The sequence below is a fragment of the Tachypleus tridentatus genome, chromosome 12 (genome assembly GCF_004210375.1).
Source record: "Tachypleus tridentatus isolate NWPU-2018 chromosome 12, ASM421037v1, whole genome shotgun sequence".
Lineage (NCBI taxonomy): Eukaryota > Metazoa > Arthropoda > Merostomata > Xiphosura > Limulidae > Tachypleus > Tachypleus tridentatus.
This window is the reverse complement of record NC_134836.1, coordinates 98857398-98972525: the sequence shown is the minus strand read 5'-3', so window position 1 is coordinate 98972525 and position 115128 is coordinate 98857398. Positions and strand designations below refer to the sequence as shown.

Here is a 115128-nt window from a genome sequence, read left to right as displayed (position 1 = left end):
GCAACTAAAACGAAAATTAAACCAATATAAAGGAACACCTTTATACCGATACTAATTAATAACCTAACATCCATCTGCAACGCCCCCTATAATCCCGTATTTTTTTATACTCTCGTTCCTAAGACATGAGTCTGACAAAGGTCACTTTCAAACTTTCTCTTTTCTAAATCTGAAGATGGCCTAGATGGTCGAAACGTTGTTCTCTCCTAATAAATAAAGTGTTAATACCCATAACAGCTGTTCTGAGGTATATTTTTATACTTCTGTTCAACAGATTTTACTTGTGTGTAAAACATAGATCATTTCGTTAGATTTCTTAACTTGATATAAAATGGAGAAATAACACGTAGAAATGTGTATGTTTCACTCTTAGAAAAAACAAATATTTTGTAATTTCTGATTGTGAGTTTTGAACATTTCGCATCACTAATGTGAAGAAAATGAAAATGGAGAAATAACACGTAGAAATGTGTATGGTTCACTCTTAGAAAAAACAAATATTTTGTAATTTCTGATTGTGAGTTTTGAACATTTCGCATCACTAATGTGAAACGTGTTCTTATTCTACAATACTAATTAATCATATGTAGTGTAATGTAAGTTGTGATCTTATTCAAACATGTTATACTAAATAACGCTTTTGACAGTGTTTATATGAAGAAGTCAACCCTTTCAAAACTCGTTTAAGATAAAGTAACTCGTATTAAATATTTTGGCACAAATTAGTGAGTTTTAATTACCGCATAATAAATGTTTTATTAAAAAGTTTTTGTTTATTTATTTATTGTATCATACCGAATTAGCCTATATGCATGTATCATGTGCTGGTAAAAATATGTGTTGTGATCATCTTGCTTCATTCATTGAAAATACTTGATTGATCAAGTTTTAATTAATGTACGATCCTTTCTAGGACAAACTAATTATAAATGTATTTTTTGTTCGAGCTAAGGGTCCTTTTTCAGTACTTAATTACAAATTATTAATGTATTAGTACTGAAAATCTTTAAACAACAAGTTTTAACTATTGTATATTCCTTTTTAGGACAAATTAATCATAAATGCATTAGTCTCAAATGTCCTTTTTTTATTACAATTTGATTAGCTGATATTAAGCATTCTTTCCACTGAGGCAGCCAGTCAGCACGTGGCGGCATCCTTTTGACGATAGAGTAGGGAACATATTACTTATTACAATTTATATATACGAGTATAATGCATGTTTCACGAGTTAATGTTCATCTTTAAATATTGGGTTCTGTGCTAACCCTCTATGTATGTAGCTCTTTTTTCTCTTATATCTTCTTTCAACAAACGATTAATAAATTTATTAGTAAATCATTTTGATACAACCAATGATTTTCTCTTTAATCGATCATCTTACCATTATGATAACTGTATAAAATAACATTTATCATTTTATGATTTTCTGTAGAACATTTACTTGAAGTACAAAACATATTATACAATTACAATGCATAAAACTTTGTAGTGTTAAAGTATAGTTTATAAACGAACATTTTTTATACATAAGTCAAAAGGTCTACAACGGTTATCTCGCACAGATTTCCAACTGATACTAATACAGTGTCAGATCTTCAGCTCAAGTGGTGTTGATAATCTTTAATTGTTAGGAAATACATTGACAGTAGAAGTTACATCCCCAATCAATTAGTCCCCTCTTAAAACTGGTGAAATAAAAGACCAATGGCATTGAAAATTTAGGTCTGGAATTAGAAAACTTTGTAACAGAGAGACATTATTTTATTTTTAAAATATGATATTTCTAATTTCTAATAATATCTACGAAACTAAAGTCACGTCACTTTATAATGATTCAAACGTATATATTAAAATTTGTCAACTAATCAGAAATTATATTAAAGTATAACATGAAGTCGTTTCAGTCCACCGAAGCTTCAAGTATATTTTTCACAAATGAACATAGTTTATAACTGAAAAAAAAGTTGACAACCCCAATCTTTAAAATATCTCTAATTATAAATAAAAACACTATTCTTTCACGGTTTATAAATACAACACATCTACTGGTTATCATGAGAACAACAACATAAAATCATAGACTTGAAGAGCACACCGAATTTTTTATTAACAAAACTTGAAGATGTGCCATAATACTGTAAACACCTTAGCTAATAAAATACAGGATTAGCTTTCATACAACTTTGCATATTATGTTCATATTTCTGTTTTAATTAGATTCTCTATTTTTAATTTTGTAACAATATATGAAAGCAAACACTGAGTTTATCATGAGACATTTTAATACATTATACTGAAGAATACTGCGACATAAATAAACGAATAAATGATTCAATGTAAATTACGTGTGTGAGATTTCATTTTGTAGGCTTAGTAAACCTATTTAACCTCTATTTCAATGCAGATATTTCTTCACTTAGATTTTTAAACAGTGTTAACATGTGATACACTACATTTTACTTATATTTTGTAGAAAGATCAATAAATGTATTAGTTTTCAATTATAAATCAGTGTTCTATGATTTTCTAATATAAAATTCAAGCTTCATCACAGTCGAATATGTTTTAAGCGGATATCAATGTAAATAAAATCTCAGACTTAACCAGTATCACGTATTCCGAAACGCTTGTAAACAAAACTTCAAGATGCACTAGTACACTATTTATTAAAATATATTTAGATTATAAAATACTGACATAATATAATAATAACTGCTGTATATACAAGTGTTCTAGTATGTGATTAATCGAATAAAATAAGTCACCTTAGATTAAACATCAAGGACATTTCTCAAAATGATTTGAGTTAATTTGATCATAGAAAGTTTTATTCCTTTAGAAGTTCTAGAAATACATCATGGATTTGAAATTCTTAAATAATTTGACTGATACCCACCCACCCCTATCACGCTGGACATTAGATCCTTTGACTCTGATATTTTCCCTCAGATGTAACTTGAAAATAATACTTGTCATCAATATGAATAAATAAAATCAGAGACTTGACAAACATTGCATATATTGAATAATGTATTAAAAATTTCAAGTTAGAAAAAAAAGACAATCCATGATTTTGGTTGTAGAATTTCGCGCTAGCCATCCATAATTTAGCAGTGTAAGACTAGAGGGAAGGTAGCTAGTCATCACCACCCACCGCCGACTTTTGAGCTACTCTTTTACCAACGAATAATGGGATTGACCGTCAAGTTATAACGTCCCCACGGCTGAAAGTGCGAGCATGTTTGTTGCGACGGGGAGTCGAACTCCTTAATCCACCTGGCCATGCCGGACCACTCCAATATTTTGAAGATTTTAAGAACGAAACATATAAAATAACTGTGATAACAATATAAAAAATTCTTGGCAAAATATTTAAATTTTGTGCTTCTTAAAAGAAAAATAGAAGAAAAGACAAATAAGATGTATGAAAGTCACTAAATTTGACAGTCAGTGAAAAAACCAAAAACACAAACGAATTTATTTATTATTCCACTTTACATAATGATACAGAAAGATAGATGTACATTCGTGACATTCTTAAAATTTGAGGGTACATTAGGAAGTTATTTCCTGTTTTAAGATACTACTTTCTGTTTCCAATTTGGAATTCATGTTTTTGTAGTTTAATAAAAATGATATTGTTTACAAATATAGCAAACCAAGATTTATGCATAGTCTAACTTCTACAAGGTGTCACTGCTTAGACATGTCAAGAAATACTAGTATCATCTATTTTACAGTTTAGGTTGTGTTTGCAAATGTATTCTAGGGCAGACTTTGCTGAATTTAAGAATAACGCAAATTGAAATATATTTGAATTATAAAACATTGGATTTTCAATATTAAACTAACTTTTATATAAGCCTAGTGCATTTCAGTTAAAGTACAATTATTGTATACTTTCTACTCAGCTAGATTCTTATATTAACTTTCGTTCATTAGTCACATGGTAGTTGTTGTTGTTTTGAATTAATCGCAAAGCTACACAATAGGCTATCTGTGTTCTGCCCACCACGGGTATCGAAACCCGGTTTTTAGCGTTGCGAGTCCACAGACATCACATGGCAGTCAATAAATTCAACTTAGGCCTGGCATGCCCAGGTGGGTTAAGGCGTGCGACTCGTAATCTGAGGGTCGCGGGTTCGCATCCCCGTCGCACCAAACATGCTCACCTTTTCAGCAGTGGGAGCGTTATAATGTGAGGATCAATCCCACTATTCGTTGGTAAAATAGTAGCCCAAGAGTTGGCGGTGGGTGGTGATGACTAGCTGCTTTCCCTCTAGTCTTACACTGCTAAATTAGGGACGACTAGCGCAGATAGCCCTCGAGTAGCTTTGCACGAAATTCAAAAACAAACAAACAAAGAAACTCAACTTAAGAAACAACCTGTTCCATTGCGATGCAGTATTTGAACGTAATCAAAACTGATATATTTGGTCTGATATTTGTAGAAACACTGAATGTGACTGTAAAAATTAGATTCTTCTCTCACTAATATTGAAAATTTTGAAATGTTATAGTATATTTCATAAACAAATATTCAGTATTCAATGTTATTAATACGATGCATTATAATTCACTTATATTTTATAAAGATCATTATCTTTAGCTGCTCTTTTTAACAGGAATTTGTTTGTTTGTTTATTCATATAAATTCACGTGAAAACCGTTTGTTTGTTTGTTTTGGAATTTCGCACAAAGCTACTCGAGGGCTATCTGTGCTAGCCGTCCCTAATTTAGCAGTGTAAGACTAGAGGGAAGGCAGCTAGTCATCACCACCCACCGCCAACTCTTGGGCTACTCTTTTACCAACGAATAGTGGGATTGACCGTACATTATACGCCCCAACGGCTGGGAGGGCCAGCATGTTTAGGGCGACGCGGGCGCGAACCCGCGACCCTTGGATTACGAGTCGCACGCCTTACGCGCTTGGCCATGCCAGGCCTAAACGTGAAAACCAAATGATACATTCACCAATGTGATTAGATTTACTTTTAGAGACTGCTGGTCAACGATTATGCTTATTGTAATTAAATTAGTACAAAAGAATGGAATATTAGTTTTTACATCTTAAATATCAGCTAGACAAATAATATTCATAAAATACAAAGGATGCTGCTAACTAAGTGCTGCATAACTCTTATGTGACATGCCAGTACGTAAAGGATACATAATTGATACATAATAAATAACAGAGAACGTGCTGTTTTAGGGAAAAGGTGACACCACCGTTTGATACCAGAATACCTGTAACTATAGGCGGATGTTGTTACATACTTTATCATTCTTGAGCTGAGGAAAATTGTTCAAAATGCTCAGTATTACTACCCACTATTCAGACTTGTAATGAACTCTCACCATATCACAATAGATATTGAACAATAACTATGGCAACATTTTTTTGTCTGGACTTGGATCCACCTCTAAAGAATACATGTCTCTAACTCTGCTCATACCATTGTTTGTAGTCCTGTTTAAACATTTTGTTTAGTTACTTGTTTAATAATATTATGAGAGCATTTAGATGTTTATTGAAATCATTGTGTTACTGTCCTTTAGGTAACATTCACACCTGTATTTACAGTAATGTCACTGACAGGGTCTGAACTCTGCTGTTGTTTGTCTCATAAAGATAATTCATCGAGACATTTAACACCAGCTTTGGAGAGTTTTGGTTTATATGTTTCGACCAATTTTAAAATTAAAAGTGCCAGTTTCATGTAACCCCTTCAGAGTCTTGCATACTGAAACATAATGTCTTGCCGTAATTTCTGCATTTATTAACCTTGAACAGCCAAAAGCTTAATTTCTACCATTTGGCATTTGATATCTTGGCCTGGGAGTCCTTATTTAAATATTGCTACTGCATGCTATATTATAGGCTTTATAATGATGTGAATCTTTCTGATTGACTGAATGACAACAAAACATAATGTAAGTTATCAAGATGCTACGGTACTCTGATGCAGTTTATTAGCTTGTTACATGATAAAGGGATGACATTTCTTTATATCCTTTTTTCCTCATTGTTTTCCAATACAGTATATGTGATATTTTTTTAAATACTATTTCAATCGTTCACAGTTGCTTAGAACAATAATATGCAGTGGAGTGTCAGTTACATTGGTTGACTGGAGAAATCTGTGTATATTTTGAAGTTTAATGTGAAAAGATCTTTCCCAGGATAATATTAAAATTATTATTGCAGTTTACATATGCCTTCTAGTGTCTCAGCGGTAAAGATACAGGCTTACAATCTAAAAATTCGGATTTTGATACCTGTAGCTGGTAGAGCACAGATGGTCCACTGTGTAATTTTTGCCTAATAACAACCAAATCGAACTAATTTAGATTATATAAAGGAAGCTTTGGAAGAGTTATAAAGAAATTGCTACAAAATGACTCAAGAAGTACAGAAATGCTATAATAATAAAACTTAAACAGCTCAGAACGACTTCAGTAAAGTACAGAAAAATGTAATAAGTAGAAAACGGCATGAATGATGTAAAGAAATAAACTAAACAAGGTAGAATTAACATTAGTTATAAAAATAAAAAATTTGGTAAACAAATTATTTATTGAAGATAAGATTAAATCAGCGACACCTCTTTCTCTATTAGCTCAAAAGTTCCAAAATAAAGCAAAATATTTGATATGAAAATATTTATTTAGCTACATATATTATGGATAATGCTGTAGCACCTATTGTTGCAGGACCTTCGTGAGTTACTCCAGCAATGTCATTACCAAACCTAGTGCCAGAATTTAACTTGTCAATTCAACATCTTCCACTCAAAAAATCATTGAACTGTGATGAAGAGGTACCATTGAGGACATATAAGTCTCATTTCAAAATCATTTTCGAAATGAGCAAGTGGAATAATGAGCGAAAAGTCATTCTTCTTCCTGGCAGTTGAAATGTGTGAGTTTAATTACAGTAAGTAACCTTCTAGCTGAGAGTTTTAACAATTATAAAGCAATATTAGCCACCTTTTTCAACAGAATTGGAGTAGCAAATTAAAGAAATTATCGAGAGAAAACTTACAGAACAAGATACAAAAAAAAGAGAAGATTTTACCAAACGAACAAGAGATTTTGAAAGTCTTGCCTATCATTGAGCTATCTGCTGTGTCCACCAAGGGAAACCGAACCCCTGACTTTAGCATTGTAAATCCGTAGACTTACCACTGTCTTAGCAGGAGACACGTTTTGCCTTTAAAAAAATCTCCTACTGACAATAGTCTAGAAGAGCTAGAAAGATTAGTTAAACTACTAGTTATGCAGAGTAGAAGAAATAAATCACAACACAACAGGTATTTCTATTGTAACTTCAAAAGACATATTGCTAAGAATTATAGACAAAAGATTGTAGGGAATAGGAACTCTTCTAAAGAGATGCTGGGAACAAGGAAATGTTGCTACAAAAGTGTAAAATCTGGTGATCACAGGCAAAACTGTGAGGAATTGACACATAGTGGCATATGGAGACACCTCAAGAACGAGTTTTTAAGTCCAGTCAGATCAAAATAGTAACGATTGTTCTTTGTGTTTTTTGAATTTCGCGCAAAGCTACTCAAGGGCTATCTGTGCTAGCCGTCTCTAATTTAGCAGTGTAAGACTAGAAGAAAGGCAGTTAGTCATCACCACCCACCGCCAACTCTTGGGCTACTCTTTTACCAACGAATAGTGGGATTGACCGTCACATTATAACGCCCCTACGAGTGAAAGGGCGAACATGTTTGGCGCGACGAGGAAAATAGTAACGAAGGACAACTCTTGACATTAAGAAACAGAAATTAGTTGGACCCATGGAGGGCATAGTTCATTTTTGATGATGAGAAACCCACTTGAAATAGAAATGTATCTCAGAACGGCTGGTATGGGTATTAGCACTTTTATTGATAAGAAGAGAACAACGTTTTAACCTTCCAAGGTCATATTCAGGTTAAGAAAGAGAGAGTTTAAATGTGACCGTTGACGGACACATGTTTTAACGAAGAGAGTATAAACGGGTACGGGATAGTTCACTTGAAAATACCTCACATGCCATAAATGAAATAAAAAATTCATTATTTTAATGAAATCAATCCACGAATCGCTGTTTTTATTAGTAAAAATATTTACAGTATATTGATTGACTCTGGTTTCACAACTACAAAAGCTCGAAACGATTTGATAATAAATGGTGGAAGTTTCCTTTCAAAGTTAAGGAAAAAGGTAGTGATATAGTTAGCAACTGAATACAAAATTCCTGCAAGTGGGGAGTTATAAGTAACCCTTACTGTAGGAAACATCTTTGTGCTTCATAATGTGTGGATAAGAGTGCATAATGAGAACTAATTTCATGTGTGGTTAGACTAGCTTTAAAAGACAAAATTCACGTGCATTACTTATAGTTACTACACCAAAAGTTAAATTTCTCGTTACTCAAAAAAGACCAGTCCTTGTGCCAATAAAAAGTGAGATACTCATACGAGAATTTATTTAAAATAAATTCATATCCAGAGAATGGGTCACAGTATAACCAAACGCTTCAGCGTTTCCTGATAGATTAACTGTTTGTAGAACTGTCGTGGCTCCGAATAACAAATACGCCAAATTATGGCCATGAACACACACAATCATAAAATTCGAGTCATGATGACGTTACACCATATGAGACTATACGGGTAGTACTTCCATATCAATGAACATCAAAAGTAGTAGCCTTTGAAGAAAGGTGTGATATTTTGTTATATCGCATCAGTTTGATCCATAAAAGTAATACTTCATTTTATAACTTTCACCGTAGATATAATATTCCCAAATTCTGTTATTTTTCTTTTGTCTTTAAATAACACGTAGATAATTAAGATGAAGTGTTATTTCACAGTTTCCTGGTGGAGAAGTAGTAAGTTTTAGTAATGGATTATCGGCGCTAGACAAAGCACGGTTTTAAGACTTAAAACCCCCAGTGGCTCAGCGGGATATCTGCGGACTTACAACGCTAAAAACTGGGTTTCGATACCCGTGGTGGGCAGAGCACAGATAGCCCACTGTGTAGCTTTGTGCGTAATTCAAAACAACAACAACATTAAGACTTAAAAGTTTTTGAAGAAGTGTTTAGACCCGAAACGTCAATAATATTACCATTGCCTTGCCTTCTGTTTAATTATTCCATATTTTACACATCTTAAACAATATTTATTAATCTAGATATCTACCCCAGGTTTTCAACAGAGATCAGGCAATGCATTCTGTAGTTCCGTGCTAAATGAACAGCAAATTATTCTCTGATTATATATATGTTTGAGTTAGAAATTTAATAATGGAGCGTGTTCGTATTGGTAGTTTTTCGTTGCTAGAGGACGCGCGTGTATGTTTGATTATATGAATATCGTAGTTTTATCTCAAATTTTTGTAAAAATACAAGAAATAAGGAAAGTTTACTAAGATATTATAAATAACAGAGCTGATATGTGATTTCATGGTAATAACGTGTAGTGTGTGCACCTTAAGTTTGGATTTTGAGCATTTTTATGTGTTTTAGAAGTTGGAAGTACCAAGTTACGATTATGATTTGTTAAGTTTTAAATAATTTTAGGTTTTATTCGAAATTATTAATTGTTTAGCTTAATGAACCTCGTTGAGAACTTTATTATTGAGTCCTGGAATAAACTGTGGAGTGCTTTGCGTATTATTAAATATTATCATGACAGAAACGTGGAATAATTGTAAAGGTTAAATAAACCACCCAGGATGAAACAAATATTTACTTGGAGTAGAGTTAAATTTAGCCGAAACTAGTATTGCTATTAGTAGTAGTTAAAGCCAAATGGCCTACGATCGTAAGAAATGTTAAGTTTGTTTTTTTTACTGTTTATAGTTCCTCAGTTGAACTGTAAGTGATAAGTTTAAGTCTGGAATGTAGGTCTGCAAAATAATAATTTTAATTTATTGTTTATTATTAAAATTTAAAAAAAGTTTGGCTTAAGAAGTTCTTTGAGTTCTTGGACTACAAAACTATTTTATAAACTTTAAGATAAATGAAATATAGGTCTGATATTTTCACGTGTTTATTTTTTGTAATTCTGTCATTATATCCATGCATGGTACCAAAATCAATATAGTGAAACATTGATGTGGTTATTCTAAAATGTAATTATGCACTGTTTGTGTTAAAATATTACAAATAATAATAGTAGTAAAAGTAAGAAACCAGGTTCTGTGTTTTGTATTTCAAAAATCACAACCATTGATCCTAATTAGAAATTGGAGGTGGTAAATATAATCATATAAAGATGCCAAGTATAAATGTAACTTTCTAAGAAATACTATGTTTTTTCCACTGTTAAAGCTCTTAACTCTAATTATAAGATATATTGAAGTTGAGAATAAGAAATTTGTTTCATCCATGTTTTCTTCTGTAAAATATATACAAGTATATACATGTCTCATTAAAGAAATAAAATTACTTGTATTGATATTGACAATATTAATGTATATTACTGTTTTTTTCTTTATAAGTGCATTGTTTACTATCAGTTAACAGTTAACTGAAATCACATATGGGTTCCCCACAATTATACTTAGCATTCAATGCACATATTTTTTTTTTTATAAGAACCAGATAAAACAAGAATTATTGTTTCTTCCACATTTTATAACCATTAATGCATAAGAATATAACCATGGACAATTCTGATTTTAAGAATAAGGAAGCTATTTCAGTCTGGTAAGGTTTCATTTACAATATAAATTACAGCTTTAGTTTCCTTACTATAGAAAAATGGCATGGTGGAAAGAATGCACAGAAGAGCTGTTACAATGACACTTGGTTGATTTACATTCTTAGAGGTTTGTGGAGCAGCTATAAGTTTAAGATTTTATTGATTGTGGATAATAGAAGAATTAGAAAGATCTTGATTTAAGTTTGAAATTTAGGTTCATCATTTTCTTTGATAGAATAATATTTGTGTAACCTACGTTTTGGTTTTTAAATTTCTTTAAAACATTTTATTGCTTAATCACATGAATGTAAATGAAAGCGTGTAATATCATTTTCATTCTTATGGGTGAGGTGTAACCTTTTTTTGTGCTGAATGATGTATCATCTAGCCTATAATTTATGATGTAATAACACTGTTTATGTTGAAAATTTGTACATTTTTTCTTATATTACCTTTTAATTTTCAGTACTTTCCAAAACATGGATTTGATTGATCTTGAAGGAGTTTTTCCACTTAAGAAAATTAGTCTGGGTAATCCAAGTACTTTGCATTTTTGAGGGAAAAATATTTGGATGCCATTTGAAAATAACTTGAAATGTTTAAGTTTGTGTAAAATGAATAAAAACTTACTATAGAGATTTTTAGTTTTTGAGATGGGTTACTTAATAAAGATAGATTTTTTAAAAAAGGGATAGTTCTTCATATAAGCAGTTATTTGCATCCTGGTGGTAATGAATATAGAAATGGTAGTCAAGAAATTGAATCTGTATGGGCTGCAGTGAAGGACTTTAAAGGTAGAAAGTTTCTAACTCACATTTGTCATAGGACATTATCTAATTATATAGATTATTTCAGTTTTAAATTATATAATAAGATCAAGCTTATTACTAATACAATAATTATGGGAATCTGTAATTTTTGACATATTGGATCAGATTGTATGGAATCAAGCAGTGCTAGAAAGAAGATATGTGAAATTATTCCAGATTTCCATACCAAATGGTCAGAGAGCCAACCAGAGGTGATACAATTTTTAGATTTACTGTTAACTACTAATGAGGATGTGAATGCAAGACTTTAAATGGGAAAATATTTGTGATGGAAAGTTTCATTGTGTAATTAGGTGTACTAGTTCTTTTTTTCACACCTATCCCTGAGAAATTGAACTCAACCTTTTTTTTTTCAAGAAATAACTTATTTCCCTTGTAAACTCCTGTGCAGTGCAGGCTTTCACTTTGCTAAGAGTAACTTGTTCAAGAAACCAATCACCTTGTTACAAATTGGAGCCTTTATTTTGTTCCATTTTTTTCTGTTACTTTCTGAATGTAGCACATAGAAATCAAATACATTTATCCTCTTAATCTCCCAAGTAATTATGTAAACTTGAATAACCATTACACCACTTAACCATTCTTTACTAAAGAGAAAACAAGTGAGAGATCTTAACCTACAAGATAACCTTACATTCAGGCATTATCCTAGCAGACCCCAATTTCAGTAAGACAGTGCCCCTTTATTTTACTTTTTTGGGCAAGTTGACAAAACTGAACATAAATCCCTATCATTTCCTATAATTATGTAAATTTTCCAATTTGTATCTCAACCTTCCTAACTTTAATTGTATTTATTCCTGATTTTCAGTTTATGTTTTCAGGTTTAGTTTCAAATTTAAAAGAGAGCAGACTTTAAGGAGGAGAAAAGAATTATGTACTGTGAGTTAGGCAACTTAATTAATTGTAAATATTAATAAAATGTGTAAATTTTTTAAAAATTCCTGAATATTCGAGATGGGCACATTCATTATAGACAAAAAAGGGTAGCTACAAGTAAAAAATGTTGGCTAACAGTTGATTTAAAATTTAAGAGACACATTATAAATATAAGATTAAATTCATTGTAAAAATATAAAAGATCAAGATAGTTGACCAATTGGTAAAGTAGGAAATCAAACTACATAAGAAAAGGTTGGCTGAAAATGTAAAATAAAAATTGTGAGGATTTCTTCAAATACATTAAAGGCAATCAAAATGTTAGAATAGGAGTAGAGCTAATACTAGAAAGCTAATATCTGAGGATTTGGGAATGGCTGTATTAATAAATTATACTTTCTCTTCAGTTTTTTACTAATTAATAAATAGAAACAAGGTTAAACAAATTTATTACATTAATTCTGAGCTCATTAAGATAAAGTTGGAAGGTTCCAATACTGTTTTACCATCTTTCATAATAAAGCTATCTTGATCTTCCTTCTGTTCCCTAAGCATTTTTAAAGAGTTTTAATGCTCAGCTCACCAATTTATATAACCCACAAATTGTGTGCCACTTCTGAATGTGTATAGTCTGTGACCTCACTCCAACAATAGTATTGTACCACTTATATAGCACAGATGTTTCTGCTCAGTCCTTACTTTCTTGATTGGATTAGCATAATTTAGATGCGTTTTTCATGTGTAACTACCATTTACAGTTGTACTTCATTGACACTTTAGTACCCTTTTCCATAGTTTCCTGTATTTGCATTCAGTTGTTTAAATTTCTTTTCTTTGCATTTACCTGTTGTTACATAATTATATGGTAACTTAGAATGACATCATGATTCAATGTACTGACAACAGAACACAGATGTTCCTGTTACAGAGACAACACTTGTACAAGTACCCAGGTGTGAGGTTCAACTTTAACTGCTGAGGTCTTAATTCTCAGTGAGCTAGATTCTTACTTTCATCCAGCAATTTCTTCTAATTTTTAACCTGACAATGTTTCTGAGGGTGAATATAATAATGGAGAAGACAGCATTTTATTATTTTGGTCTGTCAGTCTCTGCACTTGTTTTTTTTTTAACAGCTGGTCAATCAGGTATGTGGTATATTACATTTCCTATTTATCCTAACATGTAGATGTAGTTGCTTGGACATTTATTACTTTTGTCATTGAAGGTAAAGGAAGTTTTTCACTCCTGTGTGTATGTGTTTGTTAGCAAAATTTCTTGAGAACAGCTGAATGGATTTAGACAAAAAGTTGGTATACATTTGGACTATGATACAACTTAAAAGTAATTAGTTTTTGGAGGGTCAAAGTAATAAAAATTTAATAAATCTCCATCTTTTAAGATAAGGGCTCATAGTTCACACTATGTTTTGCTCTATAACTCAGTCAGAAATGTAATTTGGTGGATATATGTGGAATAGTATTCCTCATTACACTGCCAAAATTTGTCTGTGTCTGTTGATAATGATTGATATACGGACACATGTTTTGTATTTTCTTTAGGGCTGTATATGGTCAGTGCTGTGTATGATAGGTATGTGTTCTGCTGAATGCTGCTTTAGTGTTATTAATAATATCAGAACCCTCTACCATTCCTCGTATGTTGTCTTGCATCTAGACTCATCTTTACCCCCCAAGAACTTTGTTACCTGGGAAGGCCATTTGGCTGTCACACCCATATCTTTCCCTTCCATCTCCCACCTGTACTTCTGTTCCAATCCTGAACAGCTTTTTTGTCAGGTTCACTCCTTAAGAAATTATGTGGCGCATACTGACTCCTTTTTGGAAACACATTCCTGACCTTTTATTCCATGGAAGCTTTCTGTTTCCCAGGATCTGTCCCATGTCACATTAACTGGTTGGGTTTGTCATCTACTTAGATTAACATATTAAGATTCATCCATGGAAGGTTACTATCTTCTTGATGTTTCTTCTCATCAGATTTGTCATATCACTATGTTTTTGGTTGCTCATCTTTGCCATCTTTTGGCAGAAATTGTTTAGGCCAGAATGTTGACTACTCCCTATTACTTTATCACTTGCTATCTATGCTACCTGGCTGTACTCTACTCGGGTTATATTGCTTCCCTCCAGTGGTATTTCTACACATTTCTATTCTCCTTTGACTTGGATATCTTTTTTCATAACATTTCATGTGTTTTTTTTCAGGGACCCTCTTTTATTGCTACTAATAGAATCCTACTCTGTGATAAATGCTATCTCTTCAGGTGTGCTTTCACTCAAACCTCCATTATATACCAGTGAAGCTATAATGTTCATTATAAAGAAAGAGTGACCTGCAAGACCGCTAGTGGTATGCCTAGTGTATATACTTGTGTGTTTTTAATTGTCTGTAATTTTAACTCAATAGAGGATCATAATCATGGACTATTATGACTGAAGCAAAAGGAGATTTCTGTCTATTTTTTTACAGACATTCAGCTTTTCAAAATAAGGAATCATGGACACCCATTGGACCTTCTCCAGTATGATGTTTGTCCACACTTCCCATCTCGTGTACTTTTTTTCTCCATGAGGAGCACAGGAGTCCTTAGTCAGTAGGGTGGTGAATGAAGGAGGCTTTTTCCTAAGTGTGTAGTAGAAATCTATCTTATGATACAACCACACATTTATCCATTCAGTTAAAAGAAGACAAAGCTTGATTCTCTCATTCTCTTTACCCTGGTACTTATTTAAAATGGCAGTTGGACAGGACTACCCTATGCAGAATCCTTCTTGTTATATCGCATTGAGAATGAAACCATCTGCTCCCAGTTTTTTTTAAAACTGTAAGAATTGGATATGTGAGTCAGTTCCTATTATTTTTTACATCCTTGAATAGTAAGGAGGTGTCAAAAGAAAGGAAATTGGTTAATGTTGGCCAAGTAATTATAGACCAATTAGTCTTACATCAGTGGTGGGAAAGTATTTGAAAGTCTGATAAAAGAAATTTTGCAAGATCATTTAATTTAGCTTAAAATTGTATTGGAAAGTCAACATGGTTTCACTAGAAGGATCTTTCAAGTTATTAATCTGTGACATTCTTTGAAGAGGTTACTGCATATGTAGATGAAGGTACAGGTGTGTATGTGGTGTATTTGAATTTTAAGAAATCTTGTGATGAGGTGCTGCAAGAAAAGTTGGTTAAAGAGTTACCTCTGAAGGTGTGGAGGATAGATTTGCTACTTGAGGTTACACCTCATACCACTTTGAATTCATCAAGGAGTTATTATTGAGAAGGATTTGAAGAACATCTCCGAGTCAGAGATTCTTGCTAGTTTCTTCACCCAAGGAGTCTCTGCAGAGAGGCATATCTCCACTCACAAAGATGGAATTACGATGCCGACCAATGCCCTCATTCTGACATTTACATCACTGTGTCCACTTTCCACCATCAAGACAGGTTATCTTAATTGCATGGTACAACCATACATTCCAAACCCTCTCAGATGTTTCTAGTGCCAGTGGTTCAGTCACTTGAAGACGTCATGTTGTGGTTCCTTGACATGTGCTCATTGCAGTGGCAAGGACCATGATGCTTCTGAGTGTGAAATGGACCCTCATTGCATCAATTGCTATGGCTCTCACCCATCCTACTTTGATGTTGCCCAACACACTGGCAGAAAAAAAGGTGAAGCATTTGAAAACTATTAAAAACATTACTTACCCTGAGACTTAAAGTTGCTGTACACCATTCTATACGCCTCCCTCCTAGTACAGTGGTAAGTCATCGGACTTACTACACTAAAATCTAGGGTTCAATATCCCTTGGTGGGCTTAGCAGGTAGCCCGATGTGGCTTTGCTATAATAAAAACACACCACTACTTCATCTTGGACGTATGCTGCTGCACGTCATTCTACTCCCACAGTGGGAGTGCAGATGGATCTCTCTGTGCCTCTAAAAGAATTGTTCTCAAACCAAATGAAAAGTGTTTTGACCAACATGGTTAAAAAGTTGATGAATCAACTTCAACACCCATCTCTGTCCCTAACGCACATTCCAGAAAGTCCCAAGATCCACTTCCTTTGGTTTTGGGTACAAGCATTTCCTTGGGTACATCTTCTTCTCCCACCTCAAGATGCAAAACGATCATTCATTCACATCCTCAGTCACCAAAGTCCTTTTTTAATAGCAAAGACCTGCCCAATCGACCCAGGGCAGGATCCATGGAGGTCAAGAAAGCACCCTCAAAAAAAGACAGTAAAGAAAAAGACATGTTCGTAAACAGAAGGGTTCTCCACCCAATTCACCTACACATAAATAAAAATGTCCACCTTGATAAAATGGAACTGTTGAGGTTTATGTTCTAATCTGGATGACATCAAAACACTGATTGCTTCTTACAATCCTGTATGTTTTTCCTTACAGGAAACATTTCTGAAACCTGCCAATACAGTCACCCCTCAGAGGTTTTCTTTGTACAGGAATGACAGGCTGTATAATGGACGAGTGCATGGAGGGGTAGCAGTGTTGGTTGATCACCATGTGCCCACCCTGTCTTTGCCACTTGACACACCCTTGGAGGTTGTAGCCATCCATGTTTCCTTGGGTCGTACCATCACTGTTCTCTCTACCTGTTACCTGGGGAGACCTTGATGCTGTCATTGAACAGTTGCTGTCTCCCTTTTTAATCTTGGGGAACTTTAATGGACATCTTCCCCTTTGGGGAAGTGCTGATATTGATAGGAGGGGTTGCTCTGTAGAGCTTATGTTCTCTCATCACAACCTTTCTCTATTCAATAGCAGTTCTTTTGCTTATTTTCATGTACCTAGTCAGTTCTTTACTGCTATCAATCTCTCAATTTGCTCCCCTTCACTATTCTCATTTTTTCATGAAGGGTTGACATTAATCCATGAGGCAGTGATCATTTTCCTGTAATTTTGAGAAAGACTGGCAGTGGTTGATGCCACACGACCCGTGTGACTCGGTGGAAGCTGGATCAAGCAAACTGGCCCTCTTTCACTGCTCTCACAAGACTTGATCCTGCCATCAATAAACAACTGTGTGACAGCAGTAACTGACTGTATTATACAAGCAGCTGCTCATTGTATTCCTGAAACCTCACTATGTTTTCCATGATATCCTCATCCGTGGTGGAATCCTACCTGCCACGTGGCACGGAAGGCTCAAAAATGGGTCTGGGATACTTTCCATAGGTATCCCACACTCTCGCACTGCATCACCTTCCAGCAGGCCCATGCACATTCTCAGTGGGTAAGACGTCAAAGCCAGAAGGAATCTTGGATTAAGTCCATAACCAGCATATCTTCTTCCAAGAATTCCAAAGTCATATGGAATGAGATTCGAACAATCAGTGGGCAGTAGCTTCATGTTACTTCACACCCTGTTCTCACTGATATTCAAAACTGACTGACCCATTTCTCTTTAACATCTACTTCTACCCAGTTTTTCTGGATACCAGGCCATTTTAATATTAGTGGAAATGAGCTCACTGACATCACAGCTAAATCTGACTGCTCTGGCACTATCACTGCTGTGCCTGTTCCATACATGGACTATGGTCCTGAATTCAAGGCTCGGCTCTGTGCCAGTTGGCAGTTGACTTGGAGTGAGCAATGTGAAAACAAGCTTTTCCAAATGAAACTGTTTATTGGACTTTGGCCATCTTGATTCCATAAGGATCGGAGAGAGGAAGTAGTTCTAACTGGAATACACATTGTTTTTTAACTCATAATTTTCTTTTATTTTGGACTGATGCACCAATGTGTTGTCTGTGTAACACTCAGGTCACAATAAGTCACATATTACTGTCTTACTGTCATTATGTCTTTCAATGACAGCACTATTTTAAATATGTTCTGTCCCAAGGTTTGTCCATAACATTAGACATAGTCCACCTTGGAAATGTTTTTAGTTTTTTAAAGGCCACCTTTACACCTTTTTTAATGTGATTCTCTTTTAAGAATCAAAGTCCTTCTAGTTTGATTTTAAATTGGAAAATGACTGTAATGTCAAATAACTTGAAACCAGGACTGGAAAGATGACTGATGGTTGTTTTTGAACTTAACTTTTAGTGTTCCTGGTGAGTTATGATAACTACAATTATACTACAGAAATTCCCTTACAACTTGTATTACTGTAGTTTTTTTCTTACTGCTGTAGACTAGATGTAAACATTGGTTTTAATATTATTGTTTTTTTTTAACTTTGTTTTGTTTTACCTTAATTTCCTTTTATGAATTTTATGTTAATTTTAACTTTTTATCAGATGTTTGGCACAGATAGCCCATCTGCTTTGTGCCATAAAACACCAAACCAACCAACCAATTTGTGCCAATGACACAGATTATTTAAATTTGCTGATGACATTAAAGTTTTCAGTTTTACTAACTGTGAGAAGGATGCAGCTATTTTACTAAAGGATTTGGATTATTTGGCAAGTTTAGGAAATAAATGATAGATGAATTTTGAATATAATCTTGATGGGAATGACCTTACAAGTGTTTGGAAGAAAAGATCTTGTTTTTGTGGATCAGTTTCCAAAGCCATCCACATAGTGTGCTATTACTAGTAGCAGGACAAATAGTATTTTAGTCTGTACTTACATAAATGTAGAACATAAGTCTAAAAATATTATAATTTCATTTATAGATCACTGGTTAGACATCATTTGAAGTACTGTGTTTGGTCTTGAGCTCCTAGCCTTAAGAAGGATATTAAATTATTGGACAAGCTTCAAATGAAGGCTGTAGGATGATACCTTTGATGTAAATTAACATTTCTATTTTACCAATAGTGTGATTGACATTTACAATTGGTTGTGTTTGGATATGATAAATGCAGTAGTAAGTTTAAGAGAAGGCTAAATAAATGTTTAAATGACGAGGGTTGGCCTTAAGTTGTTTTTTTTTAAATAATATGGATAGTGTAGCCTCACAAGACCTTCAGACCCCTTATTATCCCCAAACAAAAATTGTTAGATTTCCAAAAAGCCTTTGATAAAGTGCTGACTAAAGATTAGCTTAAAAAAAACATTGATGAGACTGGAGAAAGACTAGTAAATTGGATTACAGGGTGGTTGATAGAAAGTAATTTCTGTTCTCCGAGTTTTGCTTTATACATATTTTAAAAATGAACTTATATTTTTCTAAGTTTTTTCCAGCTCATTAAAAATATTCAGGTCATACTGTCTTAAAGAAACATTCTCATTTGCATCAGCCTAAGTTGTCTTATAATTATTAGCAAGCTTAAATTATTTAAAAGCAAGTAGAAAGGTAATGAAGGTTCTCAGATGGAAAAAATGTACATTACCAATGTTTCAAAGACTACAATAATTTCTTCTTAAGGGCCTAGCTTTTTGAAACTGTAATAAATACTTTTATCTTTACTAACAGTCTAATTATAATACTGATGTAACATTAAAAGTGATTATTATTAGCAGGTGGGGGAGAGTTGACCTTAACCATCGACAAGGTAGTTTTATTTTAAACCTTTAACAGTATGCTCATTTTTATAAAAACTACAGTGATGATATAATTTACTGTATTGTAGTGTAGAGAATGCTTAGCTAACGAAGCATGTTTTGCATTAGCTTTGAAAAGTTTTTTTCCAATTCTATCTGCCCTTTTGTATTTATTTATGTAGACTTGTCATCGTTTAGCATTAGATCGTAAAATATATACTTACAGTATTCACCATAGTTCTGATAAATAGTGTATGTTCTACATAAGCAGGTAGTTTGTTTTGTTGGAAGGACTACATAGTTTATGTGAAACATAATTACTTACAGAATTAGATTTAAATGTTTTTTCGACCAACATGTTGCTTGTTCTTAAATATTAACTGTTTGTTTCATATTTAAACAGCAGCTTCATAAGGTCATAATCAGTTTCTAAAAAGAAACCTTTTTGCAGTTAATTAGAGGTTATATTTCATTTAAACCAATTTACATACAAATGGAAAGTAGTAATATGTTAGTTTTTGTTGTAGATATATTAAAGTTTGTTATTATTGTCTATTAACTATTAAATTAGATTCATTAATTGTATGCAGATTAATAACAATATCTATACATGTATGTTATTCTCTTTTAATAAAGTATGATTATTATTTCTTCCTCAAGACTTGTTTCATATTTATTACCATATCTAATCCAAATTATTGTTGTTGTTTTTTTCCTAACTACATTTTGTCGTATCTAATTGTCTACCCAATTCATAGTATTTTATAATATCTTAATTTCTTAAATTTGTTCATTTAGTATGGCTGCAGATTCTGTACCAGTTGAGACTGTGTTGACTGAGGAAGATGGTGAATTTAATATTTCAGTTGGAAGTCCAGTAAATATGCAGGAAAAACATATTTCTGGAAATAATAACTCTACACTATGTGAGTCAGACTTCAGCCCAGTAGATGCAACTTTGAGAAGAAATATAGCTCACTGTAGCATCGCAAATGTTCCTCGTTCCATATCGAGGTAGCTATGAATAATGTGTGAGATGATTCACCCTAATGTTAAAAAAGTGCTTTAGTATATACAAAAGGTTTTATAAGTTTTTGTGGAAAATAAAGGAAAAACGTGTACTGTATAAATTTATTTGTAACAGAAATAGAGAGTGTAGAATCATTGTATTTGTAAACCATATAAGCAGTGATGTCTAAACTTTTGAGATTGAGGCCCACAATACCTTTGATCCCTCTTTAATGATTTAATAGAAATTATAAATAAAAGTCTTAGGTATCATACTTCCATTTCAATTTGTTCATTGAAAAAGGGATTAAATTATAAAGAAATAAAGTCTACTGCAATAAGTAAAATTGTGGTTTTATTTATTGTCATGAAAGTTTTAAAGACTATATTTCTGTAGGTACTAAGGCTTACCTGAAACCTTTTGCAGGTTTATTTTAGTCCATGAAGAAATCTAAAGAATAAATTGAAATATTAAAATAGTTCAAATGTGCTCTTAAGAAAATAAAATCTTCAAGGACTGAGTTGTTTATTTTTTTTTTATCCATTCTTGTTTTTCATTTCTCAACCTTCTCAACAACTGAAAGTGATCTTTCAGCTTCTTCCTACCAACTCTGGATTTGTTAATAATTAATAATGTATTTTTGAAGAGTATATATGGTTTTGAGGGCATGTGTATTTGAGAAGAAATATTGTTATTTTGGAAAAGATGGAGAGAAATGCAGCCATAATAATAATTTTGACCTGTAACTTTGACTCTTTAACGTGCACATGTAAATATGTTTTGCTTCTATATCCCAAGGCTCTGATGTTCCTCTTGAAGTATCTTATTCCCCTTTATGCATGATAACTGGTAATACATTATTTGTTTGTAATTCTGCAGCTACTGTACATCAGGTTGGTTCTTATTTTGCCTGTTTGTTCTTTAGTTCTGTTTTCTTTGTCTAGCCTTTGATTCTGGTTCTTCTTTTCCCCATGTGGAATAGGTACATCCTCCTTCCTTGTTTATTTTATTTGTTATTCAGATGTGTGATATTCTACTGTTTTCCTCGTCAATACCAATGCCTCTCAGGTTTCTTTACTTTCACATTTTCTCCTCTCTCCAGGTATTCAAGCTCATACTGATATCTTTTTTCTTGCTGATCAGCATTTTCGTTATCCTTCTTTGTGACTCTCCTCTTGTTGACTATGGTCACAAACTTTCTTGAAACTTAGTCTTTGAGCCCCTTCTGTCTACTTGGGGCTCTCCTTTGTCTCTTTCCTGTCAACAACGTACTTGTTTTTGTTTCACATTTGTTAAGTTTTTCATTATACCTCTACTCTTCACCTCTTTACTGAAGTTCTACATCAAAACTCACTTTTTTTTATGACACCCATTCCTATTTGTTTGCCACTTTGTTTTTCATCTCTTTCCATCCTGTGTTGTTTTTTATCTAGTTTCTTTGTTTTTGAGATCTCAGATGAGATGTTTTCTTTTTCACTGTTTGCTTTCCATTCTTTTGTGTCTGTGACCTTTGATTTGTCTCTTCTCTTTGTAAGTCTTTGAGGGTGTTCCAAATTCCTTGGAATCCTGAATGGAGACTGCTCACCAGCAATGTTCTATTGTTTCCTTAATTTTTCAACTCACTAGTTTATTAATTCTTCAATTTCCTGCCCATCTCAGTGATTCATGCCAGGCTAATTCCTTATGTATTCTTTGCTCTCTCTTTGACACATTCTCTACCCTCCTCCACCCTTCCCTCACCTGCAAAGCTAGTCATCACAGTTCTCAGCAGTAACTTCTTTGGAGATCCTTTTGGGTACTGGTTTTCTCAGTACTTTTCTCTTCCACTTTGCCCACTTCTGGTCTTCTTTCACCATTTAACCTTGGGTCATTTAATTTATTTCTCATAGTCTCTCTACACTACCTTCTCTTTCTCCTCTTCCTCCTTTGTATAATCTTCCCACCAATCCTCTGCATTTTCAACATCATCAGGATATGGTGACCTCTGTTGGCAGTGGGAACTATAGAACTTTTCACCCACTCCAATTAAGGTTTGCATTTGCAAGAATAGGGAAGATTGACATTCTGGTATTAACCTGTTATCTTGGAGTCAACTTCTTTTTGTTTCTTATTTTAGGGGAATAACTTTCTCAGGCTATCATAAGACCTCTTTTTCTGGGCTGCAGATGACCAATATTGAAGTTTCAAACACCCTCCTTCACATTCCCATTTGCTCAATGTGTCTCTCCCCCCTCTGATTTGTTCACAATGGACAAGTATTTCAGTTCTGCATCATCCCATTTGGCATAACCATAACCCCACATGTTTTCAACCAGATTGTACATTTCCTTGCTCAGTACATACCTCTTGTAGGCCTTTGTTTCTATCATATATGTACAACTGGCTATGTCTGAACATGACTTGACAGCTGCTATCTTCATTCTTTTTCAGGAGGCTCCTTTAGGTTGGCTGGTCAAACTTTCCAAGTCTGTTTTGACTCAGCATCTTGTTTATTTATGAGTTTTCCTTAACCCTTGTATGGGAAGCACATTCAGTCCTTTTCCTTGCATCTTAACACCATGAACATTTTGATGTCCGAGGTACTTCTCTTTCCTGATATTCCTGTATGAGAGGATCTCTTGCTTTTGGAAGTTCTTAATTCTTCTTGAAGCTCTGATCACTTTTGGTTGTGTACACATACATCTCCTTCAGTGAGCTTTAGGGGATTAAAGGAACATATCTTGACATCCCTTATCTGCTCTTGTGTTTCTGTTATCCTTTCTACATCCCTCTTTGTTGTGGCAGGTCTGTCACTTCAACACAATCCAGAGTATTCTATTATCTACCTTTCAGCCTGACTGGTATCTTTACACCAACACTTTTTTTTTTTCCAGTTGGAGGGCAGTTCTCAGTACCACTCCTTTTTTCCAGGGTCTTGTCTGCAAAGATGTATTCTCTGCATATCAACATTTTGAGATTACTATGGCTTATCACATACCAAGTGTTTCAGCCTTGGTCGTTGGGTCATTTTGTAATAATCTATTCAGACAACTCCAAAATAACTTCTATATCAACCACCAAGGATGCGCCTACTCTTTTGAACTGTCCTTTTCCACTGAACTTCATTTATTGGGCCTGTGACAGTCATATTTGTCTTATGGCTTGTTATGTATTGGAAGTTTTGAATATAGTGACAAACTGCTTATCTTGACTAAACAGGATAAGTCCCATGGAATGGTTTCTACATTCCTTGGTCTTCAGTAAAATGTTTTTCCATTTTGGGACTCCTCAGATTGTTATGCATTTCCCTTTAATTCCAAACTTCTCATTTTTAGGACAACCATCATTACTTGTCCTGAATTTTGAGGCTTTGAGCCAGGATTGGTTTAATCATTTTCTTTTACAAACTCTTTCCTTTGCCCTTGTTCCTGAGTCCTCTTTATGTGCCATTACACAGTTTTTCTGTTTCTACTGTTTTTCTGTGGCTGGCTAAGTCATGGTTTTCCTTTTTCTTCACTTATGATCAGGGGAACCTATTCCCCCTCTCTCTTTAAATGTCCCTTCTCTGCCAACCACAATATTCTCATCCATATTTAAAAACAAGATATCATGCCTTCTTTATCTTTATACATGAAATTTATCTGATTCCTTGCAATGTGAATATGATTTTCTCACAGAGTAACTTGTTTTCTCTCTCTCATTCTTCTTGACCTCCATTAGTGCAAGTGGGTTATCTGTTACTTCTGATCTCTTCACTGCTATTTTTTGCAGGACATTATACTCTTCCACTTCTTTCTTACTTTTTTTATATCTAGCTTTTTGACAAAGGCTTGTGTTTGTTTTATTGCACATTATTGAACAGAATCATTTGGTACTTGCTACATTCTGCTCTTTGCAAGGTTATAATCTCTTACCTCTTCTTATGTACCTCCTCAAGGTCTTTTTTTCACTATTTCATTCTTTCAGTCTCTCTTTCTAACTGGGATCTTCTTACTTATCCTCATTTTGAGCAGTAGTTCCCATGTATTTCTTGTATAATTTTTTTCTTAAGATATATTTTCTTCTTCTTGCTTATAGTTGTCATTATTCGGACATTTACTGTTTAGATTTCTCCTGCACTCTCTATCATAAGGACCAGTTGATGTTTTTTTATAGAGTGATGTTTGTTCCAAAGACTTGGGCTGTGTTGGAGAACATTTTTATGCTTTCTCCTCCCTCTCTTTTGGGCTATTCATTTTTATAATGCTTAGACTGACTTTGTTCATCTATTTTTACCATGAAAGACCTCCTTTGAGGACTTTGTTTTCTTCCATTTTAAGTGGTTGGGTTTGCCAAGACATCTGTCTCAAATATTCTTTTTTAGGTGAATTTGAACATACATTCTTTCATCTCTACTTCTACTAGATTTAGCATATCACAGCATCTCTTCATTGTAAGGTCAAAGTCTTTCACTGTTTTGAGATTTTTCAAACAACTGAGTTAAGCCTAACAGTACAAACCACATTTGCTTAATACATTTATCCCCCATTACTTTACTCATTGAAGGATGCCTCTAGGTTGTACAGATGCCCTAATGTGGTGAGTTTTCAATCATCTTCATGTCATTTATGCATTTTGTGGTACCCTTATGTATGTGCCATTATTTGTGTACACATTCTTACACTTTTAAAATAATTAAAAAGTACAAAAAGACAAAACAAATAGGAGGAGGCAAGTTGCACCTGGTTGGATGTAACTTGAAAAACTACATTCTTTATGCTCGGTGCCATTGGATACTGTAAGTAACTGGCATTGCTTCTCATTGATTCTAAAAATCTACATCAAGCAGAAGAAAATGTTAAACCCATCTCCTGCTTAGTATTCTCTGTTGAGAGGGAGTTTTTTGCAGGACTGCTTTGGCAGGATATCTCTACAGTTGTCATGGCCATTTCCACATTTTTTACAAAAAAAAAATAGAACACAAAACAGGTAACACCAGATCTAGTTCACCTCTTACACCTGGCACGTGCTTGCTGTCTTTGGTTATAGTAATCCATTGTACTATTATCTTTATGATAGTGTACACACACACATACACAAACTGATGTTTTACCCTACATATATAAACTCTCTGCTGTTTTTCTAGTGGAATGCAGGAGAGCCCTTATTTCACCAGCCTTAAGCTATTAGGGATTTTCACAGTGAGAGTTTCTTCTATAAAATGTTTCCTTCCCCCTTTTAACAGACCAGTTGGGCCCATTTTTCATGACAACTCCCAAACATTTCCTTGTGGATAAATCCAGTCAGATAACACTTGGACTTGCCTAGGGACACAGGTGAGGGCTCTTCCTTTCTCTGCCTGTCATTATTGTTTTTATCTAATGTAATTATTTGACCAAGACAAAATAGCTTAAAACCTTAGCCACACTATACATTATAATGTTTTTTCCAACCTTGGTGATGTCTTACCATTGAATGTAACCCTTAAAGGTGGCCATCACCAATTGATGCTGCTACCTACATTTCCATTGTTTAAGGGTTAACTGATAGCTTGTGCTCTTCTATCTCAGTACAACAAAACCATCGTTCACGGAGTATTCCCCATTGAGAAGGATGCAGTCCTCCACCAGGTGCAACTTCACTAAGCAATTCACTGTTTCATGAAAATTATGCTGCATGGGTTCTCCTTTATTTGACTATTTCAGAATGGAGCTAATCTTTTTAATTGAAAAGTATTGGCCCCTCCACCTTCTTTGATGTGGAATTATAGTTATAGGTGATTTAGAAAGGGAAGTAAAGTTTTTGAAAACATTTTTCTTTCCTGAAAATGTATTTTGGAGAGATACTTCCCTCTGTATTTCCAGGAAATTAGAGCTTGTGTGATGCCAGACATAAACATATTCTAGATTAAATTGTAAATTTGTTTTTGGCATCTAAATTTTGTCCAACTGTAAAACTTTTTTATTTAATGTGTAAATGAAAAATAATAGTACTGAATAATCAAGTTGTTTTTGGTCATTAAAAATCAAACATATTAGGAAGTACAGACAAGTACATTAATGGCTATTAAAAATTTGTAGTTTTTAATATTCTTCATCTGCTTTAAATTTCTTGACAGAATGCCTTTTGAAGAAAGTAGACATGTTAGTTCTACAAACTCTAGTTCAGAAAATGAAAAATGGAGTAGTGACGGGAAACATCCACATGTCATTTCTTCTGGTGACTATACTGAAGAGCTGAAGAGAAATAAAACCCAAAATTATTTGCTTCTTTCAGGGTAGGTCAACTATTGGTTTATTTCCTAAAGTTTATAGTCGGGAACAGTTATGCTATTTAACCTATAATACACACATAGAATATTGTCCCATATGCACACTGCTATATATTTATTTTGGCCATGTTCACAAGTCTACCAGACAAGCACATCCAAACAACTTTCTATCTGAAAACTTTAAGGTCACTATCCTGAGGTCCAGACTACACCATTCCAAGTGCTGGCAAAGGAGCTACTGGTGTGGGCCTCACATGGACATCTCATTGAGTATGGCACAGCATTGAAGCTAAAAGGTTTGGAAAGTTGTTACTAAAGTCATAAATACCATCTCCAGTAAGGATTGGTTGTGTTACAGGCATGGATGATTAATATACCTATGTTTTTTTTTAAGGAAGAAATGTTAAACTAATAACTAGAAAACTACCAGAAACTTCAAAAGTTGCATTGATCTCTCTGAATATCTTATAAAATTTATTCTTTTTTAAACAGGAAATTGTTTAATATAAAAATAATTATGCCAATTGATTTGTAACTGTGTTTTTTGTTGGTTTTTTTTTACACTTGAATTTTTAAATGTTTTTAACTCTATGTATATTTTTAGTACTTCTGTTTTAAGTTTCTTTGGTTTTTTAAATAGTTGGAAGTAAAATGTAAGTTTTAAATAATTTTAAATGCATCTTTATGTTTGATTATAATGTTCACTGTGTATCAACAGAAATATCCAAGAGTGAAGGAAGATACAGAAAGTTACAAAGGACATATATGACATGACTAAGTGTGTATTTATACATCATGAAATGTTTCTTTGAAAATCATACTCAAAACACAAACTAAACAGTTATAAAATTTAGTAACACTGGAAGGACCAAGAGGGGTTAAATCTATAAAGAAATTTTAGTCTCTAATCTCTAATGACTGTAAATTTAAATTCTCCTTTTCATTAACGCATCTAACTGATGATATTTAATACAGAAGTTTAAGTAATATGATGAAAAGGTAAGCAGTGCTTGAAGAGATTAGATTATTGTTTTTTATATATACAAGTGATAGATTTAGGCACAGTATTTTAAATATGTTTTACATTGTAAATATTGGAGTGGTTGTATGTTTAACTGAGTCTTGATGTGATATTTATACCAGTAATTCCTATCCTTTTTTCCAGTTGAAGATGAGCTGCTTCTTATTTCAGGTTTTTGTAGACAATTTTGAAAATATTTTCTTTTTAAATTATCTTCATATTGCATTGTAAAATAATGTACTTCAGTAGCTGCATTTCAAAATATTTTTACCATCTTATTGACTGGCTGAAACCTCCTAGTGGCTCTGCTGTTGGGAACTACTGCTTTACTATATTCTTGAAGGATAGTGGAACGTAAAAGTCTGATAGGTTAAAATTATGCATTTTTTTTAAAGATTTTTCAAACATCTTATTTGAGCCTTGCAATACAAACCACATTTGCTTATTTGTATCTATTTTAGTGTGGGGTAAAATGGTTTAATACACTTATGATTTTTTCAATAAATTATAAAAATATGGTAGTTTTATACAAAAATAAATTCATTACTGATCTGCTATTACTCGTAAAACGAAATTTTTCCACTTGCATCTTTAGTTGTTAGTGCTATAATCTTGTTACGTAGAAAAATGCAATCATTTATGTTATAAAACTTAAGTAACTAATAATTGACATATACTAAAATATGCACGTTTAGCATTGTATACTGTTAAAAACATAAAACAGCTGTGAAAATTAAATGTGTAAGATGTAGAACAGAAGTAAGAGTCTATCAGTAAATATGACTGTTATCACAATCTATGTATATATAAAAACAGAGATTTTCAAAATCATGATTTGTAGTTAATAAAACACTTTTCCAAAATGTACTTATGTCTTGTCACATCATAGCTATTATTCAACCATTATGGTTTCTTTTCCTTTGCACTTCTAAGCATTGGTCTGATTTTTTTCTTGTTCCAGTCTTATATTCTCTTGATTGCTCTTAGTAGTATATGTATCTCACAACCCTCTCCACTTATATCAATGTGCAATCTGTTTTGGTACTGTTTATAAGTTTCTCATTTAGATGTTATTGTGTCAATTTTTCTTGGCAAAGCATTCACTAATGAGTTGCTATGATATTGGAGATATTTTGAACTTTGTTTGTATTGTGTATTTTTGTGTGAAACAAAAACAGAAAAACGTTTTCTTTGGCAAGATGATATACAGTGTGAATTCCTGGATTACTGCATCCAACATGGATGAAGATCAGGTCTCTCCTATCTCAACTCTGATATCTAACATTGCTCAAGAATTGGTGGTGGTGAAGGAGTTGCTCTCGATTAAGACTGTGTATGACCTTTTCCATATAGAGATGAGGACATACATTTGGTCTGTTGGTATTTCTCCAGGGGTGCTCTGAGGACACACTTGTGAGCAATACTGGAATTTCTGGAGAGAATTTAGTTTTACTTTTTTCAGTGCCTTTTTTTACTCTTCTGGCTTCTCATGAGGACAGGATGATTTATCATTCTACCTATGTCCTCCTCTACCCAGACAAGATCTTCTTACTTTAGACACTGGCAGTGGGGAAGAAGTTAAATCCTTTTCACCAAATCATCTGATTGCTATTTCTTGCCTCTGTGAGTGATCAGCTCCTAATCTTTGCTTTATCCATTGAGGGTCTTGAAGTGTTAGGTTGCACACACTAAAGCTTTTATTGGTATTGGACAATGGCTTTTTTATTCATTGTGACCCTTCAGTTTCTCAGGATTTATCCATGGTTACCTTAACAGGGTGGGTAGATAAATTATCCATATTGTTTATTCTGAGCTGTCTTAGGAGGCAAGAAGACTTCTGTGAGTCACATCTCGTCAGATTTGTCACATTTCTATGTCTTAAATAATTCAGTTAAATAATGCAATGGAGGATATTGTGCTGTCTTGTATGTGGACATCCCCCAATACTTTTATCTCACATTATTTGCATAATTTGGCAGTATCTTTTAGCCTCTTCCCCCCCCACACAGGATTGTACTTTGTGGCAAATGTTGCCCAGTCATATGTTCTTTTGTCAAACTATATGTACACTAACAATGACTAAGACGCTATACTTTAACTAGGTTGCAACAGGCTCTTTAGAAATGAAACATTTTGTAAAAACTTTTTGAGGTAGACTGGGTGGTATTATTTTACTATGCTGGATAGCCACCCATGGAATAACTCTTACAATCAATGGATTGCATAAATCAAGGTTGGTTTGATTTTAAAAATTTAGGGGAAATTGGTTCATTTATTGTATTGTTGCTGAGGAATCTCCAGTGTGCATTAGCAGATTCTGCTAGTGGTGCTGGGAGATCCTTAACACTCTCTGTTTTCAGTAACTGGGACAATGGACAGTTTTTCTTCCTCCAAAGTATTCAAGTGACTTTCCTCAACTCTAGAAGAAGAGGGTAAAGTTTTGGCCCTCCTACCCAGGACCCAGGATTGTTTGTTCTCAAATATTGGTAGGAGCAGCTTCAGCCTCTCCAGGAATCTACTTGTAACACCAGATAAAATTTGATGCTCAACTCTGTAGTTGTGCTGAGCATGGCCATTCATTTTTATCAGTATTGGTTCAGCACATTGTTCATGAAAGAGGGTCCATTGTCTCCTTGTAATTCCAAATGCAGAATGGTCCCATCTTGAATCCTTGGTTAAGTACAGTTTTTTCCACATCCCATAATCTGGGAGGAAGTGGAATTTACCTTACCCACATGGTTAGGGAGCAAGTATGAGCATTCATAATTCCAGACCAGATGAATTCTGTTTTCACAGGTTGAACATGACACACAGCATTCTGCCATTCCAAGTTTAGGGTGTTGGCTTTCAGATTTCTTCAAATTAAGGAGAGGGTTTGTTCATGTCAGTGTCACTTCTCATCGTGATTCTGGTGGCTTGAAAGGCACCACTCTATAGCTTGAAAGGAATCACTCTATAGCAGTGGTTCCCAACCAGGGGTGCGAGATAGCATTCCAGGGGGTGTGAGATAACATTTCAGTTTTTTTTTTTTGTTTATTTATATTAAGGGTACTAAATATATATATTCAAAAATTACATTTGATTTTTATTTCTTATTTTTCTTGTTACAGACGTAGCTTTTTACCTTGTTACGATAAACTATCGTTTCTACCATCACTGGCGCAGACCGAAATCTTAATGTACAACTGTAAACAAACAACACACGAAACGTAAATGAGGTTACATTTGTGAACGCCGTCTTAAAGTGTTTGTTATTTATTTATGTTATGTATTCACGTGATCGTGACTCGAGAAACTTCCAGAAGTATCCAGAATTAATCGATGATGTCATATGCCATATATTTGAGAATGTTCTGGAAAGTTTTGCAGAGTATATAAACCCATGCATGATGCTATGGTAGTCAGTGCATTGTTGATTCTGTGTTCATGCAAAAAACTTCATTATGTCAAAGAAAGGGAAATGGTATGATGATTATGTGAAGTTTGGTTTCTTTTGTATCGGAACAACTGAGGATCTGCAAAAACCCCAGTGCATGCTTTGTGACGCTGTCCTTTTAAACACAAATTTGAAGCCATCTAAGCTGCAGGAACACTTCAACAACCGGCATGGTGAAGCAGCTGTTGCAGGCCATGATATTGAATCGTTGAAAGGTAGAAGGGCCCCACTTTGATTCTCGAGCAACCCTTCCAGAATTAGGTTTTATATCTGCTGACAAACCACTGCTGATTGCTTCATACCACGTGGCGTATAAAGTAGTCAAATCAAAGAAGCCCCATACAATTGCAGAAGAGGTGATAAAACTGTGTGAATTAGAAATGGCAACAATTGTTCTGGGAAAAGAAGCCTCAAACAAGCTTAAATTAGTGCTGTTATCAAATAATGTTATTCAAAACCGAATTGGTGATTTGAGTTCGGACATTTTGGACCAAGTTATTGCAGGTATCAGGGCTAGTCCCTTGAAAATTTCTCTCCAATAGGGTGAAACAACTGGTGTTGCACATTGCAGTCAACTCATTGCACTAGTGAGGTATATCCATGATGGTGCCATAATGGAAGATTTCCTGTTCTGTGAAGATCTGAAAACAACCACAAAAGGCAAAGATGTCTTCCAGTGTGTGAAGGATGTCTTTGCGAAATAGGATTTAGATATCCAAATTATTGGTTCCGTGTGTACCAACGGTGCCCTTGCTATGCTAGGAAATAAATCAGGATTTTTTGCACTGATGAAACAAGAGATTCCACACTTGCAAGATACTCACTGTTTTCTTTATCGACATGCTTTGACATCAAAAACATTGCCTCCAAAGTTGAAAAACGTCTTTGACACTTCTGTGAAGAATATCAATTGGATTAGGGGTCCCTCTCTGAACCACTGAACTAACAGCGACTCTTCAAGTCGCTTTGTGAAGATTTTGGAAGTGAGCATTTAATTTTGCTTTTCCACACAGAAGTCCACTGGCTGTCACGTGGGAAAGCTTTAACGAGCTTCTTTGAACTGTGAGAAGAAGTCAAAACTTTTTTGAAGGAACGTGACTATGATCTGCCCAGAGAAATAGAATCACAAGAATTCAACCAAATGCTAGCCTATTTGAGTGATATTTTTACTTGTATGAATGACCTGAGTGTATCTCTTCAAGGGAAAACATAAACATATTGAAATGCTGCAAAAAGTTAAATGCTTTCAAAGAAAAGTTGCATCTTTGGTGTTGACAAGTTAAAAAAGGGAATCTTTCAAATTTTCCATCACTCGAAAAAATGGTAGGTGAGGATGAGTCCCTAATTCCACGTGTGTGAAGAAATTGTGGATCATTTGGAAATACTATCAAAGTCATTTGATGGATATTTTGGAGGAGAACTGAAAACTTCTGAAGAATGGATTGTGAATCCATACTCCTTCAGTTTGGATGGTAATATGTCGGATGATGAAGAACTGAAGGAAGATCTTATTGAACTACACACAAATCGAGTTCTTGATATGCAGTTTGAAAGCAAAACTTTGGAACAATATTGGTGCTCAGCAATGGACATGTTTCCAATACTTTGTGAAAAAGCACTAAATGTGCTCATCCCATTCGCGACGACATAGTTATGCAAGTTTGGATATAGTGCCCTTTTGTCCATCAAGACAAAATCTAGAAATCGCTTGGTTTATGCAACTGTTAGTTTGTTGTAATATTTTTTATTTCCAAGTGTTTTGTTTTTGTTTATATATCATTAAAAACTAATTATAAAAATTTGTTTTGACAACCTTCACCTTAAATAAATAATTAATGTGAGGGGTGCGAGAACATTAAAATTTTGAGGGGTGCATGGCATAAAAAAGGTTGGGAACCACTGCTCTATAGCTACAGGATAGGATCCACTCCCAAACATACATAATATTTTCTGAATGCTCTGGCCACCAATGTGAGGTTTAGTGGCAATCTATTTTTGGAGATGTTGCTGATTCGTTGTAATCTCATGTGGATGCTGTGCTTAAACACTCCATTTTTTCTCTGGTTTCCCATCTTTCACAAACATCTTTTTCTCCTGTTACTCATCCTCTTCCTTCCTTTACTCTCCTTGGCACAGATAGCCTAGCTGCTTTGTGCCATAAAACACTAAATCAATCAATCCTCTACTCTCCCTCCCTTCCTGTGATTTTTGTTTCAATCCAACAATACTCTTATCATTGCTTTCAGCACCATCAATATCAACAGTGACTTTCCCTTAGGTTCAAGTATAGTAGGAACATGGGTGGCCTAGTTTGATTGCCTTTTGCACCAATTTGAAGCCACGTGTTGTGTCATATAGATATTATTGGAGTGATTGACTTTTTGATTTTCCTCTCTTCCTTCTTTGTCTTTCATTTCCTTATACCTTTCTCAGTATCCAGTTTGTTGCCAGCATTTGTCAGCCATTTTGGATCTTTTTAGGTAATACACTATCAAACAGGTTTTTCTTCATTCTCTAGGTTTTATTGCTATCTGTTCATTTTTCCAAAGAAAACAAGTGATTTTCATTCTGTCACTAGTCTTTTGAACCTCAATTATTCATCAGTCTTCCTTCTTTAACTATTTTAACTATGGAGTGATTCCTCACCCTCAGCTGACTTAATACTTATGGACACCAAAGTCAGTGTCTTAGATGCTTACCTTCACATTCCTATTTCCCTACTTCATGGCATTACCTTCAGTTTGCTCATTGAGGTAAGGTGTTTCAGTTCTGTGCTTTCCTCATCAGTCTTACTTTTGCAACCTTTGATTTCTGTGGGGAAGTTAAAGCTTTTACTCATCACATTCAAGGCCTGGGACTGTAGTTTTACTATTATATGGATGACTGGCTTCTTTGGCTTCATCCCAACAAGACTCCTTTGACCCTACACTTCTTTAAAAAGTTAGCACCTGGGTTGGTTGGTCAAATTGGAGAAGAAACATCTTGCACACTGGTCTTACTATCTTTATTTTCACAGTCTAGACCTTTTTTGAGACCATTCATTACAAGTTCATCTTATTGTTTGTCATATCTTGGGTGCCCTGAATCTGTTGCCATTCATTCTGTTTTAATTCTATCAGTAGAGTGATCCCTTGATTATTTGATATTCAAGTGGCTAGTCTCTTTGCTGGCCAGTCCTCTTCTGAATGCTTTTGCCACTCACCTCAACACCAAACCCACCCTGTTCCTCATGCTGGAGTTCTGGCTGTGAATGTATTCAGTCAGAACTGGTTCAGCCTATTTCTTTATGCCTATCTTCCTATTTTTCCCCTTTATATATTTTCTGTTATTCAGTTCACACTGTGTGGAGTCCTTATGATTTGTCCATTTTGTTCAGTCCAGAGCATCTTACAAGGGGCTGGAGAAAACAGGAAAATCTTCATGTGCAGCTTTCCTCTTTTTTTTCATTTTTTCACCCTCCTTGTGTATTTTCTGTAGTCGGTCTCTGTTTCATGCTTTCATCCCTTGTAAACACTCCACCATCCACCTTTCTGAGTTTTCCACTTGACTGTTCAACCAAAGCTATATTGATTATAGCCACTGCTGGCTAAAGGCTGGCACTGTATTAAATACTTTACAGTTTTCTCATTCTCACTGTGTATTCTCCTCACCTGTCCTTCTTTGTTCTGCTTCCCTTCCTGATTGAGAACTAAATGTTCTCCATGCCATTCTCCACATTCAGTCTTATCTCCCCTTTGTCCCTTTCTCACTTTCATTCCCATTCTGTTTTGATCATATCTGTCTTTATCCCTTGGAACTCTTCTTCTATCCAGAAGCTTTCTCTCATTATTCTCACAGGGCATCTATGACACCTCATCGATCTAGCATTTGCTTCTGTTTATGTAAGGTACTGTATTGGAAATAAGCATTTTACAGCAATGAAAATATATATCTGAAAGATATTTACCTCCTCTCACACTTACCATTTGTTTTCACCAGTTCCAGTGCATTTTTTTCTTGTCAGATTGCAAAGTGATAACTAAACAATTTGTATAGAGAGGTGTATTGTACTCCTATTGGTGGAAGGTTATCACATTATTCTCATTTGCATACTAGAGTGCAGCAATATCACTTGGAAGCATTAGTTTAAGCAAGAGCCTCAAGATTAGTGGGGAATAGAAAGGAGCAAAAAATTGAAGAAAGTTTATTAAATGAGAAGGGGGTAAATATATACTGGAAATGCATATTCAGTGTTGGGAAATTGTTTCCATTATATTATGTTGTTTAAAATGTTACAAGTTATGATCATAAAATATACTGCACTTAATCAGTATTACTTTTTCCCAACAGTTTATATAAAATATTGTTCTCTGCAAAACATTATTATTATTCCATTTTGCAAACAAAACACCATTGTGATTGGCCAGTTTTGGCCTATTGTCAAATAATTATTAAAATAGTTTCACTGAATTATATTATATAGGGATTTACTTGTATGTCTTAACATAAATGAAGCGACTAACTCTTGATCACGAGAAACCCACTTGAAATAAAAATGCATCTCAAAATGGCTGACATGAGTATTAACACTTGTTGATAAGAAGAGAACATTTTGACCTTCCTAGGTCATCTTCAGGTTAAGAAAGAAAGAGTTTGAAAGTGACCATTGACGGACACGTCTTAGGAACGAGAGTATAAATGGGTACAGGATTGTAGGAAGCATTGCAGGTGGATGTTAGGTTATTAATTAGTATAGGTATAAAGGTGTTCCTATATATTGGTTTAATTTTGGTTTTAGTTGCTGTATAAGTAGGGCTTTGATTTTGTATTTGTTTCCCTACTTAGTATCTGAGAATTTTCTATGGCTATGTTGTGTTTGTTTGACTTGCAGTGTTCAAAAACGTGTCTAGGTATTTTTATTGTGTTCTTTGAACCTAGTTTCCATTTTTCTGCTTGTCTCTCCAATATAGAAGTTGTGGCAGTTGTTGCATTGTATTTCATAAGTTATGTTGGTGTTGTGTTTGTTAGTGTAGTTTTTACATAGTGTGGACTTGATTTTTGAATAAATTTGGTGTTTACTGGAATTTTGTGTTTTCTAAGTTTTCTTTTCCAAATGTTGGTTATTTTTTGCTGATGTCGGGAACATATGGTATTCAGTAGTATATGGTTTTGTAGTTTGTTGTTTCTTAGGATTTATTGTTATATTTGTTTGCTGTTGGTTCAGGTGTGTGTGTATAGTTTTGATCACGGTTTTCTGAGGAAATTTGTTGATAAAATGTTTTATTTTGAAGATTTCATCGTTAATTTTTAGTTAGTTTTTGAATTACGTTAACTCGATACATACCATATCGATACATATGTTGGTGTGGTGTTTGTCAGTGTAGGTTTTACATAGTTTTTGAATAAATTTGGTGTTTATTGGAATGTTGTGTTTTGTTAAGTTTTTTCCAAATGTTGGTTATTTTTTTGCCGATGACAGGAACATATGGTGTGCAGCAGTATAAGGTTTTGTAGTTTGTTGTATCTTGGAATTTATTGTTGTTTGCTTGTTGTTGGTTCAGGTGTGTGTGTATAATTTTTTCCATGGTTTTTTGAGGAAATTTGTTGATGTTGATACAGTGTTGTTTTATTTTGTTGATTTCATCATTACATTTATTGATGATGACCTAGATAGTTTGAAGATTTCATCGTTAAATTTATCATTGATGACTTAGAAAGTTTGAAACATTGTTCTCTTCTTATCAACAAAAGTGTTAATACTCATTCCAGCCATTCTGAGATACAAATCTACTAACTACTTAAAATTTCTAGATCTAGTTACAGAAACGTTTTGTCCAAATATCTGTGTTTTCTCAGCCTACCTGTGAGTGATATCATAGGTTGCTTGCATTTTCTGTCCCACATTCAGAAAGTCAGTGCTTCTTTCCACAGTTGTAATGAAAATTTGAAGATATAATTTCATATTTCTGGTCATTTCATAAAGGTTGACGTTTTACTTGCTTGTGATCGACAAAGTGTTATATACTTAAAATCTTAATATCCTGATTCACAAAAGTAAATTAAACTGTAATTTATCTTACTTGCAAATGTATGTTTCAAAATTATGTAAATTTGAGTATTATGAGTAGGTAAATAATATTTTTATTTTTTAGACCTCAGGATAAACTTTACAGCAGGATACATTCACAACTATCATATAAGGAGCAGGAGAGAATACGACAAAGAAGCATGATGCAACTGAAACGTCAAGATCCATTTTTCCGAGCAGTGGAAAGAGAAAAGCAACGAACCAGGATGAAGACTCGGCGACAAGACCCCTTGTTTCGTAACATAGAGAGAGAGCGTCAGCGAATACGTATGAAAATGAAAAGACAAGATCCCATATTTAGACAGAAGGAACGAGAGCGACAGAAGTATCGTATGCAGTTGAAACGACAGGATCCGGTTTTTAAGGAACAAGAAAAAGCGAGGGGTCGCTCTAGGTCTCAAATGAAAAGAAAATGTTCCCAGGTTATGACCGAATACCAGAATAAATGTGGGAAAGTGTTTGAGCCTTATATTCAGTTCTGCGAGCCTGTCGAACGTGAAGAGAGTGTAAAACGTTTACAGGAACAAACATTAAAAGAAAAGTCTAATTATACAGTCTCCACAAAAGAAAAAATACAACGTACGTGTGGTAGCGAGACTCTAATGAGCATAAATAATGGCAGCTGTGATGTGCAGCCTGCAGTCACAGCTACTTCTGCGTTGCTTCCCACATCACAACCTCAGAACAAATATGACACTTCTGATATAATGGCCTTTGGCTATTACAGGCCTAGCGTATCCCATTCTACTTCAGCTTCATCTCTTTCTTGTTTGTTAAGAACAACAGGAGATGGAAAGACGCTACCAGACATATCAACCATTGCTCTGCATTCCCCTGTATCTATTAATTCAGAGGCAATACGAGGGGATCACCATAGCTATCAGGGTGCTATACCAAATGTAGTTTCTGTAATGAACCCTCTTTTGCAGTCTTACATGTCTGCGGCTAGTGGTTTTGTGAAAGGTAACCAGTTACCTCAACAGAAAACTTCACCATCAAGTAAGTCTCCACTCTTTCCATGTTCATCACTTTTATTTCATGTTTTTATTTTTAGTACCCTGACTAGTTTTACTGGTTGGACCTTTGACATTGAACAGCTTGGCAAACACTTTACATATGTTCATAAGTATGTTTGTCTGATCATGTTTAGTGCAGATGATGTATGTTGCCTTGCTCATTAAATCTTTAATAAACCACTCCTTGATTGATTTCAACTCTTGATACTCTTAGTAGTTTTATCAGTATCTCTCTACCTTTATTGTCCTTATCAGTTTAATTGGTGGATCACTAGTCTTGAAGTAGGTACACAAACTTTTTTAGATACACTTATAAAAAGCATAACTTTGTACTGTATGATAAGTAACTTACTTCTTTGTGTGTTTAGCAAATTATACCAGAAATTTTAGTTTGTAGTGGAACGCTTTTGTGTATGTTATGGAAAATACAATTAATTCAAGTTATTTACTTTTCTGGGAATGAAATAATGTGTTTATTGTTGTTTTATGATTGGTGAAGATTCCTTATTACTTTTAGTTTGATTAAATAGTTTTTTTGGTACATTCAGTTTTTCTTTCATATGATACAGATGTAAAGTGTGATGTAACTTTGAACATACTTTAGAAGGTACAACTTACTTGATGCAATGATCTTTGTACTTTAGAAGGTACAACTTACTTGATGCAATGATCTTTGTACTTTAGAAGGTACAACTTACTTGATGCAATGATCTTTGTACTTTAGAAGGTACAACTTACTTGATGCAATGATCTTTGTACTTTAGAAGGTACAACTTACTTGATGCAATGATCTTTGTACTTTAGAAGGTACAACTTACTTGATGCAATGATCTTTGTACTTTAGAAGGTACAACTTACTTGATGCAATGATCTTTGTACTTTAGAAGGTACAACTTACTTGATGCAATGATCTTTGTACTTTAGAAGGTACAACTTACTTGATGCAATGATCTTTGTACTTTAGAAGGTACAACTTACTTGATGCAATGATCTTTGTCCAGGTAGTATATTTCTATTCAACTTTTAAAAATGAAATATTGAACAAACCATAATGTTAGACTAAAAGTTATAACAGAGTCTCCTTTTGAATAATGTGCCAAATATGTTTAGTATTACATACATTCACAGAAGAAATATTGAAAATCATGAAAACTGTAAAAAGGTGTCTTAACTTCACAGCTGGCCCTAACATCTTTCTTCATTTTGTATACATCTGCTTTGTTTAAGGTGTAAAGGATAAGCCAGTAAGTTAACATAAAAATAGCAAAATATCTAACAAAATCATACTATGATTCAAAATAATTACCAATGGCCAAATGAACAATATCAAGACTTTATTATTATACATGTGTTTAAATGAAAAGAATATGTTTATTATTAGGTATTGACTGAATCAACTGCCATCAGTCATCAGGTGCTTTGAAAATAAATTGAACAGACAGACTTGTGTGTAAAATGGAAAAAAGGTTTTCCTTGCCAAGTTGTTTACACGCTGTCAATAAGGATGTAACTAAATACTAAATGTCCTTGACACAATGAATGGTATATCTCAACTTATCCATATGGTTTACTATGCTTGTGTCAGGAAGACAAGTGTGAGCTATACTCATCTCCCCCCTCTAATTCAAATTTTTGTATTGATGATAATGCTGTTAATTTTGTTCATTATGAAAATCAGAAAGTTAATGTTTACTGCAGATGTTTTTACCAATGTCAGAATTTCTACAAGTTATCTTGAGAACTTATTTATTTAGTCTGCTTTTAATGCGAGTTCCTGTGGTTTTATTGTTGAACCTAATAATCTGCACAGTCATTATTAATTCTGTATTGTCTACTGGTGTCCCTTATGAGGGAAGGTCTGTCAGTTGAGGCTGTGCATGACGTTATTCATAATGAGATGGAAACATAAATTTGGTCCATTAGTGTTTTTCTAGAAGGTTTTATGACTGCACTTGTGGGTGATCCTGAACATTCTGAAGAGAACTTAAGTTAGATTCTTCCAGTGCTTCCCTTTATTATTTCAGCTTCCCATGAGACCAGTTTGGATCAGCCACCTCTGGCTCTTTTTCTTAAGTTGGTAAATCAAGTTTATAATGTTTTTTATCTTTCCCCAGTTACTTTGAGTCTGCATCTTCCTTAATGGTGAATAGGTCTAAGGGCAAATACTCAGTTCTTGCTCCATCTCTTGATATTATGGTTCAGGCAGAGAGGTTTACTGCTCAGCTGTGCTCTTTCTGCCATGGTTGTTGGAACTGTGTGATTAAGCCTACCACCAATAGATGGATGCATATTCAGGCCTTCAAAAATTGCACCTATTTCTGGAAACATGGCTTTCCAGAATTGGGGTTGTCTTTGGCCACTATGAAGAGATTCCAACTTTCTAGGATTCATTTTATTTTGTGTGTGGTGCTAAGGTATTTACCATCCCTCCAGCTTTTGTTAGAAGACTCGGGCTCACTATGTCATTTGATGATGAATTGGGACTATTGTTAGCACTATGTTGGGTCACTTATTTGCATTGCATTCTTTATTGTCATTGATGTCTCAACTTTCCCTGACTCCTACAGGAAGTCATTGTTCCACCCCTCTTTGAGAGTCCCAACCTCTAACATCAGTCCATTGGTACCAAGAATAGATTCTGTCCATATTCTAGTGGTTCTTCTTTTTAGTTGGAATGCTACTGGCAGTTGTGGGGACTACTGTATGCTTTTGAGATCTGTGGAGATTGGCTTTGATAATTCTAGACATGTGAAAAACCTTGCATACAAATCCATGGGCACTACAGGGCCTTGAGTCAGGACAAGTCATTCAGTACATATCTTCACTGTCATCATCCCCTCAACCTGTAATGTTTGTGCCAACTTGGATTTCAAAACTTTGACCTAGGGCTATCAGAGTTTTGTTGGTCTAGGAGCAGTGAGAGAAGTATTGCCAGTTTTTTCAGAGTTCCCCTCAGTGTGGATTCCTGTACGTGATAAGGGGACCTCCCAGGGAAGGTTCTTTTCTTTCAGGTTACCTCCTCTGGGATCTAAACATCCACCCACGTGTTTGCCGTGTGTGGTGACCCATGAAGGGGAGGAGAGGATCCTGCTGGTTGAGGGGTCCAACCCTAACACACCACTTTTGCCTTGACTTTCTGAAGATGGGCAGCCTTTGGGTGGCCCCCATTGGGTCAATTGGCTGGTCCACTTGAGCTAGAGTCAACTAAGTACCAGTGTTGGAAGTACTCAAAGGGTGTTGTGGATATTGTGTATGATGCTGATGTTTGAGTATAGAGCTCACGAAACCCTGGCGTTTCTGCAGTGTCCTTGCTTGACATTGTAGTGCATCCCCTCATAGGGATCCATGGTGGGTGGGGTCAGTGGGCACTGAAATTTTCTTTTTTCCCTATGGATCCTTCTAATAAAAATTTAAATAAAGTAGTGAAAAAACAGTCAATATATAAATGACTATGTCTTGAAGACTGATCAGCAATCTTCAACATCTGTACCACCAGTTGTACCTCATTTTCTCATCCTACATTCTCTTTCAGAGAAATTGTTAGGGCAAATGTCCCTCTTTTTTTATTCAGAAGGGACTGGAGGAACTTGCTGGCTCTCCAAAGACAGTAAAGAAGCTTTGATCTGGAGACATATTGGTTGAAACATCCACATCTCAACACAGTGAACTCCTCTTGAATTCAAAGGCAATTAGGGATATACCTGTTGAGGTTATACCTCATGCTACTTTGAATTTATCACAAGGAGTTATTGTTGACAGGGATTTGAAGAGCATCCCCAAGCCAGAGATTTTTGCTGGTTTCTCCACTCAAAGAGTTTCTGCAGTGAGGCACATCTCCACTCGCAAAGATGGAGTTAAACTGCTGACAAATATTCTTGTCTTGACATTTACATCACCACATGCACCTGCCACCATCATGGCAGGTTATCTTAAATGAAGGGTACGGCTGTACGTTCCAAGCCCTCTACAATGTTTCCAGTGTCAGGGTTCTGTCACTTAAAGACATCATGTCGTGGTTCCCTGACATGTGCTCGTTGTGGTGCCAAGGACCACAATGCCTATGAGTGTGAAACAGAACCACATTGTGTCAATTGCAATGGTTCTCACCCTTCCTACTTTCGTTCTTGCCCTAAATGGTTGGAGGAAAAAGAGGTGCAGCATTTCAAAAAACTCGTAACATTACTTATCCTGAGGCTTGAAAACTGCTGTCCACCACTTCATCTTGGACATATGCTGCTGCACTTCCTTCCACAACTACAGTGGGAGTGCAGACAGATGTCTCTGTGCCTCCAAGAGAATTGTTCTCAAAACAAATGAAAAGCCTTTTGACCTCCATGGTTAAAAAAGTTGATGAATCAACTTCTACACCCATCTCTGTTCCTCCCATACATTCCAACAAACCCCAAGATTCACATCCTTTGGTTCCAGGTCCAGGCATTTCAGATACATCTTTTTCTCTCACCCCAAGATGCAAAACAGTCATTCGTTCACATCCTCAGTCACTGGAATCCCCTTCTAACAACAAAGACCTACCCAATCGACCCAGGGCAGGAGCTATGGAGGTTCATAGACCTCCCCTGAATAAGGATGGCCATAGCGATCCATGTTTCCTAGGGTCATACCATCACCCTTTGTTCTCTCTACCTGTCACCTGGAGAAACATTTGATCAATCAGACCTTGATTCTCTCATTAAACAATTGCCATCTCCCTTTCTAATCCTGGGGGACTTTAATGGAAATCATCCCCTCTGGGGAAGTGCTGTTATTGATGGGAAGGGTTGCTCTGTAGAGCGTATGCTCTCTGATCACAACGTTTTTCTTTTCAATACTGGTTCTTCCACTTATTTTCACGCACCTAGTCCTTTACTGCTATTGATCTCTCTGTTTGCTCCCCTTCATTATTCTCCCATTTTTCATGGATGGTTGACAATAATCCTATACTTTTGAGAGAGATTGGCCGTAGTCGATGCCACCCAACCCGCATGCCCCGGTGAAAGCTGGATCAGGCAGACTGGTCCAATTTTACTGCTCTTGCACAACTTGATCCTGCCTTCATCTGTCAGCCATTAATAGACGACTATGTGGCAGCAGTAACTGACAGTATTATACAAGCAGCTGCTCAATGTATTCCTTAAACCTTGACACTTTTTCCACTATATCCTCATCCTTGGTGGAATCCTGCCTGCCACATGGCACAGAAGGCTCAAAAACGGGCCTAGGATATTTTCCGTAGATATCCCACACTTTCAAACTTCATCGCTTTCCAGTAGGTCTGTGCACATGCTAGGAGGGTAAGATATCAAAGCCAGAAGGAATCTTGGATTAAGTTCACAACTGGCATATCTTCTACCACCAGTTCCAAAGTCATATGGGACAGCATTCAAAAGGTCAGTGGGCACTAAACTTCTGTCCCCCTCTTGATCTCACTTTCTGATGGCCAAGAAGTATGATATTTGGAGCATTGCTGATACTCTAGGTGAAAGCTTTTGCTGGTATCTAGCACTTCTGCTTGTTCCTCCACCTTCTTGGCCATCAAGACTCAGGCAGAGCAATCATCTCTTTCCTGTCAAACTGATTGTCTCTATGACTATAATTGTTCCTTTACACTGGTGAAACTAAAACTGGCCCTTCATTGTCTGGCAGTACATCTGTTGGACCAGATGATGTACACTATGACATGCTGCACCATCTATCTCCTGCTTCTCTTGATATTCTTCAAATTGTTTTCTACTGGATCTGGCAGGAGAATGTTTTTCCTGATGCCTGGTGTCAGGCTATTATCTTACCTTTCTCTAAGCCTGGGAAAGATCCCAAGATTCCTTCAAACAACCATCCAATTGCTTTGATGAGCTGTCTCTGTAAGATCTTTGAGAAGATGGTTAATGCTCATCTTGTTTAATTCCTCAAATCAAACAACCTCCTCTAGCCCACCCAATGTGGGTTCCAATGACAGCACTCCACCATGGACCACCTGATTCGACTTGAAACGTCAATCAAAGAAGCCTTTCTCAAATGACATCTTGTTTCAATATTCTTTTACATTGAGAAGGCTTTTGACACAACATGGAGGTATGGCATTTTGCGAGACCTCCATATATATGGGTTATGTGGCCATTTACCCATTTTTATTAAACATTTTTAATGGACAGGAGATTCCAAGTTTATGTGGGTTTGACACTTTCCCATTCTTTTCTACAGGAACTTGGAGTCCCTCAGGACTGTGTTTTGAGTGTCACACTTTTCAATATAAAGATTAATGCCATCACCAAACAACTCCCTCTCACTGTTGCAAATGGGCTCTATGTCGATGACATTCACATCTTATGTCAGTCATCGAACATGAGATATTTGAGCGGCAACTACAAACTGCCCTCAATCACGTACTGAAGTGGACCACGACAAATGGCTTTAATTTTTCTCTCTCTAAAACTGTTTGCATGCACTTTTGCCACCAACAGGGTTAAAGCAGCTATGGGTCAAATGTACAAGAGCACTGTACATCCTCCATGTCCTCTCTACCACCAGTTGGGGAGCAGATCGATGTTCTATGTTAAAGATATATCGTACTCTTATTCGATCAAAACTCGACTATGGATCACTGGTCTATGGCTCTGCCAGACCCTAGGCCTTAAAGATGCTGAACCCCATTTATCATCAAGGACTTAGGCTCTGCACTGGGGCTTTCCGCACCTCCCCAGTTCAGAGCTTATATGTAGAGTCTCATGAATCTTCTTTGCACCTTTGCCGTCTGCAACTGTCTTTACTATATTTTTCGAAACTTCGTTCCTTACTAAAGCATCCCACCTGGGGTTGTGTTTCCTTCTTCGGTGAACCATACTTTTTCAGAACAGACGATCTGCCATTGCTTCTTTTGGCCTTTGCATCCAGGTGCAATTGGATGAATTGGGTCTGTCCTTGGATAACATTGCAGTATCAACTAGTCAGCCCACCCCACCATGGCTTATTACAGTCCCTAAATGTGACCTTTGCCATGGTTTGTTGTGGTTCGGTGGTTGCACGAAGAATCCCCTTTACAGCTTCTGTGTTCACTGCTGAACTGTATGCCATTTTTCTTTTCCTGGATCATACTGAAACTAAGCAGTACTCCAACTGCACTATTTATACTGACTAGCTTAGTTCTCTATTGGATCTGGAATTGCTTCATGTTGGTTCAGACCCTGTTCTCGCTGATATTCAAAACCAACTGGCCCATTTGTCATTAACATCTACTTCTTTCCAGTTTTCTGGATACCAGGCCATGTTGGTATTCATGGGAACGAGCTTGCAGACACTGCTGCTAAATCTATCTGCTCTGATATTGTCACTGCAGTGCCTATTCCATACATGGACTATGGTCCTGTATTCAAGGCTTGGCTCTGTGCCAGCTGGCAGTCGATTTGGAGTGAGCAATGCGAAAACAAGCTTTTCCAAATAAAACCCTATATTGGACTTTGGCCGTCTTGCTTCCGTAAGGATCGGAAGGAGGAAGTTGTTCTAACTAGACTATGCATTGGTCACAGTTTTTTAACTCATCATTTTCTTTTATTTGAAACTGATGCACCAGTGTGTAGTCTATGTAACACTCAAATCACTATTAGCCACATTTTACTTTCTTGCCATCATTACGACTCTCAACGATGGCACCATTTTAAACATGTTCAGTCCCAGGGTTTGTCCATAACATTAGACAGTGTTATCAGTGATGGTGACACTGTCCACCTTGATAAAGTTTTTAGTTTTTTAAAGGCCATTAATCTTTTTAATGCCATTTAAGTGTTTTATATTTATTCATTAAACCTTTTATATTGTGGTTCCCTTTTAAGAATCACAATCTCTCTAGTTCGATTTGAAATTAGAAAATGGCTGTAACATTAAATAACTTGACACCAGGACTGGAAAGGCCAACTTCAGGTGACTAACGCTGCTGTTTGAACTATCCGTTTGAACTACTCGTTAGTCGTCCTGGCGAGTTGTTATTCCAATTTTGCTGCATGTCTTTTAAACTTTTATTACTTTACCCTTTGGTACTGACCATAATGACACATAACCCGGAACCAGGACTGGAAAGACCAAGTTCAGGTGACTGACAGTGGTTCTGGTACTTGCCTGTTAATCTTCCTGGCGGGTTATGATCGTTACCATTATGCTACAGAAAGTCCTTTACAACTTCTCTTGCTGTGGTTTTTCTCTTAACATTGTAGACTAAATGTCAGCATTGGTTTTATGCTATTTATGTTTTAAATGCTGTTTTGTTTTACCTTCATCTCCTTTTATACTAACTACCCGTTAGTAATCCTGGCGAGTTATTATTACAATTTTGCTGCATGTCTTTTAAAACTTTTATTACTTTACTTTTTGATAATGGCCGTAATGATGCATAACCCGGAACCAGGACTGGAAAGGCCAACTTCAGGTGACTGACGGTGGTTCTTGTACTTACCTGTTAGTCTTCTTGCAGGTTATGATAATTACCATTATGCTACAGAAAGTCCTTTACAACTTCTCTTGCTGTGGTTTCTCTCTTAACATTGTAGACTAGATGTCAGCATTGGTTTTATGCTATTTATGTTTTTTAATGCTGTTTTGTTTTACCTTCATCTCCTTTTATAAATTTTACTACATTTACATTAATTTTACCTTTTTACCAGATGTTTGGCACAGATAGCCTAGCTACTTTGTGCCATTAAATACTAAATCAACCAACCAATCTTTCAGAGTTTTATTCCCATATGTTTGTTATGCCCGATAAAATGGAAGATTGACATCTAGCCATTGAACTTTCTCACTTATATCAATTCCTAAATCTTCCATGGTTTACAATGGAGTAATTCTTCATTCTGCATTGGCATTTTTTGCAGGATTATGGATATCCAAGTTTGACATTGCCACCTCCTCTTTGCACATTTCCATAGTGATGGCAGCCCAACACTATCTACATTTTCTTCATAAGAATCAGATGCTATAATTCAGGGTTCTCCTCTTTGGACAAGCATCAGCACTATATTTTACCACAGTCAAATAGCACAAGTTTTTCTCATCACCTCCTTTCCTTGAGCATCTGTATGCACCATTCCATGGACAACTGGATACTGCTAGCACCATCTTGTCAAATGATAATGTCACACTTAGATTCTACTTTTGGAAGCAATGTGGACAGGTTTCATTATCAGAGCTGAGAAATATATTCTCATTCCAATGCAATATATCACCAGTCTGAGTATCTTTATCAATATGTGTCTTAGTGAGGCTTAGCCAACTCCCATCTGGCTCCAAGCTACAGAACAAATATATATACAATATACAAAGTGGTATTTTCTCTTTTGAGGATGTAAGCATCACTGAATCCCTCACTTATTTTGAGATTAACATGCAAGAGATCCTGTCAGTGGTTTTTATGCAACCAGTGGATCATGAATAACTATTCACTGGATTCTCCAGTTTCATTATCCAGAATCACCGTCTTTGATCTCAAGTGGTGGTCACATTGGAACAATACTATAAGTGTTTCTCTGCTGCCACCTCTTCCAGAGATGCATCTCTTTATGGATGCTTTACTTTAGGGATAGAATGTATATTTCAATGGTCAGGAACTCCAGAGTCTATGGACAGATGACAGTGATTTCCTACACAATGTTTTTTAACTTATTGCTGTTCGAAGCCTCACTCTCTAGACTTATTGAAGGATAAATCATCAGGCTTTGCTTCAACAATTCCACAGTGGTTTCTTACACTTCAAGTCAAGAGGGCATTTGGTCCAGGTCTCTCTGTTTTTGAATCTTTGATCTCCTACCTTGGGACTACTTACTTGCTGTGTTCAGGAAATTATGAATTTAGTGTCAGATCAATAGTTTCAAACCAAATGGGTTCTCCAAACTGTATGGATGCTGCATCATGAAATACTCTGTTGGATTTGCTCTTAGTTCAGAACACTGGTGATTGATATGTTAGCCAGTCATTGGAAAACTCAGCATTCAGTCAGGATGGGATGGGATTACACCTCTTGGCCTTCTCACCGACTGTATGTTACTAAAGTTACTAGCTATGATTCTAGTGACTATTTCCATTAGTTACCTAACTGGTATATTAAGGTGGTATTACATGCTCTTTCTCAAGATCCCTTTGAGACTTTAGCCTTGTGGTACATACAATGTATCACCTTTCTCATAAGATTTAAATTTTGGTGTTGCTGGCCTGCAGACATTGCTGGTTAGAAATGTTTGCACTGAATTTGCAAAAGATGCTATATCATCCTACCAACATCTTCCTACACTTTGACAGGGTAATAGATAAATCCTTTTCACTGATTCATCTGACCACTATTTCTCACTTCTGTCATCAGTTGGATCACAATCATTTTTTAAGTCCATTGAAGGTCTTGAAGTGTTATGATGCCCACATTAATGCCTTTAGAGGTGTCAAACAATGACTTTTTATTCATTGGGACACCTCAGTTTCCCAGGATTTCTTCCTGATTACTTTGTCAAGTTGAGTACAGTAATTGATCCATATCAGTTATTCTGGGCTCTCTCTGAAGGTGAGGAGTCTTCTACAAGTCATATCTCATTAGATTTATCACATTTTTACATCTTTATCAGTCCAGTTGAATTGCATGCTGGAAGACATTATGCAGGCTGATATGTGGATATCCTCCAATACTGTTATCTTACATTGTTTGCATAATTTGACAGTATCTTCTTTTGAAGGTTTAGACTATTCCCAGTAACTACCTTAACCACATCTGCTAGATTATAAGGAGGTGTGAGTATCTGTGTTATTAACATTTTCTCCTCTTTTTATTTTTCAGGGTATTTTCTTTTTCACAGGATCCCATTCTGTGGCAAGTGTTGTCAAGGCAGATGTGCTTTGATTAAATGCATTCTACATTAGTAACCACTAACACAGTTTACTTTATTTAGGTTGCAGCAGGCTCTCTATAAATGAAGCATATCATAAGATTACCTAGAGGCAGACTAGGGTAGTATTACTGTACTGTGCTGGACTGCCACTCATGGATTATTATGAGTTAAGAGGATCCTGCCCATTCCTGCTTATCATTGCATTGAATAAATCAGGGTTGATTTGCTTTTAAAACTCTAAAAACTTGGCTCACCTATTGTACTGGTTCCAGAGCATTGTTCTTTGGGACTTCCCAATGTGCATTCCCCCCTTCCCATGTTTCCTACCAGAGAAAAGTTGGGGATTCCTTACCACACCTAGTCACTGGGATGGTGGACAGAGACTATTCCTTCAGTGTTTTGAGTGACTTTCTTCCACTCTATGACAACAGAGTAAAGTTATAACCCTTCTACCCAAGTCCCTGGATGTTTGTTTTTTTCCCAGATGTCAGTAGGAGAGGCACCAAACTACGAGGGAGCTTACTTGTAATACCAATTCAGATTCAACTTTCCACCATCCTGTTGGAATGGGCATGGCCATTCTTTTGATCAGAACTGGTTCAGTACATTATTCATGGAAGAGAGTCCATTGTCTCCTCATGATTCTGAACATAAAGTGGGTCCATCTTGAGTCCTTAGTTGAGCACACTTTGTTCCATATCCTCACCATACTTCCAGGGTCAAGTGGAATTTACCTTGTCCATATGATTGAGAAATGAGAATGAGTGTTTATAATTCCATATTGGATGAGTTCTGTTTCCTCAAGTTGTTGTATAACATAAAGATCCTATCATTCTGAAATTGAAATGATGCTTTTCAGACTTCAGTGGGTTAAAGAAATGGTTTGTCTGCTGCAGTGTTGATTTCTTTCTCCTTGTGACTCTAGTGACTTGGAATATATCACTTTATAACTACAGGTTGTGATCCACTCACAAATATATATATATATATATATATATATATATAGTGCTGTCAAAATGTGCCAGCCACCAATGTGGGATATAGGGCCCATGGTTCTATAATTCAAACCCTGTGGGATCTAGGATGTCTGTTGAGTCTTGGCACATAGTGATGATGAAGTACATCAAATTCCATCTAAATGGCATGATTTAGGTTCCAAATGAAGAATGTACCTGTTCTGGATGTAGTGTGGTTTCTCCAGTATTGTGCTAAGTTTTTATTGTCACATCCACAATCTATGCATATGCATTTTGTATGGATAATGCCTTCACCAGACCCTCCGCATTATACTATGTAACACAATTTTTTTTCCTGGATAGTACAGGGTGTTCGGAAAGTCACTGTTCAGTTTTGGAATCATATAGTATATAAGTGCACAGTGACTTTCTGAACACCCTGTATATGCTATTTCTTAATTGCTTATGTTGTAAAAGTACAGAAAATGGCCATTATTCCCTTCAAACATTGCTTTCGTGACCTGGATAATGAAATTTAGAAATTAACCTATTTTCTCTGTAAAAACAGGCAAATTTGACATTTTTGTTTACAAAAGGTCTGAATAAAACAACATATGAATCAACATTTACATGTATTTGTACTAAAGTTATGCAAAAATTAATAAAAATGTTTAGAATGGAGTAGTTTTTTGAGATTTGCGACTGTAATGTAAATCACTTTCACATATCAGCCCCCAAATATAGTATCTCATCATGTTTTCTTTATACGCTCCTTGGTAGCGGCATTCAAAGTCCAGTATATCTTGGTGGAAGCACTTGCCTTGCTCCTCTGGGTATGTTCCCATGTTCTCCCTGAACTTATCAAGATGAGCATGAAGGATATGGACTTTCAGGGACATCCTGCAGTCCATTTTGCTGTAGTTCTTCACCAGAGGCTCAACCAGTTCCACATGATTTTTAGCTTTGTGATTGCCCAAGAAGCCCCAAACCACTGCAGAAAAGCTGCCCCAAGGTTTTTTTTCCTTTCTACTGAGCTTCTTGGGGAATTCTGTGCACTCCAGGTCCTTTTTATTTGTGGTCCAATGAAGACACCAGCTTTGACTTTTGCCTCAGACAGCTTAGGGAGGAAGTCTCAAAGGTACTTAAAGGCTGCAGACTCCTTATCAAGAGCTGTGACAAATTGGTTCATAAGACCCAATTTTATGTGCAATGGTGGGAACAACACCTGGAGGTTCACTAGTGGCTCACACTTGACATTGTGCCTCCCCATAAAGAACTCAGTCCATTGTGGCCAGTGCTTCCTGTTGTAGTGCACTGTGGTGTCCCTGCTGTTCCAAAGGCAAAGATAACAGGGAAACTTGGTAAAGCCTCCTTGGAGACCTATCAGGAATCCCACCATTTTGAAGTCTCCAATAACCTCCCAGCCATATTCATCATACTTCAAGGCTTCTAGCAAGGTCTTGATGCTGTTGTTATTCCTCTTTGAGGTACACTGAATGAGCCAGGGGAAGAGATGGATACTTATTCCTATTATGGAGCAGCACAGCTTTGAGGCTTCTAGATGAGCTATCAATGAAAAGGTGCCACTTGTTTGGGCTACAGGCAATTCCAGTTGCCTCACACAGACCAGATACATTGTGGCAGAAGCAGAGCCCATCTTGATGAGTGAAGAAGTTTGAAAAATATTGGTGATGCTTCCTCTAACTTGTGACTTGCACACTTTAATCTAATAAATCCCACTCCTTGAGCCTAGATGTCAAAAGCTTGGCATTCAACTTTGTTAGACCAAGATCTGTGGAATGTTCTGGAAAATGGGTAAATTTAAAAATTTCATAACCCAGGTCACAAAACAAAGTTTGAAGAGAAAAATATGTCTTTTTTTTCATAACACTTTCTGCCCAAGAACAAGAAAAAGTAAAAATTTTTTACATAGTGTTATCAGTTTAGGATTCTAGTTGGAGTGTGAGAAGATATGTGTTTTGGAAGTTAAGATTTTCTAAACTTGAAAATTTATTTCCACTGATACCTAACTCCTTTCACACCCTCCCACCCTTCATCTCCACTAAAGGTCGATGTTAGGGACTGCAGATGGGTTCAGTCACAAAAAAGTGATAATATTATACAAATAAGCTGCTTATATGCAGTAGTAGGATAGAGGATGCATTGACGTACGTGAATAATTTTACATGGCAGATATTAGCAAGGGCAATTAAATGGAGAATAAAAGAGTGGAGAAAACTTCAGACCAATGGGCAGAAGAAACTGGTGGAAATTGTAAGAAAATCAAGAATCTGGATGGTTAGAGATTACTTATGATAACCACTATAATTCAACAGGGATTACATTATAAATATATAAAGTAAATGTAACACACGTTTTATTGATTTTGGTGTTTTTAAGTACCCTTTTATTTTGGCTCTCTTCTCTGATATCAAAATTCTGAAGATTTTTTTTCAGATGTTACACACTAACACTATAGCTCGTGAACCAAAGCTGACTTAAAGTATTTTTATTATATTTGTTTTGTACCTATTGCTTAACCAGATTTGGTGACCCCTCAGTGTTTGTAACAAATTCTTTCACATTTCTAAATTTTTGGGGGACTTTCCATATATTAGATGATGGTATCTGAACAACACTGTTAGAGGATGTGCTCTGAACAATCATTCAAGCAGTGGATGACAATAATTCATGTACATTAATCTCTCAAAAGTTCTGTCATCCTAGCTCATTACACAGAAATACTTTTCCAGTCCATAATTTTCATCTCCAAAAATCAATCTTCAAGTGATTTCAGAAATATTTAGGAACTGCTTTCTATGGTTTTTAGCCTGGGAAGTAAAAGAAATGAAATGTTGTAACTAAACTGACTTGTGCAAACACAGTATAATACATGAGAACCTACTGTATTAATATGCTATATGTAGATCAATTTGTATTATTTGATTTACAAGTCAGTAGTAGGGCTTATTGTAACTTTTGCACCATATGTATATTAATCAACTTTTATGTCATTGGTTCCTTAAAAAAATTTAACGAAGAAAAACATCACTATCATTGTTTCTCAATATGTTTGCTAGATTGTGCTCCTTTCTAATGAATAACAATAGATTACTTAACAATTGAACTTAAATTATTGCTGCATTAATCACTTGATACCAAATTGAGAGACAAAAAATATCCAAAGTCACAATTATACCTTTATAAAAATGTCCCTATTCAGGTGCTAATGTAATGGTCTAAAATTAACACACTGCTACAACTAAGGCTTAAAAACAAAAACACAATTTATTCACAATAATAACACAGTTAATAAACAAGTGCTGGCCAGGACTTCACACTAATATTAATAAATAATTTATTAAACATTCTAATAAATAAATAATAATGGAACCAGAAAAATGTTCCAGAAATAAAAAAACATAATTTCAAAGAAAAGTTACAGCAATTACAATATTCAAACAATACCTTACAATACTGATATTATTGTTGAGCAACAAACAGCAATAACTATACCCTTAATATCTGCAGATTTTCACACTATTCCATTAAGAATAATTTTCAAAATGTCTGCTACACTCAGTAAGGATGTGTTCTTATAGTATTTTTATTGTTGTTATTCTTATGAATAAATGCAGTAACAATTGAATTAAATTAAAAAAAAAAAAGTAAAGTTGTCATTTCATAGTACTCTCAGCCTTGAGGTGTGCTTTGTACAAAGCAAAAAACATACTTTAGAAACTAGTCTATCTTTATCCTTTTTGGTTTCACAGTAGTTTTTTGTTTACTGTGTGCACAAATATCACTCTTTCATTTCCATCTACAATGGTTGTAAGCATCAGTGATATAACTGATAACTACTTTTGTTTTTATCAGCCGTCACGATATGCATGTTATCTATATGGGAAATCCTAGTCAAATGAAAGAAATAAAAAGATCCAATACTTTTGTAATCAAGAAAATAATTAATTATGAAAACATATTGAAAGTAATGCATTATATCAAGAAAACTGAATAGAATTTTAATATTGCATATTAAAATGAAGTGCATTACTAGCTTTGAACTGTTTCGTGTTTATCCTTACCATTTAGCCTATGTATTATATATTTCATTCTCAGTTTTAGGTGTTAATGATTTAGGAAAGAGTTCATCAGAGGGGGGTAATTGTTAAGCACAAGGCATTCAAAGAAAAAGGTCATGGCATTTTAATTCTGTCAGAAATGCTGCCAGGATTTAACTGTGGCAATGGAACTGTATTCGGTCAGTAGGGCTGGATACTAAGTAGAGGTTAGTCAGTAGGAAAAGGAAGCTTTTAGTAATGGTTGATTTACATTTAAGTAGGGTAGAGACTGGCTTATTGTAAGTGTTGTTAATTCAACTGCATTGGCAAACTTAAACTACTATTATGAAGAAGAAAGGGGCAGAATAATGAAGAAAATATAAGATGCAGAAAGAAGTATAGTGTGAGAACAAGGTACAAAATTAGTTTTAATAGTAAACCAAACTGTCATTATTGTAATGCAAGAAGTGTATACAAGATCCACAGTCTGTTGGTAATGCTGAAATTGCCTCAGTAGTTAGTGCACCTTGGGCAGAAGTATTATGTTCAGTTCAGATTTTTTTCATATTAATAGATGATTGTGTTCAGAGCAAGCTCTTTCAATATCCAAAGACTCATGAACACCACATTTTAAATTAATATTTCTTTACATTGGATTTCAAAGACTAAATGCTCATCAGCCAAGTTGGGATTTTGTTTTGTTTTTTCTTTTATATGTATATATAAATGATCATATTTACTGCAAGCTCTTTCAATACCATTATACATTAAATCAAGTGTTTGAGGTATTGGTTAATATTAAAATTAAAGATTAAGGATGGGATGTTTATAGCATCAAGCCATCTCAACCTTTCCTTTCATTAAATACATGTAACACATCTGTGAAATTAATTCTAAACTAGTCTTGAATAACAGAAAGTAGTTCAGAAATAGTGCAAGAAAGAAGACTTTGCAAAAGAAAGTAGATGGACAGCATAAAAAATGAAAGTTTGTCAAACGTTAGAACAGCTGAAGCAGAGGGAAAAATAAGTGGCACAGTCAACTGATGCTCCTGAAGAGGGATGACAGAAAGATAAATTTGTGTTGAAATACATGCAAATAAGTTCTCACCATTATTTTAAGAGTGTTTGAGAGATACCTTGATAAATATTTGAATGATAAGGACTGACCTTGAGGCATTTTTCTTTCAAAGGGTCTAGTTTAATTTAGTGGACAGGATAGCCTACTGATTTTTCTATTTTACACAGTTTTCTTGTTTAAAAAAAATTCCTTGAAGTAACTCTACAGTTTAATGCACAAAACTACAGTATAATGTACAATGTGCTTTAAGATTTCATTGCTAATAAAATCTGCATTTATTTTACTATTCTGCTGTTATAACTGATGCTGATGTTTACTTATTCACAACTGATTCAGAACTTATACATCTAATAACTGTTCATATAGCTGTTTTATAGTTAATAAAATGTGTTTAAAATGTTATCTTCAACAGATTCTTAAAAGAAATTTTCTTGGTAACATCTTTAACTATTCTCTTGAATCATTTTCTGTTTTATTTAAAGGATTACCCTGTAGTCCACATTTCATTCACAACAAAGACAGGACTGAAAATCAAGGAATTGGAGCGAGAGAAAATTTACAACATCATTTCAAGACTCAAGAATATTTAAATGAGACTTCTCCTGGTTTAGCATCACGCTATATCAATGAACAAAACACACCTGCTGCTATCTGCCCTGTTAATGCCCTTCCAAATCCAAATAACACCTGTAGAAATGTGTCTACTAACTCTGGCCAAAGAAAACTTTCCTTTTCTAGTTCACGAACTAGTAATGGTGGACCTTTCAGTTGTTTAGAGTGTGGAGCCCAGCTTCAGACACTATCTGGTTACCGTTACCATCAGCAAGGTCACTCTGGAAATACAATATATAAGTGTGATGTGTGTGGGAAGACATATAGTAATAGGGGAAGCTACTTTCGTCACATGAAACATCATACAGAAAGTTTCGAATGTCAGATTTGTAAAAAAGTGTTTCATATGAAACAACATCTCAAAGAACACATGAAAAGCCATGGAGACAAGAATCTCTGCTGTCCACATTGTGATTACAGAACATGCTACAAGTATGCATTAAATAGACATATTGCTATCAGACATACCTTCAGTGGAAATGAGCCATGTCGGTCTTGTGGTGTGATACTAAAGTCTTATAGACAACTTGTTCGACATCAAGAAGCTTGCAGAAATCTTTCACTGAAAGCAGTACCATGTACTGCTGTAGCAGCAACTGTTTAAAAGTTTGTTTGTATATCAGCAACCATTTAAACACTGTTAATATATTAGCAGCAACTGTTTAAACACTTTGTTTATATATTCAAATCATGAAGTACATTGTAGTGATTTAATTGACATGTATAAAAAATCAACTTCTTGTTCTCCTTGAAACTGATTAATTCTTTTCTGTTGATGTAAATATGTACAAATATATGTATATAACATTGCTTCTCATTTAGTTCCTTCGTATAATGTATAACATTAACTTTGAAATTGTGGCAATAGATAAGAAACAAAACAACAGTTTTAGTGAATGAGCATGGCCCCCTTGAGAAACTACTGACTTAGTTACTAAAAATTAAATACAGGAATGTTAAAAATGAGATACTATCTCATATACTATCACTACAGTATATCAGCTGTAGTGTCTTCAGTTTCTGTTTATAAAAATATATTGATACAAACTAAAATTGCTTAATAGTCATAGGAGTAACAGTCAGTATACCAGAGATATAAAAAGTTAGAAACTGCAGGAAAGTACATGTGTATAAATTAAAAATCCTTACAGTATCAAAAGCACTGGTGTTTGCTAGTCAACTTATCTTTAGTTGTTTGGCAACTAGCCATTACTGGAATAATTCCATCAACACTGGTGTTTGTTAGCAACCACAGAGACAGAAGAATGCCCACCAATAAAAATATTTATAAAAGAAACAAGGAAGATGTAATCTTAGAGTTTGCAAATATTTTCTCTCAAATATTGAAACATTCTATTCACAAATGTTCCTCAGAATTCAATGGTAACTCAATGCTTTTAGCATGTATTGATGAAAACTTTTGTATTGATGAAAACTTTTAGCAATAATTTGCTACTCATCATTTTACGTGAATCATTACAGTAAATCAACATGAACCGTCTAACGATTCTTTCATCAATACAAGTGTACCAGACATCAGATTATATGCAATGTTAACAGACCTTCACTAAACATAAAAACATTTAAAGTAAAACTATTTTTATAGGGCAAATAATGCTTCTACCTGTATTACTTCCACAGTGTGAATAATATCAAGTAACTGTATACATTATGTTTAATTTTTAAATGTTGCGACTACTCAAAACTGCAGTATTACTTAAAAAACACAGCACTAGCATGAATACGAGAATACACAATTGTTACATGAGTTTTTATATTTTATTTGTTTTTTCTTAGATGATAAGATAGTCATTTATGATTTTCATTTCTTGGAGTTAGATTTCTTTATTTCCTTGTTGTCCTGATCAAGTTGCTTTCTTTCATTAGCCCTTCTCTTCTTGAATGTACCTTTATAAAATCACAAGTAATAGATACTCAACTTGCAATCTGTTAATTGCAGAATAAAAGCCTGGTATCAAAAATTATTGCCCATTGAGCCATGGGATGCTAGAAAGTATTGGTTTATCCCATTATTTGTGGGTAAAGAGTAGCTCAAGAGTTGTAAAAATTATAAACAACTGAATTGTTTTGTCATACAGGAAATGCTTAAGAAGGCTTTTTTCATGAAAAAAAAGTAGGATTTTTTTTATCAGAGTTTATGTATATATATATATATAGAAGGAATTTCAAGTGGATAAACACTGAAGTGTTTAACCTATGTGATATCCTTTGTCATCTTTCATGTCTGTCAATAGATTACTAGTTCTTTTAAAGATATTTCAAAAAGAGTATTTCTCTAGTGCAGGCTTCTTCAATAATCCTAATCAATGCAGGCATTAAGCTTAACCATGTGTACTGAGAACATGTCCTATTATCTTATTTTCATCCAATCCTAGATCAAATTGAACTCCTGAGAAATCCTCCTCAGGCCAACATAACAAATCATGGATAGCAGTTCTGTTTTTTCATCATAGCCTCCAAGGCCTGTGCAAGATGCATTTTGAATCTCAAATATGGTATAAAGGCTGAAAGGTATCAGTCTAACAATCAATCCATATTTATAGCTTCACTCACCTTTGTCCATATGGATTTATTCACATTTGAACCATATAAATAAATGGCAAGAAACTTGGACCCTGAAAGAATTCAAGAATCTTGTAGTTCACACATCTACACCAAGAGCTTGCCCAGACATAATAGATTTCCGTAAACACACACTTGTATATATCTGACTAATACCTGATTAAAATATCAAAATCTGCATTTAATGAGCAATATTTTAATATAACTTTTTCAAAGGTAGGGTACAGTGCATAATAAATTAAGTATAAATCATTTGTACAGTTCATTTAAATTCTCTACAATACTTGAAGAAGTATAAAACCAAATGAGCTAACTCCATCATGCACAGATTTTTTGCATAAAGGATATGTTTGCACTGTAACAAATGAATGTAAACTTGATCTGTTTAAAGGAAGCAGTGATAGCTTGACAGAACTAGTTGCAAAAGCAGTCCATATAATTTCAACTGGTTTTTTTCAAAAGTGATATTAATTCTTATAACAAGGAATAGATTAAAAAGGCCTTAATGTATTTTACTATTTACATGTAAACAAATATGAAATACTTCATTATCATCACAAAGGAAACACTTGCAACATTCTTTACAGAATGCATTAAAAGGATCATGAAAATTATATAAAATATTGGTGTACACTGATATAGTAATGGCATATCCTTATGTCCCCACTATCATATTTCTTGAAAAATACTTTGAATGTATCATGTTGCCATCATCATGGTATGCTGTCATCAAAAACAATTTTTACAGAGGTGTATCTAGGACTTTACTGGGGAGGAGTTGCTATGAACAATGGTTGTTTAAATTTTGTGAATATGATCTCTAGAAAGCTTATATATTCCATTTGAATTTATGCTGTAATATAAAATACATAAACGTATTCAAAAATTGTGATTAAGTCTATTCAATGTATACAAGTATAAGCAAGTACACAAACAGAAACTCGCACATATGTATGATAGTTTATGACAGTATGTGGGTCCAAACAAGGAAGAATTTATTCTGACAGTTAAAAATGGGTTTGTGAGTGCATTTGACAAGGATGAAGTGAAATCAGTTGCTGTACAATTTCATCTGTTGACAAAGTAACAGTAATTCAATGCATGGCTATCACAAACAGATCAGGTAACTTGTCAGAAAATGTTGTGTGAAGCCATATATCAATGCAATTAACATATGAATGAACTTTCACCTTCATAACTACCAACTAACAAAATTGCTAAAATATTAAATAATTCTCTGATGTTTAGGAAGAATATTTCATCACCTGATTGCCAAATAAGTTGCTTAACAGATTCATTGCTGTTTTTAATATCCTCACAAAGCTACTGTCACCTAAGTAACTCACTGCTGGACATAGAAGAGTAATCTACAATTTTTTTTTAAGCAATAGATTTTCCACTGCTTGAAATTCATCATAGCTTTTACTTATGATGAATGTAGCATCAATGAACACTGCTTGATGTGCATACGCATTTTCTCCAAAGTGTGACCTCAATTTTTGAGAGATTATATCTAGAAAAGAAATTGCAATGTTGTGTTTATAGTGGTCAGAGATTCTTGTTGCAGGATATTTGAAATGATGCAACTGACCTTCACATATAATTCTGAAACATTTTTCTTCAGAATTTACAGATCATGTTAATTCTTTGTCTTTGATGTAAACAATGGAAAACCAATAATCAACAGATGCATGAAAGGTTGTATAAAAAGAAATCAGCTGAACTAATTTTGAAAACCCAAATAAACATCAGTTAGTTTTCCTTGAAGCCATGACACATTTGGATACATAAACTTTAAACCTTCCTTCACAATTGTAAAACTGATGATATTCTTAAAATCAGCATATGTATGACATAGCCCACATGCCTTACTTCATGTTTCTGATTCTTAACTCTTCTTTTTGGTGTAAATATCTGGAACTTCAGAAGGTTAATCAATTGCATCAAATGTTCTGACAATGCAGATATAAAGCTCTTCAATTGTGTCAAAAATGGTATGTTACTTTATCTCTTTATTTTGCAGATGTTTTTCAAAGTTTTTTTTTCTTAATAACAGAAGCAGGATCAAAAATGATTTCTGGCATTTGGGTGAATTATCAAAGAATGAAAATAAATGTCAACAAGAATCCATCATATTCCTTATGGAAGGTATGTCACAACCATGGTATATTGCTAGGTTTAGAGAGTGAAGCACACATCCTTTACAATCAACATCTGAGATAAATTTCTTAATGTATGCTTGAACCCATTTTTTTTGTCAAAACTCATTGAGGTAACTGTGTTATTAGCCTTGCTTTTGCAGTGTTCAATTTTAAAATATTGTTTCTGTAGAGTATCATGAATTGTTGATGCAATTGTCTTCCTGTTGTTCCTTCAAGGTCAATTATGTTGAGAAATACTTCTTATTTTCAAAGCTGCTGTCCAGTTAAATACAAAATTTCAGTCAAACTAGAGAATTTCATGCTCACTGGAAGAGGTTTTATCTGTTATTGTACAGTGAGGATATGCACAAAGGCACATTTGAAAATGTTCACAAATTGTATCTGCAGCTATTTATATTATTTTGTTTGTATTGTCTTACTGGTGTACTTGGTATTTTTTGGACCTGAAAGGAAGTTCTCTTTCAGAATTGGGTTGTGCTTGGATATAAGACAAATCAGTACAATGAAATTACAGTCATTGTGATCAGGGGTCTCTGCATGTTTGACCTTGTTATTTTCATGCCCTTGTAATCCTATCTGCTGTCTTGCACAATATAAAATGGTATCAGCTATGCCTGATGAATTAAATAAAATAAAACAATACTTCATCAACATCAATAAGTTTCCTCCACAAACCACAGAAAACATTATACGCACACACCTAGACAAAAAGTAAAATCAATTAACAAAAGTAAATATACCCCACGATTTAAAAAAATCAGAAAATCATATACTGCTGCATACCATATATTCCCAACATCAGCAGAAGAATAACCAACATTTGGCAAAAACTAGTAACAAAATATGACATTCCAGTTAATACCAAATGTATTCAAAAACCAGACACAAAACTAAGGTCTATACTGTATAAAAACTACACTGAGAAACACCACATCAACATTATTTATAAAATACAATGTGATAATTGCCACGACTTCTATATTGGAGAAATAAGTAGAAAAATGGAAACCAGATTCAAAGAACATAAAAAAGTCACCTTCACACATTTTCAAACACTGCAAATCAAATAAACACAACATAACCATACAAAACACCTAAATACTAAATAAATAAACAAAAACAAAATTAAAGAAGCCTTACTTATTCAACAACTCAAGCCCAAAATAAACCAATACAAAGGAACACCTTTATACCTATATTAATAAATATAATCAAACATCTAAGCATGCCCTCTACATTCCTACACTCAGTTGCACAACCCCCTTCAAACATGTGGTCAGCTATCGGTCAGTTACCTCTTTCTTTCTTTGTGAACCTGACGATGACCAAAGAAGGTTGAAGTGATGTTTACTCCTCTACGTAGAGCTTTCTCTACTTATACCAGCCATTTTTACATATATATGGCTGGGAGGGTTCGTTTATTATTTTTACATTGTCAGCAGTAAGTGAATTAATAATCAAATTGATTCAAAGTCCAGGATCACACACTTGAGATTTATTGTAGGATGCACATTGAGTGCCTCTTGGTAGCATATCTTTGATTTTTGACTGCTCAGTATCTCTTTTGACTTCTTGAAGTTACTGAATGGCATCTCCATGAAAAAACCCAAGTTTTGCTTTTCTATTTTTTGTAAAATGAGAACATAAGGGAGATACCATCCACCTTTGTAACTAGAGTGATTGTTCCAAGTAAGCCACTTATAGCTGTGAAGTCATGTCTATTGAAAAACAATTGTCTTAAATTTTTTTATTGTCCTATTGTCTTAAACTGTCCTATTTTCAATGTTTTATTGTTGAACTTGTAATGTGGGGGAAGGTTTCCAGCAACATTCCATAGATTTTGCTTTTGCTGAGTCACTCATCTCTGATATTGGAATGGTGTATTTTATTTGTAAAGTAGCATAATTTTCAGAAGACTGTTTTCTAGTTTGTCTCTGTTGATATGCCTTCACAGCCTGCTTCAACAGGCTTTGGAGTACTGTTTTGTCAAAAATGTGAACAGGAGAGATGCTGTTGCTTAAGATAATTGTGGTACACTAGACATAGTGATTAACTGAAAACTAGAGCACATCAGTATAAAGCAAAAGTAATACTATTTAAACCAGAGAGGTTAATAACATATAAAGTTTAATTGTTAGAACAGAAGTACATACATAGCAAATATGTGATAAACCTAACAATGGTGTAAATTACTTGAAAGAAGAATTGTTTGCCCTTGCAGATCTGCAAAGTAAAAAAAAATATTGTATTGAATGCCTATGAGATTCATTTGAGCCTAAATTTGTAATATGTCAATTTAAGAGATGCCAAAGGAAATACAGTGTAATGTCACAGACATTAATCCAAGGTATTGTCCAATCAAATGTCTTAATATTTCAATCTGCTTTACAGTTATTAGTTAGTCAGCTCGTGAATTTCAATTACTCATGAATTCAGTTATTGAGTAGTCATTAAATAAAACATTTTCAAAAATGGGACATAAATCATCCCTAAATCTGCTACTGCTATGCTAAGTGAAAGTGAGTACTATCAAATATCTACCACTGACACAACAGTTCATTGTTTTGTTCAATATGATGAGGGTTATTTTATAATCTTAATCCCCATCACACCAAATATGCTCACCCTTTCAGTTGTGGGGGCATTATAATGTGAGGGTCAATCCCACTATTCATTGGTAAAAGAGTAGCCCAAGAGTTGGCAGTGGGTGGTGATGACTAGCTGCCTTCCCTCTAGTCTTACATTACTAAATTATGGACAGTTAGCTCAGATAGCCCTCGTGTAGCTTTGCGTGAAATTAAAAAAACAAAAAACAAAGAATTATAATCTTAATAGTTTATACATGAAATACTACTATGGCTTAAAACAGTAGACAGTGTACAGTGATATGTTTTAAAAAATTCATACATTTGACTCTAAGCCACACACATTTCATTAGGTTTATCCATACAATATGCAATCTCATGGCATCTTTTAAAAACTTCATTTAGTTCTAGGGGCCCAAAATTTCTCAGTACAAATGTTTGTAGTACTGTTTCCTAAAGTCATAAATACATAGAAGAAAACTGTAGAAATAATAATTCAGAAATACCTGTCTTGAAAACTTGCCAAAACTAGGAAGAGTAAGTATTGTAAAAAAAAAAAAAAAAGCATCAGAATGATTTGAAACTGTGTGTTAAGGTTTACGGTTTCACTAACTCTACATATGTGTAGATAAATTTTCAGAATCAATATATATAAATATCCTTTCTCTAAGAAATTATTTAATGCAGATGTTTGTTCATTAATTTTGAAATAAAGCTGTAAATATGTGGGAGATGTTTCAACTTCTGTAACAAAATGTGTAAAATGTTTTAAGACTTCTTTCACTTTTCTGTACCTTAAAAATGTTTTTTCCACAGTTTTATTTGTTGTCATTTAAAACTGCAGTCCCCAAGTTGAGAGCAGTGGCTTCTCTAGGTGCTGTAAAGCTTTTGGGGGGGGACTGCCAAAAATTGTGGTGAAAATAAAGGTGCTGATGAATTTTAATCCTAAGTAAACAATAAGACAGTAAAAATTTGTTTAATTAATTAAATTACAAGATTGCTTCATTTTTAAAACAAAAACAAGATAACCTTACATAAAACTGTGTATTTAACTTATCAACAGGCTATAGATTTAACTCAAGTGTAATAAATTACTAATGGTCTAAGTATAATACATGTAAAGTGATATGAAAATTATTAAATTATAAACTTACATAATAGAAAAAGTACTTCATAGATGTCATTAAAGTCCATTAGTTATTATTTTTTTAAGTTGATAAATCATATTTTAAGGCATTTATATAGCTCTAAGAACATCAAACGTTTTTATTCAAATCGAGGATACCTCAGACTAAAAGAGTTTGGGGACCACTGATTTAAATAACAGTTAAATCCATAATTTTAAAGTTTTATGAATGGCAACCTTAAAAATGTGTTTTGTTGTATTTGTTTCCTGCAAGAAACTCTGTAGTCAAGAGAAGAGATTTCTGTAGACCTTGTTACTTAAAAGTCATGAAAACTTTGTACCATTTTTTTATGTTGTAGTGTTTGGTGTTTACTCTATGATATAAAGCTTTATTTTTATACACTGTTGTTTTTTTAGCATAGCTAGCCAATCTTTGTGCTTTACAAACATTGCATGATTGCATTCGTTTTTTAATACGATACATTGTGACCAAATGCATACAAGTGTAAAAATGAATAAAAGTTATCTTCTCCATTCATGTAAATTTATCTTTCCTTCTTTCGAAATATACTGACAAATTTTGAAACTAAACATATGACCTATATAATGATGTATATAACTTGCTGTAACATACCTAATAATGACTTGACACTATGAGTTGAAATATTGTAATTATTATACTCAGTACTTGCATACTGTACAGTTGCTGTTATTGTATTTTTGAATTAATTAATATGACATTTTGTAACTAAAATTTGACATTCATTTTATTATATTAAAAGTAGGTGGTTTTACTAGTGTAACTTAGGTTTAAAAGTGTTAAGGGATTTTTTTTGTACTCATTTCTCATGACCTATTATCACCTGCAGAAAAAAAAATTAGTTTAGCAAATAAATTGTGTATTATACTGTACTTTTGTTTTTTCTTTGTAAAGCACTGCAGCAGAATATTTGCTGAAAATATACTAAAATAACTAGCAGTGTCAATCTTCTTCATGCTAAGCCTAAAGCACACTATTTTGATTTGAATATATTAGGGTATAGAAAGTTGCAAAATATGGTACACGATGTTTTTTCTTGTGAGACTTAAGGAATCTATGTGAGTGTACCTTCCAATTTTCAGTTTTTTTGTGAAGTAGAATTTATACATGGTATGTATATATACATATAGTTTATGCTTGATATTTTGATATGTATCTACAAAATGTTTCAGACATTGAACTAGATGCCATCTTGAAAGAAGTGTCCTGCATTCAGGTTTTGGAACTTTGTGAGAAAAAGAAACTTCAGAATTTAATATGTTTTCCTTAAAATATTAATGGAAAATATTTGGAAACATATTTCATAAATAACAAAATTAATTTTGGATAATGAAAATATATAACCATCTGAAGCTGAAGAACAAAATGGTCAGAGTTATGATCATGCAAGTATCTCTAAAAAACAAGTCATTAATGTGATAAAAAATTAATATGTTTTAGGTATTGTATAGAAACATTTTAGCAAGATAAATTAACCATACCACTTTGTAATTTTTTTTACACTTTATATAATAGCTTTATGTTACTGAATTTCATTAGATCTGCTTTTTGTTTTTAACTGGTATTTAAAATTATTTTGTGTTTGCACTGAACAGCTATTAAAAGTAGTGTTTTAAATAGATTTGTCAAACTTATGTTATTCTAATGTCTATACAGAAAAAAGAACATGCATTCCCAATTATTTTAATTAGCTAAGCAATTGTGATCGAGTCCATATATATTCGTTATTATGTAAGTAATTTCATATTATGAAAGATGTCGTGGCAACAAGTGTATTTGAGCTTGTGGGAAAGAAAATTGTAGATATCTAAAGATGTGGCTCGATATTTCATAGTATGATTATTTTGTATAGTCATTGTCATGATTAGTAGCCTATGTAATCATGTAGTTTAATTACTTGTTAATAACTGACTAATAATTATTAAGTGGCTTATGCACCTGACTTCCATCAAAAAGATAAAAACCCACCCTCTTCCAACACTGAAAATTCTTATCAGGAGTTCCCTCAAGATAACAGTCGGTTAGTAGCCAAAATGTATAACAAAGAAATAGATAATAATTGCTATCTAACTTAACAAAAATAATAATTAAGCTTAAATGGCAAATAAACTCCTAACTATGATGGCAAATGATATCCAAATGCCACAACCTTAATGGCAAATACTCATTGGTTTTGCAAATCAGTCACTACACAATTTATTATTTGAGTATTACAAAGTGAAATATTTTTATAAATTTCATTGATAAATACTGAACTGTATATATATAAGAATATTTAAACAATTTTCAGAATTAGAAGTTTTATAGGGTTATTTAGTCTTGACCAATAGATCAAATCTTTTAAATTTTTCTGCCACAACTTAGCTGTAGCACGTAGTTTGGGTATAATGACTGTATTATGCAAATATATTGTATAAGCATGTATAAACACACGTCTAAAACTAATGTTGTGGCTATAAATGATGGTAAGATTAAAGATAGCATGTAATTAGTATTTGTTTTCCAATTTCACAGATCAATTGGTCAACTAAGGTGTCCTCTGCAACCCAAAGGATCAGTTACAATGACCTTCTATTCCTTGCTTCCTGTATCAATGTTCCTCATTTAAACTTCTTACCGACAATATACTGTATAATGCCATTAATCCAACTGAGTTACTCTTGTTCTTTGACATTACCTATCATAAATTCTGACAACCTTCCCTCAGATCTAATTATGTACCCAAAGTTGAGCATATTCAATTTCATACATATTCAGGAATTGTATTTTAACATTTCAGTACATCATCACAATTACATTTTCTGTGTAGTTTATTGTTTATCATGCATAACACCACATTTCAAATGCCTCCAGCTAATTTTTATATCACCATACAAGGTCCATGTTTCCACCTCATAGACAGGTTGACAGGTAAATATTACTGAATTTAAGAACATAAGCTTTTTGTACAGCACAGATAGACATGAGCATATACAAAATTGAGTTGTGAGGGGCAATTATGATACATTTTGTAGACTTGGTTCAATTTATATGACTGCACTCCACAGTCGGAATATAAAGGATCTCACAAACTTTGCTTTTTTATATCCAAAGATCTAAAACTAAACTAGTGATATGTAAAAAGACAAGAAGGGGTTTGGACCCTCTGTGGATCTGAGTAGATTGTTGTTGCTACATCTGTTGGTACTATGGGGTGGAGAAGTTTTCTAGCATAACTATGAGTGACCATGGTGCAGACTGATTGGATCTCAGTAGAACTGTTTATTATTTAGTCAAAGTAATTTTATAACGATGCTTAAGTGTTACTGTTTTTTTCATTTCTGAGAAATTCTTATTGTCACGCAATGAAATACTGTTTCATAGAGAGATAATAAAAAGTATTGTATTACTTACCAAGTAATGGAAAGGGATGAGTTTTAGCAACTTTGTACGATATCCTATGTTACTTATCAGACAATGAAATGAGAATATTTTGTTGAAATTTTGTTTTTGACATAACACAAAAGAGCCACATGTATTAATTAAAAACTAGAGCATTTTATTGGAATTTTTGTTTGAAATCAAAATGATAGCATAGTTGAAACTAAGTGCACATACTTTTATGTTGAGTGCATAACACATATTGACTACATAATAAAACATTTATTAAAATCTTATCCCAAACTCCTGTGGCTGTAACGAAAAGCATCAGGTCAAAGATGGTACTAATTCGATAATCATTTTTTTTACTTCTGCCGATAGAACACTAACATTATATCTCTGGAACAAACAGAATGCACTGTTTAATGATTATGATGAAACTAGTTAAGTTGAAAGAATTTTATCACTTTTTACTTAAAGTACATCATTCAGAGTAAGTTGTGAAGTGGTAAAGCATGTGTCAAGTTGACATTACTTGATTCATGGATAGAATGTTGCCTGTCAAGAAAAGAAAAACTTAACTACATGTTTGCTCATTCTGTTTATGTTAACAACATCCATCCTAACATTGCTTGAGAACTTTCACGAACAGGACTTTCACAAACTGGTCAATCTACGAAATGTTTAGCCTTAAGTACATGTGACTGGTGGAAAGCTTAATGCTGAGAAAAACATCAGGGTTCTTATCAAGGAAGCCCCTTCTATGCTGATGGCTGAAGTAATATTTGCTGTGAAAGTGTGATAACTTTTATAGCTATAATTGCACATCCAATATATCATTCATCACTGATGTTGTTTGAAAAGTATATTCCAAATCAATTTTAAAGCATTTTTATTGAAATGGAACTGTTAAAAGTACTTTCTGTTGTGAAAGGTAGTGAAGTCAATTACGTGATCACTTGGAAAATTTGTATGAATGAATACACTGTCCATACATTCAGTATGATAGGAGGGGGTAGCTATTTATAGACAATTTGAAATCATTCTTACTATATCTGTTTAAGTTGTTAAATTTTTTTAAAAACAAGTTCCAGCAATTCTTTTAAAAGTGCCAGTTAATCAAGCACACTTTTTTTTTTTAAATAATATTCATTAAACATTATGTAACTTTACAGGCTTTGTTCATTAAGCATCTCAAAGAACCTAAAATATGGAGGAAGGTTTTGTATTCAGCTACCATAGAAGGAAATCTCTGGCTGTTGTCTTAACAAGTTTCTTACTTGTATCCTAGAAAAAAAAATGTTTTGGGTACAATATGCTAACTTTATTCATCTCTGTAAGTGTGTGGTACAGTGATATGAATGAATAAAAGCAGCATATAGATACATTATCTAATATTAAACGAGAATTTCTCACGTAAGAATACGACATGTACAAAAAGAAACAGGGTCTACTAATTAAGCAGAGATGCAACTTCAACTTACAATGCAGTTTACACAGTTAATATTCATAATCAAGTCCATGGTCTAGTGTTTATCTGAAGAAGGTGGGGGTTCTCAAAACCAATAAAAAGTAAGATGATAAGGTGAAAATGATAATAATGATGGAAAACCCTAAGAATTCTGTTTGACTCACCCAATGTACATCTTTGTTGTGTAATTTAATTTTTACAGACAACTTGTGACATACACCTCATTAAACAAATAACTGTGTTGAACTTAAAAGTTTTGGCATCACTGAAGATAAAATATAATTGACTATCAAAAAATCTAGAAACTAGAGGGACACTTGATAGAGTGCATACTTCCACCATATAGCGCTGATTGTATTTAGCCCTCAAAAGATGTGAAAATATGTCTGGTTGTCCATTGCTATCAACAGACATTGAACATATTTTGCAGAACAGTGAGAAATATATTCTACAAAAATTCACTGAGCTTCATCAAAATCTAGTCATTTTTGACTGAATTATAAAGTACTGATAATGTGAAAAATTATTTCCCAGGCTAACAGACATGGAAATTTTTTTTTATTGTTGTCTTTCATTCTTCAAAAAATAATCACTTCAAAGTCGAATCATAGTCCAATGTATATCAACTTTAGTCTAAATTAATTCACCCAATTAGGAAAAATCTTGCTGACAAAACACTTTCAAACACAGAAGTGAAAACATAACCTCTGTCACCCTCGGTGGCAAAGGTAATAAGATACAGACACAGACTTTTAGTGTCTATTATTAAATTAGAAATAAGCAAAAATCTTCTTTTTAATTTCTAAATAATATTGTTATCATTTAAAAATAATTTAGCAAGAGGAAAAATGCAGCTTAAGAAACTTTATAATGCATAATGTAAAATTAATGGTTTTAATGTTACCTGATATATTTAACCATAACAAATATTTGGTAATATCTCATTAATAATTTCTTTGTCTAATACTGTTCCCCAATTTTTAACTACTCATTGCTTTTGGTATTGATTCTGGTTTCCAAAGCCTTAAACTCAAGTAAAAGCAACTAACAACTAGCTTCTGATGTTCAGCCAAAGTGATATGAAGAAGTGAGAAAATTAAAGTAATTTATTATTGAATAATATTTGATGTACTTGGGTGAAATCCATTTGTTGATTTTAAATAATTTGCAATGATGTCAATTCAAGTTAAAAAAAGTGTTATTGTCACCAATACTTTCTTAAAATACATGTACTTGATATTTGTTTCTTATATAAGTTTTTACTTACTGTGGAGTATGGTGTGTCACATTTCAAATGTTTATTAGACTCGATCAAAATATGTAAAATAATACAAAAGATTTATGTTGGATTGTACCTGACCATTTGTATAATTACACAAAAAAAACATAACTGCAGTTTCAGTACATTGCTTGAATGAATTGGCTGACTAACGGAAACTTGTTTCATCTACAAATTCAATAACAATACATCATAACAACTGTACAGAAAAACAGTTATATACACGTGTGTGCCACATTCACACTACTCACAGTAACCCAAATATATAGATACAGAGAATTTAGTACATTGTTTAAGATTATTTTGAACATGCAAATAAAGAAGTTATGGGACAACCATAGGTAATATAAAATCATGGTGGAATAGTGTGTATCAGAAGTACATTTTGATATTGATGTTTTGTAGGTAGTGTAATACCACTACAAACTAATCACTTTTGGGAGAGGTAAGTAATGGCCACTTCACCACAAAATATTCATACAATCACTTTAAAAAGATTTGGTCAAATTGGGGATTCAGAATTTCCAAGTTGGGTTATCCTTTGTACTTGATGGCACTGGGAAGCAATGGAATATGGATCAACTCATGGAACCATAGTTATCCAAACAGAGACCTGCAACAAGTCATACCCCAAGTATGGTAAGAACACTCTGTCTTCTTGTAATAGGTAAGAATTCATAAACACAAAGGTCAGTAGAAAAAACTATCTAATCAAAAACACCTTGGGTTTGAAAAAGATGTAAAACACAGGAATGAGCATGGTACTTGTAGGAATGAAGTCAAACTTGACAGTCATACTTATAGCATTGATAAGAATTTTACAGTAAATATTTGTTAATTAAGAGGCTGTGCTTTTTCAACCTAGGGCATGGTCAAGACTGGATTATGGGTTTTATTGGCCACAGGCTTTTCAACTTATAGAATCTCCTTTGAGACAGAACCTCTATGTGAAATACATTTACTGTTATACCTTGAGACCCTGGGCTTCAGTCCAGTAAGTCCATGCCTCAATCCAGGGTTGGGCATAATTGTAGGTAAAACATTATAGTGAATATTACTTAATAGCTTAGAAAGTGAAGAGTCTCACTTCCTTTCAATTGTCAGTTGCTCACACTGAGAATCTTCCAGGTTATAAATCAATATTCAGTCCCATCCATATTAGTTTAGAACATGACATTGGCTGTTCTGTGGACAATTAGAGATCGATATTACCTCTATATTTATAGTTTCCTCATCTGACTTATCCAGACCCAGTTAATTACTTTCAGATTTCTCTTCCAGTGCTTCACCAGTGTATGAGCCACAAACTGTGCATATGTATCAACCAATGGATAAGCTTCAACACACTTTGTGTGATAATCAGTTACCAGAAATATGTGTAGCTGACCTTTTTTTGTTTCTGAGAGTGGACGATCAATAACTTGTGTGTTCAATAACTATGGTACCTAGCACCAATGCATTAGACATTGTCTAAAATAAACTATGGATTCACTTGTGTACATGGGGATGCAGTTACTTTTTATTCCACATACAACAGTGCATTTCTTGAGTATATTTGGCCAAAATAGCCAATAAACTATGCAGTATATCCATTTTAAGAATGCCAATGCAAGAACTGAGGTTAATGACAACTACCTTTGTTGTATCAACAAACTCTCCTAAACATAGTCTTAGTTTGATTTCACATCTTACTTATCTCCATTCACCATAACAATGTTTGCAATGATAGGTCAAAGTTGTGGCAATTTTGCTGGGAACACCTGGTATACCATGAGATATACCAATGTTCTGGCCAATCTTGTATCAACTAAGGACACTGTTTCTTGCCTTTAAACTCTTATGGACAGATACCAATACCCGCCCACCACATTTATTTGTGCAAGTTGTTTATTGCATTTTCTCAAGTCAGTGGCCAGATCTTACTTGGGCTCTTCTTTCCTGTAGCTACAACAACAGTTTTACTCTATACTGTTGGCTTTACTGAATATGTTATACCTTCAGTTGAAACAGTCTTCTATTTCTTGCTTTTTGGCAAAGTATGGGCAATTCACTTAAAATTCAACTTGTGGCTTTCTATCTCTGCCAGTATAGTTGTATTGCATTACCAGGATGTATAAGTGGTTGGTTTAGCTAGGACTGAACCTGCTATTTATTGGATGCTCACATAATACACTAACCAAAGTAGTCACTGCAGATGCTGCTACAGGCTACTTCCTCTTCTGTAATTATCACTTTGTATTGTATCATAACAAAACCTGCCTCTATAAATGCCAATGCAGGGAAAGCTTTACTGAGCAAATAACACAGGTCATTTGCATTTAATAGTCAAGCTTTCTATGGCAACCCTCTTCAGGGTTTTAAACTCATTCTGATGTATTGGTCTGTTTTCTATCAGGTTGAAGCTTTGACACAACTTTATTATGACTGTCTCACATATCATCTGGACTTAAAATCAGGCATTAAAAAGCATTGTGATCATAAACGTTTTTACTTCTCCACCATTGTCCATCCATATGCACACACTCAAATTAGAGTCCAATAAACAATAATGATAAACTTAGAAATAACTTGTTTGATACCACTGAAATTCTACTATTCTGCTGTAAAAGCAGTAAAAAAGAGACAATGAAAAATTAGGAAAAGTACACTGGAATTGTAAAAGGAAAAGTTAATGTATACCAGTTTTTTAAACTTAGAATATATATTTAAAAAACAATCATTACTACTACTATCACAATTTAAAAGCAGCATCAAAACTATTATACAGACTTTCAAACATTTTGAAACCTAGAGCTAGGGCATATGAAACTCGTTGTTGGTATATTGGTAGACTCAGATAAGTTAGATTATTAATTTATCTTATCCTTTCTAAAATGTGTAATATCACTGAAGAGAAGGACATAATCCCCGAATGTTGTGAAGGGCTAACTACAGGGTGGCACGTAAGTCCCTACACATCCATATGTTATCATGTTATATTAAATTACGCATATATTATATATTTTTTTCTATTTTATCAGAGAAAAAGATTTAAGCTCATTTACACTTGAAAATGTCTCACAGAACATGGCGTCGCATAATATTATGCAGCGAGAATGAGGGACAGCACACAGATACACAAGATATATGGATGGGTAAGGACTAACGGGCCACCTTGTATATGTTTTTTCGTTATCACCTTTGCGATATTATACCTCATGAGTAAATACCTTTATCAAACTTGTAAATTATTCAGATTAAAAGGCTTAAGAATTACAGACCAACCATATTTCTCGTTAATATTGATTAGAAACAAATTAAATTTGAGGTATGAACGATGCTAGGTTCTTATTTAATGGCCCGGCATTGCCAAGCGTGTTAAGGCGTGCGACTTGTAATCTGAGGGTAGCGGGTTCGCACCCCCGTCGCGCCAAATATGCTCGCCCTTTCAGCTGTGTAGGCGTTATAATGTGACGGTCAATCCCACTATTCGTTGGTAAAAGAGTAGCCCAAGAGTTGGCGGTGGGTGGTGATGACTAGCTGCCTTCCCTCTAGTCTTACACTGCTAAATTAGGGACGGCTAGCGCAGATAGCTCTCGAGTAGCTTTGTGCGAAATTTAAATAATCAAACAAATAATTCTTGTTTAATTTTATAAATATAAACTATATAGCTCTAGGCCTAAATGCATGCAAAGCCTGTCTGCTTCGTAAAGACTAGTACTGCAATTTTTTAAAGGGCGCACTACGCCGTGAAAAAAAAAAATTATTTTAATTGATGCTATACTATGCAGTTCGTCGCTAACATTGGTCACTTTCCTATATGCGATAACCTGTGTAGGATATGCGCAAACCAACGAGGAGTAATGAACACTTAAATGAAATTTTGTTTATACAGTTTTGATATGAGTGTGATTTCGTGTGGTCTCTTTTATTTCATCGCTAATATGATATTTTCCAATACATATACACAAGTTACCGTTTTCAGTTAGGAAGACGTACCCAGTGGCATAGCTACGTGTCTACAGTTGAAAACCGGGTTTTGATACCCATGATGGACAAATCACACATAGCTCACTGTGCAGTTTTGTTCTTAACTGTAAACAGAACCTTTAGCAAATGACAACGGCGTGAAGTGGTAGCAAAACTAAATATATGATTTAAAAAATAAAAAGGGCCCGACATGGCCAGTTAGTTGAAGCGCTTGACTTGCAAGCTGGGTGTCGTAGGTTGATTTCCCAACCCCATCAAATATGCTCGCCCTTTTAATGGCGGGGAAGGGGAGTAATATCACGATCAATCCTATTATTCTTTGGTAAAACAGATGCCCAAGAGTTGGCAATGGGTGGTGATAACTAACTGCCTTCCTTCTAGTCCTTCTTTACTGAATTAGAATAGCTAGCGCAGATAGCTGTCGTGTAGCTTTGCGCGAAATCTAAAATCAATCAAACGAAGAGGAAAAAAAAAGATTCTGGAGTTTTCTACAAGATCAAGAAAAGATAAAATTCCTTTTTAGTGATCTCTTTGAAAGCGTTTGCACTCTGTTTTCATGATTTTGCTTTTTTTTCAAAGTGTCTATGTTGAAGAGTAGTCTTCTTTATTTCATTTTAATCATACAGAATTTATAACATAAAAAACGGTAAAATGAATCACCTATCTTTGTCTCGTTTTTCATTCAGAAGTCTTCTTTGTACCATCGAAAAACGATAATTCAAGAAGGAAAATTAAGAGCCCATCCTGGAAAATGAAAAATATAATTACTTATTTATCCATTTAACATATGTATATGAATTTATTTTTCAATTCACAATTTCATACTACTCTGTTTCTCCTCAGGGAAAAAAAAATTGCGGGCGCCCATGCTTTCAGTTGTAGGAGTGTTACGAAGTAACTGTCGATTGCACTTTTTATTGGCACTTCAAGAGTAGATGGTGGTCAGGGTTGGCTAGCTCCTTTTCCTGGGATCTAATTTGTTACTTGTAATTAAGGAACCGCTATCAGGGAGCCATTTAATAGCTTTACGCGATATTCAGTAAAACAAATATTTATAGTAAAAAAATAACTAGAAAACAGTGCAACTAGGTATCCTCACTATATGGGCCCGACATGGCCTAGCGTGTTAAGGCGTTCGACTCGTAACCCGAGGGTCGCGGGTTTGAATCTCGGTCGCACCAAACATGCTCGCCCTTTCAGCCGTGAGGGCGTTATAATGTTACGGTCAATCCCACTATTCGTTGGTAAAATAGTAGCCCAAGAGTTGGCGGTGGGTGTTGATGGCTAGCTGCCTTCCCTTTTGTCTTACACTGCTTAATTAGGGACGGCTATCGCAGAGAGCTCTCGAGTAGCTCTGCGCGAAATTCCAAACAAACAAACAAACAATCCTTACTATAAGGATTTCACATTGTATTTTTGTATAATTTTGTAAAATTATATTATATTCGTATCTATTTCAACATTAAATACGGAAATAGCTGGAAATAACTTGTTGTCTTACCGACTCCTGCCCATTAAAGCTACATAATCATCGTGTAATTCGATAAAAATATCATTCTAAGTGGTAAAATGATGTACAATTAACATTAACTAGACTTGGATTGTTGGTTAATAACATAGCTTACATTAGCTAAGTTTTTATCTCTTTTATCTTTATAGTAAGGAAGAGCCAGAAGGAACATTCTCGTAATGAAACATCTCAATAAGGACATTGCAATAATATAAATACATTAGAATATGTTTAAGTGAAACGCGAAAATTGCTTAATGGCACATGTGAAGAAGCTTCTTGCATATTCCTTTTTAGTTGTTTTTTAAAAATTATAACATTTATACTAAAAGTGGCACGAACTTGTTAGTTAAGCAACGAATAGGTTAAATATGTAAAGCTGAAGGAAAATAGTAAGCTAATATTTGTTTTCTCAATCTTTTCTTCATGTTGCAGAGAGATAACTATATAAAAAGTGATACATACCAACAATTTATTTAGATGCATATTTAGATTCGATAAAGGTATTATAATAACGTATAGTTAAGATATGGAGTGAATAGTAGAACAAAAATTGTCGATCAATTTCGTTCGGCGACAAGATTTGTCGCGGAAATTTTTGTAGCATTTACGCGTAATATTGGTAAATATTTCGTATTTTTTCGTATATTTATTTATACGAGGTATGTTAATATTTTGAATAGTAATAAATAACTAACCTATATTAAGTTGTCTTTTATTTTTAGCGTAACTTTTCCGAAAAGTAATGAGTAAGCCTAACAGTAGTAGTTGATGCAGTTTGCTCGTCTACTAGTAACTAATAATGTATTGAATTTCATGGTTTGTCAGTCTGAAGAACTGAAATATGTTGGGCTTGTCTAAAATCTGCTACACAGTAGTACTAGTAATCATTATAGCAATAAGTTATCAGTATAAAGTAGGTAACCATGAAAATACAAACGCTTAGCTGTGTAAATACATGTTAAATAATATACTTGGCACGTGTTTGTCAATTAAAGATATTTAAAAATTGTCTGATTGGGCTAACATTTATCATGTCAATAATTCACATTCAAACTTTAGTATTAAAGCATTTTAAGAACCTACATCATAACAAATATATGAATGATTTCAAGATATGGCTATTTTTTTATTTTTCTAGAAAAGCTGAAATTTGCCAATATACTTTACTGTTTTTGTTAGTAGTCTGGATAAAGAAAACCAAAGTGCTCAGATTTTTTTGTAAGGTGGCATTTTCAGATGCCTGTTGAGCACCTTAATAGTTAACATGTGCAGAAATGTGTGTTAGCCATAACAACTTTGATTTGTAAAACATTCAAATGTTTTATAAAGTTTTCCTTTTTTCAGTTGCATATGAAGAAAAAAAATTGTATTATGATATGAAGAATAACATCAGAAGATGTTAGAATTCAAGGAATAATTGCAGTCAGGCTACTTTTGCATTTTCAGAATTTCTATTAAATTTCTCCTTGCACTTGTACAAGTAACATATGTACAGCGGTGTTATGAAATATGCTATCTAGAGTGTAAATGTGGAACAAGTGTCTTCTGCTTGTAATTTGAGACCAATGCTTTCTCAGCTGTGTTACCAAAACTAAACTACCAGAGAAATAACTTTCCATTCTGATACTACAATAAGTCTCAACTCATTTGAGGCTTGATCTGAGCTAACCAAAGAAAATGCACCTCAGCAGCCAAGTCTTAATAGTATGCATAATTTAATAATCTCAGCTGACAATGTGTAGGCCAGGGACGCAAACTGTTCACACATACCTGGAGTTGCTGTATAAATCCACCACTGTTCAAAACATACACAGTTTGATTTACCATCCATTCATCTTTAATTGTTCTTAGAGGTTCAATGACCACAATCTGAGTATCAGTATAATTAATTGGAATGTTAAGAAGCTTTTCCTAGATTCTAGGCTTTTACAAGTACTTTGACACTGATGTTTTAAATGAATTATGTAGGTTATGGCCACTAAAAAAAAACAACTTTCTATATGTAAATATTTTTTCAAGATTTGTAATGAAAATTGTGAAGATGGATAGTTGTACGCAGATTATTCTTTGTAACACTGCATTTATGTATTATTTTAAAATAAGACCCAAACCTTTAGGCTATTTTCATTGTTGCACAGTGGCTGTTTTAACAACTGTTTGATTTTTCTGTTCTGTCAGGTGTTTATCTCGAACCCTTCTCATTCTTGTGGTATACTTGTCTGGGTTTTGATGTTGATCTTCATGCTCTTAACCTGCATACTTTTGAACATTTGACTTACTGTTCTTTATACCATCTCTCCTTGAAACTTATTTCTTCTTCTTCATCTGTGGCTGTTGGTGTTCTGATGTGTACACCATCAATCCTTTTTGCATTCTATTCCATTGTTCCTGTATCCTTTTCTATCTGGATTGTGCTTTTCTCTTTAAAACACCTTATAGTACATTCATCCCAATTATATATCTTTCTTTCATTTTCAGCCTGATTGCTTTTTCTGTCCTTTTCATGTGGTCCATTATTATTTGCCCTGCACTTCTTTCTTTCATGATTCCTGATCCTGTCTCTTCCTTCTGTGGAATTCTTTATCCACTTGTAATCAGACAGCTTATCCATTTAATCTATCCTTCATTGAATGGAAAAGCATTTTGGCACTTATAGGTGTCTTTCCATCAAATTTATCAATTAATTTGCTCATTAGCTGCTCACTATCCATTATCCAGAATACAAGATTTGAATATCGAATCTTGCTTATTTGCCATATTTGTTACAACCACATTACATGCTCTTTCATTTCTAGTTGTCTTTCAAAACATGCCCATAATTCTTTCTTACGGTGCTAATGGGGATGTTTTCAGCCAAGGAAAAGAGAATGTTTCTTACATTGTTATTATACAGTTATCTTGTTTTGACATTCATAAATTTATATTTAGCCTCAGTTTTGTTGTGTGCTAGTGTATATTTGTTTCTTGCTCTGTGTAGCTAACAATTTTTCTTAGTTAGAAAACAAAATATAATATAGTACTTTGGGATGTTCTTTTCTAATGTTGATATATTTTGTCTGTTCTAAAATACTTTTGTGAAAAAAATATTAAGTTTTTCAGATAATGACCATGCTCTAAAAAACAAAACAAACTAGTGCTAAGAAAATATGCTCTTGAGTGCAAATTATTGAAATAGGCTGTGATATAATGTAAATTCAATATTTGTTTCTTATTTATATTAACCAGTATTGTATCTTCTGATAAAAGTATCTAAAATGTAAAAATCAAATGAAAACTGATAAACAAACACCTTTACAAGACCAGCTTAAGCTAACTGTATCAGGTGATTGTATTTTGATTGGTTGTTTAAGTTATTCTGCTCTGGTTAATTGCTTGTACTTAAGATAGCATTTAAGTTGCATTATAATGTAATGAAATTAAAAACAAACAGAAGTAACAGGTGACAAAGCTGAAGCTATTATACTTTCCAGTAATTTTATGAAGAAAAGTTATTGATTTTATTTTGTATTTTTCAATTTTTTTGTTTCATTGTGCATTGATGATTTCATTCAATTAACTTTAGGGTAAAAAAAATAAAAGACACAGTATAAAGTTTTACTGAATAAATGTTGATATTCATTGAAGAAGTTCTGGAGATTATGTAAATAAAGTAATAAAACTGTAAGATGAAAATAAGTATTTTTATTGTTAGCATGAAAATTACTGAGCCAGTAAAACCACCACAAATTCACAGAAAAATATTTAGTGTACATACTTAATTACAAAATGAGACTTGTATGTGTATAATGGACCTGCAATGTGTGATAAAAGCTTGCTAGGTTTTCTAAAAGTACACATAGCAAATAGATTTATAGTATGTATGATTACATTATGCTTTAAAAGTCAGTTACTCAAGCATCTGTTATTCATATTTGAGCATATTTTTTATAGTGAAACTAATCAATAGCTTGAAAGTAAGTATTACAAAACCCTTTTGCTTCTGTTACAAACTGCCCTAACTTTAGATAATTGAGTTGTAATCATACAGTGTAGTGCATACATGGTACCTTACAATACCATATGGATTGAATTTTCAAATTCATCTTCAGGTGTGTAAAACCATTCATGCACCAGGTAATACATCAACTAATTTGAGTTATCTTAACTTTATGATAATCAATTGAATACATTGTATGCTGAACATCACTTAATAGCTTGGAAAATAAAGTTTGCTACTTTTTATTTTAGTCAGTGATTCTACAATCAGTGGCTGTACGAGGTCTGTATGATCAGATTTAATCTAATTTATACTGATCAGGTGGTGCCTGAATTAGGCATCAGTCCTGTTTTTTGTCTGTAATATATCTAAATCGAGAAATTTGTCATCTTGTTTTTCGTGACAAGTTCTCTCAGCACTTTCCTTCTTATTCAAATTTTTGATTGAGTTAAGTGTTAAACCAACTGGAGCTAGAATTAGAAACTTCATTCTCTGGCTCTGAATCTGTTCATTCCAGATAGTGTCTTGTCTTAAATGTTATAGAAGTGGCCCAAATGTTGTTTGGCTGTACACATAAATTTGTGGGAGAAATACACTTAGCCCTACACGGAGGGATGTGTGAAGGAGTTACGAGTTTTCACTTAGACTCCGCTACCAACAAATTGAAATACCCTAAGCATCAGGAGTATCATATTGGGCATGTTCAGGAACTCTCAAAACTTTGATAAATAATAGTTGTATTTTTTCAGCAGGGCATATTGAGCAAATGGTGCTCATTCTACATGACCCAGGCTTCATTATGAACCATACTTGTTTCAACAGCATATCTTCCAGTATGGAAGGCTCATAACTTCTCTGTGGTTCACTTAGTTTCATGTTCAGTGTCTACCATTAAATCTAATCATGAACTAGCTCTTGTTGGTTAGCATTATATACTGACAACACCTCCAGTTTCTTGTATAGTTTTGATCAAAGCTGGGGTTGGATATTATGGTTGACAAAGGCCTGGAAGTCCTATACAGAACACCCCATTCAGTCTCAAACTCGCCAGACACCACATTATCCCAACAACACTCAGTAATCTATGCTTCTTTTGCACTGAAATTAATCTTCAGACAAAGAACTCATCAGCCTTTCTGAATTTTTCATATTCGAGCACTTCTCTTTTCTCAGCCTGCAGCAGTAACAAGTAAGAGATATCAACCTTTGCAGCAGGGGAGAGGTCATTTCCTTGACCCCACAACTTTTTGTACAACTGTATTTCTTGAGTGACCAACTCTTTCTGGCTCATAACTTCTTTAAACTGTGGAAAATGCTAGTTTATCATGCTCAACCCTTTTTTTAACCTTAAAGTACTCACATCAACAGAAAAATCCATAAGGTATCTTGTAATTATGTCACCAGAATCACCTCTTTTTTTTGAACTAATAGTTAAATTATATGCACACAAAATTGTTTTGATTGATTAATAAAAAGTATTAATACATTTTAATATTAAATTGTTTGTATTGGATGGAATGTATATCCAGGTGAAACAGAATTAAAAGTGATGGGATAGTTCTAAAGAATAGCAGATTTGATCAGGATGTTCATTATTAAATAATGCTAACTACATATAACTTTGTTTGAGAATGAAATAAATAGAGAGACTGGACACAAAGTAAAATTTGAAAATGAACAGTAAACTATTAATGTCTCTTGTAATATACTTAAACAATATAAGTGTATGCTTTTATGAAATGATTGATTTGTTTTTATTGGCTCTTCCTTGAAACTGCTTTCTCAACAACATTGTGTATTAGACTGTTTAAGTCAAATGTTTCTTATTTTACAACAAACTAGTGCTACCCATATGACTAGCCTTTATCATTCAAACAGATTTGGCTACAACTTCAAGATACATCCTGAACTATTTGAAGGCTACTATTGATGTCCTTGCACAATTTGCAGTATTACAGCAGTACCTACCCCCACCCAGATAGAACAAGTGTTATTTTCAGATAATGATAAAGAGACCAGTGCAGATAGGTCAAGATGAACTTAATGGCCTTCTTAACCAAGTGTTATATGACACATGTTACACATACATAGAATGAAGAATAAGTTGAGAATAAATACTGTAATAACATGAATAAAAGTGCATGGTTTATTTATGCACCACATAGTTCTATTGAGGATGTTAGGGTATTAAGGAATGACTTCAATAAACTGGACAAATGTTTGATAAATTGTTAATTGTATTAAGTTGAAGGCAACATAATTTGATTATCATAATTTGGATCACCTATTTAATATAAGTGGAAACAAGCTCTCTAGCATGATTGTTTTCTAGTAGTAAATCTAATAGAATTTTAGATTATATCTACAGACATGGATTACAAGTCAAAAAGAAATTATTTCATTGATCTTCATATAAATCTCTAGTATGGATTCACTTAGAATACTGTGTACAGTTTTGGCTTCAATGTTAAGAGAGCATATCGACTTACTAGACAGAGTTCTGAAGAGGGCTTGGATGATTCCAGTGATGGAAAGATTATCTTACAAGGATGATTTAAGATCTATTAAATTATTTTCTCTTGAGAGGAGATGTACAAGAGGGAATATTATTGGAGTTTACAAGATTTTTAGGGGATCATTAGGATAAAAGCTGGTGAGACAGAAGTTTTGAGATTCAGAAAAGACAGGTTTGGCATTAGGTAACAGTTTTGTTATTTAACAGAATAACTGACTTATGGAATGGCTTACCATTGACAATTGCAGAGGCCAGCTCCTTACACATGTTTAAGAGGAAAATTAATGATTTCATGAAAAGTAATGGGTGGGTTTAAATGTTTTCTTTTTTCCAATTTTGGATATTCAAGGACAGCCTTTGAAGGCCCCAGTGATTCTTGTTGCACATAAGTTTCATTATGCTGTGTTAACAGTTTGGTTTTGTGTGTAGTGTTTCTATATTGCTCTGTGTCTGTTTAGCATGTTATCGTCTTTCTGGCTTTTGTTTTGTAAGACAGCTTACCTAATAACAAAAATGTTCAGAGATTATTCAAGGTGATAACTATTTTTTGTTCTATTCAGTACTTTAAAGAATTTTCTTGTTTTTCAACATAATGTTAAAAGTGGTTGTGAGTTTCAAGCAAAGTGCAGTTTCCAATCAGTATAGACTTTGTTTTTGCTTCAGAGTAACCTTGATGGATCCAGTAGCTGCTTTAATCATTTTGTCTTTCTTACTTGGTTATGATTAGCATTGTCATAATGTCACCATTCCATATGAATATTTTTTCCAAACAAATAATACCATTTGAAACAAAGTTACCACATTATCAGTAATAGATATTTCCTATGCAAGCAAAGTGTTGTAATAGTTATGGATTTATTTTTTTTAATTAAGTGAATATAAGTAGATATATGTTTTTTTAAAAATATATGGTAGTAATAAAATGTACAATATAACATGAGAATGTGTAAGTATCAAAACATAAAGTTTACATACAAATACAACATTTAATTTTACTTCATAATGTAGGGTGAGGAACTCATGACTACAACAATGTAGAGTTAAACAAGAAGAAATGATGACAGAGGAGGTATCATGAATGATGATAATGTATTTGACACCTTATCAGCAACCAGAGAAAGTGATAGCAGACTCTTAATACCAGAAGACAAGAAGAATAATAAAAGAAAAGCATTCAGGTGTTAAAATGTTGGGTGTCTGTTCATAGTTATTCTGAATGAGTTATATCAACCAGACAAAACTGGTCATAAAGCTTGGCATGTTATTACAAGTACATTGCTTAATGTGGACTTTGAAGGATCCATGTTTGTGAAATAGATTAGTCTAGCCAATAAAACCTTAGTTACTTTTTAATCATTCTAATCAGCCCTTTAGAAACTTTTCGTGAAGAATATGTTCTTGCTAAATATTCATGGCTTGATTTTCTTTTAAATTTAAGATTTACTTAAAATAATATGTTACTGAAATGTAATGTAGAAAACAAAGTTAGTTTATTGTTTGGTGGCTTTTCGAGTACGTATATTTGTGTTTTTTAAAACTATCCATAAACTTGTATTTATTTTACTTCTTGTACAATAAAAATTTTAATGTACTTGAAAGTAGTTAATTTTACTTGAAGATTGAATTTTGTTCAACTTAAAGAAGAAATAGTGTAATGGCATTTGCTCTGTTTTATTTTTCCTTTGGTTTTTTAACCTTCCATAATTACTGTCTGATAATAAACTCACTTGTAAAGTATGATTGAAGGACTCAATTATGGTAACTATTTTTCTTACAAAACTTCAGATGAGTTAGTGATATAAAGTATAATTAGTTAGTATTATCTACAGGGTGTTCGAAAAGTCACTTATATATTTATTAACAGACATGTTTCAATATAGAATACAGGAGGTAAATATGAATGACAATTATAAACAATGTTGAAAGTGAACCCTATTGGCATTAATACAGGCCTGGATGCTTCTTATTTTGTTTCTAAACACCACTATCAGTTGCTGGCTTGAAATAGACTGAATAAAATATGGTTACAAAACTGAACAGTGACTTTCTGAACACCCTGTATACACACACACTCTAATGGAAAATAAACTTTCAGCTTTGGTTTTTGCATTTTAATCATTAACTTCGTAAGTTTTGTGAAAATCAATTACGATTAGTGAAATTAAAACAAAACTTTTTTATTGTTCCAGAATTAATCATTTTTGTTTTTGAATTTTGTGCAACTTATTTTACTAGACCCCGTCGAGTTCTAAGTATTTCACCATGCTGCACTCCCGGTTTAACTGTTACCCACTGGAATGGTCAATCAGACTTGGGAGTTGTTCACAGTTATTCAGCAGAAGAAATAAGTGAAGACGAGACAGAGCACATGGATACAATTCTTCCAATAAATAATTATACAGAATGTAAAAATTCATTCTTTACGTAAGTAGAAACTGTTTCTTAAATATAATGATAATAATAACTGAAATTTATTTTCTCAGATTTGTAAATTAAAGAATAATTAACTGTACAATGAAAATTTGGATTTTCACTTTCACAATACAGTTTTATCTGACTTGGTTTAAAAGAATTTTCCATCAGATTATTACAAAAACAACATTTTATTCACAAAAGCAGTTAGCTAAGTTGCCAGTCATGATAATTTGTTTTAAATTCTGATGTTATTTATTTCTGTAGTTATATTTTTTTAATGGTTATGTGCTTGAAATATAAATTATTTTTATGAATAACAGATTGTATAGAGAAATTACAATACAGTACCTTACCTCCCTTCATAAAATAGCTTTTCTCAACTTTTGCTGCTCTCTATATGCACAGATCTCCCTTGATGCTCTCATTTACTCTCATATAATTTCTTATAGTGTAGCTGCACTGTAGCATGCAAATGAGCATGTGACAACCCTCCACCAATAGGAGTGTATGCACTGTCATAATGAAGTCAACTTTTTATATACTGTAGAGCTCCATCGTCACTTTTCAATTTGGCATTAAAGCGTGTGGTTGTACTTGATATATTCCATATTTACAATTTTCGTGTTACACCTTCAGTTAATTCTCATGTGTTTTGACAACTCATATTTTCTTGTCATTTATTTAACAAGTATTTGTGGAATATTTTTCTTTTTCATTTCTACATAATGAACTCTTACTTTAATGTTATGACTTGACTTCTGTTATGGATCTTTCCAATATTGATCCACCATTATTTACTAGTTCTGTGGCTTCAGACTTCACACTCTCTGCAGATGAGGTTTCAATGAAGACTATCTTGTTACCTGCTACATCTTTGGAATTTCACATGAATGTCGTTGTAAAATACCTGACTCTGAAGTAAAGAAAGGACTGTAGATGTAACTAATGAAAGCTGTGAACACATTTATCTCATTATTCTTCCTGCTTCTGCATCATTATATGAGGATTCTTGCTGTATTTCACTATTCTCCTCCCACCAGATACATCATCTCACCTTTTCTTTGGTTTCCCACTTCAATCATCTATTAGTAGGGATTGCATAGGCTAGTGTGTGGATTACACCTTGCACATTTGAAGCTCGCTAATTACACATCTTAGATATCTCCTCATTTGCTGCCCATTGCCAATATTTATACATCATTTTGATTCTGAAAGAATAACTTATACCCTTTCCTGTAGTCATTTCTTCTATTTTTCATTGTGGTCTTTGGTGGGTGGTGCATGTCTAGATATACATAAATGTGAGTCCACACCATATGGCCAAACAGGTCTGCAATGTTCACTGAAGACATGGGGTGTTCCACAAAAGCACTGGAGGTTGCTCTACATATCTTACTTCATAAACTAAGCTAACACTAGACCATTCCAATTCATGGACTGTAAGGACTGCTGTCTATCCTTCTGACCCTAGTTAAATACACTGTATTGTTCTCTCTCCTCTCCTAACTCCTGGGGTGGTGGAATATGGAGGCTTCCACATAGTTGAAGTAGAACATTAGTGTTCTATTGGTGTAGGTGGTAAGTACTCTCCTTTTACCATGCACCAGAAGAAGCATACAATGCTGCTGAATGTGGACTGGATACATCACCTTGTACAGTTCATCCATTCAGCTGTTAACTTTTTCTGTACATCTGGGTTTCTTGGAATTTAATTATAATTTAATTCATTTACAAGTAACTTATTGAATAACTACTACATGTTTCAAACATATTGTTAACAATTACATACAAACATTTCTCATCTGGCTATGGAGAATTTTTAATTTCAGTTGGTGTTGGTTTAACTAATTATATTGTGGCATTCAAGGTTCATAATAAACACCTCAGAAAGCAGAGGTATTAAATTATTTTGTTACAAGTGAATTATGTGTTTGGATTTAAGTTGAACAAAGATTGAGAAGCTGGTTTAAAAACAATAACTACATTATGTATAAAGATTTACTGGAATAATGATGTTGTATTTAATAAAAAAGATATACAGAAATAGAGAAATTACTAGTTTGTTGAGTTTTAATAGTACTTAAAAATGAAAAAACAGTTTTCCTCAATTAGAGAATTTCACTACATTTGGGGATGTTAAGAGTTAAATACGAGGAATTTTGTATCTTGATTAACATAACAAAATTGTAAAATGTATCACACGTTTTCTTTTTGTAAAACTGATTGAAAATCAGGTGAATAGTTGTTTAACCACGTGCTTTCACAGTGAAAGAGAAAGTATTCAAAATTGATCTAAAGGTAAAATCTATTATAACTCTGTTTGTTTTAAAAAAAAATGTTGTTAAAGATAAGAGTCATTTACTTTGTTAATGACATGGAATATTTGTGAAATTGTTTTGAGGTGAAACAAAGATATGAATGAATGTGGGAAGAGATAAGGGAATAGTTTTATCTTGTGAAATGAATTCAAGATGCAGACAAATGTGGGAAGAGATGACTGGAATATTTATGTAGAGAGATTTGATAGCTAGACTACTAATAACATATTGACAGAGAAGATTTTTCAAGTTTCAGAACTAGTGTCAAAGTTGCTGTTGGTACATTCATCAGAAATCAAGGATTTAAGAATAACAAGAAGAAACTTTCCACTGTTACAATTACAATTATAGGTATCATCAGATGAAAAAATAGGTGGAATTTGTGTAGGCCATATTTTTGTTGTTGAGCAAAAAGGTACAAAATGGGCTATTACAAGGAGCTCACAAAAAAAAACAGTTAAATTATGTATGGAAATATTTGGTCAGAAACACATTTTTCTGAGAAAATTGTGGGTTTTTTAATGTTATATTTTAAAGATCAAAGGTCCATTTGAAGTGTTTGTTTTTTTAAATCAATTTTGAAGAGTTTTTGAAGGAGCTGATTTATCTTAGTGATGGATATCATTTTATCTGTTTAGCTATGTCACAGTTATACATTTGCTTTTGGAAAGAGCTTGAGGGAAAATAGTTTCTCATTGTTCAGATTGGAGGCAGTATAATAGGAATTTTGTGTATTTTAATTTTTTTACTGATATACATTAGTGTTTCAAGTTCATGTTATGTATTAGTGTTTCACTGTACTGATCATTTTATAATAAAATTGAAGTTTAATTTTTACATTGTAACTTATTTCATGTTTTATAATATGTGCATATTTTACTGCTGATTTATTAACCTTTTCTAAATTTTACATTTTCAAACATTATTCAAATTTTTGCTTTTTTACTAAAATCTGTGGTGCTGCTTGTTGACAGGCTTCTTTAAATTAAAAAGAAATGTATTAAAATGTTTTATTGATGCAAATAAAAACTTTTTTGTTCTAACCACTATTTGGCTTTATTACTAACATTTTAACAATTTACAAAATTTAAATTGTTTGTAAATCATAAACAAAGGATATTACAGTGGCAGAGGAAGCAGAGGGCCTAGCCTCCACTTTTCAATCTGTCCCAGTAAAAATGGATCAAAATTAGGAAAATTACTCTTGGGAAAAGCAGAAGAATGCATCAAATTTAATCCAGATTCCAAGATTTTCCAGGGACTAAGGCAAGCCTTTTAACCAGGCCATAATAAACATGCCTTTGGCACGTGTTTTCTTGCTTCACTTGGCCAAATATATCTCGGGTTTCCATTTTTAATTTGCTTCCTACACTTCTGAAATTATTGCATTGCTAAAAATAACACTTTTAGGCTAAAAGTTGTAATATTTAATTGAGTAAAAATAGGGATATTTAGCGTGAAATAATGTCAACACTATGTTTCAAACCTTAAATTTATTTGTTTTTTATGTGATTCCATTTTTACTTTAAGCTGTCTGTCTTGTTTCTGTATTTACTTTTTTCAAGTTAGCTTTTTTTAATAATCTTATTGTGTGCACCAAAGATAAAATATTACCCACTATCTAAATATCTCTTGTTATGAAATACACCTGTGAAATTGTTACTGCACAATTTTTGTCTTTTTTATTTTAAACAGTTAAAATAATTTTCTATTTAAAGTTTGATTTCAAACATACCAGACTTTATGTATTAATTTATTGTGAGTTCTCTAGTAAACTTAGAATCCTGTGCCTTGCACTATGACTTTCAGTAACACTCAAGTAATTTAGTCTGTATAGGTCTTCACTTAAACTTTTCTTAGCACTAGCTAATGGATGCTAGATCTTTTTCCTACCAGGAATGTTCCGTAGTAGCACAGTAGTAAGTTTGCAGATTTAAAAAGCTAGAAAATGGGTTTTGATACTTGGTCGACACAGCGCAAGTAGTCTTTTTCGTAGCTTTGTGCTTAAATATAAACAAACAAACTGACTAGGAAGTTTGGAACTGCTACTAAAACCATTATTATTCTTAAAAGTAACTGTATCTGTGTCTTATTAATTATTCTGTGTATTAAATGTCATCATGTGTGTGTGTATATATTCTTTCTACCTATTTGTATAAAACTTTAATGTCATGTTTCCAAATATCTTTTATTGTTAAAACACATGTAAATTATACATATTTTTACTTACTTACTTGTACAGTGTAATATCAGTTAATATACCTCATGTGTGTCATGTTCATTTTGCATTATGATGTACATGTTACTCCTATCACTGCAGTATAGATTTACTTACATTTTTAAATTTTGGATACTAAGTTAAGTATTGGTTGTATATTTTGGTGGTTTCTTCTGAGAATTGTTTCTGTGTGTGAAACATTTAGTTGATATTGTTTGGTTTTATAAACAGAAAGATTGTGTTAGTGTTAAAGTGCACATGTGCAAAACATTCTGTCTGCATGAAAAAATATACTTTTTTCATATACTTTTAGATCATGGCAGGAGTTCTTTTACTTCACCCAGTACAATCACTTTCAGTCAAATCTTTTACTTTCTTTTTTGTTATTTTTTGCCTGTTTGATCATAGTCTATCTGAATACTGAATAAACTATAAAGTCTTGATGTTTACAAGTAATTGCAATATATCTTTATCAACAGAGAAAAGATGTACACAAGACAAGGGAATAGGGGTTACAACATTTCTATTTCAGAATAATAGACACCACAGTATCAAGTTGAGAGTTCTCTTTGAAAAAAAGATGTGTTGGAACAAGCTAGATTGTGATCTTATAATTTGTACAGATTCAGTTTCTACATAAATAGGTTTATTGGCAATGAACAAAACCTTACAGGTAGTTTTATGGAAATTTGACCCAGTGTGTACAGTTTCATGCATTGTGTGAAAAAAAAAAGCAGACAATGTTTCTTATTACATATGCTGCTATTTTTTATTTTTAAGGAGTCCTGGAAACTTGTAAAAAAGGAACAAATCTTAAACCTGTTTATTTTCAGACTGTAGTGTTTGTTCCAATTTATCAATGTACAAAATCATCTAGATTGGTTGAGATACAAAGGAATAGCAGTTTTAAAGCCTTGATTTTGTAACAATGATCCTTGTAAATTCACTAGAAAGACACAGACATCGTATCTCTTTGCTTCACTCTGCCATAATTATTACAAGGTGCCTTTGTGCAAAGTCTCTTCTGGATTGATTGAAATTTAAAGAAATAGCAGTCTGAAACATTAATTTGCATTTTTTAAAATCTTTGGTCATTATAAAATCAAAATAAAAGAACAAATCCACTGTTTGTTCTTTTTAGTTTATTGGAACTGTTGAAAGATACATTTATGCTAAGTCTCTTTTTAGGTAGAGGGAAATATAAGAGAGCAATAGGTCAAATTAAGTGCTTTAGTAATGTTTAACCTTAGATACTTCAAACATTCAAGTGAGTGGCCTGACAAAAGATGTCTGGGCAAATATAGGTCTAGGAGATTTGTCATCCACATTTCAAGGCAGTCAGCCTAGAGATAAAGAAGTATTGCACAATTATAATTGTTGGAAAGAAACATAGGAAATACATTATATTGCCTTTTTGTGTAGGTGACAGAAAAATCAGTCAGTAAGACAGATAATAGTTTTCTGTATGTTTTATACAAAATAGTAATACTATTAACAAAATGACAAGAATATATTCTGACTTAAACTATACATTTTGCCTGAATAGAGGGAACTCTGATTTCTTGAACACCAATAAAGTATTATCAGCATTGACTATGTCTGAAACTGTTTCTCATCAACTTGAAGTTGTACAAGAGGACGACAAAGAAGCTAATGATTTTCCATCGTCATCATCAACAAGGTCAGCAGTTCTTGTAGTTTTGTTGTTTCATACCAAATCAGAATTAGTAAGTTGAAGAATATGGTACTCTTCCTCTTTTTTGTTCGTAGTATAAACTGAAAAAAAGCCTATGATTGATGAATGTGATACCATCAATCTCTGAAACATAAAATATAAAGTACTTGAAGTTGAAAAATTAAAATTGTGCATTTCTCAGTCTAACCTTTGGTAACAATTCTTGATTATGGTTTGAAATGTGAGAAACATTTATGGGACCAAGACATTTCAGCAGTAAATTCCTTCTTTGAAAGGTAGTCTTTTTTAACTCAACGTTAATTGCATTACTAAAAATCACTTGTTGAACTTAATTGCAACAGAAACAACTGATAAATTGTGATGTTTGATTTTTCAAAAATTGCTTCTGATATGATGTGTACATCTTCTCACACAAAAGCTGTTCCCAATCTTCATCTGCTCTCTAATGCATTAATAGAAATTTTATTCTTACTTGAATCTCTAGCTTTTATACACCCTCAGCTCAATATACTCATTTTGCATGTATAGTGCATGCAACAAGCCTTCACAAACAGGAGAACAACACACATCCTAGATCAGCTGGTTCCCTCTGTATTACATTTTGTGTATCTCATTTTCTCAATTGGCACACTTAGAGTCAGATGTGTTTCTCACTTGCATTTGATTTTCTTGTTTTGTGGAGATTTGATACTTAATTTCTTAGCTGTATATGTATTATTATTATTATGTTTTTTCTTACTTTTTCAGTTTGTTTCCAGGTGTGTTTTTTGTTTTGTTTTTTAATGTTATGAATTATGATTCTCAATTTAACATGACTATATCTTTGGCTCCTGTTTTTCTGGTTACATGACATGTCCTATTACTGAAACTATGGGATAGACCAGTTATGGAAGTACAGGCTTTAGTTAGGTGGGAATATGGGCCCTGGTTCATGTTTTTGTCAATATAGTGTGATTGTCCCTCATGCTGAGGATATTATGTTGGAAAGAAGAGGATTATGACCACATTTTTCCTCCTTCATTTGTTATACCTACTCTTCAGGCTTATTAAGAGGAAGTTTGTCTTTTAACATCATTTTTTCACAGTTGATTACTTAGGTCTGCAGTATTTTGCATGATTTTTTCTGTTTTCTATGATGCTTCCTTTTATGTGAGTTTTTTCTTCTGATTACTATGTTTTTCCTTCTTCCCATGATATAGAGATTCATGCTCAATAATTTGTGTGTCAACTTTTCAGGGTTTAATATGCTTTGAACCCCTTGTGTTTCTGAATAATATGCTTTGGCTTTTCATTGTTGTGCTTGCCCTTATTTGGATTAAAGTTCCAAAGATGTAAAATCAGACTTAAGTCTCTTTCTCTCAGGCCCAATTTTTGAGAAGATTTGGTTTTACTGTTACTAATATTTTGCTACCTCTCTTCTATGTACCTTTTATCAGAGTCCATCATTCTCTCTATGATTTTTCAGGGGAACGTGAGTCACTTTTATAATTGACATTGAGAAGATGCTCTTTATTTGCTCTTTCCTGGTTTATCTGCTATTGGGGAGGGATGCAATGCTTGCAGGGGTTTATCTTCACCTTCCCTCAGGGACTTTTAAGCTGCTACATTCTTTCATGATAATATGTTTGGGTGGTCATTCTAATTCTTTAGAATCTTGGATTGATGTGGGCAGGTTGCAAAATTTCCTGTCAAATTGTGTATCCTAATTTTTCACTCTCTCTTGCACTGATCATATTGTTGATTCATGTCCTCCCAAGCCACACCTTGTCTTTTACCTGTCACAAACGTTGGCATTGTTGTTAGTGACTAGCCTGTTAGATCAGGTCATGTAGAGGGCGTGCTCCACTCCTTTTTGGATATTTGATATATATTCTCTATCAGTCATGGATTTTACAGGTTTTAACAGAGGTTAAAACCAGGTTTTCCCCAACCCTTTCATTTTCTACTATTTCCATTATTCCATTACATCTTTCAAAAGATCCAGTTTTGGACTTGCATCAGTCTGAGGATGTGAGAGAGCTTCTTCTCAAAGTAGCTATAGAGTCAGTGGTTCCTCTTTATCCAGTTTTCTATTCTCAGCTTTTTGTCGTTTCCAAGAAACCCAAGGATTGAAAACAGTCATTGACATTTCATATCTCAATCAGTTTTTGGGCCCCATACCCCCAATTGACCATGGAATTTTTTTCATCCTTTCATTTGGTTTTCACTCTGGGTCTGTGGATGAACAAATTTAATGTGGCAGATGCATATCTTCATGTATTCAAATCTCCCTTGCATTTTTTTTAGTTTGTTCAGAAGAGGCAAATATTCCAGTTTTAGGCTCTTTCATTTGGGCTAGCTATGGCCACTTATGGGTTTTGTCTTATTCTCTGTGCCTTTGCTGGACATCTCTATTCTTTGGGTCTCAGGACTCATTATGATGTGGAGGACTGTCTGTTTTTTGTCTCCTTTCCCTTTGGTAGCAATAGCTAGCACTTGTTTTTTTAGTGAAGGAAGTGGCAAGGGTAAGTAATCTCATTCATTTGGGAATTTTCTTCAATTTATATTATGTTTGGGCACAACCTTCTCCTCTTCATCTTTGGGATGTGGAGCAGTGTATATTTGAAGCTCTTTCTTTCTTTGCTGACTCGAGATATTTGATTTATTCAGGAGATGTGAGCTTCCTTTGAAGTGGTCATTCCATTACACCATGCTCACATGCAGTTTCTTTAGTAAGAATTATGAGAGTAATGGAATTTCTTCTCGTATCCAGTGGGTTTTCAGTTGTTCTTCTTGCTTCTCTGCAAGCAGATATGACTTGCTGATTGGACAGAACCAAAACCATGGTTGATGTTTCTCTGCCTTCTCCTCATCTAAATTGGCATCTTTTCATGGGTGCTTTTCTTTCAGGATGGGGAGCTTCTCTCTATGTACAGGAGATTTCTAGAACTTGGTCTTCAATAAAACCTGGGTTTCATGTCAATTTTTAGAACTCTTGACAGTTTGTCAGCTTATGTCTTTTTTGCTCCATTTTCTGCAGGGAAAGGTGGTTATGGTATATTCTAACGACTCCTTTTCTGAGTACAGAAGCACTATATTCAGTTATTACTCTGTCATATCTTGAGTGCTTTGAATCTCATAATGGATTGATTGCCACATACATATAATGTTCTTCCAACAGAGTGGTTCTTGGGTCATCATTTTTTCTGATGGTTGTGCTCTCATCTGGATACTCCTCACATTAATACTTTTTCTCATTCATTTCAACACCAAACTGCTACCATTTTGTTCTGTGGATCCTTATCCTCAGGCTTTGGGAGTCAATATGCCTTCAGCAAAGATTGGAAGTGCTTAAACATTTATGTCTTCTCTCCTTCATGTCCATCCACAAGATTCTCTCCTTTATCTAAGTGACTCTGGGTTGGGTACATTTTGTGGCTCTGTATTCTTATTCAACAATGTTTCTCTCTTCTTCAGCTCCTGCAGATGTCACCTCCTCTATTTTGGTCACTTCTTCATCAACCTTATTTGGATATCTTTCATCCTGCCATTCCCACTCTCCAGGTTCACATTTGGTTTTTGTCAAGTCTCTTGCAATATACACTCTTTATATCTTTTCTCTGTTTCTCTACTTTGTTAGTTTACCAACGTCATTGGTCTACTTTTCATCTTTAGTCTATCCAGCATTGTTTCTGTTCTTCACATTCTGCCATTCCTCACCTTTTCCAGTTTTATTTTTGCATGGCTCCTTGATCAAGACATTTTTATTTTTCGTTTTAACTTTTTATGGCTATCTTTTGGGGTTCTTTGCTGAGCAAATGTACTTTTACTAGGTTTCTCCAAGTGTTAAGTTCTTTTGGTGGCTTGAAAGTGGCTGACTCATCCATAGTTATCTCTTCTTGAACTTGTGCAGATGTCATCATCTCAGTCTTGATCACTCCTTTGTCAGGCTCTTTTAGACATCTTTCATCCCACCCTCCAACTTCACAATTTGTTTTGTCAAGTCTCTTGTAATATGCATCAGTCTGAAATGGTATGTTGCTTTCTTCTTTTATGTTTTATCCATTCCTCTACTTTGTCAGTTTATCAATATCATTGGTCTGCTTTTCACTGGACTTCTTTATTGAGCATGTTTGCTTTTACTAGACTGCTCCATGTGTTTTCATAACTTGTCCTTTTCCTTCTGTTCCTGTCTTTTCATCTTATTTATTCTCACCTTGTTTTTCCAGCCCCAGATTGGGATTTTAATGTTATCCTTTTTGCCCTATCCAGTCCTCCCTTTAAACCTTTGTCCTTCTTTCTTCTGTGTATTCTTTCCCCTAAGAACTATTTCATTTTTCTACTGGTATCTGCATCACTTATTACAGTACCTATATCAGGATTATTCATTCCTTCCCTAAACTCCTACTGCCCAATAAGGCAAGTCTCCCTTTAATCCCATTTCTGTACCTTCTATTTCCTGTCTTTATTCTCAATTAGATCCTGATTGCATTCTGTATCTTGTATAGATATTAATGTGCTGTATTGCTCTTACCTATTCCTTTTGTGGTTCTCATTTGTGTTTGTTTCTTTCCTGGAATCTTTCAGTATTTCATGATCTTTCTCTCATCATCCTTACGGGTTGGGTTCATCAGTTTATTTGAATGACTTACATTTTCTGTGAAGGATGCCATCTTTATTTCTCTTGTCAACAAATTTGACATATCACTATGTCTCTGGCAATTTGTTTTCAACATCCTCTAGAGGAGATGGTCTAGGCTGGAATGTAGACTACTGCTTATATTTTTGTGTCTCGTTACTTGCACCATTTGACTGTATCATTCTCTGGCAAATATCAGCTAACTTGAGTGAGTGTATATTTTTAGTATTATTGTATTTTCGTACAGGAACGTTTCCTTATGTTTTTGTTATTCCTCATTTTACCAATACGAAGAATAAATTTCACATCTGCTTCATTTATGGTTTAACGTACATTGCTCAGACAGAGAATATTTTGCAAGAACATTTGGTAATTATCTCGTGGTATATATATTTATGACTGTCTCATACTATTCCATAGTTGGTGGACTGTTACTTATGGATTGTCATGAATAAAGCAGAAAGGTATTTCTGTCACTCCATACTACTTCCTCGATTGAATAGCTTGCAAAAAGTCTGATTTTTTCAGAATAAGGTTTTACAGGCACTCATTCTCTGGTGTGTAATTTCTCCAGACTTGCCAATGTCTTTTATTCTTCCTTCCTCAAGCAGTGCTTGAGAGATTTTATCACTTTCCAGTTTCAAACCACTGGGGTGCTGGACCACGAAGGTTTCCTCTTGAGTGTAGCATGTATATAGTAACATTATTTCTCTCTACACTTTCTTGAGAAGTTGAAGGTGGAAAATCTCTACCCTTCTCCTTCCTAGGCTATTGTTCTAGGTGGTCTGATGTGAAAGGGAGCTGGACCAGCTCCCACTGGATTCTTCTTATAATACTGAGTTCAGATTAATAGTGACCTGTTCCTACAATTTCGACCAATAGGCACCTCTCTGTCTCAGTAATTCCAGTTGCAGGATGGCTTTTTCCTACTTCTATGGTTGGGTTTAACAAGACTTTGCAATGTCTGTTGTGGTACATAGGATATCCTGTTTTTGGAGTTCAGCAGATGTTTCACATCCTACTCATAATTCTAGGTGCATGTAATTTTCTTTTCTACTTTTATGGTTGAATGTTTCATGGTCTTTTCCTGCTCATAATGCCTACTACAAGATGAATCCCTGTATGGCTGCATTGAGATTCTCACATTGCCCCATCATTCCAGGTTCAGTTTGACATACTTTTTGCATCCTATTGTTGAAGTGGAAGTTTGTCTGCTGACTGCTGTTTGCTTACTTCCTTGTTGTACTTCTGATTACTTGCAGTATGGCACTCTGTGTAAGTGTCATATATATATTGTTCACAGTCTGCTCACACTGGCCACTTTACAATATTTATACTCAGTTGATTCTTTGACACTGTCATTTACCTCTTAATACCAAAAACAGGACATGGAATTTTGTCTGTCCAGTTAGGGTTGGTGAGAGTTGTCCTACTGTTTTCCATGGCCTTTCATTAGTAGTTTGATCTGTGATGCCATGTATTTCATATAATTTTATATGGACATTCTTTAAAAGGAGTCTTGCTTCAGTTTTACACTGGTCCCTTCACCTGATAAATGTGAGAATCCAGCTTTTGTGTGAGAGGAGGCATGCATCATTTCAGAAGCTGTCATTTTCCTATGCTAAAAGTAGGTTTTCAAAAGTTACTTACCTCTTGTTACACATTTGCCACATTTTTAGTGGTTTTTTTGTTTTAGGTGTGCTTGATCCTGAAAGTTAGGTGGTGCATAAAATGTAATACAGAGGGAACTAGCTGCTCCATGGGTGTGTTGTGCTGATTTTAGTAGGGGATCATTGCATGTGCTTTGCATGCTAAATGAGCAGCTTGAACTGAGATGGTGCAAAGGCTTAGTGGGTGAGTCATGTGAGAATAAATTTTTTAATATGTTACAGGGTAGATGCAGATTGGAAAAACCTTTTGTGTGAAAAGATGCAAGTATCTGTTGGAAATTTATTTCCACTGTAGGAAAATAATTTGTTATTTGGTAGCAGATGAGAAAACAAAGATGTGTCAACAAGCAACTTAAAGTGCAGTATTTTTATTCTGTATATATGAAAGTTGTTAGGTTTGCATGGATAACCTCAGAAAATGTAAAAAGAAAAAAAGGCATTTTATATATCAAGAGGTTACCAAGACACTATATTTAGTGTTCAAAGGTACATTTTTTAAACTTTATTGTATTAAACTTTCACAACTGATCAGTTAGAGTATATTTTATTTACCTAAAGATTAGGAGTAATAATAAGGATATTTGTATTACAAAAAAAGAAGAATATAGAACATTTTTGTTATATGGATCATCACTGATTGTTATATAGATTACTTTCTTTGTGACTTTTATGATCATAAAATGACATTTCATGCTAATAAAAACCAGTTTGTTCCAGCAATAATGGTAATTGTAGTGATGTATCTATAGTTGCAAAGTTACTGTATAGGAAAGCATTTATCTCCGAAATGTATGTTGAAAAACCATATATATTTTTATATAATTTCTGTTTCCTTATAATTTTTAACATTAAAAAATTGAGAAAAACTGCTTATTAACAAAGGATGTTGTTTATGAATAATATACATATATATGTATATATTTAGTAATGGAAATGATCCTTCTGACTTGGATTCTGGTAAAGATGAAAGTGTGGAATTTGTGGAGAGACAAACTCAGCTGCTGATGTATCTTCAGCAACTGCAGAGTTTACAGTGGGCACATGACCCTGCTTTGTACAACCAAATGTCTCAAGTAGGAACACAGAGCTTTTACTCCAGTTGTGAAAATGTCACTAATCATCTTCAAGCAAATAACCACCATCAATTGATAAATGTATCCAACCATCTTGAAGATCAGTCTCTTCATCTGAATTCTGGAGAAACAGATTTAGTAAATACAGTGGAGACTTCTGTGAAAGTAATTGGATGTGAAGATTCAGATTGGTCCCTAAACCTTACACGTGCACAGAAACAGATGCTGTGTATGCGTACTAAAAGAAAAGATCCTGAATATTGTCGGAGAGAAAGAGAACGTGATCGTCAGAGAAAGCAGCTAAAGAGGCAGAATCCAGAAATTAGGGCTCGTGAAAGGGAAGCTGATCGAAAACGTCTTAAACTAAGAAGACTTGATCCTTTGTACCGAGCTCAGGAGCGACAGAGACAGCGAGAACGTTTGAGACAGAAAAGACAGGATCCTGTATTCCGACAAAAAGAAAGGGAGCGTGATAAGATAAGAAAGCAACTTAAACGTCAACACCCAGAACTGATAGAAGTTTGTGTGAAGCAAGAACCAGGAATGTTCTTTTCACAAGGCTTAACTTTACCGAGAAAACACATTAATGTAGAAAATAGTGCTTTAATTTTCAATGATCGAACATGTGAACTCGAAGAAAGTAGATCTCAGAATGATTGTATTAATTTACAAAATGAAACAAGTAGTAAAAAACTTTGTGAAACTGGACTGTCTGATATAGAAAATCAAGTTGTTCCCCATGGTTACTTAGAATTTACTCACTGGGTATCTGTGTTGCCTCAACAGTCAACTAATGGGAACTCAACAAGCCTGTCTAACAATTTAAATGATGCATTGTTGTAGCTTCTGTGAATGTATCCATCCCAATGCAGCTATTAAGGTTCCAACTAGAAAGAACCAATAAATCCATTAGTGTAGAGTTGGGATTTGTTGTGTTTATAGATTTTACTAGTGTTTCATGGTTTTATAAACTATTACCAAAGAAATATATATATATGTACATCATGTTAAATTTTTGCCCTGTTTTAGAGAAACTGTAATGTAACTTTTTATTTGTTGCAATGTGTCTCTACACTTTACAGATTTAATAACTGTTATAAAAGGATTTTAGTACTGGTTTGTTAACATCATTTGTAGAATAAAATCATACCCATGTAATATTCAAATATAAAATGGTTGTGTTAAAAGTGTATTTATCTTTAAGTTGTGATTGGATTACCCAGTGTTATTTCATGTCAAAATACAAATGTTTTATTTGGTAGATTAGTTAAAAAAATTTTTTTTGAGAAAAGGAAATGAAAAAATAAGTTTAATCAAAACTAATTATAGAAAACCTTTTGAGTTTAAAAACAAATTAAAAAAGACATAAAATGTATTTAATATTTTCAGTGTTTTTCTGTTGTTTTTTGTCCTTTTCATTTCAACAATGCATTATAAGACTAAAAATAACTGATTACCATACAATCCTGTAGGATAAATACAAATATATTTTCCACTTAAAACAACAATAAGCATTGAAATGGCTTTGTAAAAAAAATTGGAGTAATGGCACTGTGATATTTGGACAATATTAGTACTAATTTTATCAGTACAGGGTTTTAAAGAATTGTTTTACTTGTTTATAATTTTATAAGAGCTTTGAAGAATTGCTATTGAGTAGCAGTGATTATCATTTACATAATGGTTTGTTTAATAAAATGGTTGAAAAGACTGAAAATAAAGGCACTTCTTTTTAGATGCTGGAACAAATGAAATGTTTTGTAATGTATGGGTGTCTCTCATTTGGCAACTTAAGATGTGTACGTAATGTTTCAAGTGAATATAAATGATAGTTAAATTGGTAAAAATCTGTAAAGCTCAAAGTACACTCTGAGCATTTTACGTTAATTATATTAGTCCTCCCAGTTAAGTTGTACTTACTACTGAACTAAAGCTTAAACAGTTTTGTAAAAAACAGTCTGGTACAAAATATAGATAGAAGTACAGAGTAGTATAAGGTTAATAATGGCCATGCACGTCTCTCTGTATTTGAGTTTTTGGCTTGAATGTTTGATTTTTTTTTTTTAAGTTCAATAAGTCTCTTTTTTTTGTTGTTGTTTAATAGTAATTTAACACTACAAACTTAACAGCAACATGCAATTGCAAGTAAATATCAAGTTTGAACTTTGTAGTTTCTCATGACGTATATGTTTACAACTATTGAGAGGACACCTTGGGTTTCATTAGATTTCAGCTGTTTTCATCTGATGAAAAGGTTGTTATGCTTAGAAAAATAATCTCACTAATGGTTTATGACATCTCATTACTGTATTTGTTGTTATTATTGGAGTAGAAGTGGTTTATTTTTTTAGTCAGTGAAGTCTAAAAGATTCACAAGGATGAATTTTGGCTCACTTGTTATTATATAAAATAATGTGACTCTCAGGTATGCTAGTATATCTTAAATCTAATATATCAGAACAGACATTATTCAGACCTAGTGTATGATTTGGTGAATTATCTAAAGTATACAATGGAAAGTGATAGACGAAGAATGTATTCAGTTTAATTTTTTGTGTGTGTCAAACACGTTTATTTCAACTATATCTTTCCTCTAATTACAACGCGGTAATTTATCTCATTCATAGTAACTTAGTGAATCCTGCGTATTAATTTTTCAGTTTTTTTAAAGAGAAATGTAGTTTTTATGTGTAAACTTGATCTGCAAGAGTTTGTAAGATTATTGATAGATAATATAAAGTAGAAAGAATAAAAGTACGACTGAGATAAAAATCATGTTTGCTTAAAGTCAAACAGTGTATGCTAATAGCGAATAAACAGTGTGCCAAAACTACTTTCTTTTCCAATGGTTATTGTTTTATAAATGTTGGTGAATAAATAAGGTGTATACATATACATGTGAATACACACACACACATACATACATATATAACTTCATAATAATACGAAACTTCGTAACTACTAATAGATGAAAGCTTCAAACGAGTGATTCGTGTAAACTTGAAACTTTTTGCAAAGATACTAAAGTCTGGAAGGAGTCACTGTTTTATATAAAGTAGAAACGAGGATGAATGTTTGCTGGTAGGATCCAGGATTCGATCTTGCTCCTATTTATTTGAAAATGAGTTATGTTGGCCATTCTGAGATGAGTCGTAGTATATCGGAAGCAGCTAAATGTCAATATCTGTGCGAGTAATCAATACGCCTGCGCCATCTATCGAATGCCGTTATAAACAAAAATACATAAAAAAGAAATTCATACTTTGGTATTCAAGATCCTTACAATTAAAAAGATGTATAATAATAAATCCGTTACAATGGATTAAGTAAATAAATATGCAATATCTAAGGGAACCATATCTGAAACGAAATAAATATCTGTATTCTAAACATTCACGCATGTATAATGATGGCCGTACTTGGAAGAACAAAAGTCGAGGTCCACCAGTGGCACAATAGTATGTCTGAAGACTTGTACTGCTAGAAACCAGGTTTCGGTATTTGTAGTGACAGACACAGATAACTCTTTGTGTAGCTTTTTGATTAATAACAACAATAAAAGTTCAACTATTAATGAAAACGATTGCTTGAGCTTAGCAGAGGATTAAGTTATTTCATAAATTATTTTGTTCCTAACATCACACAGGTGGTTAAGGCGTGCGCTTCGTAATCTGAGGGTCGCGGGTTCGCGCCCGAGTCGCGCCAAACATGCTCGCCCTCCCAGCCGTGGGGGCGTTATAATGTTACGGTCGATCCAACTATTCGTTGGCAAAAGAGTAGCCCAAGAGTTGGCGGTGGGTGGTGATGACTAGCTGCCTTCCCTCTAGTCTTACACTGCTAAATTAGGGACGGCTAGCACAGATAGCCCTCGAGTAGCTTTGTGCGAAATTCCAAAACAAACAAACAAACCCTAATTACGGTCGATCAAAATACGGTCGATCCAACTATTCGTTGGAAAAGAGTAGCCAAGAGTTGGCGGTGGGTGGTGATGACTAGCTGCCTTCCCTCTAGTCTTACACTGCTAAATTAAGGACGGCTAGCACAGATAGCCCTCGAGTAGCTTTGTGCGAAATTCCAAAACAAACAAACAAACCCTAATTTAGTAGTGTAAGACTAGAGGGAAGGCAGCTCGTCATCACCACCCACCGCCAACTCTTGGGCTACTCTTTTACCAACGAATAGTGGGATTGACCGTCACATTATAACGCCCCCACGGCTGGGAGGGCGATCATGTTTGGCGCGACCCTCGGATTACGAGTCGCACGCCTTACGCGCCAGGCCATGTTAGGCCAACAAAAAGGAAGTTAAAATACAACTGACAGAAACATGAAGGTTACGTAAGAAATAATAAATCAGAAAACTCTCCTGTAGCGGAACACCTACACACAGTTTTATGGAAAATAACGGATAATTTATTTTATAATTACAGTTCAACATCGTAATACTACAACTTTAAATGTCAGAGAACCACCAAAAACACTAAAAAAAATATTACACTGAGATGAAGGGCTGTCAAATCAGCACATCGGTATTTCGCGTGATATAAAGGTTGACTATGGAATTATGTAAATACAAAAATGATGTAATATCACGTGACAGGAAACATTGTATAAATTAGCACGTCTTGGAGATTGTCACTGAAGATGTTGAAATATTGTAAGAGTGGAGTATGTTTTTTTAAAGTAGAAGTTATTAATGGTTTTAACAGTTTTTAAAATTGTGTAAATATGGAATATTGATGTTGGTTATTTGTCAACTTTTGGTACAGCTGTGTCTACATTTTTTTTTTTTTTTACTTAGTGAATCAAAATTAGATACCCCTCCCTCCTCGGGAAGATATGTCTTGAATATTTAAACAATCATCATTGTTATTATTTACTTTATGAAGATATGTTCTGATATTTTTTTTACCTAAACTGCTGTAATGAGTAATATATTTAGTGCTCAAACCATCAGAATCATAATCTATTCTTGGTTCATTATTATTTATTTCCTCTTGCTCTAATAGGTTGTTTTGACTTCAAGGTTTATTAATATTTAAATTAATCCTTTTAAAAAAATACGTAAAGGCTTGTTTGTTTTTGATTAGCACTCGGTTTCGTGCTGATGGTGGTATCTATCATAAAATTCTATATTATATTATGCAGCTTCATCTTGTACTAGCTTCAAAAACTAGTATTTGTTGTTCTTTTTTTATAAATTAAGTACAAAGCTACACAAGAGGTCTGTGCTGCGTTCAACACTCGTATAGAAACAAGTTTAAAGAGTTATAAGTTCTAGGAATTTTAATATTAATCTTAATATCTGTTTGTTTCAGTTTAATATATATTTAGAAATGCGTGTAACTTCTATTGTTAAATGTGTACTGCAAAAGCCTCTCCTATTCTATAAATTTGTAGATTCTCAAGCGTAAGAATCGACAAAGTACGGTATGTCTCTCTCTCTCTCTACGATTCGAATCCCTATCGTACCAAATATGCTAGCCCTTTCAGCCGTGGGGACGTCATAATGTGACGGTCAATTCCTCTATTTGTTGGTAAAAAAGCAGCCCAACAGTTGGCGGTGAGTGGTGATGACTAGCTGCCTTCCCTCTCGTCTTGCACTACTCAGTTAGACGGCTAGCGCAGATAGCCCTCGAGTAGTTTTACGCGAAATTTTAAAAACAAACAATTTATTAAAAAAAAAAATCAAACCTGTATTGTTGTCGTGGCTGAATTTTTTAGAAAATCTCCTTTCAAGCTTATAAAAAGTAATCAACGCTACACGCGGAGAAACAGTTTTAATATTTTTGGTTTGCTACAGTTAGTATCCTATAAGCCTTGGATGTTATAACTGTGATAAGCTACAGATATTTGACCAGGAATATTTATAGATTTCGAACATTACAAAAAAAAAAAAAAAGAGCTTGGAAACTGCGTGAGGCCCACTAAAAATAGAGCTAGTTAGCTTTCCTGTCAAGAGAAGTACGCCTGTGTGTCAACCTAAAATTAAATTGCTCTCCATGAGCCGTCGATAAAAGATTCAGTTCCAGATTAGATGGAATACTCAGTATTGTTTGTAAAACTCTTGTATATAAACTTTTTTTTAAATATTTAATTAATTTCTAAACTTGAATTACAAGTTAACTTGATTTCCGTCTATTATAAATCGTAATACGTAACAAAATAAATTGGTAGCTCGTGTCCGAGATCTGAATCGGAGATGAAATTCGATCTAAATTAAAATCGGAATTCAATTGATATGTGCCAGTGCCAACAAATTTTGATTATTAAGGTTTTCTTGAATCTTCCTCTCTCGAATAACTTGAATGGTATAACAAAAGTGAATTGCTTGAAATTACTAAAGTTTTAGAAGTTAAGAAATCAGTGAGAAAAAATGAACTAAAAAGTGTGTTATTGAAATATTAGTTGATGATAATCTGTTCTCTGAGGAACCGTAAGGGGAATACTCGAGTGTCTTCACTAGCCAATCAAAGCTGAGTGATGAGGATAAGTTAGAAATCCAGTCAAAACTCGTATAAATCAATCTTGAACAAGCCCGTATCGAAGCTGAAACAGAAGGTAAACGTCCGCACAAGTTTGTATCGAAGCAGAGAAGGAAACGGAAATTGGACTCTACTCTGATCGAACAAGTCAAAATGACAACTTTGAATTTAATCATTTATCAACTACCAGTTAATGAAAATTAAGTTGATAAATACTTCCAACATTTTAAGAAGGTTGCCTAAACTATCTAATGACCCATTGAAAAATGGTCATTATTATTACGAAGTGGTTTAACTGTAAAGTACAGAAAGTTTATCCTGCTCTCTATATAAAGAGATTGCATGGATGATGACAAGGTTAAAGCAACTATTCTCCAAACATACGAGTTACTACCAGAGGCTTATCGCTAAAAGTTTCGAGGTTATTGTAAATAAGATAGCCAAACTAATATAGAATTCGTCCGTGAAAGAGACTTTTATTTTGATTGATGGTGTAATTCCATCCATATTGGCAACAATTTTGACAAATTAAGATAATTATGTCCAAATGAGGAACTTATAATGCTGTACGAGCGATGACCTAAAACTTGCTTGGATGAAAAGAGAGGTGAAACTATACGAGAAGGAACTGCTTTCTTCCCATGATTACACTTTAACACATAAAACCACATTTCAGAAAAGTTCCTGCGATCTCAGCAAAAATTTGTGTCCGTTCAATCAACTAAGTTGATGAATCTTCTAAAAAAATCTCTAGTTCGAAATATACTGGATAACACTGGTCGGGATAACACTTCATCAAAATCATCGAGGCCTGTCTGCCATTTTTATAAAAACTTAGTCATGTTATGTTTGATTGTTGGTGTGTGAAAGAGCAAAGGAAGCAAACCCAGTCCACATGTGGGCGTAGTTTCACCAAGTCACCCGTTGTTGTTGATTTGACCACTGATAAAAAGTCTGATGTAGTTAGGGAGGATTCTTAAACCTTTTGTGTCTTTGATAAATGGCACTGTTAATCACATACCCATACGTATTCTACGTGATATGGGGGAGACCAAATCGTTGGTTCGAATTTTGCCACTTGCGAGTCTGTTATTGTTCAGGGTATTGAGAATGATTGTTAATGTTCCTCTTCCTAACATTTATTTAGCATTAGACCTAGTTTCAGGATCATTTGTCGTTTGAGTAACACCTACTCTGCCAATTAAGGGTGTATCATTATTGTTAGGAAACGATTTAGCTGAGGGAAAAAATTGTTGCTGAACCCAAAATGGTTAGGGAGCCGATCATTGTTTCATCTAAGGATGATATTGTTGAGGAGAATCCACACATGATTTCCTCATGCGTTATGACTCTAGCTCAGGCGAAGAAATTAAGCCAAAAACAAAGACATATTTTCAGAGGACGACATTATTAATTTTAGATAAGACGGGGATCTTGTAAGTAACTGCTCTACTGATAATTCATTGTTGAATGACATTGATGAATGCGAAGGATCTGGTTCACTTGGTGAAGTTCCGTTTACTAGAAGTAAACCGATAACCGAGCAAGAAAAGGATCCACATGTTTCATCATTATTAACATGCACTCTAAAAAAAAAATGAACTGGAGAAAGTTCCAAATGGTTACTTTATCAACAATAATGTGCACGTGAAAAAATTGAGACCATCAAATGTATCAGATTCAGAAGACTGGGCTGTAGTTTATCAAATTGTTGTTCCAAAAGCATACCGTTCTGAAATATTGGAAGATGCCCATGAACTCCACATAGGAGGTCATTTAGGAGTCAGTAAGACGTGTGACAAAATTGATACTTTTAATTGGCCAAAAATTAGGAGTATTGTATCTGTTTTGTTTTTGAATTTCGTGCAAAGCTACACGAGGCTATCTGCGCTACCCGACCCCAGTTTAGCAATGTAAAATTAGAGAAGTAACTAGTCCTCACCACCTTCCGCCAACTCTTGGGCTACTCTTTCACTAACGAATCGTGGGATTGACCGTCACATTATAATGTACTCACGGCTGAAAGGGCGAGCATGTTTGTTGCTACTGTGGTTCGAACCCTCGACCCTCAGATTACGAGTCAAGCGCCTTAACCACCTGGCCGTGCCGGGTCCTCAGTTTTGTTAAACTTGTCATACATGTCAAATTGGTCGGAAAAACCTGACCAGCAAACTTCCCGTTGCTCCTTTCAAATCTGTCCCAGCTTTCAAAGAACACCTTAGTCGTATGATTATGTATTAGCCAAAAAGATAAAATGTGTGTTTAAGCATTTTCATGTGCTATGTAATTTTATTATCTTTATGTTATTTGTATTGATTATGCTATATACTGTCATGATTATTGAAGCTGTGTAATTAATTGAAAATGTATTAGACTATATTTAATGTATTGTTCACAATGTATATCTATAATATCTTGATCAAAAGTTGTCTGAAGCCAATTTTTAATCCTCTGGGGTAGGAGGTGTCACGAATTTAATATTTATTTTAATATATATTTTGTTTCAGTTTGATATATATTTAGAAGCGCATGCAATTTATATCGTTAAATGTGTATTGCGAAAGTCCCTCTCAAAAGTATGGCGATTAGGGTAAAGCATGTGTTTTTAAGGAGTTACAAAAAGACTTCCGTTTTACTTCACTTTGTCGTAACCGCTTGGTTGTGATAATTACTGTATTCGGTTCCATACATTTATTGATATGACTTTTGCCCAGAACGTGGTTGGGTTACTGTCAGTATTTATTGAACTAAAAATAAATTCCCCAGTTATTTTATTGTTGTTTGATGAATAGTTTGATTTAATGTTATATCTTATTTTGTTTCGGTTAGGCTTTGTTTGTATGTATCTGTTTCTTACTTTTAATTCCCTTGGTGATTGTGGTCATTATTCTTAGTTCATGTTTCGGTTTTTTTGTTTACATTTTGGTACTATATATTTTGTATTGTTTCTGATATAGTTTTAGTAACTGTCACTTCGTAGTTTTTAATGTCAATAGGTTTAGGGTTTTAATTAATAGTTCGTTTCGTTACTAACTGTGCTTCATAATTGTAAATGGAGTTAGTGCTTGAATTAACAGTTCAGTTGGTAGTTTAAGTAGTTACCTAGTTCTTGATTGAATAAATCACAGTTTGTGTATGTAACGTTCTTAATAGGTTTTGGTACGAGGGGGGATAAAATGACCTGTATTGACAGGTGCTAACTTCTCAGAGCTTGGCCAACATCCAAAGCTAGGAACATGGAGACCAACTGTAATGTGATTAATGCTGGTTCCAGGATGCCAGTGGTCCCAGCTGGCTTGTGTGGAGACGTCGGCGTGTTGTTGTTGTTGTTTAAGAGGATTAGGTTGTTATTTATGATTAGATTAAAGAGCTGTTTCCTCTTCTTGTTGTTTTCTTTACATCAAAAAGCTTGATGTTCAGAGTTTAAGCCTCCTATTATAATAGGTCCATTATTATATAGCGTAAAAGATTTAAGACTAGTTGGTTATTAATGTGGTGTGTTTGGCTACGATAGTTATTTTACTATTAGAGTTCATGTTATAAATTTGTTGTTGTTGTTTGCACTCTTAAAACTGGTTTAGTCATGAAATGTTCATGTTTGTTTTAAATAAAATCTATACACCATACTATCATTGTTTTTAGGTATTGATATATTTAGGTAGTCAGGTATGAATAGTTTAGTTTTTATATTTAATTTTAATTTGGTTAATAGGTTCAGATGTATATTGTGTATTGATAGGGTCCTCGAGAGGGAGGTCAGGCTCTGGGGACAATTATGCCCCTTTTTAAAGTCTTCGTAAATTCATGGTACATTCATGAGCGTATAAAGAATTTTTTCTGGTGAGCGGAAGCCAAATATGTTGAGAAATTACATTTTTGGATAAAAAGGTATTTTTTGAGACAAAGCGATTTCCCGCAGTACTACGACTTTTCCTCAAGTATATTATGAAAATAACAATACATTATTCTTCATCCCATATTTCCCCGGGCCTCGACTGTAGTCCCCGCCCTCTCGTCAAGTCTGTGTGTATTGAGGCTAAATTTTGTAGTCCAATTTTTGTATTGTATGAACGTCTTTCTCTCCCTTGGACTCCTGCTCGCCTTATTCCATGTTGTTGTTGTTTTTCTAGAGTAAGAGTAGGAACGTGTCAAAGTTCAGCTATAGCCCCTCTCATTTCCCTCTTAATTTGAAGCCACATTTTTATTCGCGCCTTGTTCTCTTAAGCACATATTTGTAACCAATAAATAGAGAATATTTTGAATTATATGATTCTGACTGTCGTCTATAAATTTTGTGAAAAAATAAAATATTAACACATGCGTATAAGAGATTTTAAACAATGGGTTCTTGGTGGCATTTTAGAAGGAATAGGGTTTGCTTATTAAGCAAAGATATTCACAGTGAGAAACTAACATCAACCTGAGAGAAAACGAGAAATATACAGCTTAATTAGCTTCAACTTGTATTACTGAGGAGTAGCAGCTTATTTCTTCAAAATAGAAACATCTGTTCTCACGAAAGTCACCATGCATCTTGGATGAGCGAGGAATATGACTGAACATTGTAATCCCTAAAGCTCACTTTAGTAGATGCTTCAGTGCCAGCCTGTTCACCACAAAACACTGATGCCAAAACAATAGAATCAGGGTAGTTTTATTGTACTTACAGTATGGAGCAAATTGTATGTATATACATATACATGTTAGTCATTTGCTCACTGCTACGAACTTCAAGTACTGTACAACGAATAAAAACAAACAAACTTGCAATTGTGATTCTCATAAGACACTATCACCACTGATTTTACAATAGAAAGCTTGCCATCGTGGAGGACCATGTTTTACTAAAGTGGATATAAAACTGTAAAATTCAAGAAGGAATGAAATCATGGTGGATAAGACAGTTGCAAGAACATGAGTTTATTATCGTACGTTGGCTTGGTCCACAACGTAAAAATATAGGCTTATATGAAATTTCCTTATCCTGTACGACATGTGGAAGCTAAAACCGTAGCCATTTCAACCATAGTAAAAGCAAATAATGAAATAAGAGATTTTGTTTGCTCTTAGATGGATGCCAAGATTAGCATTTAAATGGAAGAGTTTCTGATGATGACCTGTGCCTCAGCAACACCCAGGCCTCACCAGTCAAGTGACCATAGGAACAGTCTCTGAAAATACTGCGAGTTAAACTTTTGTTTAGATGATCGAAGGCGATTAGGAACCATCTTGTACTTGAGAAAATTCCAATGCTGAAAAGGCGCTGTCAGGAGATAGCTGCTAACTGGACAGACACTTAGGCCCTCTACAAGATGTAAAAAAGCTCAGTTGGGGTTCTATCACAGTACAAGAAAGAAGTGCAACACCAGTGGAGGCTAAGTTAACTTGCATGGCGAAAACCCTCGCAAACTTTTGATGACCCCAACACCTCTATGAGGGGCCATTTGCAAAACAATAACAGCCATGAATAATCTGATGGTTTGCGTTGTGGTGAGGTGGAGTGAACTTTTAAGTTGAGCTCTATATCTTACTTTTTAAGTTAAACAAATATATATGTTTTGCATATATCTTAGTTGCATGCATTAATTTAAGTTTTCGATATTTTATTTGTGTGCTTTTTTATTAATTCTCTTCTCTTAAACGTGCATATATGTTGAGTAACAAAATAGTGTAGTGTTCTTGTGTATTATTATTATTACAAGAGCATTTTGCGTATCGATTCGGCTCGGCATGGCCAGGTGGGTTAAGGCGTTCGACTTGTAATCTGAGGGTCGCGGGTTCGAATTCCCGTCGCATCAAGCATGCTCGCCCTTTCGGCCGTGGGGGCGTTATAAGTGACGGTCAATCCCGTTGGTAAAAGAGTAGCCCAAAAGTTGGCGGTGGGTGGTGATAACTAGCTGCCCTCCCTCTAGTCTTACACTGCTACATTAGGGACGGCTAGCGCAAATAGCACTCGTGTAGCTTTGTGCGAAATTCACAAAACAAACAAACATGTCGATTCTGTTTTCCTCTCTCTCTCTCTGTGTGTGTGTGTGTGTGTGTGTATATGTATATATATTTTGGTAAAAGAGTTAGGTTTGACGTTTGTTTTTGTAACAAGTTTTGCCCGAACATAATTAGCTTATTTCTTCTTAAAGGGTTGCATTTTCTTGTGTTTTCATTTGCAAAAGTTTTGTTTTAGTTATACATAGAGTTTTTGTTTAATTTCTTTAAAATGTCCTATATATTTGTTAGACTACTCTCTTATAAAGAGAAAGTATAGTCTGTGTTTATAGATATACACATATATTTGTTTTTTTATTAGTCTTCTTTAACATTAGGATAAAGGTACTAGGCTCTATGTTAAAAGGTACTTTAATGTATGGGTGAACGTGTATTCTCTGATAAAGGGTGGATCTATTATCTTTATTTTAGTGCTAATGTATTGTAATTGAAATAGGTATTTATTTTATTAAAGGGTTTGGTTGTTTAGAATCAAGCACAAAGCCACACAATAGATTATCTCTACTTGTGCTCTTCCCACCACAGGTATCGAAACCTGGTTTCTAAGGGTGGGAGTCTGCAGACATACCACTGTACCATTGTAGGGCTATGTTAAAGCACTTCTTTCAGTATGTTTATTTTACTGTATAATGTGTTATACTAGATTTTCAATAATAGTTAAAGGGTATTTCTTATGTAGTTCAATGTAATTCTTTGTTTAAGAGTTGTATCGTCCGTGTGACATGTAACTGTGGAAACAAAGGAAGTTTAGCGTTATTCTCGGTCATGCTGCTAGTTTAAAGCTTATTATGTCTAAAGTTAGATTTAATTATCAGCATTCGATAGTCTGAAACTTAAAATGATCCTCTCTTTAATACGACCAATGCGAGCAATAATTTGCTTGAAATATTACGCTAAGTGATGCGGGTTTTTCTTACATCAACACCAAGCTGAGAATCTAATATCAGTGGCACTTTGTTTTGTTGGTACTCTGAGATTCTTACATTTCGTTCTGATTCCTGTGAGGCATGATCCCGGAGTTATCTACACTGGAACTGGTAGTACCTCTCCCGCCATGAATAGGCTGGGCAATAATATTCAATGGTAAATACCAGCTGTTCTTTCTGGTGTCGAGACATTTTAATTGGTGGAAACGTCAGTTAGTAACACCCTCAGTCTCTTTCAGCTAATATGAGAGACAACTAGAAGCTATTGGATTGAGCTTCTATAGGAACCTACCCACTTCATTCCAGTGGCACTGACCAGCATGCCACTATGTCAACTCTATCACTTGTATCTTCAGCACACAAAGGTTTAACATCATGGCTGAAACCTGCTCAGCGGAAGTTCTAGATTATGATTCCTTTTTCTGTTTATATCAGTTCTTTACAGCAGTGGTGAAATTTCTCTAAATCTTATTATTCTGAACATTATACTTTATCCACACAAGTACTTCAACTTGTATAAAATGTCAGTTCCTCTGTTACTCAGACGTTTGAGGTTTTAAGTTATATAAATTTTAAAAGAATACAGAAAGCACACCCTTAATTACAAATAAAGTGACAAGAAATGGATATTAATGTGTTCAAGGCTATTTATTGACCCAGTTCTCACCAAGGGAAAAAAAACGTTATCTTGCTGAAGTAATGAAGAAAATACATAGTATTCTAATCTAAATAGTTCTACAACAGTCTGCCCTCCATGAATTTAGTTTAGCTGTTGTTAAATGCAAGGTTACATAATAGACTACCTGTTCCCTGCATCGAAACCCGATTCTTTTAGTGTTGTAAGCCTGCAGACTTAGCGCTGCGTCACTCAAGAGTCATCCATGGCAATACTTTGTGTGATAATAAAACGAAAAGTCTACAGAAATATGCGTGTGTGCTTTTTATAACAAAGCCACATCAGACTATCTGCTGAGCCCACCGAGGTGAATCGAATCTCTGATTTCAGTGTTGTAAGTCCGTAGACTCACCGCTGTACTAGCTGGGAGCACAGAAAGAGATAGAGAAACATTATAGTTATCCAGGTTTGGGGACCTCGGTATAGTTTGGGTAATTTGATGATTTGGCTGATTAAAAGTGGTATCAAATGAAACTGAATTTTTCTTATTTCGTAAATGTCAGCTAAATACTACTTATATAAATAAGATATAAGAAAAAAACTAATAATTTTGAGTTCACTTACTGATTAAATATATTTTATTAGAAATTACAGCTTTTACAATAAGAACCATTTGTTTTTAGCACTTGAGAATGATCGCACTTGTGATGGAAACGTCTTAGTTATTGTAGAAGCTGGAACTTGTGATAAAAAGAAAGAACTTATCTTGCTGAAGCAATACAGAAACTACGTAGTACAAGGTTATTAAAATTGTTCATTTAAGAAATGGAATAGGGATCGTAGAAAACACACAAACAACATAGTTGGCTTAATGTGCAAATGCCGTCGCAAAAAATAAACAAAGAAGCTTAAGATTTAAAACATAATATAAAAAAACAGGATATTTAAAAGCCTGCAAATAGTAATAGTAAACAAAGTAAGGAAACAAGGCTGAGATGCTGTAGATGTTACTTACCCAAGCTACGAACCCTTGTTTTTACAATTCCAATTTCCCCTTTTAAATTAATTAATTTTATTTAATAATCGAACTATAATCATGCCCAAATGCATGAGAACGAAACAGCAAACACGATGTAGCGTCATCTATTGATTAGCACCGCAAACAAAATTTATAAAATTTACGCTTTGAGCATTTAAGTTTGTTTGTTTGTTTGAATTTCGCGCAAAGTTACTAGACGGCTAGCGCAGATAGCCGTCCCTAATTTAGCAGTGTAACACTAGATGGAAGGCAGCTAGTCATCGCCACCCACCGCCAACTCTTGGGCTACTTTTTTACCAACGAATAGTGGGATTGACCGTACTTATAACGCCCCCACGGCTGAAAGGGCGAGCATGTTTGGTGCGACGGGAATGCGACCCTCAGATTACGAGTCGCACGCCTTAACACACTTGGCCATGCCGGGCCCAAAGTATGTTAGATTCGGACAATAACAAAAAAAAAAAACAACCATTTTTATAATAGAACATGATTTTAAATCAATGTACTCTTCCCACAACAAAAATACGATTGTCATTAGGACTGTAAGTCAGAGTTTCATTATATCTTTATTGATGTTATTTTTAAATGTAGTACTGAGAAACTGGAGTTCTACAAAAAATGTTATTTTTTCAATAAGCGGTACCAGTTTTAATATATAACAAAATTACAGTTTATATTAGTAAAATTTATGAATGTTTTGAACTCTGTACATTGAATCATTTAAATGCAATGAGTTACAAATGACTAAAGAACACAATCCGAACATTTTTCCCGCCCAGTACTTCCCAGAAAAATAAAATAAAATAATTTTTTTTAAATGATGTATCAATAGTACGAGTAGTAATTGTCAACAAAAACTGTTACCAGAAGGTTAGCGTTTCTACTAATGTGTATAATATCAACACTTCCCTATTCGACAGTTTGGGTTAGTGAAATACGTAGTTGGTGTATTATGCTGTGTCGGGAAGCAATGACAACCTTTGGAATGGTTTCGTGAAGTTTGCATGGTTATAGCTCCTGATATAATTGTCGCAGTGTTATCACTGATAGTGGTGCTGTGTGTATGGTTACAATGGTGCATGGTGATCACATACTACATGTTACATACATGCTTGTAAAATATATATAGCTAGTATATTTATACCCTGTATCTATATAGGGAGTGTGGATACAAATGACTAGTGAATTATACTGAAGTGGTACATGGACTGGATTTCGTAACCGCA

General features: G+C 34.1%; 2 protein-coding genes across 13 annotated transcripts; both read left to right on the top strand.

Moving 5' to 3' along the window:
• Positions 1-9317: 9317 nt before the first annotated feature.
• Positions 9318-67385, top strand: LOC143234133 (uncharacterized). 5 transcript variants are annotated; one of them, XM_076471222.1, is made up of 8 exons: positions 9318-9472; positions 10768-10839; positions 11179-11243; positions 19095-19210; positions 20704-20919; positions 26991-27149; positions 37732-38666; positions 56119-57350. In XM_076471222.1, the coding sequence occupies exons 4-8, from the start codon at positions 19197-19199 to the stop codon at positions 56850-56852; spliced, it is 2058 nt and encodes a 685-aa protein (XP_076327337.1). In that variant the 5' UTR covers positions 9318-9472; positions 10768-10839; positions 11179-11243; positions 19095-19196; the 3' UTR covers positions 56853-57350. The 5 variants fall into 5 exon arrangements, with proteins under 5 accessions (XP_076327337.1, XP_076327340.1, XP_076327336.1 ...); XM_076471225.1 differs by lacking the exons at positions 11179-11243; positions 56119-57350 and adding an exon at positions 67259-67385; XM_076471221.1 differs by lacking the exon at positions 11179-11243.
• Positions 67386-76314: 8929 nt separating this feature from the next.
• On the top strand, positions 76315-101668 carry LOC143234125 (uncharacterized). 8 transcript variants are annotated; one of them, XM_076471205.1, is made up of 5 exons: positions 76315-76954; positions 83835-84004; positions 85062-85250; positions 91324-91458; positions 98687-101668. In XM_076471205.1, exons 2-5 carry the CDS (start codon positions 83901-83903, stop codon positions 99675-99677), a joined length of 1419 nt encoding a protein of 472 aa, XP_076327320.1. In that variant the 5' UTR covers positions 76315-76954; positions 83835-83900; the 3' UTR covers positions 99678-101668. The 8 variants fall into 8 exon arrangements, with proteins under 8 accessions (XP_076327320.1, XP_076327323.1, XP_076327324.1 ...); XM_076471208.1 differs by having other exon boundaries at positions 76316-76387; XM_076471209.1 differs by having other exon boundaries at positions 76322-76358.
• Positions 101669-115128: the final 13460 nt, after the last annotated feature.

What these genes read in the sequence shown, in the direction of transcription:
- LOC143234133 (XM_076471221.1), top strand. An exon ending in GTTCCTCGTTCCATATCGAG is followed by an intron (nt 20,920 to 26,990) that starts GTAGCTATGAAT and finishes ATTTCTTGACAG; the next exon opens with AATGCCTTTTGAAGAAAGTA. An exon ending in AATTATTTGCTTCTTTCAGG is followed by an intron (nt 27,150 to 37,731) that starts GTAGGTCAACTA and finishes TTTATTTTTTAG; the next exon opens with ACCTCAGGATAAACTTTACA.
- LOC143234125 (XM_076471205.1), top strand. Translation starts at nt 83,901, where the DNA reads ATGAATGATGATAATGTATTTGACACCTTATCAGCAACCAGAGAAAGT. An exon ending in AATAAAAGAAAAGCATTCAG is followed by an intron (nt 84,005 to 85,061) that starts GTGTTAAAATGT and finishes TTATTTTACTAG; the next exon opens with ACCCCGTCGAGTTCTAAGTA. An exon ending in TGTAAAAATTCATTCTTTAC is followed by an intron (nt 85,251 to 91,323) that starts GTAAGTAGAAAC and finishes TTGCCTGAATAG; the next exon opens with AGGGAACTCTGATTTCTTGA.